Genomic DNA, 144,179 nt, shown 5'->3' on the forward strand with positions numbered 1-144,179 from the left:
TTCTCAAAGCCTTCTTTTAATTGGCCCTACAAATGTCTAGCAAGGCAACTGTGTTTTGAAATTGTTTTTAAGGAAATCATACTTTGGTGTTCAAAGTTTCGAGCTTCCAAACTTGCTCATTGTGTGAGAGTTATCTTTAAGAGAGGAAATATGTTCCTTAAACAAGAAAGGATTTGTAGAAATGACTACCAACTTCACAAACAAAATTATTTGAAAATTAGGCTCTTCTATGTTCATCATTAATTCTAAAAGATATAAGGAGAACCATAAAGTTTATATTAAATAGTAAAGGTTTCATTTTTCTACAATATTGATCATCTACCTTATTTTTCTTAGAAATGACAGGGAAGTGAAGGATGACTGCCAGACAAGGAATTAATGAGATTTTGTTGTTGTTACAGGTACCGTACTAATAAGACAGGGTCTAGAGTTCTACAATATTTGACATAGAAGAGAATGAAAAATAATAAGCAAGCATGAAATTGTATGTTAAACAAGCAGCTTCTGATTGGCAGTTAAGGCCAATGCCAAAAAGATGATTTCAGTATGGAGAAACAGGAAAAATCTGTTTTGGAAGAATTGCTTTGGGCCATCAATAGAAATAACAGAAATTTTTATCATTATATTTCTACAAATATTTAGCTGTTTTAATTATGTCTTCATTTCATATTCCTCTCACATATCCAGAACTAGAGACAATTTGATTTATTTCATGGCCCCTTTGAACAACATAAATTAATCTCCTTTTGTCAAAATCATTAATCTTAAGTTAATCTTCCATTTCAAAAGACACTTACTACCTTCTGGCAAATAACAACAGCAACCAGAAAAAAACTAGAAAAGAAAACAAATCTCATCCCTATTCTTATTCAGCTACCACACTTACTTTTCAATCTATTTCTACTGTAATTAACTTTTTTTTTAGGTACACAAGCTACAAAAGGTGGCACGTGGTTTCAATTTCTTCTTTACAGGCTCATCAAACCCTAAAACACTATGTGATTATTCAAAAGTTATGTTGTCCAGATGAAGCCTTCTAAGACTGGAAAAATCTTGAGAAGTCTCAGATGATCCTTAACTTCTAAGTCTGAAAAGCAGACAATTCATCCAATATAACACATTCTGAAGCTATGGAGATAGTAATAGGCTTCCATTGTGCAGAAGAAAAGATTGTCTTATACTGGGCAGAAGTACTAGAAGTTCAGATACAAAAGCCTAGTTATAATTTTCACACATGAATGCACAGTACCCAAAGATGGGGAAACTTCCAAGGATTGTCACTGAGTCCATCAAAGGTGTCAGCCTAACTCTAAGAACTCTAAGATAGTATAACAGGCTATAAGTGGTTGTAGATGAGGTAAGTCTTTCTAATGTATTTTCAAATATTTCTTTATTTCATGGAGTCAGTCTCCCCTCAATGATGAAAAAATTTATGGTCAATTTCTGTCAGATCTGATAACATCTTAAATCAATGACATATTAAGATAAACAAGTGTTTATTTATTTCATTAGTTACCAATATCTTAATGCTTTTAATAGTCCAGAACTAAACACAATTATCCAGATGTAGTCTGAATAGAGCAGAGTACAGACTCAAATGTAGACTTTGTCATTTACTAGCATAGGACCTTGTGCAAATTAGTTAATTTTTTTGATATCCATTTATAAAATGAGAACTTCTTTGTCTTTAAAAGCTATTGAAAGACTAAGTTTTCGCTATAAGGAAATGTAGAGGACCAGAATAACTATTTTTTTAGTTAGATAATCATTTATTTGAAGTCAACTTTTTCTCAGATTTGCTTCAAATAGTACAAAATCTTTGGTGTTTCCATGTTCCATAATATAAAATAATATTCTGAATTTGTATATTTTAAGTTAATCAAATTTCTTGAGTTGCTGAGAGAATTAGAAATACATAAAAGATTAATACTAAAAGTTTTAAATAATAGTCCAATTACATAACAGAAATGATGATGCAATCAACAATAAATTGCTAAAACAATTATTCAGATAATAGTTGCTTTGGAAGTTAAGTAGAGATGAATCACTTTGGAATAATATGGAAGGGTATACCTTGTAAAGGAGAGATCAGAAATAGCATTTGAAAGGTAGTCAGAATTTCGATAAACAAAAAGTAAGAGGAAGGCCATTTCCTTGGAAACTCTTTTTCTTTTCTCACTAACAGAATAAAAATACAAAAAACAAATCCATATATCAGTAATTAATGAGAAATACAATAGATATGAGCATCTTGCACTTAAAGCTCAAAAATGGTATACAAATAAGAAGCATAATAGATGACCTAAAAACAATATATATGAAAAAATATAATAGACTTTAAGCTGAATATAAATCAACAATGTGACAACTGCTAAAAACTGTTGAATATAAAATTCATCTGGAAGAACAAAAGGGCGAGAATATCAAGAGAATTAATGAAAAAAATACAAAGGATGGTGGTCTAGAAATACCAGACCTAAAAAAAATCTATTCTGAAACATCTGTCACCAAAACCATTTGGTTCTGGATCAAAAATAGAGTGGTGGATCAGTGGAGTAGATTAGATGCACACAATACAATGATCAATGACTATCACAATCTAGTATTTGGTAAAAACCTAAAACTCCAGCTTCTGGAATAAAAACTCATGATTTCATAAAAATTTTAGGAAAAACTGGAAAATATGTCAGAAATTTGCCATATACCTACATCTCACACCGCATAACAAAATATAATCAAAATGGGTATATGATTTGGACATAAAGGGTGATGCCGTAAGCAAATTAGGAGAACAAGGGATAATTTACCTATCAAATCTTTGGAGAAGGGAGGAATTTTTGACTAAAGAATAACTAGAGAACATTATGAAAGGCAAAATGGCTAATTTTGATTAAATTAAAAATTTGTTGCAAAACCAAACCAACAGAAACAATATTAAAAGGGAAGTACAAAGCCAGTCTTACTGATAAGGCTCCCATTTCTAAAATATATCAAGAAACTGTGTCAAATTTATAAGAATGCTAAGTCATTCTCCAGTTAACAAATAGTTAAAGGATATGAACAGACAATTCTCAGATGATGAAATTAAAGCTATTTAGAGTCACGTGAAAAATGCTCTAAATCACTATTGTGATATTAGAGAAATGCAAATTAAACAGCTCTGAGATTGCACTTCATGTCTCTCAGATTGACTGTGATAACAGAAAAAGATAATGATAAATGTGAGAGAATGTAGGAAAACTGGGAGATTTTGTATTGTTAGTAAAGTTGTGAAGTGATCCAATCATTCTAACGAGCAATTTGGAACTATGACCAAAGGACTCTAAGACTATACACATCCTTTGACCCAGCAGTGCAATTACGTGGTCTGTATCCCAAAGAAATCATAAAGGAAGGAAAAGGACTCACATGTGCAAACATGTTTTTTTATCAGCTTTTTGTATGGTGGCAAAGAATTAGAAAATGAGTAGATGTTCCTCAATTGGGGAATGTGTGAATGAGTTATGATATATGAAGGTAATGGAATATTATTCTTCTATGAAAATGATAAGCTGATTTTAGAAAAGCCTGGAAAGATTTACATGAATTGCTGCTGAGCAAACAATAAGAACCAGGACTATATTACACATAGTAACAGTAAGACTGTGCAATGATCAACTATGAAAGACTCGGTTCTTCTCAGTGGTTCAGTAATCCAAGGCAATCTCGATTAAATTTGGATAGAAAAAGCTATCTGGATTCAGAAAGAGAACTATGGGGAGTTAATTTAAGTTAACATATGCTATGTTCATTTCTTTTTTCTGTTTTTTTCTCTCTCTCATGGCTTTTCCCTTTTGTCTTGATTTTTTTTCCAACATAATTCATAAAGAAATGTGTATTTTAAAAGTTAATTAATTTTATAGTGTATACCAGAAAAAATAAACAATTTATAATAGATTATTAAGTATCTTACATATTTGTAGAACTGAGGTGACCAGAACAAGAAAAATCATTGTTCCATTAACCTCTAAATTTATAGACCATCTTACAAATTGTGTTCAAATCTGTGTTTCAATTCAGTCAAAACATTTTTAAGTCTAGAAGGATTATGATAATGATGAGGCATATGGAAACTATTCCATATTAGAAATAATTGGAGAAAATGTGATTATTTCCCTCTGGAAAGGGATGACTTTGGAATAATATGAAATCTGTTTCCAAATATTTGAAAAGTAATGTGATAGGACATGCAGAAAATATATGATCTAAAATTGGAAATTCTATGATTAGGCATGATACCATATTTTCCTTGGAAACTAAATGTTAGGGAAGGTGATATATTTTTTCCTGTCAAGAATGTATCATAAAAACTTGAAAATAGATCCCTTATGGTCTTGAACCCAGCTTAATTTTCAGGACAGTAGAAATATTGGTGGTGGACAAGGATGAAAATTATCTCATAAAATTGTGAGAAAATGGAAGCATTTTAGGACTTAAAGAAGCTCAAATTTATGGCAACCTCAGTAAAATCTAAAAATGAACCGGAAGGGACAAACATGACTCAATAGCAGGTTATTCAGGTAACACATGAAAAACTCAGTAAGATCCATTGCATGAAAAGGACTGTCAACACTTGGAAGGCAAACTTCCTGTGGTTTCATAGGAGGGCTATGACTAAACTAAACTAGTTGGGTCTATAAGGCTCATAACAAGCAACAAAGTCAGCTGTAAGATCTGAATATAGATAGATATATAGATAGATAGAGAGAGAGAGAGAGATAAATGGATGATAGATAGATATTTTATATAAAAATATAAAGCTAGTTAAAGACAGATCCTGTCTTTTGCCACTTTTTGTATCCCCAGTGCTTAGCATAGGGGATTGTACATAATAGGAGCTTAATAAATGTTTCTCAAATAACTAAATAAATAGGCAATGGATAAAACCTAAAACAAGGTACCCAAAAATTGAATGAAAACTCACGGATTCTTATACAAGACAGAGCCTTGCCTTGGCTACTAGACAAACATCATTGAAATGGATGGGTGAAAGTAAAATTTGATGTGAGCATAAAAATTTCAGTTCAAAAACTAAGGGTGAAGATGTTAATAAACAGATGAAAATATTGGACACAATGAAGAACTGAAAAACTCAAGCAGTAAATCCAGAAGAATATACTAACTGCTAAACAAGACTTGTGCACAAAGATGGGAAGAATATCTGTAAGAAATGAAGATACAAAAGACAGAAATGATAAATGCAGATCATGATGCAATAAAAATTACATATAATAAATAGCCAGAGAAAAGTAGGCCAAAAATTAATTGGAAATTAAATAATCTAATCCCAAAGAATGAGTAGGTGAAACAACAAATTATAGGCACAAAAGATAATTTCATCCAAGAAAGTGACAACAATGAGACAACATACAAAAATTTGTGGAATGAAGCCAAAGTGGTTATTAGGGGAAGTTTTCTATCTCTAGATGCTTACTTACATAAAACAGAGAAAAAGAAGATTGATGAATTGGGCCTGCTACTTAAAAAAAAAAAAAAAAAAAAAACTAAAAAGGAAAAAAATTAAACCAACCCAATTAAATACCAAATTTGAAATTCTGAAAATAAAAGGGGAGATTAATAAAATAGAAAGTAAGAAAACTATTGAATTAATAAACAAAAATAAGAGTTGGTTTCATGAAAAAACCAATAAAATAGATAAACTTTTGGTTGATTTAAATAGAAAAAGGAAAGAAAAAAGTCAAATTATTAATATCAAAATTGAAAAAGGTGAACTTTCTATCAATGAAGAAGAAACTGGAGCAATAATGAAGGGCTGTTTTGCCCAACTGTGTGCCAATAAATATGATAATCTAAGTGAAATGGATACATACTTATAAAATATAGATTCCCAGGGTAATGGAGGAAAAACTAGATAACTTTTATAGTCCATGTCTAGAAAAAAGATACTAAATAAGTTTTTAATTAATTCCCTAAATAAATATCTCTAGAGCCAGATGGATTTATATGTAAAATTCTATCAAACATTTTATGAAAAATTAATTCCAATATTATGCAAATTATTTGGGAAAATAGGGAAAGAAGGATTCTGACCAAATTCCTTTTATAACATCTATATGGTGTGACACCTTAAACCAGGTAGGGCCAAAAAAAAGAGAAATAAAATTATAGACCAATTCCCCTAATGAATATTGATGCAAAAACATTAAATAAAATATTAGCAAAGAGATAACAGCAAATTATCACCAAGATAATACAACATGACAAAGTATGATTTATATCAGGAATACAGGGCTAGTTCAATATTAGAAAAACTATTAGCATAATTGACTATATCAATATCCAAACTAACAAAAATCATATGATTATCTCAGGAGATTCAAAAAATCCATTTGACAAAATCCAACACCCATTCCAATTAAAAAACATTAGAGAATATAGGAATAAGTGGAATTTTCCTTAAAATGATCAACAGCATTTATTTAAAAACCATCAGCAAACATCATATGTAATGAAGATAAACTAGAACTATTATGAATAAGATCAAGAGTGAAATAAGGTTGCCCACTATCACCATTACTATTCAAAATTATCTTATAAATGCTAGCTTTGGCATTAAGAGAAGAAAGAGAGATTAAAGGAATTAGAGTAGATAATGAGGAAACCAAAATATCACTCTTTGCAGATGATATGATGGTATATTTAGAGAATACTAGAGAATCAACTAAAAAACCACTAGAAACAGTTCATAACTTTAGCATAGTTGCAGCAAACAAAATCATCAACCTTTCTATATGTTAACAACAAAGTTCAGGAGTAAGAGATACAGAAAGAAATTCCATTTAAAATAACTGTAAATAATATACAATATTTGGGAGTCTACTTTCCAAGGCAAAGTCAGGAACTATATGAACACAATTACAAAATGCTTTCCACACAAATAAAGTAAGAAAGATCTAATCAACTTGAAGAATATCAAGTACTGATAGACAGACCATGCTAATATAATAAAAATGACAACTCTAACTAAATTAATATACATATTTAGTGCCATATCAAACAAACTCCCAAGAAATTATTTTACAGAGCTAGAAAAATAATAACAAAGTTCATCTGGAAGAACAAAAGATCAAAAATTTCAAGGGAATTAATGAAAAATTGCAAATGAAGATAGCCTAGTTATACTAGATCTAAAACTAAGATAAAGCAGTCATCAAAACCATTTGGTACTGACTAAGAAATAGAGTAGTCAATCAATAGAACAGATTAGGTTCACAAGACACAAAAGTCAATGACTATAATTACCTAGTGTTTGATAAACCAAGAGACCCCCAGCTTCTGGGATAAGATAAAAATTGCTGGGAAAATTGGAAATTAGTATGGCAGAAACTAGGCATTAACCCACACTTAAAACCCTATACCAAAATAAAGTTGAAATGTGTTCATAATTTAAGATAAAGTGTGATACTATAAAAAAATTAGAAAAAAGGATAGTCTACCTCTTAGATCTGTAGAGAAGAAAGAAAATTGTGGCCAAAAAAAGAACTAAAGCACATTATAGTATGCAAAATGGATAATTTTGATTATATTAAATTACAAAAGTTTCGTACAAACAAAAGCAATATCAATAAGTTTAGAGGGAAAGTGGTAAACTGAGGGGGGGAAATTACATCTAATTGTTCTAATTAGAGCCTCATTTCTAAAATATATAGAGAATTGACACAATTTATAAGAATCCAACTCATCTTCCAAATGTAAATGGTCTAAGGATATAAATAATTTTCAGATGAAGAAATTAAATCCATTTCTAGTCCTTATCATTATTGAAATGAAAAAAATGTCCTTATCACTATTGGTCAGAGAAATGCAAATTAAGTCTGATATACCACTACACACCACTCAGATTTGCTAAAATGACAGGAAAAAATAATGATGAGTATTGGAGAGAATGTGGAGAAACCTGGGACACATGGTTGGTGGAGCTGTGATCTGATTAAACTATTCTGGAAAGCAATTTGGAACTATGCCCACAGGGCTATTAAACTGTACATACCCTTTGATTCAACAGTGTCTGTACTGGGCTGTATCCCAAAGAGGTCATAAAAAAAGGAAAAGGAGCCACATGTGGAAAAATGTTTGCAGCAACCCTTTATGTAGTGGCAAGGAAGTAGAAATTGAGTCAATGTCATCAGTTGGAGAATTTCTGAATAAATTATGATATATGAATGTTATGAAATATTATTGTTGTATAAGAAACAATCAGCAGGGTGATTTTAGAAATGCCTGGAAGGGCTTCTATCAACTCATGATAAGTTAAGTGAGTAGAACCAAAAGAACATTGTACACAGCAATAGCAAGATTATTCAATAATCAATTCTGATGGATGTGGCTTTTTTCAAAATTGAAGTGATTCAGGCCAATTCCAATGGTCTTGTGATGGAGAGAGCCATCTGAATCTAGAGAGAGGACTGTGGGGACTAAATGTGGATCACAAGTATTTTTACTTTTTCTTGTTGTTTTCTTGAATTTTGTTTTCTTTCTATTTTTTTTCTTTTTGATCCAATTTTTATTATGCAACACAATTGTGCAACATGTATAGAAGAACTGCATAAGTTTAACATATATTGTATTACTTGCTCTCTAGGGGAGGAGTTGTGGTGAGGGGATGGAGAAAAAATTTTGGAATACAAGGTTTTGCAAGAGTACATGTTGAAAATTATCTATACATACATTTTGAAAGCAAAAAAATTAAAAGAAGAAACTGAAAAAAGGAAACAAAGATGCAAAAATGCAATACTGAATGCACTGATAGTAAAAGATGTGAGAAAAGTTAGATTAGAACAGATGGCATTACCCATATATGTTACTCAAAAACTAAACTGCCTAAAAGAATATAAAGGGCAGAACAGAAAGAAAGAACTTCATGAGATAACATATATCCACATATCATATATTCCATATATATCAAAGCAAATCATATTGAAAAAGAGAAGAAATATTAGATATATACAATCAAAAACAACTTATCTGAAAACAGGCAAGTTGCATTTTATTGTATATGTATGTTAAGTAACATGTGTGATCAATTTTGCAATAATAATAATAATGTTTGCTGGATTGAATATATTCATACAAATTCATACAAAATCATACATGAGAGAGAGAGAGAGAAAAAGAGAGAGAGAGACTAAAGCAAATTTTAAGAGCAATACATTATGAATGAGTTGAATTTATTCCACAAGTGAAACTGCTTCAATGTGAGGAGAAATGTGAGAATAATAAAAAATACTAAGAATAAAAACTATGAAAATCACATGATTCCATCAATACTGTAAAGGCTTGCAAATGCTCATTTCTGATAAAATTATGTAAGTAATGGTAGGAATAAGGGGACATTTCCTTAAAGTGATATGTAGTATCTCTCTAAAATCAAGAGCCAGGGGCAGTGAGGTGGCACAGTGGATAGAGCACCAGCCCTGAAGTCAGGAGGATCTGAGTTCAAATGTGATCTCAGACACAACACCTCCTAGCTGTCACTTCGCTCCAATTGCCTCAGCAAAAATAAAATAAAATAAAATCAGGAGCCAATAATATATGTGATTAAAAAGACTAAAGGAATTTTCAATAAAATTCAGAAACATCTGGGAAAACATAGTAATTTATATTAAATAAAGTGAGTAGAACCAGGAGAATATTGTACAGAAAAATAGCAATATTATAACAATAATCAACTGAGAAAGACCTAGTTACTATGATCAACATAATGATCCAAGACAATTTCAAAAGATTTCACTGTTTATTTTTTTTCCTCAATAGTATTTTAGTTTTCCACATACATGTAAATAGTTTTCAACATTTCTTTTTTGAAAATTTTGTATTCCACATTAATAGATCTAGTAGAACTGGTATTAGACATGAATTTTTTTATAATGCTATTTATTTTGCATGAAAAGAGCTTCAATAGCTCAAGTAAATACAACACAGAAGGCATTCCTACTAACTGAGCCATTGGGTTTGAGGGAAAAGTATCTTTTATGGCAAGGGGATATAGAGTAGTGGAGGGGAACAGGATCTAGGAAAGATTAGATTGAAATGTTTAAATGGGCAAACTAGACAATCTCAGAGGTTGGAAACAAGATGGATTAGAAAACTGGATGACCTTCACTTCATATTCTATGCAAACAAGACAGTATAGGTTTTTTCATTATCCTAATAATGGGAACTAGATGAACTCAATTAAAATCCCACATCATAAATACTGGCAATTATTATCTATCTGGCTCAATGTTTTTCTCTTTCCCTTCCCTTCCTTCCAGCCTCCCAACTATTTCTTATTCTTTGATGTGTATGTGTCCCTCTCCCCAAACCAATTTCTTGTTCCTTTGAATTTATCCTGTACTTATTTCTCTTGAATGTTTCTTATCTCCCCCTAATAGAATGTGAAGTCACTGAGGTTAGGACCTTTCTCACCTTCATATTTATACTGTCAACACTAAGCATAATTCCTAACACAGAGTATTTAATAAACTCATACTGGTTTTAAAAAAAGATTTGTGTTACAATTTTTCCCTCCCTCCTCAAAAGAGCAAGAAATATGATATAGGTTATACAAGTACAGTACTTTTAAACATATTCCATAATTGTCATATTATGAAAGAAAAAAATCAGACCAAAAAGAAAAAAAATCATGAGAAAGAAAAAGACAACCACCAAAAAAAAAAAAAAAAAAAAAAAAAAGATGAAAATCCTATGCTTCAATCCACATTCATTCTCCATAGTTCTCTCCCTGGATGTGGATGGCATTTTACATCCCAAGTCTATTGGCATTGTCTTAGATTATTGAATTACTGTGAAGACCTAGGTCTATCATAACTGGTCATTATATAATCTTGCTGTTAATATATACATTATTATCCTGTTTCTATTCACTCCACTCAGCATCAGTTCATGTAAATCTTTTTAGGCGAAAAAATTCACTATGAAAAATGCTATCCACATTTGGAGAAAGAATAGTTGAACTAGAGTACAAATTGAAGCATTTTTTTCACTTATTTTTCTCTATTTGCTTTTCTTTTTCACCATGACTAATATGGAAGTATGTTTTGCGTGACTTCACATTTTTAATTGATATCATTGCTTGTCTTCTCAATAGGTGAGTTTGAAACCCACAATTTTTTAAATAAATGTTAAAATAAAGAATATTTTAAATGATTTGGTTTTCAATTGATTAAACTGATTTATTGATTTTAAAATAGGTGGTAAATATTTGGAATGGATTAGGTATATACCTGCAGAAGCAAATGCATGTAACAATATAATGTTTGATAAATTCAAAGCTTTAGCTACTGGAAGAAGGTATATACTATTTCGCATCATCTAGGAAGATTGTAAAAAACATCTGGGAGAAATTTGACATAAAATAATATCACACCACACAAAATATATCAAATATCCATACAAACACACACACATATACCAAGATAAGTTCCCAAAAGATATGACTATTTAATAAAAAGTAAGACAACTGGATGGAAGAGAGAGAGAGACAGAAAGATAAAGACAGAAAAGGAGAGACAGAGGCAGAAAAAGATAAAAAGAGAACAGGAGAAAGAGAGGAAGAGGGGAGAGGGGAAAAAGGAGAGAGAAAGAGATGGGGACAGAGGGAGAGAGGGGAAGAGAGAGACAGAGGAAAGGAGGGAGGAAGAGAGAGAGAAAAAGGAGGGAAAAGAGAGAGAGAGAGAGAGTTGCAGAGATAGAGACTAAGAGAGGGACAGAGATGGACACAAAACAGCAGGACAGAGAGGGAGGACAAAGAATGATGAGCTGTCTCAGTAAATATTCAACCAATAGGGATGTGGGTGAAGTAGGCAACAAGAGACCAGGAGTCAAACGCAAAAGTAAGAAATTAGGATGTCAGACCAAAGAAGAATTTTTTTATCAGATTTCCCTGGGTTTTGCTAATTCACATATAAGCTTCTTGGAAGCTCAGAGTTCTATGAAAGGGGAGTAGCCACCATGAGACTTACCTTCAGAGCACTGAAGTTCTGCATAATATATTGTAAACTCATGAGAAGTTCTTGGTAATTATTTCACTATTAGCTGGATAATAGACGTGGCTTACTTACATTATATCAATTACAGAAAGCATGGTATGATGGAAAGAATTTTGGGAGTCAATTTTTGCCTCTGATATTTGCTATGTGACCTAAGAGAAGTCACCTTCTCTGGATATCACTTATTTGCTTGTGAATAAGGGAACAAGACAAGTTAATATAATCTCTTTCTTTAGAAGTTTCTTTAAAGAAACTAAAGTTTCTTTAGTTCTAAACATATGATACAGAAACAAAAACATGGGAGAATGATGACCAGTTTTTTTTTCTTTTAGTGCACAATCATCTTTTATTTAATTCAAGAAAAAGTTGTATCAATGGCACCTGTGTCACAAAAGTTTTCAGCTGAGTTTTAGGATAATCTGGTTTATCTTTGTTCTGATTTTCCAATTGCTTCATTTGCCTTTATAGTCTCTAGTTACTACTCTAAAATCCCTTTATATGGCCTAAATTCTTGTCATTCCTAATCTGTGAATTTTCATATCTTAAAAAACGCTACCTATTCCATGGTTGCTAAGCATCCTGGAAAAACTAAGAAATATAGCACAATTCAAAAATTACAACTTCATGGTAGACAATCAGCTATTAATTGCATGTTACTCTTGATAGACAGTCTCAGCTACAACTGCATGCTACTACCTAAAAATATCTCTATCATATCCTTTTAGACTGTTTATCTCACTTTCAAAAGCAACTGTCCTAAATCCCTTTCTTTATTCTCCAGAAGTTTTGATCCTCATTTGATCCAGCAGCTAATAGGGATGCGTATTTCAATAAGAAGATTAAAGTCATCAGTTCAGATACTTTCAACATTTCCTCTTGATTTGTAAATATTTCTTATTCTTTATTCCTTTCCTTCTCTCTGATAAAATAAAAAAAAACACATCCCTTAGAATAGCTAGCTTAAATTTTTCTTCTGGCATTCACCTATGTGAACATGAGAAAGTCACTTAACTACCGTAAACGTTTCCTAATAGATAAAAATGAGTTGATTTTAATAGAAGGCCTCAGAGATCCTTTCTGATCTAAATAAATAATGAGAATTTATTCAGTATGACCTTCATCCTATTTCCACATGCTAACTCCTGGACCTTGCTCTAGAAAGCATGCCTTTTCCCTTATGTATCTTTTTTATGTTATTTCTTCATAAGTTTTCTGAGACTTTCACTGGTTCTTCAACTATTCATTCTGACTTCCTTTTAGTAAACATGTATTGATTTTGTTAGTTATTCTCCTGATTCTGCTTATTTTGCTGTATATAATTTAATATAGATATTAACATGCTTCTCTAAATTCCATGTTGTCTCTTACCGTACAGTAATTTTGCATTAGATTCATTTTTTTATCTATCATCAATTGAGGTGTGGTTCAATTTCTATTATTTTGCTTTCATGAAAATTGCTACTACAAATATTTTGGTACACATGGCCTTTCTTTAACTTCCTTTGAGTATAGAACCAAGAGGGATCATTGATTACAGTATATGAAATGTTTAATACCTTACATTATATCAAATAGATATTCAGTACAAGTGGATTAATTCACAGACCCACTTTGTATTCTCTTGGATCCTCATTGACTGTTCTCTTTTTTTTTGGCATCTTTAATAATAGGCTAAAAATGAATATTCAAGGTTGTTTCTACTTCCCTTCTATAATTGATTTTGGAACATATCCTATAATTACTTATAGTCTGCAATTTTTTGGAAACAATTCACATTTATTTTATAAACTGAAACTTAAGCATACTCTAAGGATTTTAGTTATCTTTTTTTTTTTTAACTGGGACAAAGACTTGGCCAAAATAAAGACATATTATTTAGCACTGTTAATTATTTTATATCATTTCTTCCAAATCAATTTTGCACTAATTATTCCATGCTCTACAGTATCACCTAGGTCAGGGGTTTCAAAGAATTGTCAAGAGAACACTGGGAGAACTTAAGGTAAAAGCTATTTTTGCAATAATGTTAAGCTATTTTTATTTCTAATGTGGTAAATGCAATATGGATGTGTTTGTATGTGGGTGTGGGTGGTTGTATGGGAATACACATAAGTGTGTGTATATATATGCATACATATACTTATCCTACAAAACAAAAGCCTTTTGGGAAGTACTCAATAATTTTTAAGAGTATAAGGAAGAGATTAAGACATTTGAGAACTCTTGCAATTAGTAATTTAATTTGTGTCATTTCAAATTTCTTAATGGATTTAAGTAATATTTTCATTTCTAGTACATTGGCCTAGCCAAAAAATATTTTGGACTTTTGCATTTTTGCAAATATCACATATGTCTTGGTAGGTCAACTAATATATTGTGTCAACTGATATATTGTGTATAGTTTATAGTTAATTTTAATGGAATTTTTCTTGTTACCATTTCTTCCTGATATTTGTTAGTATAGTATAGAAGCATTAATTATATTTGCATATTTATTGTGCTACTTTGGTAAACTTTTTAATTGACACATTCACTCTCTTGCTATAAGGTATAGGGTAGGGAAAATGCTAGAAATGAGGGCAATTCATAGGGCAAAAAAGGAAAATGTGGAACCATTTCTGTTAGCCATAATGAATGTTTTGTTTAGATTTTCTCTTTATCAAAAGGGATAATTCATTTGGAAAGGGAATTTGGGGTAACATTTTGGTGACTGTGATATAAGGTCAAAAGTCTACAACAAAACTTTGTTTTTAAGGAATCATTTTATTTTATGAATTTTCCAAAAAAAAAAAAAAAGCTAGAAATCTCCCACTTTTAGGTACAATCTATAAATTTTACTTTTGCTTTAAAAATTAATAAAGTCAGCCTTACTAGTTTTTTTTTTCAAAAGAAAAAAATATAATTCAGTTATCCCAATTAATCAGGAGTTGTGGTACACACCTACAGTCTCAGCTACCAAGGAGTTTGAGGCTTATGGAATACTTGGTTGTCTAGAATAACCTAGCATATTGACATATACAATGTATCATTTCTTTAATATCCCTCTCTTCTACATGTAAAAGTTATTTTCAGTAATAATTATGAAATAAAACAAATTATAATAATTCCCAGAAAAAGTCATATAAATTTGTCTTTTGTTGAATTATGTATACATCATCATGACATTAAAATTAAAAACAAAATGTTATAGCATAAGAAAGAACAAATGTAATACATTAATGCTTTTTAATTATAATTTTATAATTTTGAAAAAAGAAAACTGATACCTACAGACTGTTCTGTTACAGTAATGAGTAAATAATATTAGTTTGTTTTCAAGTCTTAAGTTCTACTACTTTGCCAATGATTCATCAAAATTGATCCTCTTCCCATGTCCACATTCAATAGACAGGATAGTCAGATCTCCCTCTCTCGCTCCTGATAATTGTAAAACACTTGTTATTGAATTTAATTTCAAAGTTTTTTCCCCCACAGGAAGCAAGAATATACAAATAGGAATAATCATAAATGTAAGGATATTTGGCAGAAATTCATAAAAACCCAGTGTCCCCAGAGACTTTTAAGAAAGTTGAAAGGTCTATAATTTAAGCAGTTCTTAGATTATAACTAATGATGTGATTCTTTTTATTGATTCTTTCTTTAGTTTTAAAACAAATTGGTATTAGAAAGAATAAATTTTATTTAAAAACATTCAAACTCAGTAAAATATTTCTTATGAACTAAATTTACACTGAAGTAAAAATATTAAACTTTATAGTTTGTACTGTTTTCCTGTTTTAAATTTTAAACAAAAATAAATCACAAAATTAAAGTTTTCAAATTCTGTTACTTCAGCTTTACAATTACTGAGTTGACATGGTTTATGTCTAAATGTAATTCTACATAAGTGACACAGGTCTTTGGAATAGAAACTTTACCTCTAAAGGAATCATTGAAGCTGACTGAAACCTTATATTCTAAGCCTACAATTCAAGTGGGAGTTCTCCAAAGAAACTTCCATATAAAATACAATGTTTATTGTTTTGCTTTTTCCTGGAGCACACCATTCTCATGGTTCTGCTCTTGATATGTCCTAGCATATCCATAGTAGCCCCTACAAGGAAATGGTAGTGCCTCCCACCTTACCTAAGGAATGATATATCTAGCCAGATAGGAAAAAGAACAAGGAAGGAGAGGAAAAAGAATATACCTGGGGGAAATAAACTTCTTTTACTACAAATAATTCACAATATGAATACTTGTCTTACTGACAATAGGCAACTATTCCCGTTGAGCATTTGAGCAGATATTGATGTTTTGCATTACATTCAAAAATATGAAAGAATAAACAAAGAAGAAAAATTAGAATTCTTAGTATTTTGTGACCTAGATTTTTATATTTTTTTTAGCAATTATAACATATTTAGTAGTGGAAGGGAACTCTAAGGTTACCTATTGAATAACTTTCCCTCTCTCTTTATTGGTGATAAAACTGATATAGAGAAAGGTTAAATGACTTAATCAAATTCATTTTGGTGAAGAGAAGCAGAGTGGAGATTTGAACCCAGATCTAATGCTAAATATATTATTTTTCAATTTTTCTTCACATTTACCTACATGAAGCATAATATATTCTTCATAAATCCTACCCCCAAATAAATACAAAGTATATCCTAAAATTGTGTCAAAAAGATAAATTCATGTTTCACCTTCGAGTTAAATCTACCTTAGCACCAAGACTTTATTAAACATCTGTCTTATTCTGTCTAGCTCATATGATATTTTTTACATTTAAATTAAAATGCTACTTATATCTAATAAACAAGTATAAAACATGCTCATAAGGTTAATTAAAGTCAAATCAAGGAGTTTTTCCTCAAGAGTTCAAAAACTTCATTGCTTATTTCACAATTTGACCTAAGATTCTGAGTGAAAGAAATAATTTGTGTCCCACCATTTAGAAATTCATTTAAAATAAAAGTCTCCCACCTTGAATGCCATTATAGTTCAATTTTAATATAACTTATTGCACATGTGTGCTTTTTAATGAACATTCAGTGCTAGAATATAATGATAGCTATTAAAGCCAGGCCTACAATTTTCATTATTGAGGGCTGCTTTAAAATGTGACCAAGGAAGGGATTGTAGCTTCAGACCTCATCCAGTCACAGTCGAGACTGGAACCTGAAGTAAAGCTTTTAACCAAATGTCAGGGAACGATTTTGCATCTTAATTAGTGCAGTATGAGAAATTATTTCTAGACAATGCCCTGGGTGCCTCTTGAATGAATAATTAGCAAATCCCCTAGGCCTCTGGGCATCACAATGTTGAACAGTAGGATTAGGAACTGCTCTTTTAGCAGTTAGTAAAAACAATACACTTTCTGAGACAGCCACTATTTAGTAGGCTCAGATTTAAGGATGGGGACAGAAGTCTAAGTGGTTCTTATTAGAGCTCTATTATTCCTAACATGCAATAGGATGAAATGTATAATTACCAAATATATAGAGGTTCATAGCATTTTAACAAACTGCTAATTAATATAATCTTATTTGCATAATATATAGTCCTAAAATAAAGATGAGGTAAAGAAACAAGATAGCCTGTTAAGGAGACCAACTTGTTATAGATTCCTAGCCAACACTGTGGAAACTTTATAGCTGTATTCAAATTCTTAATGAACTAATTAGGGTAATATTTTAAAGAGAACCTCAAAAGAAGGAAGCCAATTGCTAAACAGATAAGAAAATAGGGTCCATAGAAGTTAAATAATTTGCTAAAGGCCACAGAAGTATTCAGGAATAGGGTGAGGTCTTCCTAATTCAGAACCTATTTACTATGTTACATTAAATTAAGTCAAAAATCAAGGCTCAAATATATCTACCAAAATCAATCAATAAGCATCTATCAGATACTTAGTATGTATTAAGTTGCTTGATCTAAGTCTCCTCCAAGTAGACAGGTAATAATGGTTCACTCTGCTTTGGCCACTATATCCAGAGTCCATAAATCCTAAAATTTCCCCTTTCAGAATTATTTTTTTCCAGCACATTGGACAGAACCTGTATGATGAACTAGAAATGGACTAGACATAGACGAGTCACAGAGGATGGGAAGGAAAGTGTCATTTGTAACCCACCATCTTTGGAGAGAGCATACATATTAATGAGATCACAAAACAATTAGAGTACTGGAATATTCAACAATGATGTGATTCAGGCTCAGGCCAGTTACAATAAACTTGTAATGAAGAGAGTCATGTGCATCCAGGAAGAAAGTGGGGACTGAATATGGACCTCAACATAGCATTTTCATGTTTTTTGTTATTTGCTTGATTTTTTTCTCATTTTTTTCTTTTTTGATCTGATTTTTATTGTACAGTATGATAAATTTGGAAATAGTATAGTAGAATTGCACATGTTTAATATATATTGGATTACTTGCTGTCTAGGGGAGGGATTGGAGCAAGGAAGAGAGAAAAATTTAGAATACAAGGTTTTGAAAGGTGAATGTTGAAAGCATATATATTTGAAAACTGTTATTTTTTTTAAGAGTACTGGAAAATAAGATACTGGAAGGCAGGAAAAAGCAAGATTTGGCCTACAATTACTTAAAATATTATGAGAGTCAGCATGATGTAGTGGATAAAGAGAGTGGACCTTGTAGCAAGGAAAACTTAATTCAAAAGCTGCTTTTTCCACAAACTTGCTATGTGACCCTAAGTAAGACCTCTCAATGTCCCAGGAAATTCTTAGAACCTATAAATTGTAGAGAACTCACTAACCTGTACTGGTATGTTACTCAGTAAGGATAAGTAATTGCCATTTTTAAAAAAGGAAAATCTTAAGTCTAATCAATGCAAACATATTTATGTGTTTTAAGATTTTAAAGGGATGTTACATAAGTGATCTTGCCTCTTAAATTATTGCATTTTAAAAATTCATAACTAGACTTCAGGGAAGCTTTGATGTCTTCCTCCTCATTATATCTTACTTTTGCTGGATAAAGGGATTTGCTTTAAATGATAGCATAATGATAATGTTAGTCCATTCTCTATGTACACGATCTAATAATAATATACCTATTTTTGTTTATGTAGCTTGTGAAAATTCTTTATTAACTCTCTTATTTGCCTGTTAATGAATATGTATTAGTTAACTTAATAGTATACACCAAAGAAGTTTTAAAAATTAGTCTTTTTCTAACAAATAGAAGACCCTTAATTACCACCTCAGGTCAAATGGAGGGTGTCAGGTGCAAAAGAACTGGTCAATTGAAAGGAAGAGAACTGAAAGAAAAGCATCTTAATGAATCTCTTGGCAGGTCTCAGAAAGAAGCAGCTGGGCCCTCATGAAACATGCACATAAACACACACACACACGCACACACACACACACAGAGGAACCTATTGGTGTTTCAATATGTTAAGAAATATGGTCATTCAACAGCCATATGTTTCAAAATATCTGAAAATATTTAACAGAGATATTGACATGAAGGAAAACATATTGAAAAGCTCCAAATGGAATAAGTATATACATGATAAGTGCTGCCATTCACATAAGAAATATATCTCAGAGAAAAATACTCCAACGCTTTCTTGAAATGTTTATTAAAAAATCTGTGGAATTATATGCTAGAATTCTTTTACCAAGCAGTGGGTGGGTGGAGTTAGTTGTATTTGTTTTACTGACTGAATGAGGGCAGACTGAGAGAACTTTTCATTTTTCTTTGAAAAGATGGAAGAATTAATAAACATTTTCTCAAAAATATATATCCCATCATTGACAAGATTGGTGTTACTATATCATGGAAATAGAAGGCATCAGTTGCCCAAGCAATTGGCAAATTCTCAAGGGTCTCCAAGTTCTAATTTTGATTTTGTCTCTAAAAAGATATTTCCTTAAAAAAAATCATTTAACTTCCCTATTAGAATTATAGTTGAATATGAGCTCTTTAGAGCCATGGATTTTTTTTTTTGTTTGTGAATTCCTAAAACCTAGATCAGTGTCTTGTATATAGTAATACTTATATTACTTAATACATCTTTACTGAATTTGGTTAAAATAAAAATTAAAGTATGACATATAGTAAGAGTCCTAAATCTGGAGTCAGAAAACTTGGAATTTAAACTGAGTTCATTACTAATTACTGCATGATTCTAAACAAGTACTAAACTTTTTGAGCATTTGTTTTCTTCTCTGTAACATGAAGGTGATATATTAGTTCATTAGAGCTTTTATGGATGAGGAAGAGAAGGAAGAGGAGGAGGAAGATGTAAATATTTAAAACATCAAATAACATTTATTTTCATTTGAGTTTGGAATATGTTGTGTTGAATATGACTATATCTAAAGGAATTTTACAACACATAAAAAACCCAAAGATCTATTGAGGAAAAATCAACATATAGGGATTGAGAAATAATCACACCCCCTTTCCCTTATTTAACTCCTTCCTGACAGTTACTGAAGGTGAACATTATAAAAGGTTACTAGGATCTAGAAATGTAAAGAACCTCAGACTTCATTTGGTCTAACCCTGTCATTTTATAGATGATGAACTTGAATCAAAAGGATGTTAAGCAATTTGATCAAATTGTCAGACAGGTCACATATTTTATTTAAGTTTATAATTAGACTTCAAATTCACTTCATTTCAAATTTCAATGCATTGATAATGTCAACAAAATTATTCTGCCATATATTTCATTAATATCATTAAAATGAAAATTTATATTTTAATACTTTATTATAATTTATAATTAAAATATTTATAAAATAAAATTTAACAATAAAATAAAAATGTACTCCAGATAACCCATTTACCATCCCCTTTCCATTAATTTCCATATTTAGAAATAGGGAAAACAAAGTGAATCTTATTTATAAGGAATAAAAAGTAGTAGTTTTAACATATATAATAGCTAACTCAGAATAATCCTTAATTTTTGCTTTCTCTCTACTTAGTTCTACAGACACAAGCATTAATATCTGCAATTTGGACAGTTATCTGAACAGAGTAAGAAATAAACTTGCTCCATTTCTAGAGATTATAGAAATTCACAGCAGTAGATTGAAATAATTGGTCTTTTCAGTGGTTCTGTGTCTGTCACCACAGGTAGAACTATATTTGAAATAAACATCACCTGTTAGTGTTTATTACTTACCACGTCTGAACCTTGATTTGGTCAAATGGGGATAAAAATCTCCACTATAAAATTCTCAAGGAAACTTCCAACACCAAATTTTATTTCAAAGGAATGCATGATCACATGCAATAAATATTGTATTTGTAAAGATACAATTAGAACAAATCCCATTCCATTTTATTTCATTATATTCAACAATCTTTTATAAAGCATTTACAATTATTAGTTCCACATGATGGGAGTTAAGGGTATGGAACTCTGATGATTTGGAAAATCCATGTAGTATTCATATTAGCAAAGTATGATTTTTTTCTTTTTCTTTTGTATAGTATATACAATACATTATTGTAAGATGTGGGTTTGGTATTTGGTCATAAGTTCTCTATCATCTGCTGGCTTTCATATGTCCTCTGTATCTTTCATAAAACTCCACAAATTCCCATTTAATTTCTTGTGCCAATCTGCAATATATGAAGAGTACAATGTGAGAAGTCAATGTGGAAGGCATAAATCATACTACATACTACACTATAAAAAAGCATTGGGGATATAGAGATAAAAGTTAAGTGGTTCCCTGATTTACTACAATTTACCAAGAATAAATGTGTTCCTAGATAAATAAAAAATGCATACAAAATTATTTCTTAAGAAAGATATTACTAACAACTTGGGAAATAAGGAAAGCTTTCTCATAAAAAGAAAACTTTGAGTTGAGTCTTGAAGGGAGCAAAAAGATCTATCTATTCTACTTGAGCAGTTGATGGTGCAGAATCAGAACAGGCAAGAATTTGATTTCCACATGGGCCCCAGTACATATCAACTGGCTCACAAAGAAATTTTCACCAGGCCTCCTCACTCTGGTCTTCACGTTCCATTTATGGTATTTCAACATCTCAAGTTTGAGAGCTGTAAGAGGTCATATGGAGTGGCCATGAAGGTAGACTAGACTTGTTCTGATTGTTTCCAGAAGACAGAATAAGGAAATGATGAGTTGAAAAAGGCAATTAGGGTCATATAAAAAAAGTGATTCCTAATCAAGGAAGCCTTGTGTGAAGTGCCCTTTGAGCGCCTTTCCAAATCAAAAAGTGTATGTTTTATTGTGTTATATGGGGTTGTTCTAGGTGAAATTTGGTAAAGAAATTTAAGATGGCTGGTGTAGCCAAGATGGCAGAAATTAGACAGATCTTTATCTGAGTTTTGGAGTCACAGAAACCACAAAATTTGGAGTGTAATAAATTTTCAGCAGAATATGTTTTGGCAGGGACACTAATACATTGTTGGTGGAATTCTGAATACATTCAACCATTCTGGAGAGCAATTTGGAACTATGCTCAAAAAGTAATCAAACTGTGCATACCCTTTGATCCATCAGTGTTACTACTGGGCTTATGTCCCAAAGAGATCACAAAGAAGGGAAAGGGACCTGCATGTACACGAATGTTTGTGGCAGCCCTCTTTGTAGTGGCCAGAAACTGGAAACTGAGTAGATGCCCAATCAATTGGAGAGTGGCTGAATAAATTGTGGTATATGAATAATATGGAATATTATTGTTCAGTAAGAAATGACCAACAGGATAATTTCAGAAAGGCCTGGAGAGACTTACACGAAGTGATGCTGAGTGAAACAAGCAGGGCAGGGAGATCATTATATATTTCAACAACAATACTATATGATGATCAATTCTGATGAACCAAATCAGTTCCAATGGAGCAGTAATGAACTGAACCAGCAAAAGAACTCTGGGAGATGACTAAAAACCATTACATTGAATTCCCAATCCCTATATTTTTGCCTGCCTGCATTTTGGATTTCTTTCACAGGCTAATTGTACAATATTTCAGAGTCCGATTCTTTTTGTACAGCAAAATAACAGCTTGGTCATGTATACTTATTTTGTATCTAATTTATACTTTAATATATTTAACATCTACTGGTCATCCTGCCATCTAGGGGATGGGTTGGGTGGAAGGAGGGGAAAAACTGGAACAAAAGTTTTGGCAATTGTCAATGCTGTAAAATTACCCTTGCAAATATATATATAACTTGCAAATAAAAAGCTATTATAAAAAAAAGAATATGTTTTGGAAGAACCTCAGAACAGGTCTGTTTCAATTGGGCACAGAGTGGGTGAGGCTGCCGAGCACAGGTGCATTGTAAGGAGCCAGGGCAGTGTTATGTCCATGCATTGGGGAATCTACCATGAGGCTCTTAGTCAAAATATAGAGGCATTGTGTTCTGCTTAGAAGCTGGTGGATAAACAGATTAGCTGGGAGACATCCAATGCAAATACAAAAAGGCAAATAGTGAGCCTCTGAACCCCAGAATAATAGATCTGGCCATAGCTACCCAGCACCTGAAATCAATTAGAACTGGCTCGGGGCAGCTAAAGCTGTGTCATCTAAAAGGGAAGCTTGGGACAATCCCCCATTTCCCCTAAGGGCAAACCTCAACTTTTTAAAAACTGAGCAAAAGGGGCAGCTAACTGGTTCTGAAGTGAAGAGGATCTGAGTTCAACTACAGCTTCAAACATGTAACACTTATGTGTTCTGGGGCAAGTTATTTAACCCCAATTGCCTTTCAAATAAAAATAGCAATTAACTTTAAAAATGAGCAAAAAACCCACAAACAGAACTCTGACAATAGATAGCTTTTATGGATACAGAGAACAGACCTCAAACACTGAGGATACTGAAGACAAATTGTAACTAGATAAATCCCCAAATAGTGATGTGAGAGTTGAAAGAAAAATGGGGAAAAAAAATAAGAACTTTGCAAGAGAGCATGGAAAGGGAAACACAGAGATTAAACAAAGGAAAATCCTTAAAATAGACTTAGTTAAATGGAAAAATGATATAACTCCTTGCAAAATAGATTTATAAAATGGTGAGAGTAAGATTCACATAATATTATCCCCTTTACAATATAGATTTAAAAAGAAATCAATTTGTTGAAAAACAGAATTTTAAAATGAAAATTAATCTAATAAACAATACACCTCTTTTGGAAGTTCAATTGGCCAAATGCAAAAGGAGATTTAAAACTAACTGCAGAAAATAATTTGCTAGAAATTAGAATTGAGCAAATAGAAGTGAATGTAACTCCTTACAAAACAGATATGATGAAATGGAAAAAGCATATAACTCCTTACAAAATAGATTTGATGAAATGGAAAAAGAAACCAACTAGTTGAAAAACAAAATTTCTGAAATGGAAAAAAAATCAATGAGCAAAACAACTCATTGAAAAGTTCAATTGGTCAAATGCAAAAGGAGATTAAAAGGCTAACTATAGAAATAATTCATGAAAAATTAAAATTGCAGAAATGGAAATGAGTGATTCAATGAGAATTCAAGAATCAGTCAAACAAAACAAAGAGGATGAAAAAGTAGAAGAAAATGCAAAATACCTTATTGGGAGAAAAAAACAACCTGGAAAATAAGTCTAGCAGAGACAATCTAAGAATTATTGGACTTTCTGAAAATTATGATGAAAAAAGAGCCTAGACAACATCTTTCAGCAAATCATCAAGGAAATATGACTTGATGTTCTAGAATCAGAAAGTAAAATAGCCATCCCTCCTGTAAGAGACTCCAAAATGAAAACTCTAATGGATATTATCGTTAAATTTCAGAATTATCAGATCAAGTAGAAAGTATTGCAAGCAGTCAGAAAGAAACAAATATTTAGGACACATAATCAGAATTACCTAGGACTTAGCAAATTCCACTTTAAAAGATAAGGGCCTGTAATATAATATTTCAAAGAGCAAAGTAACTTGGATTGCAGGCAAGAATCAACTATTAAGCAAAATTAAGTATTATCTTTCAGGGAAAAATATGGACATTCAATGAAACAGAAGACTTTCATTTATTTCTGATGAAAAGACCAGAGCTAAACAGAAAAGTTGATCTTCAAATACAGAATTCAAGAAAAGCATAAAAAGGCAAAAAGGAAAGAAAATAGAACTTTCTTTTAAAAGTTAAAAAGCTTACATTCCTATATTGGAACATAACATGTTTAACTCTTGAGATCTGTGTCTCTGTTATGAATATATTTAGAGAGTTTGGGTATAATTTTATTATATTGTGATGATATAAAAAAGAAACTAGAGGAGAAAAGAGAATTCTTCTGGAAGAAGAGGAAAATGGAACTATACTGTGGTAAATTACATCTCATGAAGAGAAAAAAAGACCTATTACAATTGAAGGAAAGAAGGGAAGGGGATAAATATGTGAATCTTACTCTCACCAGATTTGGCTCAAAGAGAGAATATCAGGCATATTTAGCTTCACAGAGAAAGTAGTCTCATCCTATAGAGAAGTAGGAGGGGAAAGGCAAATAAAAGGGAAAATAAAAATAGAAGCAGAAAGATATAAGAAAAGGGGAAGGGGTGTAAAAGGGAAGGGCTATTTGACAGAGGTGGTAGTTAGCAGCAAAATAATAGGGAGGAAGGAAAAGGAGAAAGGAAAGAGAAAAGTAGGATCTGCAGAGAACAAGATGACAGAAATTAAATACCAAATTTGAAATTCTGAAAATAAGAGATTAATAAAATTGAAAGTAAGAAAACTATTGAATCAATAAACAAAAATAGGAGTTGGTTTTATGAAAAATTTAACATTATAGTTAATTTGATTAGAAAAAAGAAAGAAGAAAATCAAACTGATAGCATCAAAAATGAAAAGAGAGAACTTTTTGCCAATGAAAAAGAAATTAGAGCAATAATTAAGAGTTGTTTTGCCCAACTATATATTAATAAATCTGATAATCTAAGCAAAATGAAGGAATACTTACAATATAGATTGCTCAGATTAACAGAGGAAATAAATTAGTTAAATAATACAATTTTAAAACAAAGAAATTTACTAAGCTATTAATCAACTCATAAAGAAAAACTCTCCAGGACCACATGAATTTACATGTGAATTTTACCACACATTTAAAGAACAATTAATTCCAATACTATGCAAACTATTTGGAAAACTAGGAAAAGAAGGAATCCTACAAAATTCCTTTTAGGACACAGATATGGTGCTGATACCTAAACTAGGAAGGGTCAAAACACAAAAATAATATTATAGACCAATGTCCCTAATGAATATTGATGCAAAAATATTAAATAAAATATGAGCAAAAAGATTATAGCCAATAATCCCCAGTATAATACACTATGACCAAGTAGGATTTATACCAGAAATGCAGGGCAGGTTAAATTTCAGGAAAACTATTAGCATAATTGACTATATCAATAACCAAACTAACAAAAATCATATGAATATCTCAATGATTCAGAAAAAGCATTTGACAAGATTTAACACTTATTCCTATTAAAAAACACTAGACAATATAGGAAGAAATGGAGTTTTCCTTAAAATAATTAGTAACATCTATTTATAAAAATCAGCAAGCATTATATGTAATGGGGATAAACTAGAACTATTCCCAAGAACATCAGGCATGAAACAAAGTTGCTCATTGTCACTATTACTACTAAATACTGTGTTAGAAATGTTAGCTTTGACAATAAGAGAAGAAAAAGAGATTAAAGTTATTACAGTAGGTAATGAGTAAATGAAATTATTACTCTTTTCAAATGATATGATGGTCTATTTAATGAATCCTAGAGAATCAACTAAAAAACTCCTAGAAACAATTCATGTTAGCAAAGTTACAGATTCAAAATAAATCTATAAAAATCATTAGCATTTCTATATATTACCAACAAAGTCCAGCAGCAAGAGATACAAAGAGGAATTCCATGTAAAATAACTGTAGATAATACAAAATATTTGGGAGTCTATCTGCAAGGCAAAGTCAGGAAGTAAATGAACAAAATTACCTATCTTTCCTTATAAATAATGTCAGATCTAATCAACTGGAAAAATATCAAATGTTCTTGGGTAGACTGAACTAATATAATAAAAATGACAATGCTACCTAAATTAATCTACTTATTCAGTGCCATACTAATCAAACTCTCAAAAATTATTTTATAGGGCTAGAAAAATAATAACAAAGATCATCTGGAAGAGCAAAAGGTCAAGATTCAAAGGAATTAATGAAAAAAATGCAAGTGAAGGTGGTCTAGCTGTCCCAGACCTAAACCTATATTATAAAGCTGCAGTCATCAAAACCATTTGGTATTGACTAAGAAACAGAGTACTCAATAAGTGGAATAGGTTAGGATCACAGGACAAAATAGTCAATGACTATACTAATGTATTGTTTCACAAAGTCAAAGACCCTACCTTTTGGCATAAGAATTCACTATTTGACAAAAACTACTGGGAAAATTGGAAATTAGTATGGCAGAAACTAGGCATTGAATCCACACCTAACACTGTATACCAAAATAAGGATGGAAATGGGTTCATGATTTAGACATAAAGAGTGGCTTATAATATATAAGCCAATTAGGAGAACAAAGGATAGTTTACCTCTCAGATCTGTGGAGATGAAGGAATTGGTGGCCAAAGAAGAACTGGAGTGCATTATTTAATACAAAATGGATAATTTGGTTATATTAAATTAAAAAGGTTTTGTAACAATAATACTAGTGCAGACAAGCTTAGAAGGGAAGCAATAAACTGGGAAAAAATTTTACATTCAAAGGTTCTGGAGAATTGATTCAAATTTTTAAGAATTCAAGCCATTCTCCAATTGATAGTCAAAGAATATGAACAGACAGTTTTCAGATGAAGAAATTAAAACCATATCTAGTTATATGAAAAGATGCTCTAAATCATTATTGATCAGAGAAATACAATTTAAGAAAATTCTGAGGTTTATCAGTTTGGCTAAGATGACAGGAAAATAAAATGACTAATGTTGGAGGGGATGTGAAAAAACCAGGCACTAATGCATTATTGGAGTTGTGAACCAATTCAACCATTCTGGAGAACAATTTGGACTATGCCCAAAGGGCTAACAAACTGTGCATGCTCTTTGGTCCAGCATTATTGTTATTGTTTGCTTGCATTTTGTTTTTTCTCTCTTTTTTTTTCTTTTTGATCTGATTTTTCTTGTGTAGCATGATAACTGTGAAAATTTGTACAGAACAATTACACATGTTTAACATATATTGGATTACTTGTTGTCTACGGAAGAGGATGGGGGGGAAGGGAGGGAAAATTTTTGAAACAAAAGGTTTTGCAAGAGGGAATGTTGAAAATTATCCATGCATGTTTTGAAATAAAAAGGTTTAATAAAAATAAAATAAAACCATTGATAAAAAAGAAAATTAAGATGCAAATTCTAAATTATTTTTCATTTAGAAAAGATGAATGCTTAAGTTCAAAATGAAGTAATTATTTTGTTCTTATTTTCCTACATTTTCCATTTTTTTTTCATTTTCATATGCTATTTATGGAAAGACTTAAAAGAAAAAGAGCAAAGCAGGGACACAAAATTCTCATGAATGATAAATAAAATACATGAAATTATCAAACAAAAACAATTATATTAAATGTAATTGTAATTTTGTTCCATCCAACTCTGTGGATCAACTAATAACTATCATTGATTTTACGTAAAGAATTCTTGTGTTTTAACTACTTTATCCCAAATTTTCTAAGGATCAGTTTCCTCTGTAGGAACATGTAGAGATGATTATGGATAAGAAAAAAGAATAAAATATTGTGAAAAGTAAAAGATCATTGATTTAGAGTTAGAAGAGGCTTTATAGGTCACAAGTTTAATGTCCCTTTTTGCACATGAGGAGAATAAGGTTTGTAGATATTAAGAATTGCTACAGAATTACTAGTAAATGTACAGAGTGAGATCTGAATGCAAGTCCACCTGAGTTCAAGTTCATTGCTCTACTCTTTCTTTTATGCTGCCTCATAACATGGCAAGTAAAAAGTTAAGTTGTTCTTATTCCATAATCATAACTTTAAGGATCTGAAAACAAGGTTTTGATTAGCAGAAATCTTAAAAAATCTTAAGTGCTCTAGAAATGCTAAAAGATGGCTCAAAGAAGGAAAAATAAAGCAGTTTAACCTGAATGGCCAAATATGATTGAACATCAACAAAAAAATTTTAAAAAAACATGTAACATGCTTTATAAATTCATCACATCAATTGTTGAAGATTTATATTTCTGTAAAAAGAGCATGTATGTCTGTGTATATGTGTGAGAGAGAGAAACAATAAAACACAGAGAAACAGAGAGAGAGAGAGAGAGACATAGAAAGACAGAGACAGAGAGACAAAGAGACAGAGAGAGACAGAGAAAGAAAGAGAGAAAGAGAGAGAGAAAGAGAGAGAGGACCTAGACAATAATGGCAAGTCATTTAACTTCCCTTTCTGAGGCAAATCTCAGTGATTTGTTAACTTGCTCATCAGCACTACTGAATAGAGTTTCCATACTTCAATTTCTCTAAACAAATAGCTCACTAACTTACAGGTCTGAAACATATAGATATTGAAATATGTGTGTGTGTGTGTGTGTGTGTGTGTGTGTGTGTGTGTGCCTTTGGTTTCTAATAATTCTTTATATATTTTTAAAATGAGAATTTTATCAGAAATGCTGGCCGTAAATTTATTTCTGTTTCTAATATTTTTCCTGATATTGATTCCTTCGAATTTTAACCAAGATCTTTTAATATGGTTCACCCAAAAGCAAACAATATCTAGTAAGAGAGAGGTACCAGACTCTAGTAGAAAACTTGGCATCAGGAAACCTGGGTTAGAGTCCTGGATACATGACTTATTAAATATATAAACATGTGCAAGTCACTTAGTTTCTCTAGGCCTTAACTTCCTTGCTTATAAACAGGAACTATTGATATTTCCATTATATAGATCTTAGGGCTGCCATGGGAAAAGGCACATCAAAAATGGGAAAGTACTATATAAATGTGAATTTTTATTATTGCAAGGGACAGTATGGTAGAATAGAAAGAGCATAAAACTTGGAATCTAAAAATTTGGATTCAAATCCTGGTGTTAGTCACCTTATTATTTGATTTTGAATAAGTCAACTAATTAAATTTAAATACATGTTTATTACCTAAAAAGAATAGCATAGTGTCTGACTCATAGTAGATGCATAATATGCTAAAGAATTGCTATGTGGCTAGCACTGTGCTCGAAGAAATAGTGCTCCTTGTCCCTCTGAAGTTTACCACATTTTCAAGCATGTTTTCCTCATTTGTAAAATGGAATTAAAACATTTGTCCTGACTATCTTGGAGATCCTCTGATAATCAAATGAGATCATGAAAGTACTTTGCAAAATATAAAGCTATACCAATGTCATATCTGATGGTACTAAAGCTTTATAGTTCAAGATAATCAGAAACCCAAATACTTTGGGTTTACACTTTTTTTGCTTTTTCTTTCCTTTTTTGCCAGTTCCTTTGCTCTATCTCTTGATGCTACAATGTTTCAGTCCAATTCTTAATAAAATAAAGACAAAAGAAGGTATATAGTGCCTAACTTGGTAGGTATCATTCAGCCCGCTGGTATTCAATAAATATTGATTGATGGTGATAGAGACAGTGTCACTTTCCTTAGGTATGTTGTCTCTCTGCCTGCAGGAAATCATTGGAAGTCCATGTTCTTCAGGACAGTTTCCATGGCAGCAGAAATTAAGTTCTAGCAACCTGGCAATTTCACACATGTCATGGGGCAGCCTCACTACTATCTTTACACCAGGCTCAATTTCTTCTCCTCACAAGGAAGAAGCAGCAGGTAATTCTCAATACAGCTCTACCATCAACCATGGCAGACACTGTATGGATCCTCTCTCTTTCAATAATACCCAGGAATTATAATTAATCCAAAACACACTAAATAAGATATGATGAAAACTCTCCCCTTACAAAATAGAGACTGTGTAGGTTGGAGCTAGAAGGAAAGGAAGGTAAGAAGATTTAAAATGTGATCTTTTGTACAAGGTGATAACCTCAAAAAAAAAAGAGAGGGGGAGGCAGCAGAAGGACCAAAAGCTGCTAACATGGTCACTACAATTCAAACCCTCTGGCAGTGAAGATGAATAAGATTATGCAGCTAAAGTGAAATAATTCCAGATTTATCTAGCATTTTGATTAAATATGGGAACAGATGAGTATGGTAACTAGAAGTTCTTTGAGAGTAATAAAAATCAGGACTCACTTTCAAGCAGTTCTCCAAAGATGCTGTCACTTGGCAGATAAATACAGCTATATTTAAGTGAAAGGTGTGCATAGTGGATGGTGGTATGGATTGGCTACAGGGGGCCCTCAGATGTCACAGGACAAAGCCAAATTGGTAAAATTCTGAAACAGAAAATTTATAAGTGTCTTGTCTAATAGTTCTATTGTTTGCTAGAAACTTCTGGAGGGGCCACATGATAAAGTAAAAAGAGGAGTATATCTGGAGTCAGGAGACGCTGATTTGAACTCTGCCTCTGGTAAAATCTGTGTGACATTTTATAAGGCACTGACTTATGTCAGCATCAGTTTGATTTTTTTTTTATTTGGAAGGCATACTATGCAGGGTTTCTGTGAAGAAAGCTGTTTATAAATCCCAAATTAATATACATTTGTGAGCTGCTATTCCTATTAAAAGTGAGGAATGCTACATTTATCAAAAATAACTTGCAAACATAGTAGAGAATGAATTTCATATTAATTCCTGGGGAGTCATAGCTTATTACTAGTAGTATTAAAAAATAACAGATAAATGTAGATGAAGGGTATCCTAGATGGAATGCTAAGAAAGAAACTAAGAATAATAAACTTTAAATAACAAACTTTTGAAAATATCATTCCATTTTAAATGTTCCAAATATTTAGCAATATCATCTTCAAGAGGAAAAGAGATTTTTAATAACAACATACCTGATCTTAATTTTCTTATACTTTCTTATTTCATGACACATTGATTTCTTTGTTCAACTTTGAAAATTGGGCTACCAAAGGCACTGGAACATATAGTCTCTAATTCTATTTCAACTAATCCAGAGAGAAGAGACATGAAAATGGATAAGGTTGTACCCTGTGATAAATTAGTTTTTGTTAGATAGTATTCCCATTCCTACTATTTTTTGAAAAATGCCCATTATCTAAAATGTTTTATTCTCTTATTATACATACAATATTCTTGTGAAAATGTTAATACCCAAATAGCCTGATCCTTATAAGGGATTGTACCATAATCTCATGATCTGACTAGATGTACCTTTGTTAAATTTAGAGAATGGATTTTGCTTCTATCCCCCAGAGGAGAACCAAAGAATAGCCTATACAGAAACCAGAAAGAAGAATTATCAACATTGTTGTTGTTAATGATGATGATGGTGGTGGTGGTGGATTCAGATGTCTCCGACAGAGCGCAATACAAGTAGCAAGGAAAAGATTACAGAAAAGGCACACATGTAATTTCCTGCCTCTTAAAAATGGACCACAGGTGCACCTAAAGGTAAACGTTACGAAGTTTTCCAGGACTCTTTTTCTCTAACTACCAGGTAATTGGCCTTTGTCATACTTGCCTCTCTCACTTTACTTTCTTCCTTTCTTCCTGACCAGCAGTAATATTCAATGTCATTTATTCTCTTCTTTCTACATTAGAGGCATGATTGTAGCACAAAATACTCTTAGTTCAGGTTTAATGTGGGGATGAAATGAGACATACAGGAATCATCGAACACACACACACACACACACACACACACACACACACACATATATATATATATATATATATATATATATATATATATATATATAATTTACCTAAATACTCAACAAGAATGCAGTGGCACTTATTTTCTACAGATGTTGCCCTTCCTTGTTTCCATGAAAGCTACTGCTAGTCAGGATTTCTCAGGGCTAATCAGAAAATTTTGTTTTCTTTTGGGTAGAATATCTCCATGATATGGGCAAAAGAAGGTGTCAGGTAGATGCTGGTTCTGTCACAAGCTATCTGTCTGTTTTCTATGGATCTCTATACATCTACTTATCTATATGTCTATCTAAATAATCCCAATTTATGTCTTGCCCCTAGACTCAGATGACTGTTGGAGGGAGAGTGAAACTGATGACTTTGCACTTTTACTTAAATCCAGTTCAATTGCAAGTCAAGATGCCATTGGTCCTGATATTATTAGGTCTTTCCAGAAAAAGAATAAACAACAATATGGGAGGAAGAGGAGCTACTACACTGGTTACTCAACCAGCCACTTCTAGTTGGTCAATGCTTCTTCCTTCCTTTCCTCCTTCTCTATGTCCACATGAGAAGTCATCTACTTACATGTGGGTACTATGCCCAAGGGAATATAAATTTTGATAGCTGAAATCTCACAAGATATCTTGGGTTAGGAATTAGATTTTTTTTCTCTGTCCTACTAATTTGTTCTATCATAACAAACTGAATGAATTAACTTTATGTCTCATGCAGTTTCAATTATTATTTGTTGAAATAGAGGTCTTGAAAACCAGACTTTACTAAATCCCATTGGGATTCAAAGTAACTCCTTGTCTGTGGCACAGACTAAATTATTCTGGCTCCCACTGATAGGCCAATAATAATTCCAAGCTATACCTGATCATTGTTTGGGTTTTTGGTGGCTCAGAATAAGTATAAATAGCAATTATTTCTATTCTGTCTAGAAACCTTGAGTGTCTTCTCCCAGTTTGATTTGTTTTTTCTTTAGTAGATAAACTGAGCCACTTTGGCCTTATTTCTTAGTTGCCTTAAGTCACTGAATGGGTGTTGCCTCACACAATCTGAGATCTGCATAAAACCTAAAGTTAGAAAATTCAGTATCTCCTACTGCCATCCTGACCTAAGTCTTGCCATTAGACTCAAATGACCTTGGAGGAGAGAGTAAGAGTGATGACTTTGCACAGCTCCATCTCATTTTAATCCAATCTACTTGCAAGTCAAGACATTACCCTCCATATATCAATAGTCCTCTATGAGAATGAAGGACAAACAACAATTTCTATCTATCTAGGTAGAGATTCTTTTCATTTTCACAGTAATTTAGTCACAGAAATAAAACAGTAGGTTTCAGAGGTATTGAGGTGTTGATGTGTTGGTAAGAGATTAGCACCGTGATTCCTTTACCAAAACAAACAAACCAACAAACCATACTTTCAAAATAATTTTGACTTTAGCATTTTCCTTTCTCTCAGAAATATGTTTCTGAAAGAAGCTAACATGGGCACCTCAATAAATAATAAGGCTCCAAAAGAGAATATCATATACCATATTACCAAACTATATGTATTGAAATTAATATGTATTCTTTCTTCTAAATAGTTATTTCAATAGTTGAAGCAAAAGCCAGTCAGGACATGAAATAATCATCATGATAGAGTCAAAGATGCACTTAATTTGGTATTAGAATGTGGATTTGAATCCCAACACTATCATTTTACCTCCACAATCTTGAGCAAATCCTGTATTTTTTATGCTTTCAATTTCCCTATCTACAAAAGAAGGATAAGAATTAGGTAACATTCCAAGTTCCTTTTTGCTTTAAATTATTATCTTAACAAAGTGGCAATGAGTGTAGGTTAATGGTATATGGAAGAGATGCTACTGTCACCTCTCTGGGCTCATTCATCCAACTCAAACAGGCATTGGTAGATTGTATATTCAGAGGGTGACGTGCTACCCTAAATCCTAAGAGAAATACTATAGATGATAATTACTAACAATGTTGTGCTTCTCATTATCGATCATCCCACAGATTTAATTAATTCATAGAAAGGCAATTAGAAGCAAAGGAACAAAGATTTAGAGACTGAAAGAACTTGTTAGAGCAAGAACAGTGGTTAAAAGTATTCAGGGCAGCAGACCTGAAGACATTGTAGTTACACATATATGTGTGTGTGTATATATATATATATATATATATATATATATATATACATATACATATACATACATATACATATATATATATATATATAATACATTGGGGGAGTAGTAGAGAAACTTAACTTAGTGGTATGAGACACATGCTCTGGGAACACAGGTAGACAAAGCAATTCACAATTCAAGAGTAGTAAGTCCTCAGTATCATTTCTTTCCCTGGAAAGTACACACCAAATTCATCAGGGGAAGCCACTTTTGGTTATGGACAAATCAATATGTATTTAGGCTAAGCTGACTCCCCATAGAACAAATATATAGATATAGTGGATAGGCTGATCTTAATTGTTGCAGAGGATGACTTCTCTTTTGTACAGACCAATTTACTGCAAGGAAGGGTTGGGCAGATTGTAATACTTCAAATTTGGATCATTATAGAATGTGGATGCTGCTAGATTAAAATGGAAATGTCACTCAGCTCTGGACTTGCTCCTATTTGACTGGAATGTCTGCATTGGGCAAATTTACGTGTGATTCTCTGGGCTCATTCTTTGTTACTTATCTGCATCTTCTAACAAACCTACCTTCAAGATTGTCTAGGTATTACAAAAGTCTTTCAATACAGCTTTGACAATTCTTTTTAGCTTAAGTAACCCTATGATCTTCCCGAAATGACAGAACCTCATAGCTTAAAATAGGCAGAAGTCTCCTCCAAGACCTCACTTCTGTGATTTCTCATCTCTTAGACAGGATTTGGAAGAGGTATAGATGTATAGATTCTCCTGTTTGAAAATTTTCTTTGTTTGGTGATGATTTCCCATGCTGAAGAATCTTATTCTAATCTATGGTAAGTTATTACACACTTACATTTCATATATTACTTTTTGATGTTATGGGGGGGGGGGGAAATTGGCTAAGGACAAAGGTCAAAGTTCTTGAGGTGATTTGTGTTCTGAGGCAAGATGATTATCTCTGATTTTTCTCATGCAGTTAAGTTACTCAAAAGCTCAGAAGAACTTTTAACATAAATCATCTTCCACTGCATCCTGGATCTGTGCCAGTTGTCTTGACTTTTGTTTTTCCATTGGAAATCCATTTCTCTGCAAGAGCAAGTTCAGCTGAAACTTTGTGCCAGTCTCACTTAAATCCAATTTATGAGTAAAACAAGACATCTTTGACATGATATAACTTTGTGATATCATTAATCCTCTTCAAAAGTGAGCAGTGAACGACAACATATAGGATACTTCAATTACAACTTTAGATGTCTTGCTCTTGCATTTCATTGAGTTTGGCTTTGCGCTGTAGCAACCTAATCTTTGAAGAAGTGCAAATAATGTATTTACTTATGCTACAAAGATAGGATCAACAGGATCTGGCAACTGATTTAATATGAAAGTGAGAGAAATGGCATACAGAAGATAACTCCAACATATTTTGAATCTAAATTAATTAGAGAACAATGATGTCATCTATAGAAAGAGGGGTAATTGACAAAGGGACAGATTTGAGGAGAATGATGATATCAGTTTGTTAAGTTTAAGGTATAATTAGTCCTTTTAGTTGGAGATAGCCAGAAGATAATTTGATATATCAGCTTAGAGAGAAATCAGGCAATCAGGATTCATTTTAGAGATCTGTGAGTCATTCCAATGAATGTGATAATTATTCCTGGGAATGGAAAAGATGAATTCTTTCTATATAGCACAATAAGTACAAAAAGGTATAAATTATCCCCAAAAATTAATAGCATAGGATTTTTAAAAGCCAGAAATATAAATATAAATGTAAAATAAATCCAGACAATTAGAGTAAAAATAGACTTGAAGTTAACATGTGAAAAAATGATATGCAATTTTAGTATTATTTATAAAAAAATTTCTAGAACCATCTGAGGATCAGCCTCAAAGAGACTTCAGACTCCAATATATTTCCCAAAAGGAAGCTCCTCTATAAGAATTCTGAGAAATGACTGTGCAGCCATTTGATTGAATGTCTTCAGCAATGGAGAAGCTGCTTTCTCTTGAGCAATTCCATTTTATCTTTGAGATATTATATGAATCAAATCTATGAGAAGAATTGATGAGATTTAGCTACATGGAGACAATGTTGGTGGGAGACATTCTGATGGGGGAAGGTGCACTTAAGCATAAATAATGGTACAGAAAAATTTGTAGGGGGGCGGGGAACTGCAAACAAATGATTGATTTGTAGTAAACAGCTCAATTTAGTTAAAGGGCAAGGTTTCCAGAAGTATCATCAAGATTACTTGTCAATGACCAGTAATTCAATACACTCACAACCCACCCTCTCAACATGGTAGACTAATTTTAATAGTTCTAAGCATTTAAAAGATTTCTGTTAAATATGGAAGGAATTCCTCTAATATTATCTTACTTCTAGGTAAAAGTAAAGCAAATCTCATCCTTCTTCCATATTGTGATCCTTGGTATAATGAGAAAAGGGCAGCATTTGAAGCCATGGAATATAGGCTCAATTTTTGAGTAAGTCTTTGTGACTTACTATGTGACCTTGAGTAAATCACATAACATCACTGAACTTTAGTGGATTTTTTCAAATGTAAAAAATGAAAAGATAAGATGAATTAGTTGATTTTTAACCTTTCCAGAACCTACAAATTTATGGTATTTCTTCATTAATAGGGGAAAGGGGAAGGATCATTATTGACAAATTGAAGATAGAATTCTATTGATTAGAGAAAAAATCATAAATATTTGAAAGTATTAAAGAAATATTCAACTTGTTATCAATAATATTGTATAGATTTTCTGTTCCTATTTATATGGGCTTACAAAAGTCCTACAAAGAGCTGAAGTAAAAAATGACAGAGTATCCCAAGAAATTATTTACATGATAATTATGGTTTGATGTAAAAAGAATGTTGAATAATCTCATTGGAATTTTAAAACTCATTTTCAGGTTATAAAATTTGCAACTATCTCAATCTCAAGCTTTTGTTTAAATCAGACTACAATATAAGAAACTTGCTGATGTTAGCATGGCAAAGTATAATAATTTTCAGCACCAAAATCAGCTACACTGTCTTCCCCTCATCATCCCCTTCAATGTGAGTTTTTTTTTGTTGTTGTTCTTGTTTCTCTAAAGAATTAGCTTTGTCTTTAGGTGGCTTTTTTCTCTACTTCTAGAGCTCCAACACATCTATTCCTTTCTCACTTTTTTTCACTCTAAAAACAAAACTATAAGCAGTAATCTTAAAAAGACATTCCTGGGAAAACATAAAGATACACAGAGAAATAACCCAGTATGAACCAGTTTCACAAACAGCTATTCTTTTTGCTTGGGAGATTTCATCTTATAAACTTTCTCCCACTATGAGTCTTTTTACCATCCTGAGACACTTCCAAATATAGCAGCATTACCTGAAAAAGCAGAAGCTGCTCCATGCTGATCCTGACGTAAAATGTATGTTGCTCAATGGTTGTCAAACCAATTATACCTGGGCAGCTGCTAGATCTGAGAATGACAAGGTAAGAAGGATATTCAACCACCTGGGTAAAATAAGTTCTCTCTCATTGAAAGGGACATCTCTTATATTAATTTCTGAATTGCCATAGTAAGACATGAGTTTGTTACTTGATGATTTTATCATTAACTGTAGAAAGCTTTGAAAATTTTTCCTAGCTTGAGGAATTTGTCAGTTCATCAATAGCATTCATTATATGTCTTTTGTGCTCAGTCTTGTCCCAGATATCATTTGGTTTTCTTTTTTTGTGAAAAACATACCCTAGACCAAAACACAAAAGTTCAACAAGCCAATATGGGGGTGGGGAAAGAGGGGGGGGGCAACATAAGGGTATGAAAGGATTCAGCATAGTTATTAATGCTTTAAAATATTAAATAGACAAAACAGCTAACAACTACTTTTCTTGATAAGCTTTTATTTTGTTGGAGGAAATAATTTATTGGCATTTTTACATTTACAGAATGATAAAGCTATCTAGAAATCACTAAGTTAAGCTTTCTAATTTCACAGATAAGGCACATTGAGGTTAGTTAATTTGCTCAAAGTAACATACAAAATAGCAGCACTCTGCTAAATGCTAGGGATAGAAATAAAAAGGAAAGACATTCTCTGTTTTCAAAAGGTTCATAAACTAATGGGGGAACACAATACACAAATGGAAAATAAAAAGAAGTACTCAACATGGGAGACATTATATCAGTGGAATGAAAACAGTGTAGCATATCTGGCAAGGAATGAAAAGACAGCTGGAAATTCTGAGTCCTCACTGAAATCCGACTCATGTGTAAGTCAAGAAATGATTTTGTGATGTCATTAGTTCCCTTTGAGAATGAAGTATGAATGACAAACAATAGTTTCCATGTCATTTAAGTATTTTTATTTCTATAAACACTTTTTTGCAGCTGTATGAAAATAGTTCTTATGTGTATCAAAATTAAATTCCCAAGTATTTTACATATTCCATAGCAATTTTAAATGAAATTTCTCTCTTACTAATAAGGTGTTTTTTTGTATTCTATAGAAATTTTGATGTTTCATGGGAATTTATCCTGCAAGTCTGTTGAAATTACCAATTGTATAATAATTGTCTCCTTGGAATTCTTCAAGACCTGTTGTCATTTGCAAAAAATGATAATTTTCTCTCTTTAGCTCTGCTTATTCTTTCAATTTCATTTTCTTGTCTTATTGTTATAGCCAGAATTTCTAATATTATATGAAATATAATGTCTTTCTTTCAAACTTGAATTTATTAGGAAATTGTTTCCTTTACAAAAAAGTAGCTATTGATTTTAGATATGTAATTATATATGTATTTGTCATTGAGAGAAAGGTCCTCTTATTCCAATATTCTCTATTGTTTTTAATAGAATGAGTGTTGTGATTTGTCAAAAACTCTTTCTCTCAAAGATGAAAAATTCACTAACTCACTAATAATTAGAGAAATATAAATTGAAAAAAATTCTTAGGTACCAACCACATCTATCACATAACAGAAAAAGAAATTTACAAATGTTGGAGAAGATGTGCAAAAATATGTATAGTCATGCACTGATAGTGGAGTTGTGCATCAGTCCAGAAATTCAAGGACCAATTTGTAGCTATGCCAAAAGGGTGATAAATCTTGGTCTTTGACACATCAGCAGTATTACTAGGGTGATATCTCAAAGAGATAAATATAAAAGAAAAGAGATAGAGATGTTTGTTGTACCTGATTTTCTCATTAAAAAAAAAAACAGCAATTAGGGCAAATATCAGTTCGAGAATAGCTGAATGAATTGAGGTATATGAGTGTAATGCTTTCAGAAAAACCTAGGAAGATTCAAATAAACTAATACAAAGTGAAGAGACAAAAATATTGTGATGATAATCAACTTAGTCACTCTGATCAATGCAATCTATAAATCCAAAGGAGAAAATACTTTCCACCTCCAGAGGGAAAACTGATGAACTCTGAACTTAAATTGATGTTTCTTTTTTTCATTTTATTTATGTTTCTTGCAACATGGGTAATTTGGAAATCGCTTTTACATGAATTTATATATTTAATGTGCTTTATCTTGCTTGTCTTCTCAATGGGTCAGGGAGGAACAAAAGGAAGACAGTGAAATTAGAACTCATAAATTTTTAAAATAAATGGAAAAAAGCCATTTCTCCATATGCAGATATAATAATGTGATCTTATTGACCTTTTTTAATTAAAATAGTTCATTAAGTGTATGGTTTTCCTAGTATTAAAACAATATATCAATACTAATATAAATGCAAACTGGTCATAATAATAAAATTTACAATAATGTATAAAATGTAATAATATATAAATGTTATACAGTGTGTAATCTTTATGATTTTACCCTTTTTGCTGATAATTTGTTTTAAAAATTAGTATATATATACATTAGAGATATTGGTTTCTAGTTTTCTTTGTTTACTTTTGAGCTGCTATGCTTAATATATCAAGACCATATCTGTCACAAAAATAATTTGGTAGGATCCCTTCTCTTGCTCTTTTCTTAAATAGTTACTGTAATAGTGGAATTTGAATATGGGATCAAATTAACTTTTAAATTCATCTGGTCCTAGAAATTTTGGAAATTCATTTATGGTTTCAATTTCTGACTGAAATTAAGTTGCTGAAATTCTCTGCATTTTCTGTAAATTTGAGTATTTTACATTTTTATATGTGCTAATTTATTTTATTTAGGTTCCTGGATTTGTTGGCATAAAATAGGAAGACAAAAAAGTTTTTGGTAAAATCTCTAAGTCTTTAATGATTTCTGGCAAATTCTCTCTTATTTTTTATATTGGCAATTTGATTTTCCTCTTATTTTAATCAACTTAATTGATGAGCTTTTATTTTTTGTTTTCTTTTGAACAGCTCCTATTTAAATTTATTAATCCATTTTTTTCCATTTTGCTGATCTTATCTTTCATTTTTCAGGATTTCTCTTTTGGTGTTTAATTGTGATTTCAAAATTGTTGATTTCTCTACAATTTTTGCTTGCTTTTCCACTCCTTGGTCTATTTTTTTCTTTTTTTTAATAAAAGTAATTAAATACTAATTAAATGATATTTAGGTTATTAAATTCTTTATTTTTTGGTTAGATTTATCTAAGTATAATAGAATGCATTGAATTCCCCCCATTGTTATAGTTTTCACATCTATATATCTATCACCTCCATTTTGTGGGTTAGTTTGTACCATTCATATCAACAGCAATGAGAGTTAATTTTTTATTTCCCTTTGTTCCTTTTCTTATACATTTTCTTCTATTCATGTCTCTCTCCTTATTCTCTCCTTATTTTTTTCTTTCACACCATTTTTGCTACTGTTCTCATTCCAAACTTAAGATTTGTTTTGCTCCTGAATAATTTCCTTAAATATTATTTCCCTTTCCATGTTTCCATTTGTTTATTTGTTTGAATGTATTTCTTCACTAAACTTTTGGTATATATTTGTGTCTTTTTCCATATTTTTATTAGTTTAGATAAAAGGAAAGATCAAATGAAATGCTGAGCCTAAAGTCATGAAAATCTAAGTTCAAATCTGGAATCAGATACTTACTAGTTGTGTGGGTAAGTTATTTACCTTCTGTCTCAATATCTTCAACTATGAAATGAGGATAATATTCTCTATTCATCTCTCAGAGTTGTTGTGAGGATTGACAAATAGCTTTTTTTAGTATTGGATGGTCCATAGTTAGCACTTAATAGGTATTTTCTTCCCTCCTTCCCTCTTTCATTATCTCTTGCATGCTTGCTTATAATTCTATTTTTCAAGTATGAAAGTAACTTGATCTTTTTCATCGCACAGGCAATATACATGAACAATAGTTAGAAATTGCAAAGAGGATGAAGTAGGCTTAATAAGAACAGACTTCTTAGAGACTACAGCCCAAGCAGAATGGACTACCTAAGGGACATAGTAGATTTCACTTAAGATCTTTAAGAAGTTTGATGGCATCTTTTTGGATAGGCTGCAGTAGAGATTATTCTTTAGGTCTTTTACATCTATAAAATTCACTGATTCCTCATCATAGAGCATGGCACTTAAATTTGATATGCTTTTTTTCAATAGTTGTTCTCAACTTAGGATACATGAATATTTTCACCTTTAAAATAATTTGTCTAAGAAGGGTACATTAGCTTCATCAGATTTCCAAAGATGTCCATGGCACAAGGAGATATTAAGAATATGTGCTATAAAAAAGTGAAATTTGAAAAACAAGTACATACAGTAAAATAATGGTTTGGTCATATATACTTATTGTGTATCTAATTTATATTTTAATATATTTAACATCTACTGGTCATCCTGCCATCTGGGGGAAGGGGTGGGGGATAAGCGGTGAAAAATTGGAACAAGAGGTTTGGCAGTTGTTAATGCTGTAAAGTTACCCATACATATAACCTGTAAATAAATGGCTATTAAATAAAAAGAAAAAAGAAGAACAAGTACATAGTGGCACACAGTAGTTGCAACATTGTAAGGATAATCAAATGTAAAAGATGTAAATGTTCTGATCAAGACAATGATTCAAGACAATAATACAAAGGACACATGATAAAAAATGCTACCTACCTTTAGAGAGAGAACTAATGAACTCTGAGTATATATTGAAGCATGCACTTTTACTTTCTTTATTTTCCATTACTAAAATAGAAAATATGCTTTGCATAACTTCATATGGATAATCAGTATCATATCATTTGACTTCTCAAGGGGTGAGGAAAGGGTAGGAAGAAGGGGGAGAATTTAAAATTCATTTTAAATGAATATTAAAATGTTTAATTGTAATCAGGAATATTTAATGAAATAAAAACATTTTTTTAAAAAAGAATATCTACTCTAAGTCTTTCAAATAAAATAATGAAGATAGTGATAAACCTGAAAAGAATAGGTAAGAAACTATTTAATTTCCCATTCTTCTTCTCTGGGTCTGTATTTAATTTCCCTTTGTAATCCATGCCATTCTGTATTAAATTGTTCTAGCTAAGTATTTCTCTGCATAGAACATAAATAAAACTTGAGAGCATAAGAAAGCTATGGTTGGGGAAGGGAGAGGGGAGAACTAGGTGGCACAGTGGGTAGAGCACCAGCCCTGAAGTCAGGAGGACCTGAGTTCAAATCTGTGCTCAGGCACTTAATAGTTTCTAGCCCCAGAAAGAAAGAAAGAAAGAAAAGAGAGAGAGGGAAAGAAGGAGGGAGGGGGGAGAGAGAAAAAGAAAAAAGAGGATAAGAAAGCTAGAATTAATTAGGTTAAAGGTTAACTGACTACAGAAATATATCAAATTAATTGCAGTCTTTAGTTAAGTAGTCTTGGTGCTATTAACTGAGGCTCATAGGATTTACAACTAGAAAAGACCTCAGAGATTATTTAGTATGAACTCATTTTATTACTGGGGAAAGCAAAATCACACCCAGTAAGTGACAGAGTTGAGATTTAATCTTAGGTCTTCACATTCTAAATTTCATGCTCTTTCCACATGAAAGAGTTCTTTGAAACTCTTTGAAAGTTCTATGTTCTATAGAACTATAGCTCTACAAAAATAGAAATATTGGAGCTAATCAAGTGGATAACAAGAGTTTAACATATTTAAATTTCCCAATTTGAACTGGATATTTTGACAAATGTATACAATTCCCCCTACAAATTATAAATTAAGTATTTTCTACTATCACATAGATATTTCACTTAACTCATTTTTTATCCTATAAAAAGATGAGGTAAAGTAAATATGTAAAATACAGATAATTTTTTAAGTTTGATCAATGAGAGGTAACTATACTTAAGAATATAGGTTTTAAAATATCTGAGAGCTTATATCTGAAATCTTCATGCTTGTCTCCAGATGCTAAACCAAAAGCAATAGAGCAGAACTAATCCACAGTAGAGACGATGGCAACAATAAATAATGAAGGAGGAAATATTCAGCAGCAGGAATAAAACTAGCATGGATGCAAATATCTGGCAGAGGATATGCGAGCACGTTTAAGTAAAAGCATACTGAAGACCTTGATTAATCTCACTATAGAAACCTGTCAAAAATATAGAAATCATGAAATATCAGATACTCACCAAAACTTAATAGGCCAAAAAAATGGACTGATAACTGTAAATAGGAAGGAAACACATGGAAATTCATGACAATATGAATATTTACTTATTTCTAGCATTTGGCAGAAAAAAAAAACTATTAAGAAGTTATTAAAATTATTGCAAACCTTTAATGATAGAAACCTGGAATAATAATGCTGATATTTAAGTTTTACTCCATATTTGAAATATAGGAAAATCTATATTACACTTTGCTTAATTAACTTCCCTATAACACATTCCTCATCACCACCTATTGACTGAATGCCAGCTGGGGAAATTATAAAGCAGTTCTAGTGACACCTTGAAAAGAGAGGGTTATATGGAGGTAGAATGAGAAATAAGAATGGTAACTCTGTTATTTAATAGCTACATATAATCTGCAGACCCTGGCTTTGCCAATTGACCTCTTGTTTGTAATAATTTTCTTTTCATTTTTTTGTTTGGTATTTTAAGATGCAACAAGCAAATATTCATAAGGATTTGGTAAGGTAGTGAGTGCAAGTGTTATCTCCATTTTACAAATAAAAAATTAGAATCAGAGAAAGAAAGCCTCTTGTTCAGGGGCAATTGTCACTTGATTGTTGAAGCTCATACTTGAACCAAGGTCTCTTGATTTCAAGACTGGTGCTATTCTCACTACATGATGGAACTAGAATAGGTCTGATCAGTTTGCACAACTCTGCTTCACATAAATCCAGTTCATTCACAATTCAAGATATTACTGGTAATATCATTGATCCTCTTCAAAAATGAAGGATGAACAATACCATAGAATAGCATTTTATTAATGAATTCCAGTAGCTCCTTTTCACTCTAGTATCAAAAACAAGATAGTGTTTGACAATCACAGTCATTTGCAAATTGATCACCTGCTACCACACCAGTTTTCTTATAACTCATTCATCTTCATATACTCTGTGAGAGAGTGATAAGTCATGCTTAATATTTCTCTTATAAGACACACCATCTCCCTCCCCTAAGCATTTCTAAAGCTGCCCCACCAAGCTAGATTCTCTCTTGATCTCTACTTTCTGACTTCCCTGTTGCTTTCAAATCCCAAGTTCAATAATAAATTCTTCAAGAAGTCTTTCCTAATAATACTCTTTCTCTCTCTAGACCAACTCCAATTTATCCAGTGCCATATCTTGTTTAGACATAGTTGTTTGAATATTGTTTTATTAAATTGGGAGCTCTTTAAGAATAAGGATCTTTTTTGCCTTTGTTTGAATCCCCAGCACTGTGCTAATGCAGTGTCTGGAACTCAGAAGTATTTAATTAAATGTATGTCAATTAACTGATAGGTGGATAAAGGACTGAACTTAGAGTCAGGAAAACTGAGTTAAAATAAAAGTTTAGATACTTGCTATGTACTATAGGGAAGTAATTGAATCTCTTTGAGCTTCAATTCCCTCTCTCTTTCAATTTCTAGTCTCCATAGTGAAAAGAGTAATATTTACATCACCTACCTCACAGAGCTATTTTAAGACAAAAATTGTGAAAATCAAGCATGCCCTAGAAGGAAGTTTTCCTACTAACTTGAAGTTCAAGTGCTAAGAACTTGTCTTATAGGTTATATATCAAAAAGATATGCCTGTTCCCTAGTACTGTGTCTTACTTCTGCATGTAGTTTGTAATTATCTCTGTACATATTGCTTCTCTACCATTAGAGTATAAATTCTGGAAAGGAGAGTTTATTTTACTTTGTCTTTTTATCTTCACAATCTAGAACAGTATCTACCATATAGTAGACATTTAATAGGTTCTTATTGAATTGAAACAAATCTCCTATTCTCTGTTTTACTTTCCTCATATGTTAAATAGAGATTTTAATAATATTTATAGCATGTGCATGACAGAGAATTGAGATTGGAGCAAGTGCTAGAGATAGGCCACCTTGAAATTAAAGGAAGTGATAGATTGGTATGAGTGAGCTTATCATAATATCAAATATTAATATAGTACTTTAAAGTTACTAGTCTTCTTCAAAAATGAAGGATAAAGAACAAGTACTTTAAAATACCATATCTACAACAACCTTATCTGTGAAAGAGTGGAATGAGGAATGTCACATAGACAATAAACATTTGAATACAGGTCCTCTGCCTTAAAGTCAAAACACTTTTATTGTACCACTTTTTTTTTTTGCAATAGGTGGAGAAAATAAAACTAGTATTAATAAATTATGTAACAACAACAACCATAGCAACAATAAATAAACTGAATTAAACCTGAATCTAAGAAGGTCAAAGGAGGGCAACCAATGGCAGCAGTTATTAATAGGAAAACATATTTCCTTCCAATTCTGTAGGAAGACACATGAAACCATGTATGGAGAAATTGAGCTGATACACTGGTTGATTAGTTTGGAGGTAACCAAATATCATTAGGTTATGTGGAAAATATCTATTGAAATCTTCATTGTTAATGAATCTCAAATATTCTGGAAAAAGACGTTAGTCATCTTTAAAAAAAAAAAAGAATTAATAACTGCACTGACCAATTGGAGCAGATCTAATCTTTTTCTATAAAGTTCTAAAAAGAATTTGAAGTCAGATTCACTGTCTGGATGTTGTGTAACTTATAAAAGCCTTTGGAAAATGTTCTTCTTAATGCTACTGTAAAGTTCAAGTGGTGCTATTTTCTCTAACATGATTAATTTCAGTGTTCTCAGAGCTTGTGAGAAAATAAGGTTGAGAATGTCACATATCATCTCAACAATTGGACCAACCATTTTTAGCGTACCACTTTCTAGCAATGGATGCTATGGCTCATTTCTAACTGCATTTCAGATTTTGTTTTGATTATCATTGTTACCAACCATAATTTATGTTTAAGTTTCTCATTTTCTTATAGCAATCATCACTGTATAAAGCAATACTTAAAGAGACTAATCATACTTTCAATTTATGGATTAGGCTTTATGAAGCAGTGAACAGTGAAAAATTATTTCTATGGATTTACCAAGAGAAATTTTCTGTTCTATAGTTCTGGGAACTAATACATTCAATGCTTAAGAATTGGGATTATATAAATAATAGAAAAGTTCTGTTTTTATCATTGAGATTCAAAATGAGTTGCTCTGTTTCTCTCCTAACTTTTCAAAGAAGAATTGGAAGGATAAGAAATTACTTCTTTTAGAATTAACCTCTTCCTGAATAAATAATTTTGTGATGGAGATTATTGGCTTTTTCATATTTTCATATATCTTATTCTTAACACATGCTTGAGTAAATGTCATATACACATTTGTTTTATTTTACTGTTCACTAAAAGATTGATAAGGCAAATGCAAATGTACTTCACATACCACACCTGTGTTTCAATTTCTAAAAATATCATTGAGCTGTTTAAAATATTTCTTCATTTGTTCATGTTCCTGGTCATTGTAGTCTTCATGGAACTCTAAAGACTTTCACAAGTTCTTTACACAAAAAAAGTCAGATTAACCTGTGATACTGGAAACAAGAGGCCTTCATTTGGTGAGTCAAACTTATATAAGACTCAGTGGTTCCCCTAGGTTCAGGGTATAGAGTGGGAGGAAGGGGGGAAAAAATAACGATACTAACAAAGTGGATGCTTTGTACTTTGTACTTGAAGTACAAATAGTCTCAAGACCCAAAAGAATATTCAATAACAGTTTCATAGATAGGATTCTCTTTGGTCTTGGCTCTTCTAGCTCACCTGCCATTCTTCCTGATCAGAATAGATGTCAGACGTCTTGTCTTCCATACCAGAACCTATGGATCAATAAACTGTAGCTTTGTATGCATAGAGAAATAGTTCATAAATTATGACAACTTAGGAGAAACACTTGTGAAGTCAGAACAATATAGGTTTTGTGGGAGAACTGTCAGGTGGTTTTTCCACATTTGATGTCACAGGTATAGAGGTGTACCTGCTACTGACATCTCTAACACAGAAGTTTTCAGGAATAGAAGATCTAATAAACACAGTCAGCAAAGTATGATACCATAGAAGAGGATGAATTAGGAGATAATTTGTTGTCATACAGACTATGGCCAAAAAGCAGAGCTTTTTAGACCAACAGAGTTTTTATTTTTTTATGTTTTTATACAAATTTCATTTTGTAATACCCTGTGAATATCTTCAAACAAGGAGTTATTTATCTTTATACCTACTTCTGCATTTTACACATAGAAAATATTTGTCATTTTTTGTTCAATTTAATTGAAACAAAAATTCGCCATCTAGCCTTACATTGTGTCCATTTGAAGCCATTTTAAATAATTTACAATTGTAAATATAGTCATGATCAAATGTGGAAGTCACTGACTATATTATTAAAATTTAACTTTAACCAAACCATGAAGCTCCATTAGGGAGCTTTTCTGTTTATTTCTTTGTTTTTACCCTCTTTCTTTCTCCCTCCCTTCCTTCCCTTCTACCTTATCTCTCTCTCTGTCTCTCTGTCTCTCTCTCTCTCTCTCTCTGTCTCTCTCTCTCTCTCTGTATATGTGTGTCCATCTGTCTTTCTGTATCTCTCCAAACAAAGAGGATTAATTTCATTTGGTCATTTACATGTATGACCTGTGAATTATAAAATCTCTAAATTTGAAGGAATAGCAAATTTAATTTTGTTCAAGAATGGCATAGTCAAAAAACACTACTTGAAATCAAAAGATATAAACTGTGCAAATACCATTCTAATCTAAAAATATGATAAATCTTGAAATGAAATATCTCTAAAATCCTGTAATTACCCAAATAATTATAATGATATTAAACTTACTACCTTCCAAAGAATTTCATTTTTTCTTGGAACAATTATAATTGGCAAGCAGATTTTCTTCATATAAGCTGAAACTTACCCCTCTGACTCTTTCATGCATTATACTTATTTCTTTCTTGGAGTCATTCAGAACAAAACAAATTCCCCTTCTAAATGATAGCTCAACTACTATTCTTAGACACCTAGCATGTACCCTCTAAGTCTTTTTCCTTTCCAGACTTAAAACCTTCCCAAGCCAGGTATCTGCCAAAATATGAAACAATCAATCATCCCCAAATGGACAGTATTGCTTTCTTTGGTTTTAGCATTGTGCCTAAAACAAAATAGATGTTTTAATAGATGTTTGCTGATGAATTACTTAAGAATATTTCATTCTATTCCTTTTTCCCCTTTTTATTGTTTTTTTTTCTGCTTATACATATATAATATATACATATTTTTGTTAATATGTATTTCTTTATGAATCAGGTTGGGAGAAAAAAAATCAGAACAAAAGAGAAAAAACATGAAAGAAATAAAAAGAAGAAAAAAAGTGAACTAGCATGTATTGATTTACAGTCTCCATACTTCTCTGGATGCAGATAGCATTTTCTATCCAAACAGCAAAAAAGAAAGAACTCCATCATAGAAACTTACTGTGGAAACAGGGAAGATCAGAGTTCATCTTCAGAGGAGAACGCTAAACTAAAAAGATATTGTTCTCCCCTAAAGAGTAATGTGAAATGGCTCCCCACCCAGAAAGAATTTATAGAAGAACTCAAAAAAGAATGTAAAAATCAAATGAGAAACATTGAGGAAAAACTAAAAAAAAAATCCAAGAAAAACAAGAAGATTATGAGGAAAAAAAGTTAGCCAATTAGAAAAGGGTTAAATAGGCAACACTAAATAAATACCATGAAGGATATATCCAAAATCTATGAAAAATAAGGGGAAAGGGATGGGTGGACAGATAAGCAAAAGGTGAGAGTAGAAGACAAGGAAGGGATCCATGGGAGGGGGGAGGTTAAATAATAGCAAAGCAAGTTAAGGTGCAGAATTAAAGCAAAGAGTCAGCAGTAATAGGAAAGATATGTATATGTGGATGTGAGGAGAGGGATATGTGTGTATGTATGTGTATGTATATATCTATATATGTGTATATAAATATATCTTTTTATAACTATATCCTGCTTAGGGGTGGGAGTATAAAAGAGGAAAAAATAATATTTTTAAATGAGTAGGAGAGAAAAAAGAACAATTTATAAAGAAGTAAAGAAAATATGGACACTCATGAATATCATTTCTTCTACTAATTATATATACATATGTTTTATATATAATATATTGTTATATATAATGTGTATAACATACATGATATATGTGTATAATATATTTATATGTATAAATATGTATTATATGTATTATAAATATACTTTCTTGAACTTGTAATTACTTGTTATATATTTCAATCCTCCCTGATGTATCCCAAGGAAATCATAAAGAAGGGAAAAGGACCCACATGTGAAAAAAAGTTTGTAGCAGCTTTCTTTGTGGTAACAAAAACTTGGAAAATGAATAGATGCCCATCAGTAGGGGAATGGCTGAATAAGTTATGGTACATGAAAATAATGGAATATTATTGTTGACACATGACACATGACAATGTTCTCTCTTGTTTTGTAAAGAAAAAAAAAGTTCAGGGGCAGCTAGATAGCACTTAATCCTAACTGCCTCAGGAAAAAAAAATTCATTGCAGTGGTCTTGGATCTTCCAATTGCTGAAAAGAACTAAGTCTTTCATAGTAGATCATTGAACAATCATGCTATTACTTTGTGCAATGTGTTCCTGGTTCTATTTATTTCACTTAGCATCACAAAGTGAGCTTGTTAGTTTTTTATTATACAATAATAGTATTCCATTCCTTTCATGTGCTATAATTTATCCAGCCATTCCCCTACTAATGGACATCACCACAAAGAGAGCTGCTACAAACATTTTTGCACATGTGGGTCCTTTTCCCTTCTTTATGATTTCTTTGGGATACAGATGCAATAATGGCACTGCTGGATCAAATGGTATGCACAGTTTGATAGCTCTTTGGGCATAGTTTTGTATTGCTCACTAGAATAGCTGTATCATTTTACAACTCCACCAACAATGCATTATTCTTCCAGTTTTCACACATCCCCTACAACATTTATCATTATCTTTTCCTGTCATCTTAGCCAATCTGAGAGGTGTGAGATGGTACCTCAGAGTTGTTTTAATTTGCATTTCTTTAATCAATAGTAATTTAAAACATTTTTTCATAAGACTATAGATGACTTTAATTTAGTCATCTCAAAATTATTTGTTCACCTTTTTGGCCATTTATCAATTGGGGAATGACTTGTATTCTTATAAATTTGACACAGTTTTTTTAATATATTTTAGAAGTGAGACAATAGTCTCACTATCAGAAACACTGGCTGTAAAAAAAAATTTCCTCAGCTTTGTACTTCACTTTTAATCTTGTTCTGTTGGTTTTGTTTGTGCAAATACTTTTTAATTTATTGTTTATCGAAGTCCATTTTGCATTTCATAATGTTCTCTTGATCTTCTTTGTTTATAAATTATTTTTTTCTACAAAGATCCGATAGGCAAGCTACCTCTTCCTTTCCTAATGTGCTTATAATATCATCATTACTGCCCAAATCATGTACCCATTTTGACCTTATTTTAATATGAGGTATGAGATGTTGTAGGTCTATTCCAAGTTTCTAACATATTATTTTCCAGTTTTTCTAGCAATTTTTGTGAAATAGTGAATTTTTATCCATGAAGCTGGAGTTTGGGGATTTATCAAATATTACATTACTATAGTCTTTGATTATTGTGGCATGTATAACTAACCTATTTCACTGATCTAACAATTTCTTAACCAGTACTAAATGATTTTGATGACTGCTGCTTTATAGTATAGTTTTAGGTCTGATAGTGCTAGGCAGAATCATTCATTCTTAATCAATTAGCAAGAAATTGTCATTCCTCATGAGTAATAATACAATACTTAAGAATAGTTAAATTAATTATCATTTTCAACTACTATGAATCAGTTTTCCTTTCTTCCCAAGGATCCTCCAACTACTACTGTTTTCTTGCTTTGTCATTTTTGCCAGCCTGATGAGAATGAAGCAAACATTTCAGAGGTTTAGGGGTTTGTGTATTTTTCTTCCCATTATTTATTTAAAACAATTTCTTATACGGTAGTTGATAATTTATATTTCTTTGAGAACTCCTTGATCATAGCCTTTGATTATTTCTCTATTGGGGAATGACCATTGTTCTTATAATTTGAATGAATTTTTATATATCTTGGTTATGGAACATTTTCATTTGTCTCCTTTCTAATTTTAAGTAGATTTTTTTTCAAAAACTTTTCAGATCTGTGCAAACATCTTTTCTTCTTAAATGATCACCTTTTTTACTTGTTAAAGTAAGACTTCTCTACTGAATCATTTTACTTCATAATTTTCCCAGTAGTTTTTGTCAAATGTTGAATCTTTACTCAATAGTTGGTATCCTTGGGTTTTTTATGTTCTATGCTTCTGGGTCTTACTGAATTAGTTTGTTCCACTAAAAATAAATATTGCTATTGAAAATATCAACCAACAAGAATTCATTATGTGTCTATTTTTTCTGAACATTATGTTTGTTGCTGTATATAAAAAGATGAAAATGAAAGTCTCTGCCTTCAAGGAGCTTACATTCTAATTAGGGAACTATTATGTACATAGACAAATATGTATGAAATAAATACAAAGAATAAACACAAATGCAAAAAAATTAATACATAGTATTTGAGGAGGAACAATTATGTTATTCTTTCTGAAACCTTTCATGTAGAAGATGAAGTTGAGTTTTGCCTTAAGAGAGGGACTATAAGAGAAACAACTGAAGAGAGAATACATTCTAAGTAAGAAATGCAAAAATAAAGTCACTGCAAGGCCACAAATATTAGAAATGGGGTGTTGTATGTGAGGAATAGAGAGACCAGTGGAGCTGGATTTCAGAGTCAGGGAAGAGAAGTAATGTACAATGAAGCTGCTAAGATTATTACTTTCTCCAGCTCAAGAAAAAAATTCTCCGAGTAATTTGATTAGTATGACTCTAATTACGTAAAATGAAGAATTATTTGCTGTAATAGTTTTTTTTTTATTGATATGATCCAACAATGAGGAATTAATATTTTTTCAATTATCTCTTATCCTTTATTTCTGTAAGGAGAGCGATGGTGTTGAATTTATATATATCTTGAGTATATTTTGGTAGGTAGACTCCCACTTGTTTTGCATATCCATAAATATTTTAAATAGAATTTCATTTTAATGTTTTCTCTGAATTTTGTTAGTAAATGCAAAATATCTGGTGACTTTTCTGAGCTTTCTCTTTTTTTGCCTGATTTTATTTATTTATTTTAGATATTTGAAAACATTTAAAACATTAGTTAAAATTAAAAGAACTTTTTACATTTGTTCTTAAAATTTTTGAGTTCTAGGTTCTCTCCCTTATCTCCACCCATCTGAACTTTCTTTATGTCCTACTATTTTACTGAAATGATTTTTTCAGTTATTTTAGTTGATTATGATTAAAACTCATGAATTTCCAGTATACAGTTAAGGGTCCTATGATCAAGGACAAACTCTTATCCCAATATGTCTGTCTTCTGAGTGTAATCCAAAGGATAGAACTGGTATGATGTGGCTGTTATGTTGGAACAACAAGCATTGATCCATCCTGGTGTTTTGGAAGCCAAAATACTTTGCATGGAATGCAACTCTTGGTGACATATTTTCTTATTATGACAGTAATTGCTCTTTTAGATAAATTATTCTTGTTATGTGCTGTGTTTTATAATCTAAGTGCTTGTTTATAAAAGATATAGGGGAAAGTAGAGATTTCCTATATCTGAGGGCAGAGACATAGAGAATGTCTTGACTATAATAGTAAAAAGAAATGGATGGATCTTCCAGATTGGCTAAAACAGGAAAAAATAATGATAAATTTTGGAGAGGATATGGGAAAACTAAGACACTAATATTTTTTTAGTGGAATTGCAAATTGATATAACCATTCTGGACAGCAATTTTCAAACTGCCTACCTTTTTATCCAGCAGTGTCTCTACTGGGTCTGTATCCCAAAAATATCATAAAAAGGGAAAGGACCTATTTGTGCAAAGTAGCCCTTTTTATAGTCATAAGGAGCTAGAAATTGAGTACATGCCCATCAACTAAGAAATGGGTGACTACGTTATCGTATATGAATGTAATGGAATATTATTATTATAAGAAAGGATCAGAAGGATGATTTTAGAAAGGCCTGGAGAAACTTACATGAACTGATGCTAAGTAAAGTGAGAACATTGTACACAATCACAAAACTGTGAGATTTTAAATTCTAAGGAACGTGGCACTTTTCAACAATGAGATGATTCAGGCCAATTTCAATCGACTTGTGATGGAGACAGCCATCTTCATCCAGAGAGAGTATGGTGGGAACTGACTATAGATCACAACATAATATTTTTACTTTTTTATTGTTGTTGTTGTTTTTTGCTTGCTTTTTGTTTCTTTCTATTTTTTTCTTTTAATCTGATTTTTTTATTCAACCTGATAATTGTGGAAATATATATATATAGAAGAATTGCACAAGTTTAACATATTTTGGATTACTTGCTATCTAGGAGAAGGAATGGAGGAAAGGAAGGCAAAGAAGTTTGTAACACAAGGTTTTGCAAGGCTGAATGTTGAAAATATCTTTGCAAATATTTTGAAAATAAAAGGCTACTATTTAAAAACAAAAGGAATGGGTGGATGCTCATACATGCCTAAAGCCTTTTAAACTAAATATATTTTAAATCTATGTATTCCAAGATAGGGTAGTCAAGTGGCACAGAGGACAGAATGTCTGAGGAGATCAAGAATACTAATCTTCCTTAGTTCAACTCTGGCCTCAGAAACTTAATAGTTGCATGAATTAACCTTGTTTGCCTTAGTGACTCATATATAAAATGAGCTTCAGAAGAAAATTACAAACCATTCCAGTATCTCTGCTAAGAAAACCCCAAGTAGGGTCAGGAAGAATAAGACATCTCTGAAATGACTGAACAGCAACAACAAATCCCAAGGATTGTCAAATTTCAATACAATAGACTAAGCTGCCCTCAACAAACTAGTGGGAATATCACTAATAATAGCAAATGGAATTTGATTAAAATTCCTCTTAAAATGGACTCTCTGATCTCATTGTGTTATTTCAAAGAGTTGATAACTACCAGCCCCATTTAACATTTTTATGAATAACTTGAAAAATAACAGTTTTCATATTTATCAAAATTGTGGATATAAAAAGATATATAATGAATAACATAACAAGATTCTTAAAAAATTAAAAAATAATTGGTAAGCTAGAAAAATGGATGGGATTTCCAAAGGTAGCATTTAATAAAGTCTGTATTCCAACTGAATAAAAATCAGAAGTATGACTCTTGTATGGATGAGATATAACAAGTGAATTTTCTGTCTAAAATAGTTGTAGGTGTTAATCGCAAGAATATAGTGAAGAAATAACATAGAAATGTGCCTGCTGAAAAACTAATATATTCTGTATTAATGGAAACACAGTGTTCAGAACAAAAAATATAATGATCTCACTCCATGTTTTCCCTGAACACGTAAAACCTAAAATATTGTGATATTTTGAGTATCACAAATTAAATAACTCATTATTATACTACAGTATATATAGATAAAAGTAATGAGAAAGGTGAGAGTGAAGAGTCAAAATCAAGTCTTAAATAACTGAGCCTAGAATCTAGAGCTATATATCATGAAAAAAGAAGTTTTAGAAGTAGCTAGATGGTACAATAAATAAGAGCACTGGACTCGAAATCAGAAAATTCCCAATTCAATTCCTAGCACAGATACTTAGTCTATATGAATTCTGGGCAAATCACTTTATCCCCATCAACCTCATTTATTTCACTTATAAGATGAAGCTAATAACTATACCTACCTCACAGTATAGTTATAAGGATCTAAAGGAATCATCAATAAATGAGTTAACATATATAGAACTCTTTGGAAACCTAAATTACTGTATAAGTTCTAGCTATTAAAGTATGTGTGTATGTGTCTGTGTATATGTGTGTCTGCATGTGTGTCTTGCAAAGAAGGCATTACCAGTCTCTTCAACCACCTCTTCTGCAAGGAGACTTTGAATCCTGCCAAGAGAAAAAGCAACAGATTGAAGATTTTCTTTGATCTCAGGAAAAAAAAAGTGCAGTGAGCTAAAATTATATTTAATCTTTTATATTAATCTGCCCCCTATTATTAGTATGAGGAAAAAATAAGTTCAAGCTTTATTCCTCATTACCATTCATTAAGGAGGGTGGAAGTTTGAAAAGATTAGGTAGATAGATAGATAGATAGATGGATGGATAGATAGATAGATAAAGATATTCAACATTTAATTCCTTTTCCACCAAATACCAGTTACACGCACACACACACACACACACACACACAAATAAAATAAAACCGTTTAATTAAGAGAGTAACAAAGAAAAATCAAAAAAGTAAACAAATAAGACTGTATATATATAGCCATTCTCTTTTGTTGTTCTTCCCTACCTGGAATATTTTCCCTTTTCATATTCACCTACCTTCTGCTTTCCATGGCTTCTTGCAAGTCCCAATTAAAATCTACCTTCTAAAGAAATTTTCCAATATCTTTTAATTGCAGTGCCTTCTCTTGTTTAATTATTTCCTATTTATTTTGTATGCAGCTTGTTTGTAATGTTTGTTTGCTGGTTGTCTCTCCTCCCTGCATGAGATTGTAAGTTTATTGAGGACAAATACTGTCTTTTACCTTTCTTCATATTCCCTTAGCAAGTAACTAGCCCATAGCTTAAATTTAATGAATGTTTATTGAATAACTGACTACCAGATCATATACTGAGGAAATGAACTGTCCCAGTGAAATATAAACTATTCCAACTCAATCAAGAGAAAAAAAAGTGATAATCCCAGGGAAATTCCCTAATCTATGTGAAGTAGATGCTATTATTTGCCTCACTTTTCAGATGAAGAAAGTTAATCTGGGAGAAGTTAAATGACTTGTCCAGAATCACACAGTTAGTAAACATTTGAGGCTTGATTTAAACTCAGGTCATTTCGATTCCTAGCTGCCTCCATGTCAAATTTATTTTTTGTTTTATCACATTATTATTTTATTTGATAAAATTATCTATTGGATCTATAGAATGTATAATATTATTTCTGTATTTCTTTTAAGTCTCAGAGATGGACTGACAAAATTAAATTCTTGACAAACATGTTGAAATGAAATTACATAAATATTCAGGTTGAAGCTTCTAGAAAAGAGAAAATACACTTAAATTTGAGGTTATATTCATCCACTAATCTATCCATTCAGATACTTAATCACACCACCATTAAAGCAAACATAGATGCACTGAACATCAGAACTAGATCTAGTTCTGGTTCTCTTTCATGGGGTCTAGTACACTGGATTTATTGTACATAGTAAATATTTATGTATGTAATATATAGTAAATATTTACTCATATATTTATTGGTTTGATTAATATTTATGTTTTAAGTTGATGACTTTCCAAATCCTTATATAATGATCTAAATAAAAAAATTTTGATGTTCTTGATGTGCACTGAAATTCCTCATGAGGAAAGGGCTCTTATGCCCAGAAGTAAGTTAAATGCCAATTTCTCTAAGTGTTATGCTTTCTGTTTAAATTATTATTGAAATGTGTTCTCTATTATATTGGCTGTGCCATCTGGGATGGCTTCTGGCATTTGGAGTTCACTCCTATTCCCAAGTCACAATAGTTTCAGCCAACTAGAGTAAGGCCATCTGCAACTTAATAAAAGCTGTCCTTCTGTGCAACTTCTTCCCAATCCAGATTGTCATGTCATTGTTTGGTGCAATATATTCCATAGAATTATATTGCATAAATGTAGTTTTTGTAGGAGAGTTTCCCATGTTTCTAAATGTGAATCCCCACCTACCCCACCCCTCAAAGATGATAAATGTTCTATTTCTAATAATATGCATGTTCTAACCATTTTAACTAAGGTTATTCTTGTAAAATTGAATTCCGACATAAAGCTTAGATTTCTAAAAGTAAGTGGGAGCTGTTTTTTCCCTTCTGGATATTTTTGCATTCTTCCTTGTGGGTGATCATGCTGACTATTTTTGTCACTTAGTAAAAGAGAATTTGTCAACTCACTTTCTGGTTTGGGGGGTATTTTAAGGTATTTTTTAAAAATTTAAGGTGATAAGAATTGCAATGAAACTTTTCACTATTCCTTTATATAAACATAAATACAACTTGAAAAAAATCTGAAAAATCATATTTATTTTAACTCCCAATAGTTCAAGTCTAGACTGTTCCACCCTTTTTTAGACCAAATGATCTGTCTAAGTCTTTTCTGATCTACCATAGCCAGAAGCAATCAGTCCCTACTCAGAACTAAAACATCACTGTGATCACTCTAATTGTACTTTTGCATTTTATAGATTGCAGTTGATTTTCTATAGGTATTATTTCCCTTTTGGACTTTATACTCCAGGAGGCCAAAGACTACTAATCTTTTTATTTCATTCAGCATTCAGCACATTGCCTTATTATATCTTATGGACTGAATACAATTGATAAATTCATTGAGATGAATCCCTTTCAGAAGGTAGGCACTTAAACAATTGTTTTATGAATGAATAAATGAATGAATGTCTTTATATAACACAAAGTGCAACTTTCAACAGGAGCAGATAATTTGCATAGGATTCTCCCACAGAGTGAGATTAGTAGTTGCAGATAAAATTTTGATCCCTAAACAGAAATGAAAACCTATTCAAAAACACGTTATTGATATTTTTTGTTTTTCCATTGTCTACACATTCAACTGTATTCCTCACTAATCTCTCTTCAAGAGTGTCATCCTTATTCCAAATATTTTTCTGCTCCCAAAAGAAAAATAGAGGAGAAGAAAAACTCAAGAAAATGGAATCAATACATAAACAACCTTTAACAGTTATCCAATGAATAACCAATGTTACTCACTTTGTCCCACAGTTGTAGACACATAAACATATGCATACAATTTTTTGTAAAGAGATGTACCATATAAATGATCATTCCTTGCTCTTCCTCATTTAAAATAAAAAGATGGCTAAGTGATTCAGTGATTGGAGTAATATGACATAAAGCTAGAAAAAAAATATATGTGTGTGTTTGCTATATATATATAATATTCATACATAATATACATATGTTTATAATATGCATACATATGTATACAATATGCATACATGTTTATAATTTTTAAACCAAGACTTTTATATCTTATCCTATAATGCCAAAGAAACTGAGGCAAGATAAAGATTAGAAAGTATTTAATAATTTATTTGAAAGGGAGAGATTTACTGAGACCAAATGGAACCATGGTTTGGTCCCAGGGCTGAATGAGACTATGAGACTATCATCTCCAAGAATCCAGCAAACAATGTGAGTTCTCAATGACACATATATACGTGACTCAGGCACAGGGGGTAGACTGAGGCAGGGGTGGAGTCAGAGTGCTGAGAGTGGGAACACGGGACTAACAATCCAGTTCTGAAAGAGTGAGGGGAGGCAGGAAGGATATCTGATAACTGGGATTACAGAATAGGGAGAGGTGCCCAACATTCTGATAATGCCTAAGATAGAAGGAATTTCTCCTTATCTGGATCATCATGATTAGAAGGGAGGGGTAAGGTTGAGCAGAACAATTATAAACTGAAGCAGAATAATTCAGACTAACCCAGGCAGGACAATTTAGGGAAACTGAATCAGGACAATTAGGGAAACTGAGTCAGGATAATAAAAGAGAAATGTGGCACAATCCCAGACTTAGTGCATATAAATAATAAGTACATTGGCAGCTACTTATAATCTACTTCACCATAAGGTGTGCTGAAAAGCCTAAAATGTTCACCATTAGTAGCACTTAAATGTTGAAGTAGTCATTTACTTGGAAATTTTACTTGGTTCACTTCATCTGACTAAAGCATTATGACTTATATCTGGTCCTCAAAGTTTAATTATATTTTGGTTAGAAAATACTTTCTAGTCTTGGATCTGCAACTAGCTGTGACAGCTGGAGTGTTTGAAATTGCCTATATGAATAAAATGGGATAAAAATTTTCATAATGCTTGTCTCACAGAATGATCAATCAGTCAACTAACACTTATTAAATTCCTACCCTACTATGCTAAGGACTGAGAATCCAAAGAAAAGGTGAAACAAAATAAAACAACAGATCCTTTTCTTAATGCCACAATTTAATTGGAAAAACAACATGCAAATAATCGAGATGTTTAAAAGGCAATTGTAGACATAAGACAAAAGGTAGAGAGTGGAATTAAGGCTAGACAAGTAGATCTGGGAGTCATGCACATAAAGAAGATAATTAAAACCATGGAAACTGATGAAAACATCTATTAAAATTGTATAAAGGGGAAAAGAGAAGGTTTAAGACAGAGTCTTGGAGAACATCCATAGTGATTGGGACGTAGATGAAAATGCAGCAAAAGAAGATTGAAGAGAGGTTGGACTGATAGGAAGAAGAGGAAGAGACAGGTAGGTGTAACCAAAAAATCTGGAGAAAAAGAGATTTTAAAAGAAAGGAAGTTGATCTACAGAGCCTAAGGTTACAGAGAGGTCAAAAAGAATGAGTAAGAAAAGCACATTAGTTTTGGTAATTAAGAGATTATCAGTAAATGGAAAGAGCAATTTCAATTGAATGATAAGCTCAAAAGCTAGACTGAAAAAAATATTAAGAAAATGAAAGGAAAGGAAGTGGAAAAAACCTATGATAGATAGCCTTCTCAGAGAATTTACCCATAAAAGGAAGAAGAGAAACAGGATGATAGCAAGGATGGATGGACCAAATAATGGATTTTTTTAAACCTGGGAGAAGTGTAAGTATTTTGTAGGCATAGGAAACATTCAGTAGACATGATTTTGATAATGATCTATCAAAAAGTCGTTTAAGAAATGCATGGTGAATTATCATTTTATAGATGGCATGTCCCAGAAGTATTAAAAAAAAAAGGCATTAAAAAGATGTACAGATGATAAAGAAGGTAAACACAACATAGAGCAAGAATAAGGGATCACCCATGTAAATTAAGAGAACTACATGAAAATTCCCTGTAAACTGAGAGTACATTTATAGAAAATTTATGGAAGAGCATAGACAAAAATCATACAGTCTGAGAAAATAAGAACATTAACAAAATAACAGTTTATTTAAATATTGAAATAGGAGTGCAAAAAACACTGAAAAAAGGAAAGATCCTATAAAAGCAAAATACTATTATTTATCATACCTCTCAATGGACCAAATTTTCTGTTGGTAATCCCTTGTTGTCAGAGTGTAAACTTTCTATTTTTAAAATTCATACATATGATCATAAATTCAGACCTGCAAGAGACCCCAGAAGTTACTAAACTTCAATTAATTCATTTTACAGAGGAGAAAATTAAGGCCTCAAAAAGTTAAGTGATTTGCTAATACATAGCTAATATAGAATTTGAAATCAGCGTTTTTCCTGATTATACATGTAGCACTCCAGCCATTATGTCATTCTGTTCTTCTGTTTCTTTAATGGTCTCCTATTTCATACACACACACACACACACATGTATATATATGTTATATATAATATTTATGCATTCATTCATTAAGGGTCTATTCTGCTCAAATACCTATTTCTTGGAGGGGGAGGCACAAAGAATAAGCAACAACAATTCTTTTCTTCAAAAATTATGTTTCAAATAAAACTAATAAACTATAAATAATACAAAATCTAACTCATATAATTCAATTAGATAGGTTTGGGAGTTAAATAGATGGAAGGATGATTTCTTATTGGTTTATATGGTTTCTATCAGCTGACATTTTGTAATGTTAGCCTGGAAAAATGACTCCAAAATAATAGTTCTTTTGTATTCTGTCAAATGAGCTATGTAACTGAATGACAAATGATACCGTGAAATAAAACTTTATGAAAACAACTTTTCTCTCATCAATTTTGTCAAGTTTTCCTCCTAATCCCTCATTTTCATTTATAATTTCACAGCAAAATCTTCATAGTTTCATATCAGGCTCTGAAACCAGGATGTCCTTTATTGTTTAAAGTAACTAATTTATTTCCCACAAGCAAATGTCCTATGGAAATTTCAATAAGCTTCAGGAAATTATTTTATTACCAATAAAAAATGCTCCTTGTTTCTAAAAGTAATGGATGTAGATAGATACAAGGCAATTGCTGTTTCACAAATTATGTTCTTAAGGGCACAGCACTAGTAAATCTTGATATATATTCCAGATTGAAATCTTTTTTCAGCTACTTAAAAATGTAAATATTTATATTAAAAACCATATTAAAGATTTTCATGGTAAATTGTAGCTCATGCTCTGGAATTAAAACTTAATACTGAAAAATAGTGAATGTCATCAGAGATACTGATACAAAAAAATGCCCAGTTTTCTTGAAACCTCAAAAGTTCAGCTTTCCTGCAGAGAAAAAAGAAATCATTTTAGCCTCCAGGTCCCTCTTCAAATACACAAGAACTTTGTCAACTGTGAATTCTTTGATGTTGAAGAAGCTAACTCTGTTCCCCCTTTTAAAGATACTCCTTTCTAGACCTCCTACTATAAGTGCTCCTCCAAGCCAGAGGGCAAAGTTTTTACTTCTCTGTCAGCATAGAGAAAAAATTATGATACTTAACTGTGTAATATTTTTAGACTATTCACACTGCGCTTTGTATTTGGCATACATTTATCCAAAATTTAATATATTACAAACTCTTAAAGGAGAACATAAAATGAAGATCAAAAGACAGGTACTATGTAAGATTCTTTTCCTGAGATTAAAACTTTATTATATATCATTTTCATTATCACTTACCAAAATTCATTATTAATGTTTATTTCTGATTGAGACTTTAGAGATCATTTAGTCTCACCATTTCATCTTAATGAAATTTCAGCCTGAAATCTAGAGAATTCAAGGGACTTACTAAAAAGATCTCACCCTTTGGAAAGTACAGGCATATTACCTTTGAAGGACAGCAACAGAAAGAAAAGGTAGTAAGCAAGAAATTAGGTTTAGTAAAGATCTAACTCTTCCCCCAAATAAGCAGGAGCTTTCTCCTATGAAAAGTACCTTAATGGCAACGGAAAACATAGGTCGGTAATACTTCCCCAGTACTGGGAAAGGAAAGAGGATGCTGAAACTAAAAGCAGAATTATTTCTATGTAGACATCTTAAATACTCCATGTCTGCTACTTAGCTTTCCAAACATAAATTAGTTTCTAAAACAAGCTTCAACTCAGGGAAGATAACATATTCTCTGGCCTACACAAACATTCATCTTTTTGGCAGCTGTATTTCTCTAGATAAGTTATTAAATTGGTTTTGTTGTACAAATAAGTCTCATTTAAAACTTCTGTTTTTGTTTTGTTTTTTTCCTAAAACCTGATCATTTTTATATCAATTGACCATGGAACCTTCAGAGCTGAGAATAAAACTGGCAATACTGTGAGATAACAATCATTAGGAATCTTTTTCCTGACCATTAACCAAATTTTCATATCTGCAATTTTTGTTTTTAGTGTTCTGGAATTCAATTTGTGAAACACCTCTCAATGGTTGCCTTACATCCATAAGTCCTTTTGTATCAGGAAATCCAGGTATAAACAAGGAAGTTTTTAGCATGTGACCATGTCTTAAGTGCAATGAGAAGAAAAGCCTCAGTTTCCCTTAAGATTAAATCATCTACTCATGAAATATTCTCAATAGATGCAAAAATGTTATCCATAATTCCAAAATTTATTCATAAATAAAAAATGTACCTATCTCATGTCTAATGCAAGTGAACTAATAATCTAACAGTGGATGTATTTATTAGCAAAATTTTGACCCTTAATTTGGAAAAGCAGTCACTCTAGGAAGTCATTAAATTAGAGTTACATGACAGAATATGAAAGTTTATTAAGAAAATGACCAGAAATTTTGTAAATTAGAAATTACAATCCTTTAGACACTCCAGTAGGCTCAAAAAAAGTCTGTATTTATAGATGGAGAGCTTAGGTTCAAATTTCAACTCTGTCATTTGCTATTTAAGTGACTTTGGCAAAATAATTTTATCTCTCTAGGATTCAGTTTAATCTGGTGTAAAATGAGGAAATTAGACTAGATGAACTTTAAAAGATCTCAACTATGAATCTAGGGCTCTTTTTTTTAATTTATTTTTAAAGATTCATTAAAGATTTTAGGAAATAAAGTTTTGGAACCCAATGTATAGCCTTTCATAATTACTAAACAAAATTAATCAGAAATCTGTTGAGTGAATATAATATACAAGTATACTATAATAGTCAATATAACATGGATTATTGTAAAGTTCTCTGGTTCAGGTTTCTTGGGGGTCTCTGGAGCAGCCTCCCTTTCAGTTCAGTAATCACATATGCTCTCTTATCAAGGGTGTGAATCTTGTAGAACTATAGTAAGCACTAAATATATATGCTGAATTAGAGAAGTGTTAAGCACCCTGCTAAACAACCATTGTCTCTATCAATTCCACTGATTTAGCACCTTGTTTCAAGTTCTGGCCCCAAACAGATTATTATCAGTATATAACAAGCATAATCATCATTCAGTGTACTCATATTAGTTGAGTGTGTCAAAAACTCATTATCCTGGATGATATAACTTGTTATCACAGTATTTAACACACTTGACAAAATTCTTTCTTTAATAACTTGCTTCTCACTATATGGAATTTGGGGTAGCAACCCCAGTCTCTTATACAACTTGACATGTGCATACTGTTCATTCCACTGGCATAATCACTCAAACCTAACTTCAACATTGTAGAGAAGAGCCTCCAATACTCAATTAATTACATTCAAATTCTCTCAGAATCCTAGTAACAATATTGTTTTGGAAGAATGCAATCCCCTTACTTACTATTTTAACTTGTAAGTCCCCACCAATACAGTTCAATTTTAACAAATCAACCACTCAAAATAATGACACTTTAATATATGAAACAAGAATAAAAAGCAATAATAGCATAATTAATATATACAAAGATGTAGTAATCATAAATAGATTACACTTAAATGTAGACTCCATTCATAAATTCACTTATAAACTATGGGAAAAGTAAGTATCCACTTATAAGAACTTGGTAGAGAAGAATAGAGAGAAAATCCCATGTACACATGGTGACTCATCATAACTAGACCAAAGGGTTTATATCACCTTTCCATTCAGACAGATCTTGTTAGAAATAAGCTGACACTGAAATTCCTCAGGTAACAAAGAAATTTTATTGAGAAAGTCTAGAGGAACTGGACGTTTCTGGCCAGAATCAGGATCCACTCCTCTGATGGGAAGAGGGAGCAGTAGGTACAGATAATATGTGGCAAATCTCTCCCCTCAAGAATGGATTGGTCATTTCCACTTAGGGTCACATTATTTCTACTCCTAATCATATTGCCTCTCCCTCTTCATACATTCCATGTTCTATTAATTAGGTTGTAATTCTATTCAGGGTCTGTCAGCTTATATATGCATGAGGTTTATTAAGCAAAGGCAATAAAGAAAAGTCTTTCCTGGTCCTTGAACCTGGTAAGTTTAAACCAGTTTCTAGCCTAGACTTCTTTTATCAAAAGTTTGAAGCCCATTGAGTCTCTTTTCCCAAAAGCTCATTGGTCAGAGATACTTATTACCTTGCATTACCTTGAGGCTTCAACATTCAGTGGAAAACTTATCTTTTCAGTATTTCTTATTGTCTGTTCATGGTTTTTGAGGAATAGAATTTTAATTATTCTGTGGAAACTTAACCCTAGTTTGTCTCTCACAATCTGAATAACATAAAGCTACTTTTCAACTAACTATTCGTCTTCTGGGTCTCACCACTTTCCAGTTGGGCAAATCTTTATCTCTTTTTTTTTTTGCTTATAAAAATAAATTTTGTGGATATCTTTTGCCTTTTTTATGTCACCAGTTTTTTTTTCTAATTCCCCTGCCTTGTCCTCTTTCCAGAGAGTTATTTCATGTAAAAATAACATTTTTAAAGAAAAAGAAAAGAAAAAAAAATGAGTAAAACTGACCAATACCTCAACAATTCTGAAAAAAAACCAAAGTATCATACCTATATATGTACCATGCTTCCAAAAGAGTGGTATATGGCTAATGGTTTTTTTTTTTTAATATTATTTCATTCCTTTGGAGCCATGCTTGTTCTTTGCAGCATTCACTTTTCATTGTTTATTGTTTACCCTTTCCATTTATAGTGCTGTAATTATGTCATATATTGTTTTCTAGTCATTGATTCATCTTTTGTATTCTTAAATTTGCTAGTTCTTTTAATTTATAATCATTCTTCAAAGAGTTTTGAGAAAGTGTTACCTATTAATTTGGATATCAATTCCATTTAAGCCAGAAAAATGCAAAGCTTATCAAACTGGTTGTCTCTTGGTAATCAATACAAATCAAACTCAACCTCTTATTGGCTGTTTTGATAAAAAAAAACAGTTTTGAGCAAGTAAAAAACTGACCTCTTCATCAAATTCAAAACTCTGTCTCCTGTTTTTGACTAGATACTTCCCATGCCTGTAACTATCTTTGTCCTATCTCTGCTTCCTGACTTCTTTAGCTTATTTATATCAGCTGAAGTCCCACTTTCTGCAATAAATCTTTTACAGCCTTCCTTAATCTTTGTTCCTTTCTGCTGAGACTACCTCTAATTTATTTTGTATTACATATCGTTTTTACATAGTAATTTGCATAATATCTCCATTAAATTGTAAACTCTTTGAGAACAAGGGCTATTTTTACCTTTCTTTTTTCCCCTTACTTTGCCCATAGTTGGAACATAATAAATGCTAGTTCACTAAATGATTAACCCAGATTCCTCAAATTGAATTAAATTTCAGTGTCTTTTTCCTATATAGCAGTTGTTTTTCCTCCCTTCTGCCTTTCCCTCTAAAATCAAAAAGGGAAGAAACATAAGCACTTTAGAGAGTCTTAAACTGTCTTAACATCTCAAGGACACTAAAGAGCCAGATCTGAAAATGTTGCTCTTATCTAATGAACTTGAATATCTCCTTAACCAATCATAAACTTTTTATCAGGTGACATTATTATTGCTGATCTCTTCACAGAGCTCTGACAGAAGTGATTTTCATCCTTTATGAGTCTTCCCCTGTTGCCAATTTATTAATTCTATTCACAATAATGTTTTCTTAGTCTCTTAATCCCTATACCTTTAAATGTCTCAGAATAGAGTCTCCTAGCACTCATTGACTCACATTTCATTTATAAAATGACAACTCACCATATATTTCCCATGAAATAAACAGACCTTATTTAGTCATATGTCAGTTTTCAAATGTTAGATGTTTTCACATTATATTATCACCTTCTTTAATCTTAAACAATGTATATAAAATGTAAGAATAATTTTTTTTTTGTTATCTTGTCATGTCAGGCAACTTGTGCCCCCATTTTGGGGTTTCCTTGACAAAGATACTGGAGTGGTTAGCCATTTTCTTCTCCAGATCATTTTACAGATGAAGAAATGAAGGTAAACAATGTTAAATTACTTGCTCAGAGCTGCACAGATAGTGTCTGAAGTCATATTTGAACTCACAGAAAGAAATTTTCCTATCTTCAAGTATTGTACTCTATTCACTGCACCACCTAACTGCCACATAAAATCTTCACATATTTTCAACTTGGTCCAGCATCTCTTTTTGCATCATTCAAAATTATTTATTTTGTACTCATATTCTCTAATTTTTGATAAATAAAATTCGTTTTTGCTTCTCCTCAAAGATATCAACTTGTTCATAAAAATAAAACTTGTCTCTGACTTCCTTTGTACTAATATTTTCCAGTTTTTGATTTATAAAATTACTTTTTGCTGCTCCCCCAAGCTATCAAATTGTTCAGAAAAATAAAATTTGTCTCTACACTATTCATAAAATAATTTAAATTTTTATATTAAGCCAAAGTTTATTTTTTGTCCTAAAATGATCAATTCCCATCATACAACCATATTTTTTATACAAAGATTTTAGCAGTTTTAATTAAACCAAAATTTTTTTTCCTACTCCTTTTGGTCATCCAAATGATCATCTATGACAGAGGTAATATTTTGTATCCCTTAACAATTTATATAATTTTTTTCTTTACACAAAAATGCTAAAAGATCAGAACCTTAAAAGGACAATTATTTTACAATTAAAAGTTGAACCAGGGGTGCACTGGAGGCCAATGGCCTCAGAAGAGCTATTGTTAAATATTCAGCTTGAGATTTTGCTCCCTGAAAACCCACAATTTCTATAAATCAGGATTTGGTGTATGGTTGTGTTGACTGTTTATATTTGATAAAGTGATAGATAAAATAATATTTAAGTAATTTAAGCTTGACTGTATACCATGCATACATTTCTGCCAATGAATGCTATATATTTATTATCACAGACCTGACTGAAGATGTGCTTAAGTTCTCAAAAGTTTTGAGTTACTTCATGCTACAAAGAATAAAACTGTAAAATATATTGTTATATGTTAAAACTAAACAATACAATTTAAAATGTATTACATTTTAATATTAAACTCACTACTCACTTTCCCTAGACACTATAAATTGTCCATGGTGGATATGTTTAAACAGAAAATAACTTTGTTCCTATCTATTACCAACTTCAAAAGTTAATAAATACTTACTTGGCTTCTATGTAATATCATTTGATTTATTTCAGGCCTTTCAGGTAGCAGAAGTCACTAGGATGATATGTATAACCAGGATATCATATTGTCAAGTAAGACTAAAGTAGATAGCATTCATATAGTTCTTTAAGGTTTGCAAAATGATTGTTCCTCTCAGGAGTAGTGGAAGATAGTTGCTTTTATGATCACCATTTTATAGTTGAGAAAACTGAAGCAGACAGTAACTTACCCAGTGTGACATAGTAAGAGAGTATCTCAGGTAGCATTTGAATTCAGGTATCCCTGACTCTAGGTTCAGCTCTCCCAGCAAAAAATAAACATTCAAATATGAAAGCAAAATGTTAAATGACCTTACATGAAACAATTAATTGCTCGTGGTGAATGAAGTACTAACTTTGGGGGAAGTCATTTAACCATTACCTCAATTTCTTCTTCTGTAAAATGGGCATAATAACATTATCCAATGTCATTGTAGAGATTAAATGAATTTACTTTTGAGAGCCTAGCACAACATCCGGCATGTAGTGACAGCTATGTAAATGTGACTTTTTTTTTTATCATTAAATAGGTCTTTGTAACATTTTGAGTATTTGGTATTAAGAGAATTACTTGTTGTAATAGAGGGAATGTAGAGGATTTTGTTGTTGTTGTTTTACCATAAAATATGCTGCTTTTTCAAAAGCAACTAATTAATTCAGTTTCAGTAGCAGTAGTTGTTTCTCCAGAGTCTCCATAGACCCACTGTTGTTTCCTTCTATTTGGCTTTTAATTATCTTTAATAAGTGGTTTCTTAGAAATGTTTTAATTTGTATTCCTCAAATTATTAGAATATTTTAATAATTTCCAGGTATTTTCAACTAGTAATCATTTGTGTTTCTTCCTCTAATAATTATCATTCATATTCCACTTATCCATTTTTGGAATGGAGCTTGCACTAATAAATTTGTTTCTTTCCTTGTAGATGCTACATTGTCATCACAAATGTTTCCAGAAATCTTTTTTATTGTTATCTGTTTCCTTTTCTGAATATATATTTTCTATGAAAAAAATTATCAAAACCATCTTTTGGGGATATATTTTCAACTTATTGAATAGCTGGAGACATTTCTGCCCACAACTATAAATATATACATAAATACATATGTGAGTACATGAATGTTTTCCAATTTTTTTCAGTTTTTAAACATTTTTTAATGTTTAGATAATTGTTCTACTTGGAATTTTTACAGCATAAGATGTAAGATGCTGATTTCCAATTTTGTCAAGAGGGCTTATTGGATCCAATTCAATTCACTTCCACAATATTTACTGGTCTTGGATTTTTCAGATATATGTATATTGTATGCCATTGGTCCTAATTCTGAATTCTGCTTTCTGTATACAGAAACAAAGATTGTCAACTGCAAGGAAACTAAGAGATCTAGTCTAAGTACCCCCTTCTTATAAGGAAGAAATTAAGGTTCTGAGAAATTAAGTGATTTATTAAAGATAATTCTGTATTCAAAAACAGTCCCTCTGGGTTTCACCATAATATATTACCTCAGTCCATTTATTTAATTTTATTTTTTTATAAAATGAAATGTTATTTTGAAAATCCCATATTATTTTAGAATTATAACCATGCTAGTCACAATATTTTTAAATAATTGCCCTTGTTGCATTATATTTTCCTATATTCACTTAATATTTTTACACTGATATTTATTAATGAGAGTGAGATATCAGTGGGTTTCTCTGTATTAACTTTTCCAGATTTCAGGATCAGATTATATTTTTCTTGCATGAAAAATAGATAAATTGTAATCTTTATTTTTAAAGAGTTTGTGTAGCATATTAATTGTTTTTTTTAAATTTTGACAGAATACCTTTGTGTTTTCATCTGAGTCTTTGGAAGTTATTATTTTGTTCAATTGCATTTTTTTTTTCTGGAAACAAGGGCATTGTAAATTAACTTGCTTTTCAACCATTTCTATATTTGCTGTTTCATTTATTTCTTCCTTGTGCTTGGTGTCCCACACCAAATTAAATATTTGCTCATTTTATAATTTAATTTTATTCAAATACTTCATTGTAATAAATTAGTAGGAGAGAATTAATTTAATAAATCAAAAATAGAAAACAGAAGCTATTCTGTTTCAGTTGATCAGTTACTGATCAACAATTGACAGATGGAGCTATAAAATAAATGGCTGGATATTTACAAAATTGTTCTAATCATTCCTGTTCTGTAAATGATGTGAAGTAATTACTTATCATTAGATTAAATATATTGAAAGAACTAGAAAGCAGTTTGGCAAAAATTAATTTTAGACTAATATCTCAAACTATATACCAAATTAAGGTTCAAACAGATTATGTTTTTTACAAAAAAAAAGTTAACATTATAAAGAATTCAAAGGATTAAGGAAGAATGCCTGACCAAATAAGGGAAGAGAAAGACATTAAAAAGAAAGAAATTAACTATGGCTTAGAATATAACTGATATCTACATTTTAGACAATAATTGTTCCTAATTTCTATTCCATTCAATAATACCTCCTTATAAGCCAGAGGAAGGAAATTCCTTTATATTTAGTATTAATATTGAATGGTTCCCAGATCTCTTCAACTAGCTATTAAATTTTTAAATTATCTCTTATTTTTAAATTTTCTTGAATTATATTAATCAGATTATTTTCTCCTTTATAGTTTTCAAGAATTCCAACAATTCCTAAATACCTCTCTTTGATTTGTCTTCAGTTCTGTACTTTTCCTCTACATTAATTCCAAATCTTTCTTCATCTGGGGATTTCCTGAATTTATATTTCTCCTTCATCTATTCCCTTAATCACTTTTCCATCTACTAAAATAATTTACTTTTTGTCAAGGTTTTTAGTTTATATTTTGAGAATCATTTCTAATTTTTTAAAATTTTGTGATCATCTCATGTTTTCTTAGTCAAATTCAGGCATTTTTTATATCTACTGATATTTTAGCTAATCTCATCCTTCCAGTTCATATTTAATTTCCTTTGTTGTGTCATGAAAAAAACCCTGACATTATGACTGCTTCCCAGAAGAATTAAATAATGTTATCAGGAAAATACATGGTAGAAAGAAATGTTGAGCCTGTCATACAACAAAAGAAATGGTTTTCAGATAGACAGCTCATATTCTGGATGCCAGGAGAAAGTACTCCAAGTAGTTTTCTTTCTCGTAATTTGTTTATTTATGGTATTTCTAGAGGTACTTTCCACTTTGATATTACTCTAAAATTCCCAATTTGATATTTGTCTGTCTCATTTTTAAGTTTCATAGTTACAAAACTCTCTAACTTATCATCCTCTGATTTAAAAGAACCATCTTCCCCTACTCTAAGGTCCCCTCTAAGAAAAAGAAAAGAAAAAGTTCCTAAAATGAGCATGTATAATCAAACAAAACAATTTCCTAAGTTGGCCATGTCAAAGAAAAAATATATAAATCAGTACTATAAAATCATCAGCTTGCTATCAGAAATTGAGTAACCTATTTTATCCTGCATCTTTTGGAATCGTGGGTAGTCACTGTAATTCTCAGAGTCTTTATATAAATTATTTTCCTACTTCTACACACTTGATTCTATATGAATTCATATAAGTCTTTCCAGGTTTCTATAAAAATCTCTCCATCATTTCCTAGAGCACAATAATATTCCATCACATTTATCTACTTGTTCAACGTTTCCTAAGTGGATGGACAATCACTAAGTTTTTCATGCTTTGACATTGAAAACAGATTGTATAATTATTTTTATACAAAAGAATATTTTTCTCTTACTTAGATTTCTTTAGAGTATAAATAGGTGTATTAATGTAATTGTTGAATCAAAGAATATATTCACACTTTAATAGTTTTTAATGTGTAATTCTACATTGTTTTCCAAAATGCCAGATTAGTTCAGCTACACGGATAGTGCATTAATATACCTGCTTTCTCAAAGCTCCTCCAGAATTTGTCACTTTATTCTATTAAATTTGTAAATCTGAGAAGGATTAGGTGTAACCTTATATTGTTTTAATGTATTCCTCTAATTATTCATGATTTATATAAGTTTTTTTCATATACCTATTAATAGCTTGGATTTTTTTCCTCTGAAAACTACCTGTTTAAAGCCTTTGAGCATGTATCAGTTGGGATATGGCTCCTGTTCTTATACATCTGAATAAATAATTAACTTATTTTAAAAATGAACCTTCATCAGAGAAATTTGTTAAAGAGGTTTTTTTTTTCCATTTCTTTTCTTTTCTTACAACTCTTAGCTACATTGGTTAGTTTGTGCAAAGAATTACTAAAATATATGTAATTAAAACTATCTAGTTTAACTTCTGTGAAACTTTCTATCTTGTTTAGTCATGAACTATTCATGGATCTGACTAGTATTTCTTTTTGATCTTTTAATTTATGATGTCATCCATTAATGTTTAAGTTTTCTACACATTTGAAATTTATTTTAGTTTGTTTTGAGATGTTTGTCTAGAGTTAATTTTTCCCAGACTACATTCCAGTTGCCCAAAAGTTCTTGTCAAATAATGAGTTATTATCCAAATACTTGGGATTTTTTGCTTTATGGGAATTATGCAAAAGTTATTTGCTTCATTGGAACTATGCTCAAAAAGTTATCAAACTGTGCATATCCTTTGATGCAGCAGTGTTACTACTGGGCTTATATCCCAAAGAGATCTTAAAGGAGGGAAAGGGACCCACATGTGCAAAATGTTTGTGTCAGCCCTTTTTGTAGTGGCAAGAAACTGGAAATTGAATGGATGCCCATCAATTGGAAAATAGCTGGGTAACTTGTGATATATGAATGATATGGAATATTATTGTTCTGTAAAAAATGACCAACAGGATGATTTCAGAGAGGCTTGGAGAGACTTATGTGAACTGATAATGAGGGAAATGAGCCCAAGTAGGAGATCCTTATATACTTCAACAATAATACTATATGAAGATCAATTCTGATGGAAGTGGCTATCTTCAGCAATGAGAGGATCCAATTCAGTTCCAATTGATCAGTGATGAACACAACCATTTATATCTAGCAAAAGAACACTAGGAAACTACTGTGGGCCACAACATAGCATAGCATTGTTGTTTGCTTGCATTTTTGTTTTTCTTCCCAGGTTATTTTTACTTTTCTAAATCCAATTTTTCTTGTGCAACAAGAGAACTGTACACCTATGTACATATATTGTATTTAAGATATACTTTAACATGTTTAACATGTATGAGACTGCCTGCCATCTAAGGGAGGGGGTAGAGGGAAGGAAGAAAAAAGTTGGAACGGAAGTGTTTGCAAGGGTCAATGTTGAAAAATTACCTATGCATATCTTCTGTCAATAAAAAACTATAATTAAAAAATTGTTTGCTTCTCTACCTTGAATACTTACTCTGTTCCTCTTCTTAATCTCCTTATCATGTTCCAAATTGTTCTGATGATTATGATGTTGTAACATAGCCCTGCTAGGACACCTTCCTTCCCTATTTCACTTAATTAAATGTGTTGATATTCTTTACCTTTTACCTTCTCTAAATGAATTATGTTAATAGTGTTTCTAGGTCTATAAAGTTAGCCTTAAGTAATTTGATTGATTTAGGTTGCATTATCATTTTTATTATATTACCTCAGCCTGCCTATGAACAATAATAATGTTGATTCATGATTTTAGATAGATACAACTTATGATAGTTTGAAAAAATTATTTATCCTTATTCTCTCTTTTATTTAATAATAGTTGCTATTGTATCTTTTTAAAAGTTTTCTCAACAGTAATTGTTAATATTACATACCTTTTGTCATTCTTGATAACAGTAGTCAATTATGTTTATAATTTTTCTAATATTGGACCAGTTCTATATTCCTTGTATGCCCAAAGTGGTAATAATACATGTAATTTTGATATATTGCTGTAGTTGGTTTTTTTTTTTTAGAAACATGTTATTTAGCATCTTTGCATCAACAAATGGGATTGTTGACTGGGAATATGGGGACATTTTTTGTTGATTTTCACTCTTCATTTAGATATCAAGACCATATTTGTATCATAGACATAATTTGGTACAGTCTCTTCATTCTCTACTTTTTCAGACTCTATGTAATGCTGAGATTAATTTTCCTTAATTCTTGGGAAAAATTGTATACCCATTTGGTACTGTTTTTGCCCACTTTGGAAGTTTATTTATGAGTTCTTTAATTTATCTTTTTAAGACCAGTTTAAAAATGACCTTTATTTCTTATTTTGGTAATCAGGGTATTTTATATTTTTTGTTAATACTAAGCCATTTCATTTAGATTGTCATTTGTGATATGCAATTGAGTGAAATAGTTTCAATTTTTTATTTCTTTTTCATTGATTGTGAATTAATTTTTCATTTTCCTGTAAAAAATTTAATTTTTCTTTTTTTCTTTATTAAAAACAAATTGGTTGGAGTATTCTGGGAAGATGGTGGAGTAGGCTGGTAAATTTCAAGTTTTCCAGGTTTCCCCCACAAATAAAATTAATTTGTACCTCAAAGCAAACATTGACTGGTGAAAAACAAGACTTGGGTCACAACAGGGGTTCTCTAAGTACAAACTATGGAAATCTAAAGACATACCCCTGCCTAGGGATTAACCTGTGTGAAGTGCAAATACCTCTGGGCTAGCTCTATAGAAACACCAAGTGGAGAGCCCTGGGCACCATTCCTCTACCCATGAATGAGAGATACTTACACTAATACTTCTTATTAAAAAAAAAAGAAGAAGAAGAAAAGAAAAGAAATGGCAAAGAAGAAAGAACCACACTATAGAAACATAATATGAAAATTAGGAAGATGGGGTTCATCTTCAGGGGAGGACACTGAAGTAAAAAAAAAAAAAAAAAAACCTTCTACACCAAAGAGTAATGTGAAATGGCTCCCTAGGGGTTTAGAGAGAATTTATACACCTCAAAGAAAAAATTAAAAATCAAATGAGAAACTTGAAGAAAAACTAAATAAATAAATAAAGACAATCCAAGGAAACCAAGATAATGGGGGGAAAAAAAGTTAACCAATTAGAAAAAGGAGGTACAGAGTCTCAAAGTTTAAAATAATTCTGAAAATTAGAATTGGACAAGAAGCCAGTGAAGCTATGGGAGACTGTGTAATAACAAAACAGATTATAAAGAATGAAAAAAGTAGAAGAGAATGTGAAATAGAAAAAAAAAATTAAAGCTCTGGAAAATAGATCAAGAAGAGAAAAAATAAGAATAATTATGCTACCTGAAATTTGTGACCAAAAAAATACAATAAATACAATAATGCAAGAAATAATCCAATAAAATTGTCCTGCAGTGATAGAACAGGAGGGAAGAGAAAAAAATCTACCAATCAACTCTTAAATGAGATCTCATATGGAAAACACATAGGAACATTATTGCCAAATTTTGAAACCCCCAGATTAAAGACAAAATTTTGCAAGGAAAAAAAAATTCAAATACACCTGATACAATTAGAATTGTACAGGATTAATCAGCAGGAATTAAAAAAAAAAAAAAAAAAAGAATGCAGGTCCAAAAATCATATCTACCGACAATCAGAGGAACTAGGCCTGTGTCAAAAATAACATATCCAACAAAATATCTATAATACTGAATAAGAAAAAAATGAACCCTCAATGAACTTGCAGATTTTCAAGACTTTGACTTAATAGAAAATTTAACATATAAGAGCCAATATCAAAGATCAGTTTCAATGAACTAAATGTTAACAAATTCTTTTTTGTTTTTTGTGGGGTTTTTTGTTTTTGTTTTTGTTTTTGCTTTGTTTTAACATGGGGTATGTATACCGTATGTTTAAGATTGACATCAAATGTAGGGGTTTAAAAGAAATATTGGGGCAGAATTAAGGTTAAAAATGACGTTATACAATTGAAGTGCATGGACAAAATGGACACAAAGGATTAGAGGGGATAGGGTTATTAGTTCAAAAACCTGCTCACATTGGGAATAGGTTAAATAAGCACCACCACATATATACTTTGAAGGGAATAGCACCCTCCAAAATCTATAAGGAAATAAGGGGGGAAAGGATGGAGAAGCAAAGGATAATAGAAGAAGATAAGGGAAGAATTCAAGTGTGGAGGATTTAAGCAAGGTAAGTTAAGGAGCAGAATTAAAGCAAATTGTCAGCAGGGATAGGAAAGATGTGTGAGTTTGTATACGTGTATGTATATGTATGTATGTATATCTACATATATATATGCATATATAAATATATCTTTTCTTAACTATGGCCTTCTTGGAAATAGGAAGGAAGATAAAAGGAGGAAAAGAAATAAAATATTTACAAAGCAAAGAACTGAAGAACAATATACAAAGAAGTAAAGAAAAGATGGACACTCATGAATATAATTTATTCTACTAATATAAATACTTTCTTTTATTGGCAATTTGTTGTTATATATTTTGAATCCTCCCCGATATTCTGCTGTGCACATGACAATGTTCTCTTTTGCTTTGTTTTATTTTGTTTTGTATTCCTTTTCTTTTTTTTTCTTATTCTGTTTTTTTAATTTTAAAAAAGTAAATTTGTTAATGCTTTACTTTTTTCTTTCTTTTTAAAAAGAATTACAAATTTTATTTATTAATTTAATCATTTGTTTTCAACTTTATTAGCATCTTTGATTATTAGGATTATTCTATTGATTAATTGGGATTTTATTTCAAGGGTCCTTTTTTGTTTTGTCTTATTTTGAATTCATTGATTTCTTTCTTTTTCTTTTTTATTGAAGAAAATATAGAAAGATATAAATTTTCCATTAACTAAATTAAAAAAGTTTAGTGCATCCCCAAAATTCTGATAAATTGCTTTGCTTATAGTTGATGAGATTATTAGCTATATTCATTATTTATTTTTGGAATTCTCATTTTTATGATGGTTATTTAGTTTTCCTATTAATTTTTTATCCTTACTTCAAAAGCCTTTCATTTAATATAGCTTTATAGTAATGTGGATTATAAAATATTTGTTTAACATTTATTCTATTTAGTCTTGGCGATGTTTTAAAAACTACCTCCTAATTTTAACGCTGTGTGTGTCTTTTTGATTCAAGTATATTTTTTGGAAATTAAATCTTGGATCTTGCTTGGTTCATTTTACTATTCTTTTTTGTTTTATGAGGTGAGTTCATCCTATTCATATTCAGTTAGTATTGTTTCTTATACATTTTTCCTCTTTTCCCCAACTCCTCTTTATAAAGAAAAGGTGATCAGAAAGAAGCCATTGAGTTAAGCAGTGATCTAGAATTCATGTAATCTACTTTCCCTTAATCAGAACACAATAAAACATTTCTATCTTTTTATTTTCTTTTAAGCTCCTTTTTAAAATCTACACCCCTCAGAGTTTGTTTTGCTTAAATCTAACACCTTATTTATATATCCTCATTCTTATTCCCCTCTTTCCATTCCCCCCATTTCCCTCCTGTTCTATTATTGAATACCCAACTATGTCAGTCAGTGCCTATTTTGTGCTAGACAAAATGGATGTGAAGAGAAGCTTAAAAAAAAGACAGTCCCTGTTCTCAAGGACCTCACAACATAACAGGGAATGCAAATAAATATTATATATATATATATATATATATATATATGATAAATTCAGAAATTCAGAATAGGTTCAATGACAAAGACTAGAAAAGACTTCTTGCCACACATAGATCTTTAGCTAGGTTCAAGAAATCAGTGTAGTTATCAGATAGAAGTGAGGAGAAAGAATACTATAGCCATAGAAGAAACAAATGAAAATGTCTAGATTAGGAAGGGGAGGCATCTTATGTGAGGAATAATAAAGATGTCAGTATTACTTGATCATTATGGAATAAGATATAAAAAAGACTGGATAGATGGGGAGGAGCTGGGTTACTGGGGACTTTAACAGACTGAAAAATTATTTTTATATTATCCTAATGGTGAAAGACAGCCAATATGATTTATTGAAGGGATGTTAGATGGAAAAAAAAAAACATAATTTAGGAATATTCCTGTTGGTTTTTCTTGGTTAGAATTTCCAGTACACTTCTAGAGTTTCAGTTATCAACCAGACTTGGCTAGATGTTGGACTCCATTTCCTGAAATTAGAACTATACAGCTACTATACATTTCTGAACTTGTTCCTTAGTGAGTGCACATCCTAGAATTCAACTGCCCCTTATGCTATAACATTACCCCTAGACACAGATTCTTCTTAAGAACTAAAAAACTTACCTTCAGTTGGCACCTGTTCCCACAAATTGCATAATTTTGAGAATCTAATATATGAGTCCAGGACTCTTTATCATGCTGATGCACTATCTTTTTTTGGTTCTATAATATCTAATGTTACACACCCCTAAAATGGGTGCATCCTAGTGTCCACAAGCTTATCCATCTATCTCTCTATGCTAACCTGAATAGGGAAAAATGACTGATTACAATTTTTTTTTTAGATTATCCAATTAAGACTCAGTAATGTACATTTCTGAAAATTTGTGTTGAAGGAGCTGGGCTATATGTTTCTTCCTGCTACTCTGCCACCTTGGTTTTACATTACAATTGGTTTCTAATATTTGACTATTCTCATTTATTAGCCTTATAAACATTAGATATTCTGTTCATTTTGTTCACCATCTGCTCTTTCATATGCAAATAATAGACAATGTTATTAGGAATTAATACATACTCAATGTATCTTTTATGACCCCTCCAAAGGCAATAGTACTGGGCAAATACTCAGAAGGGCCAGCAAAATATGATGGAAAATAGACAGACAGATAGATGGAGAGACAAATAAATAAATGGATAGATAGACAGACAGACAGATACTTTGAACACTAGATCTGTCTATATTGTAGCCAACAATCTAAAATCCTAAGTCAGAGAGAAAGTGCCTTCTTGTGTTGTTAGAAAAAGACTCCTTATTCCAGAATTCCTTATGTCAATGAAACCACAGGACAGTTTCTATATCTACACACTACACTGGAAAAATGTTTTCCCTAAAAACTTGAAGCTTCAAAAGAAGGAAACACTACATATGTATTGGTTTTATTCCTTTCAGTGGTAACATAAAGGTTGTGCTTAGAGCTATACTTCACAAATTGTTTTATAGAAACATCCTATTACAATGTGAATAGAGCTTTTGAAAAAAACACGATTGATGTTGATTACATAGAGTATGAAATTATTCAAGCATCAAAATATTTACGTGTGTTTTTTTATATGGAAAAAATTTCTCCATTTTATTGCAAAATGTATTTGATCTGCCTTTATTTTCCAAGTGAGTGCATCCCTTGGTGCATTAGACTAGCATTTAATAGAAAATTGCCCTCATGTAAATATATTTAGAGGATCCGTTTAATGGCCCAAATTGAAGTAAAGAAAATTAAAATGCATTGTTGTCTATCAATTCATTTACATATAATTATTTTCAGTGTTCTGAAGGTTATAACTTATGAAATATAGATCAAATAAATGTTGTGGAATAAGAACCATAGGAATCATACTTGACAGAGAGCAGATTATTTTATCTAAATATCATGAGGCAGAGATGAGTCAATGGTTACAACAAGGCTTTGATTTGAAGCATTAAACACTAAATATAGGAGATGACCAAATGAATACAGAAACAGGAGAAGAGGCTGAGAAGTGGAGAACTTAGAGATAGTAGAGAGAAGTCAAGCTGTTTTGCAAACTAAACTGTAAGGAGGAATCTGCAAATGTTTTGCTGGAAGCCATGATAATTTAATGAGAAGCATTTCATTGTTTTGTTGAGAAGAAATTGGCTGGTAAAAGCCTGAGTCAGTTGAAAGAATTATCTTAACCAAAACTGATTCTTTAGCTGCTGGAATCTGATTAGAAATAGAATCCTCTGTTGTTTGTTCTTCATTCTTTAAGAGGAACATGACATTAGGAAGGTCATGCCATGATGTGCAAGTGAATTGGATTTAAGTGAGGAGGGCTATGCAAGGTCTTACATTCCTCTCCAGAGCCATCTGGGTTCAGTGGCAAGATACAGATCAAGATGACTGGAGATGGCCTGTTTGAAGAGATATCTGACCTGAATGACCATTAGCGTAGGGATTCTTAAACTTTTGTTTGGGTCATAGAGAGCTTTGACAATCTGTTGAAGTTTATGAACCCCTTCTTAGAATGCTTTTAAATGAACAAAATAAAATAAAAATAATTATAACGAAACTGGTTATTTTGAAATACAATTATGTATACATACATACATATAAACATTCCTGGGAGCCATGATGATTTAATGAGAGACATTTCATTGTTTTGTTGAGAAGAAATTGGCTGGTAAAAGCCTGAGTCGGTTGAAAAAAAGAATTATCTTAACCAAAACTGATTCTTTCGCTGCTGGAATCTGATTAGAAATAGAATCCTCTGTTGTTTGTTCTTCATTCTTTAAGAGGAACATGACATTAGGTAGGTCATGTCATGATGTGCAAGTGAATTGGATTTAAGTGAGGAGGGCTATGCAAGGTCTTACATTCCTCTCCAGAGCCATCTGGGTTCAGTGGCAAGATACAGATCAAGATGACTGGAGATGGCCTGTTTGAAGAGATATCTGACTTGAATGACCATTAGTGTAGGGATTCTTAAACTTTTGTTTGGGTCATAGAGAGCTTTGACAATCTGTTGAAGTTTATGAACCCCTTCTTAGAATGCTTTTAAATGAACAAAATAAAATAAGGTAAAAAAAGCACTAAAGATAGCCCTTACCTCTAATGATATTAGGATCTAAATGTATTTGCGAAACTGGTTATTTTGAAATACAATTATGTATACATACATACATATAAACATTCCTGGGAGCCATGATGATTTAATGAGAGACATTTCATTGTTTTGTTGAGAAGAAATTGGCTGGTAAAAGCCTGAGTCGGTTGAAAAAAAGAATTATCTTAATCAAAACTGATTCTTTAGCTGCTGGAATCTGATTAGAAATAGAATCCTCTGTTGTTTGTTCCTCATTCTTTAAGAATTTATTCATCACTTCATTGGTCATATAGAGAAATTCCTTCTGAAGTTCAAAATAAGCAATTAACAAATACATTTAGAACCTAATATCATTAGAGGTAAGGGCTATCTTTAGTGCTTTTTTTACCTTTCTGCTCCACTGCAAAATGAGGGTACCAGGAAATTCCATCTGCTGAGCTAAAAACTTTATTTTTTTTAACTGACAACCACTTTACCATGACAATATTTGGTTATAAATCACATGGATTAATTGAGGAAAATTCTGAATATTTTTAGTACATGAAATCAATCCAAACACCATTATTTTGACTAAAAGTGAAATCATTCTATCCCCATCTGGCTTTTAAAAAGTTTTGTAACCACATGGTTTCAAAAACGAGCTTTATCTGAGGTGCCTGGGAGAAAATTGTTAAATATTTAGTAATGCATTCTAATTCTAAACATCAAGGCTCGGCAAGGTGGCTATTGCTTATTATTAATGAATATTTTGCTGGGAAACATTAATTATTTGGTTCTGGAAATCAAGTGTAACCTGGAGAAGATATTTTGGTGACTGATATTATCACCCTCTGAGACACTTTCATTCTTAAATCAATGATCACTTGAACATCAATACCCTGATTGGCCTGAGACAACAAGTGACTTCCAGACCTCAAAACTAACATCGAAAGACCCTTTCTAATTTTACTTTTCAATGGTAAAGCGTTGGATTATGGATTATGAAAGGATTCCTTATTAACAGTTGGGGCTTTCCTGTAATTAATTCTATTTGAGGATTTAGATGGTTTTTACAAACTTGGGATCTTGTTCATAGCTAATCAAAATTTGGTATATGATTGAGATGGAATACTATTATGCTAAATGATAAGCTCAATGATCTTAGAAAAATATGTGAAGACTTGAATGAATAATGAGGAGAAAAAAATGAGTATAACCAAAAGAATACCTACAATAACAATATTGTTGTTAAGAGCAACGTCCTTCTAGCAGAATCATTTTGACTGCTACAAATGGACATTATAAAGGTTATAAAGGACATTATCTACATCTAGAAAAAGGACTGATAACTAGAACTATCTATAGAACAATTTCACATATTTGTGTATATAAATATAGATATAGATATTTATTTGGGTCTGATGGTGGGATCTGCAGGGCAGAGGAGGGAGAAGGAAGGGGAAAAAAAGAAAGAAATTTATGTGGTAACTTTGCTATATTTTTCAAAGGCTTGGCAATTTGTACATACTGGATTTGCATTTTAATGTGCAATCATCTTTTTCTGTTATACTATGTTGTAGAAATTCTTCTAATCCTTAAAATTAACAATAAAATAAATTTTTAAAAAACTTGGCATCTAAGGTTTGGGGTACAGAGATCTTGATCTCTAGTATCAGAAATACACTAAGCAAAAGCTTAGTGGATCATGGTTGATCTCAGTCCAAAATGAAATAATGTAAATGTTCTCATTTTTAAATGATTTTTATGCTCTCCAGTTACAGATAAAAATAACATTTTTGGTGTTATACATGTATATTAATTTTGTTTTCATATTTCATTATGAATCATGTTGAGAGAGAAAAATGACAACAAAAGTGAAAAACTACTAGATGAAAAAAATAACAGAAAAAGGGAAAAAAGTGAACATAACGTATATTGACTTAAATTCGTTCTCCATAGTTCTTTCTCTGGTTGCAAATGGGGTTTTCCATCCAAAATTTACTGAGTTATCTAACTTATTATACTGATCCACCATTCTATTTCTTAGCCAGTACAAAATGGTTTTGAGGACTACCACTTTATAATATAGTTTTAAGTCTGGTACTGATAAGCCCTTTTTTTCTGCATTTTTTTCATCAATTCCATTAAAATTCTTGACTTGACTTTCGTTCTTCCAGATGAACTTTTTTATTTTTTCCTAGCTCTGTAGTTTCTTGGCAGTTTTGATGCAATGTCACTGAATAATTAGATTAATTTACGTATAATTTTTATTGCATTAACTCTGACCTAACCATGAGTAGCAATTGATATATTTCCAGTTGTTTAGATCTGACTTTATTTGTGTGGGAAGTGTTTTGTAATTGTGTTCATGTACTTCCTGAGTTTGTCGTGGCAGGTAGATATCCAAATATTTTATCTACAGTTATTTTAAATGGAATTTTTATTTCTATCTCTTGCTGCTGGACTTTGTCAGTAATATATAGAAATGCTGATAATTTATGTAGCTTTATTTTATATCCTGAAACTTTACTAAAATTATTAATTGTTTCAAGTAAATATTTGGGTGATTTAAGTATATCAACCTATCATCTATAAAAATTGATAGTTTTATCTCCTCATTATCTATTCTAATTCATTTAATTAATTTTTCTTTTCTTATTATTAAAGGCAATTTGGAACTATGCCTAAGGGGCTATAAAACTGTGATACAGCAGTGCCACTACTGGGTCTGTATTCCAAGGAAATCATAAAAGAAGGGAAAGAAACCATATGTGCAAAAATGTTTATACCAGCTGATGGCAGGGAATTGGAAAAATGAGTGAATTCCCATCAACTGGGAATAGGTGAACGAGTTATGGTATATGAAATAATGGAATATTATTGTCTATAAAAATGATGAACTAGATGATTGTAGAAAGGCCTGGAAAGATTTACACAAACTTATGCTGAGCCAAATAAGCAGAACCAGAAATACATTCTACACAATGACAGCAAGATTGTGAAATGATCAACTATGGAAAACTTGGTTCTTCTTAGAAGTTCAGTGATCCATGGCAATTTCAATAAAATTTGGATAGAAAACATCATCTACATCCAGGCAGAGAACTATGGTGACTCAATATAAGTCATCATATCTATGCTCATTTTTTTTTCTCTTTTTCTTGTTTTTTTCCTCCTGTTTTTCTTTTTTTTTTTATCTTTCTCTCCCAACATAATTTATAAAGAAATGTATATAAAAATGAATGTACATGTATAACCACAATAAAATGATAACAATTTTAAAAAAACAAAGTTTATAAGAATTGTCTTGCCTTACTCAACCATTAATAACCAAATTAGTCATAATTGATCATTGCACAATCTTGCAGTTGTTGCATACAATGTTTTCTACTTGTTTCACTCAGCATCAGTTCATGTGAGTCTTTCTAAACCTATTTAAAATCAGCCTGTTCAGCATTTTTTAAAGAACAATGATATTCCATTAATTTCATTTACCATAACTTATTCAGCCATTCCCCAGGTGATAGGCATCTACTCATTATCCAATTCTTTGCCACCGCTGAAAGAGCTACTGCAAACATTTTTGCACATTTTTCCTCTTTTTATGAATTATTTGAGATACAGATCCAGAAGTGGCACTGCTGGATAAAAGGGTATGCAATTTTATAGCCCTTTAGGTATACTTCCAAATTACTCTCCAGAATTATTGAATCATTTCACAGTTCCACCAACAATGCATTTAGTGTCCCAGTTTTCCAACATCCCCTCCAAAATTTGTTATCTGTTTCTGTCATCTTAGCCAAACTGAGAAGTGTGAGGTAGTATATCTGAGTTGTTTTAATTTGGATTTCTCTAATCAATACTGATTTAGAGCATTTTTTCATAGATTTTAGATGGCTTTAATTTCATCATCTGAAAATTGTCTATTCGTATCCTTTGACCATTTGACACAATTCTTTATATGTTTTAGAAATGAAGCTTTTATCAGAAACACTAGTTGTAATTTATCTTTCCCTTAGCTTTCTGCTTCCCTTCTGATAATGGCTATATTGATTTTGTTTGGGCAAAATCTTTTAAATTTAATGCAATTTAATTTTGCATTTCAAAATTTTCTCTACTTCTTTTTTGGCCACAAATTGCTCCTTTCTGATCTGATAGGTAAACTATTCCTTGGTCTCCTAATTTACTTATAGTACCATCTTTAATGCCTAAATCATGTATTCATTTTGACTTTATTTTAGCACAGCATGTCAGAAACAGGTCTATACTGAGTTTCTGACACATTATTTTCCAGTTTTTCCAGAAATTCTTATGAAGTAGTGAGTTCTTATCCCAAAATCTGGAATTTGGGGGTTTGTCAAACAATAGCTTACTATAGTCATTAGTTAATGTGTCTTATGTATCTCACCTATTCCACTCATCTACTTCCTCCACTCTTCAATTGTTTAGCCAGTAGCATATGGTTTTGATGACTATTGCTTTATAATAGAATTTTAGGTATGATACAGCTAGGCCACTGTCCTTTGTTTTTCCATCAGTTCTCTGATATGCTTGACCTTTTGTTCTTCCAGATTAATGTTATTATCTTTCTAGATCTATAAAATAATTTTAACAGTTTGATTGGTATGCTATTGAACAAGTAGTCAAATTTAGGAAAAATAGTCATTTTTATTATTTTATCTCAACGTGCTCATGAGAAATTTAGGTTTTCCCTGTTGTTTAGATCTGACTACGTTTGTGTGAACTGTGTTTTGCAGTCGTGTTCATATAATTTCTGGGTTTGTCTTAGCAGGTAGACACCCAAATATTTTATTTTGTCTACAATTATTTTATTTTTTCATATACATTGCTTTGTAAATCATGTTGGAAGAGAAAAATCAGAATAAAATGGAAAAACAAAATCAGTATATTATTTGTTATGTATATCTAATCTATTCCACTGAAATTGTCTGTTCATATTCTTTCACCATTTATTAATTGGGGAATGACTTGTATTCTTATACATTTGACAGCATTTTTTATATATTTTAGAAATGAGACCTTTATCAGAAATACTGGCTGTAAAAAATTTTTTTTCTCACTTTGTACTTCCAGTTTAATCTTGTTTCTGTTGGTTAATCTTGGTTCTATTAATCTTTTTTTGTTCAAATTGTCCATTTTACCTATTCTCTAGCTTTTATTTGGTCATAAATTCCTAGTTTCTCCAAAGATCTGATAGGTAAATTATCCTTTATTCTCCTAATTTCTTTATGGTATCATCCTTTATGCCCAATTTTGACCTTATTTTGGTATATTCCTTGGTCTCTTAATTTACTTATACTAATTATGTAAGTCTATGTCAAGTTTCTAACATAGATTTCCAATTTTCCCAGCTTGTCAAATAATGAGTTACTGGAGAAGCTGGAGTTTTGCATTTATCCTCCAAATTATTAGATAATCAGTGACCTTGATTGTTGTGTCATATATATCTAATTTATTACACTGATCTTCCATTTGATTTCTTAACAAGTACCAAAGGTGTTTGATGACTGCTGCTTTATAATATTGCTTTAGGTGTGGTGCTCTTAACCTACTCATCCTTTATATTTTTGTCATTAATTCCCGTGATATTCTTGACCTTTTGTTTTTCCAGATTAATTTTGTTATTATTTTTTCTAGTTCTATAAAATAATGTTTGGCAATTTGATTGGTACTACACTTAACAAGTAGACCAATTTAGGCAGAATTGTCATTTTTATTAGCTCAGCCTAGCCATGAAGAATTGATATTTTTCAATTGTTTATATATGAGTTTTTTTGTGAAAAATGTTTTATAATTGTGTTCATACAGTTCTTAAGTTTGTCTTAGCAGGTAGACCTCCAATTATTTTATTTTGCCTACTGTAATTTTAAATGGAATTTCTCTTTCTATATCTTGCTGGTGGGCTTTGTCAGCAATATAAAGAAATGCTAATTATTTGTGTGGATTTATTTTATATCCTGAAACTTTCCTAAGGTTGTTAATTGTTCCAATAGGTTTTGGGATATATCATCATATCATAAAGAGTGATAGTTTTATTTCCTCATTGCCTATTCTAATTATTTTAATTTTTTTCTCTTTTCTTATTGCTAAAGCCAGCATTTCTTATAAAATACTGAATAATAATGATAATGGGCATCCTTGTTTCACCACGATCTTATTGGGAAAGCATCTAGGTTCTCTTCATTACAAATAATGCTTGCTGTAGGTTTTAGATAGATGCTGCTTATTATTTTATGAAAAGCTTGAAATACAACACTAGAATAGTTTTTGCTATTTCTTCCTGTGACTGACTTAAAATATCCAGAGTTTTCCTGCTCTACAGCTTGGTGCATATATATTTACTATCTTATTACTTCATTATTTATGCTACCCTTTATTGAGATGTATTTCCTTCTTTATCTCTTTTAACAAGATCTATTTTTACTTTTGCTTTATCTGAGATCAGAATTGCTACCCTTTTATTATGTATGTGTCTCTGTGTCAAGTGAGTTTCTTATTAACAACATATTGCAGGATTCTGTTTTTTAATCCACTCTGCCATTTGCTTCTGTTTTATGGGAGAGTTCATTCCATTCATATTCATAGTTATGATTATCTCCTTCCTATTTTCTTCTCTGTATAAACTTTTGTTTTTTCTTTCTACCCTATCCTTAGTCTTCTGGATTTTTTTTTTTTACTCACTCCACCCACTACCTTATCTTCTTTCACCTCCTCTCCTCTTAGTAATGTTTTCTTTAACTCACCACACCCACTACTTATCTTCTATCAACCTTTCCCCCTTCTCTTATCTTTTCCCCTAGTGTTTCTACCCTCCTTTTTATCCTATCCATCTCTTTTATCTTCTTTCTCTTCCCCTACTACATTATAGGGTTAGATTAATTTCTATATTCAATTGAATTATCTAATTATTCCCTCTTAAAGCCAAAATTGATGAGATAAAGCTTCAGACACTGCTCATCCCCTTCTTTCCTTCTATTGTAATAGGTCTTGGGTACCTCTTCATGTGAATTAATTGTCCCATTATACTTCCCCTTTCCTCTTTTTCCAGTACAGACTTTTTACCACACCTTTATGTCTTTTTTTCTTTGATGTCATCATGTCAGAAGTCCATTCACAGCCAAACTCTTAGTCCATGGGATGTCCCCCTCTGTCTACCCCAGTGACAGATACAATTCTCAGGAGTTATAGGTATTGTTTTCTTAAAGAGCGTAAACTATAAATTATATGTATATAATGCATTTTCCCATTTACCTTTCTTTGCTTCTTTTGAGTCCTGTGTGTTTGAAGATTAAATTTTCTCTTTCATTCCATTTTTTTCCAATAGAAATGATTGAAAGTCTCTTTACTTTATGGAAGCTCCTTTGCCTCCCCTGAAAGATGATGCTGAATCTTACTGGGTAGTTAATTTTTGGAGTTGCAGAGTGGTTTCATACAGATTCTGTTCAGATCATTCTTTCATTTGGTTTTTGAAAAAAACTGGGAGGGCTTCATCAGCTTCCTGACTTTACTCCACTATCTTGGTTCTATGCCTGGAAATTATACAATTATTTTAAATGAAATTTCCTTATCTCTTGCTTCTATTTCTGGGCTTCATTAATAACATATAGAAGTGCTGGTTATTTATATGGGTTTAATTTATATTCTGCAACCCTGCTAAAGCTGTTATTTGTTTCAAATAGATTTTTGAATGATTCTCTAGGATTCTCTAAGTATAATATCGTATCATCTGCAAAGAATGATAGTTTTATCTCTTTATTGACTACTCTAAATTATTAAATTTCTTTTTTCCTTTCTTATTGCTAAAACCTACATTTCTAGAACAATACTGGATGATAGTGGTGATAAAGAGCATGCTTGTTTCATCACTGATTTTATTAGAATTTCATCTAAGTTCTCTCCATTACACATTGCTGATGGTTTTTAGATAGATTTTTTTTTATTTTCACAAAAATTCCATTTCTTCCTATGCTTTCTAGTGTTTTTAATAGGAATGGGTGTTGAATTTTATCAAAAGCTTTTTTTGCATCCATTATCATATGATTTATGTTAGATTAGTTTTTGATATGGTCTGTTATGCCAATATTTTTCTTGATATTGAACCAATTCTGCATTCCTGATATAATTCCCAATTGATAATAGTGTATGATCTTGCTGATAAATTGTTGCATTCTCTTTGCTAATATTTTATTTTAAAATTGCATCAATATTCATTAAGAAGATAGGTCTGTAATTTTCTTTCTGTTTTGGCTCTTCTTTGTTTAAATATCAAAACAACATCTGTGTCATAGAAGGAATTTGGGAGAACTCCTTCTTTCCCTCTTTTTCCAAATAGTTTACATAGTTTTTGTTCTTTAAATGTTTGTTAGAATTCACTTGTAAATTTTTCTGATCCTCCTTTTCAGAGAATTCACTGATGGCTTGTTCAATTTCTTTTTCTAGAAAGAATTTCTTTTTATGCTACCTTTGATTTTTTGAATTTCTAATTTGGTATTTAATTGGGGCTTTTTACTTTTGCTCTTTTTCTAGCTTTTTTAGTTGCATACTCAGTTCATTAAACTCCTCTTTCTTATTTTATTCATGTAACTATATAAAGATAACAAATTTCCCCTGAGAACTACTTTGTCTGCATTCTATAGGTTTTGGTATATTATCTATTGTCATTATTTTTAATAAAATTATTGATAATTTCTATGATTTATTGTTTGGTCCACAATTTTTTATAATTAGATTTTTTAAATTTCCAATTGGCTTTCAGCCAATCGTTCCCTGACACTTTATTGAATATAATTTTTACTGCTTTGAATCTGAAAAGGTCTGAAAAGGAAGCATTTACAATTTCTTCCTTTCTGTATTTGATTGTGAGGTTTTTATGTCCTAACACATGGTCAATTTTTGTGTAAGTGCCACATACTATTGAAAAAAATGTATATTTCTTTTTATCCCTGTTCATTTTTTTTCCATAAATCTATTCTATTAACCTCCCAATTTTCTTTCTTGTTGCAATTCTTAAGCATTACAAATATCATTTTTCCATGTAAGCATATTAAAAATTTAATCTTTGAATAATTTTTTTCTTTTCTGTTTACCTTTCTGTGCTTTTCTTGAGTCTTGTGCTTGAAGATCAAATTTTGCATTTAGTCCTGATCTTTTCATTAGAAATTATTGCTCTTATTTTATTGAAGATCTCCTCTCCTAAAAGATGATGCTCAGTTTCCCTGAGTGGTTGATTCCCTGAGTAAGTCCCAGGTCATTTCTCTTCAAGATTATGGTATTATAAACTCTCTAATCCTTTTTTGTAGAAACTATTGGATCTTGGGTAATCTTGACTGTGGCTCCTAGATACTTGAAACTAATGGTTCTAGTTGTCCCCATTACATATGATGCTTTCTAGTTGTTTTAAATAGATGCCACTGATCATTTTAAGGAAAAGTCCATTTATTTCTATACTCTAGTGTTTTTAATAGGAATGGGTTTTTGATATTGTCCAATGCTTTTTCTGCATCTATTGAGATAATCATATGATTTTTGTTATTGATATACTCAATTATGCTAAAAGTTTTCCTAAAATTGAATCAGCTCTACATTCCTGGTATAAATCCTTCTTGGTCATGGTGTATTATCTTGGTGATAATTTGCTGTAATCTCTTTGCTAATGTTTAATTTAAGATATTTGCATTGATATTCATTAGTGAAATTGATCTATAATTTTCTTTTTCTGTTTTGACTTTGCCTAGTTAAGTTTTCAGCCCCATATCTGTATCATAAAAGGAATTTGGTAGGACTCCTTCTTTCCCTATTTTTCCAAATAGTTTGCATAGTATTAGAATTAATCACTCTTTAAATGTTTGGTAGAATTCACATGTAAATCCATATGACCCTGGAATTTTTTTCTTAGGGAATTGATTAATAGCTTATTCTATTTCTTTTTTCTAAAATGGGAATATTTAAGTAATTTATTTTCTCTTCTATTAATCTGGGCAATCAATATTTTTGTAGGTATTCCATTTCACTTAGATTATCATATTTATTGCCATATACTTGGGTAAAATTCCTAATTATTGCTCTAATAACTTCTTCATTTAATGGAAAGCTCCCCCTTTTCATTTTTGAGACTAACAATTTGATTTTTGTCTTTTCTTTTTGTAATCAAATTAACTAAATGTTTATCTGTTTTGTTGGGTTTTTTTCATAAAACTGTTAGTTTTATTTATTAATTCAATAATTTTCTTACTTTCAATTTTATTAATCTCTTTTATTTTCAAAATTTCAAATTTTGTGGTTAATTGGGGGATTTTAATTTATTATTTTTCTAGCTTTTTTAGTTGTAGGCCCAATTCATTTATTTTCTCTTTCTCTATTTTATGCAAATAAGCATCTAGAAATATAAATTTTCCTCTAATAACCACTTTGGCTTCATCCCACAGATTTTGGTATGTTGTTTCATTGTTGTCATTCTCTTGGATGAAATTATTGATTAGGTCTATGGTTTGCTGTTTCACCCACTCAATCTTTAGGATTAGATTAGTTTCCAATTAATTTTTGGCCTATTTTCCCCTGGTTTTTTATTGCATGTAATTTTTATTATATCATGGTCTAAGAAAATTGCATTTACTTTTTCTGCCTTTCTGCATTTGATTTTGAGGGTTTTTTTTTTTTTTTACCTAATACATAATTGATTTTTGCAAAGGTTCCATGTATTGTCAGGAAAAAAAAGTATATTTCTTTCTTTCTCCATTCAATTTTTTCCAAAAGTCTATCATCTCTAGATTTTCCAGATTTCTGTTTACCTCCTAAACTTCTTTTCTTATTTATTTTGTGGTTCAATTTATCTTGTTCTGAGAGAACAAGGTTGAAATCTCCCATTACTATAGTTTTGCTATCTAATTCTTCTTTCAGTTCTCTTACATAATTTGGAATTTGGATGCTATATCACTTGGTGCACATATGTTTAATATTGATATCACTTCATTATCTATGGTATCTTTATCTAGGATGTACTTTTTTCTTTATCTCTTTAAATTAGATCTATTTCTGCTTTTGCTTGATCTGAGATCAGGATTGCTACCCCTTGCTTTTTTTTTTTAACCTCAGCTGAAGCATAATAGATTCTGCTCCATCCTTTTATCTTTACTCTAAATGATTCACTCTGCTTTAAATGAGTATCTTGTAAACAACAAATTGTAGAATTCTGGCTTTTAATCCAGTCTGCTATTTGCTTCCTTTTTATGGCAGAGTTCATCACATTCATATTCACAAATAAAGTTACTATCTCTCTATCTTTTGTTTACCCCAGTAATATTTTTTTTCTTTTCTTTCCTCCTTTCCCTCCTCTCCTGTATATTGTCACTGGTCACTCCCTCCTTCAAACAGCCCTTCCCTTTGCACTTCCCTTTTTTACACTTTCCCATCTACTTCTATTCTCCTTTCTATTAGCCTCCTCAATTCTTTTCCTCCTTTCCCTCCTATTTTCCTATAGGGTGAAACAAGCTTTTCTGTGAAGCTAAATGTGTCTGCTATTTTCTCTTTGAGCCATATCTGATGAGAGTAAGATTTGTACAATGTTCATCCTTCTCCCCTCTTTCCCTCAATTGCAATAGTCTTTATGTATTTTGGTTCAAGACCAAGAACCAATGGTTCAAGAACTATTTTGGAAATATGCCCAAAGGGCTATTAACTGTACATACATTTTAAGCCAGTAATGCCTTATTGGCTGTGTGTCCTAAAGAAATCATAAAAGAGGGAAAGAGACCCATATGTGTAAAAAATTTTGTAGCACCTCTTTTTGTGGTTGCAAATACTTGAAAATGAGTAGATACCCTTCAATTTGGGAATGGCTAAACAAGCTATAGTATATGAAGATAAAGAATATTATTGTTCTATTTAAAAAAATGATGAACAAGCTGATTTTAGAAAGACCTGGAAAGATTTACATGAACTGATGCTGAATGAAACAATAGAACAAAGAATACATTGTACACAATAATAGCAAGAATGTATGATGATCAACTATGAAAGATTTGTTTCTTCCCAATGTTCAATGATTCATGACTATCCCAAGAGACTTTGGACAGAAAATGCCATCTGCATCCAGAAAAAGAACTAAGGAGACTGAATGTAAATCATCATAGGCTATGTTCACTTCTTTTTTTTTCTGTTAATCACTTCCCTTGTTTTTTTCTTCTGCTCTGATTTTTCCCTCCCAACATTATTCATAAAGCAATGTGTATTAAAAATAAATTTACTAGAAAAAAGAAAAAGAACAAATTAAAACTCCCAATTAAATACAAAACTAGAAATTCTGAAACTCAAGGTGAGATTAATAAAATTGAAACTACGAAAACTATTCAACTCATTATAAAACTAAGATTTGGTTTTATAAAAAAAAAATACAATAAATAAACCTTTGACTAATTTAATTAGAAAAGGGAAAAGGAAAAAAAAACAAATTACCAGATTCAAAAATGGAAAAAATGAACTTACCACTAATGAAAAAGAAATAAAAGCAGTAATTAAGAGCTATTTTGCTCAACTGTATGCCAGCAAGTCTGACAGTCTAATCAAAATGGATGAATATTGACAGAAACATAAATTTCCCAACTTAAGAGAAGAGGAACTATATTATTTAAATAGTCCCATTTTAGAAAAATAAATTGAATAAACTATCAATGAACTCCCTAAGAAAAAGTATCCAGAGCCAGATGGATTTATAAGTGAATTCTAAATAATATTTAAAGAAGAGTCAATTCCAATGCTATGTTAACTATTTGGAAAAATAGGCAAAGGAGTTCTGCCAATTTCTTCTATCACCCAGATATGGTACTAATGCCCAGGCCAGTAATAGACAAAACAGAGAAAAAAAAGATGAAACTCCCTAATAAATATTGATGCAAAAAAGCTAATAAAATATTAGCAAAAAGATTACAAAAACTTATCAGCAGGATAGTATACTATAACAAAGTGAAATTTATAACAGGAATGCAGGACTGGTTCAATATCAAGAGAGCCATTGCTATAGTCAACCAAATCAGTAACAAAACCAAACAAAACCATATGATCTCAAAAGATGAGGAAAAAGTTTTTAACAAAATACAACACACATTCCTAATTAAAAAAAAAAACCAGTAGAGAGCATAAGGATAAAAGAATTTACCTTAAATGGTAATATTTATCTAAAATCATCACATTACTTGTAATGGGCAAAACAGAATCTTTCAAATACAATCAGAGGTGAAGAAATGATGTACATTAACACTGCTATTATTCAATATTGTGCTAGAAATATTGGCTTTAACAAAATAAAAAAATTAAAGGAATTAGGCTAGGCAATGAGGAGATAAAACTATCACACTTTCAGGATTATATGATGATATTCTTTGAGCATCCTAGATAATTATCCAAAAATTTACTTCAAACAATTAACAGTTTTAGCAAACTTGCAGGATATAAAATGTAAAAATAATCAGCATTTCAGTATATTTTTGACAAAGCCCAGCAGCAAGAGATAGAAAGAGAAATTCCATTAAAAATATTTGTAGGCAAAATAAAATATTTGGGGAGTCTATCTGTCAAAACAAACCCAGGAACTATATGAACAAAATTACAAAACACTTTTCACATAAATAAAATCAGATCTATACAACTTGAAAAAATATAAATTATTCATGGCTAGAATAAGGTAATATAATAAAAATGACAATAATTCTGCCTAAATTGGCTACTTCTTCAGTGTTATACCAATCAAGATTCCAAAAAATATTTTATAGAGTGAGAAAAATAATAACAAAATTCCTCTAGAAGAATAAAAGAGCAAGAATATCAAGGCATTTAATGGGAAAAAATTACAAAGTATAATGGCTTAGCCTAAACTATAGGCCTAAAACTATACAATAAAGCAGCAGTCATCAAAACTGTTTAGTACTTACTAAGAAATAGAGTGGTGGATCAGTGGAATAGGTTAGATGCAGATGACACAATAATCAATAACTATACTAATCTAATATTTGATAAACCCCAAATTCTAGCTTCTGGGATAAGAACTCAGTATTTCACAAAAATTACTGGTAAAACTAGAAAATGGTATATTAGAAACTCAGCATAAACCTATATCTCACACCCATACCAATATAAGATCAAAATGGGTACATGATTTGGACACCCTTTATAGGATGATACTATAAGCAATGTAGAAGAACAAGGGATAGTTTTCCTATCAGAACTTTGGAGAAGGAAAGAATTTATTACCAAAAAAGAATGAGGGAACATTATGAAATACAAAATATACAACTTAGATTACATTAAATCAGAAAAGTTTTGCACAAACAAAACTAACACAAACAAGATTAAAAGATAAATACAAAGGTGGGAGGAAATTTTTACAGCTTGTGTTTCTAATAAATATATTTATTATATCATTTCTAAAATATAAAAAGAACTGTGCCAAATAAATAAGAATATAAGTTATTCCTCAATTGATAAATGGTCAAAGAATATGGATATTCAATTTTTAGATGATGATATTAAACCATTTATAATTTTAGAATGCTCTAAATCACTATTAGTTGGAGAAATGCAAATTAAAATAGTAAAATACAAATTAAAACAATTTTGAGATGCTACCTCACACCTTTCATATTGGCTAAGATGAAGGAAAAGGTAATGATAAATGTGAGGAAAACTGGAACACTAAACATTGTTGGTGGAGTTGTGAAATGATCTAACCATTGTGGACAGCATTTTGGAACTATACCCAAAAGACTATAAAACAGCATGCCCTTTGATCCAGCAGAATCACTATTGTATTTGTAGTCCAAGGAAATCATAAAGGAAGGGAAAGGACTCACATTTGCAAAAATGTTTTCAGTAGCTTTCTTTGTAGGCAAAGAATTGGAAAATGAGCAGATAAGCATCAATTAGGGAATGGTTGAATAAATTATGGTATATGAAAATAATGGAATATTATTGTTCTATAAAAAATGATGACTAAGCTGACTTTAGAAAGGCCTGGAATGATTTATAAGAACTGATGCTAAGTGAAATAAGAAAGCCAGGAATATATTCCCCACAGTTACAGCAAGATTTCAGAGTGATCAACTATGAAACATTTGGTTCTTTTCAGTCATTCTGTGATCCAAGGCAATCTAAATAAAATTTGGATAGAAAATGATACCTGTATCCAGAAAGAGAACTATTGAGATTGCTGTGGGGTTTCATTCTGGATTACATAGTCAACAACTTCCACATTAAAAACAAAAAAGGGTTTGGAACATAATATATATGGAGGCAAAGGAATTGGTATTATAATTAAGAATCATCTACCCAGCAAAACTGAATATAACCTTTTTTGAGTGGGGAGGAGAGAATGGATTTACTTATAAAAAAAAGAGTTACAAACCTTCCTAGTAAGAGATCATAACTGAATAAAAAATGTTTTCAAATATAACACTCAAGGAAAACATAAAAACATTTTTTTAAAAAATACAGAAAAGGAAGAAACAAGAAAGAGAAAATATAAGAGCTTCATTAAGATTAAATGGTTTCGTTTTCTATGTGGCAAAATAATATTTGTAACTTTTTAAAAAATATATTACTATAAGGGCCATTAGAATGAGTACATGTAGACAGAAGATGTGGATAGTGGGTAACTTTGATGAAATGATACCTCCCAAAAAAGCAACACCCCTCCCCAAAAAAAAAAGAAGCGAGAAAGAAAATTGTACTGGAAGAAGGAGGTGAAATGTTAAGGTAAATTTTCCCACATAAAAGAGATGTGAAAAAGCTATTATAATAAGGGGAAACATTGACAAAACTTTAAAAAATCACTCTTATCAGGTTGGCTCAAAAAAGGAATACCATACACACTCAATTCTTCCTGAAAGATACCTTAGACAATTAAGTCATATCAATACTATAATTATATGTATCAAATAAATGGTATAGTACCTAAATTTTTGAAGAAATTGAATGTTACAGGAGGAAATAGACAATAATATTATACTAATGGGAGACCACAATTCATCAGAACTAGATAAATCTAACAAAAACAACAAAAACCAAGAAAGAAGTTAAGGAGGTTAATAAAATTTTGAAAAAGTTAACAATGACAGATCATGGGAGAAAATTCAGCAGGAATGGAAAGGAATATGTCTTTTTCTCAAAAATATCTGGTACCTATACAAAAGTTGACCATGTATTAGGAGATAAAAACTTCATAAATAAATGCAGAAATAGTAAATACATCCCTCTCAGATAATAATGCTATTGTGTTTATACAAATTTAATAATGGCCAATGAAAGATATGTTAAAATTAATTGGAAATTATGCATTCTAATTTTGAAAATGAAGTGAAGCAAAGAACAAGTCATGGAAACCACTGATGATTTAATTAAAGAAAATAATAACAATGGAACAACATACCAAAATTTATGGAATGCAGACAAAATGGTACTTGGAAAATTTATATCTCTAATTCCTGACATTGATGATGTTTCTGGCAGAATTTTCATTTTTATCACGGGCAGGAGATTCTACATACTGGTCAATGAAAGAAAACAGGGATCTTAGGATATAAGCATTTCTTGAAGAGGACAAGGCAGAAGTATTGGGCAGTAAAAATGGTCATTATTAAGGTCCACCACAAAAGCTTTATGACATCAGTGAAACCCTTTTAGGTGCCATGTGCGCAGGCCTAATGTTTGAACTATCATACCAGCCATATAATAAGGGTGAGCAAGGGGAGATAGTTAGCACAAATAATGTACTTTTAACCCAGTGCAGCTTTTCAAGGTACAGGTTTATAGAGTCGCAGACTGAGTCAAGAACATCTGAATTCAAATATAGTCTGAGACACTTAATAATAATGAAACCACTAGGAAGCCATTTAAATTCTGTTTAATTCAGTTGCTTCAACTCTAGATAATAATAGAGCTTACTCCCAAGTTTGTTGTAAGAATCAAATGAAATAATATTTATAATATACTTAGAATAATACCTGGAATATAAGTGCTTAATAAATGCTTATGTCCTTCCTTCCTCCAAATATTAAAAAACTGTAAGAATGTCATCAAGGCCTTGACATGAACCACTCCCATTACACACACACACACACACACACACACACGTGTACAGTTGCACACATACATACACACTCATAATTAAGTTCCAATTGCCATTAATCATCATCATATTAAAACTAGGAATCTATTCTCTTTTGCATCTATTCCTTCCACATCAAATTCCTGATGGCTAAGAACTATATCAATTAGACTGCTATTACTACCACTGCTTGATTATGAGCCCTCACAATGTTAATATTATACTATGGAGATCAGCAAAAATACCAAAGGAAAAATTCATCTCTGAACAACTATACAAAGAGAAGCCATGGGTAGACTCCTTTTGGCCCTTGAATAAAATCCTGATGTACCCAAAAAGGAACAGGGTTCAGAGAACTACATTCTAATACTCCTTTTCTAACTCCCTCTAACTACATGGTTGAACCTGTGGAACTTCACTCTGTTTCTCTCTTTCTCTAAAGATACAGATGTATTTTATACATCTATTTCTTAGTTTAATTTAATATTTCCCCAGTTCCATTCCAAAAAATTTTTATACATGTTTTTAAAATTTTTGAGTTCTAGGTTATCTCCCTTATTCCCACCCATTAGGCTTTAATCTGTTTTCAGCCACACAATCAGCTCCTTCTCTAGGGATGGATAAGATTTTTCACCATAAATCCTTCAAAGTAGTCATGGTTGATTATATTACACCCCAGAATATTGCTATCATTTTGTTTATAGTACATTTCCCTTTGCTTGAGTTATGGAGGGATTTCCAAGGTTTTTTAATTCCCTATGGGCATCCTGCTTATCATTTCCCATAGAACAATAATATCCCATCATAAACACACACCACAGTTTTTTGAGCCATTCCCCAATTGATAGACAGCCCTCATTCTCATTTTTTTGTCCTAAGAAGAGAGTTGCTATGAATATTTCTGTATATATAGGTATATAGGTCATTTTCCTTTTTTTTTTCAAATCACCTTAGTATTCATGCCAAATAATGGTGTTTGTTAGGTCAAAGCATATGCATGAATTTGTATCCCTATGGACTCAGATCATATGTTCTTTTATATATATAACTTTGACTCAGCTCCCTCTGTATTTGAGAAATAAGGCCTTATCAGACAAACTTGCTTCAAAATTCATTTTACAATTACTATTGATAACTGTATTTTCCCCCTTTTATTAGCTCTCTTCTTTCACTCTGTCCCTCCTTATACCTCTGTTTTATGAATTCAATCTGATCCATGCTTTGTTAATTTTCTTGAACAGCATTCTACATACTTAACTCTTAGCTATTGTACGAGCATGTCATATAGGTAGATCTCTACTGACTATGACACTGCTTTGGTCAGATTTCTGAATATCTTAAGGCTCTTTTATAACCCAGGGGCTAATAAGTAATTGTGGATAACTAGGCAAATGCATATCTTCTCTGCTTAGCAATAATGGATTTGCAAGACTACATGGTCAATAATTGAAAATGTTAAAAAGATGCAGAGAGGTTGCCACCTGCCTCAGTGAATATCCATACTAATGAGGTTGTAAACCAATTGAAGTATCTAAATAAGAATGTGGCCACTGATCCCTATTAAATAAAAATATGGTTGATATGTGGAACGTTTAATTATTTCCCTCATATCCTCCATTACTTACTATGCTTACTACCATCTCTTACTATGCTTTAGACATACTAAGTCTATTCCATAATTACTATTAACTAAATAATAATGTTTAAGGTAATTGGTAATTTTAATAATTGTGAAAACTATTCCCCATCCACATGGGTTCTTGTCCTTAAAAGATCTAGATACCTTCCAAGTGTAAGAATGGAGTATAAAATAAGTCCTCTAGGAATTTATTGGTGGAAAACAATAATTTCTGGCTTAGATGATTGTGGAAGGTTTAATGCAGAATTTTTACATTGAGCTGAATAGGATTCTGTTATGTGTAGACGCATAGAAGAATTATAGGCAGAGAAAATTACGTAAGAAAAAGCACAGAGAAGAGAAACTATGATTTACGTTTAAGTATCAGAAAAAAAATTCCAGGTTGACTAAGGCATGAAATACACATTGGGGAGCACTAAAAGCAAATACTGTGGAAATTGGATAGATTCACATCTGAAAATAGATATCTTAATCTAGACCTTAGTCCATTACATCTCCATAAAGAGGTGAGAAGTTTGCTTTATCATCCCAGAGTCATACAGCTAGTAAATATTTAAAGACAGAAATGTAAACTAAATCTTCCTGGATTAAAGAGCAATTTCCTATATACCACAACACATAGATTATCACCATAATAAAATGTAAGTATTCTATATGATATGGCACTTAATAAAATATAGTTATTCAAGGAAAAAAAGTGAAAGATGTCTGAGATCTCAATCTTCAATGACTTAGAAAATGTTCCTGCCATAAATTAAAATAGTTAAGTTAGAAAAAAATACTTATTTGTACTCACTATACTTTTAAATACAATTTGCAATACATTATTTTGCCCATATGTTTCTTTTCCATTTTTATTTTGTGTGTCCTTTTTTCCCCAACAAAATTGTAAGCTTCTTGAGGGTAGAAACTCACTTTTTTTCCTCTCTTATAGCAATGCTAATATTAGAAGGCTGGGAGTAGTTTAGATGTTTAACAAAATTTAAAACAAATCAATTAAGCAAAATTTCTTAGATTTTGACTTTATGTTCATTCATTCAGAACAAATTCACTATTTGTTATGAATAAGAGAAAAATTGTATTAAAGCTACATAAAATAACTGACAACTGAAACATTGTTGTTCACATAGCTGCAGAAACAACATATGCAATTGATTCAGTTTAATTAATTTTGCCCTCCAGTGTTTTAGTATATCCATTATATCATAATTGTGTATAATCCCTCCACTAAAACAGATTGTAGCTCCTTTACACTTTAGTAGACATTCTCAATGAGTTGGTCTTAATCTGGCCCAATTATATGGTAATGATCTATCCATAACATAATTTGTCTATATGGACAATAATTCCCTTGCCAGTTCTAATATAGTAGAACTTTCTGCATCATCTTGTGATATTCTGGCATTTGGGAACCCAAGGTCACTGGCACACCACAAAAAGGCATCAAAGTAAATGGAGGTAGCTTTACCCTCCTAAGATGGCATAGTATAGTGAATAGGGGGACAGTCACAGAGTAAGGAAGTCCTAAGTTCAGATCCTGCTTTTTACACTATATTAATGTTCTGACCTAACCTCTTAGTGCTCAATGCAACTAAGAGTATAAAAAGCAAAATAGTTATACTTTTTTATAGTAGCTAAGAAATTAAAGGGATGGCTTTCCCTTTGGGAATGACTAAACAAGCTGTAGTATATAATTGTAAAATAATATTATTGTGCTATGAGAAATGGCAAGCAGAATAATTTCAGAAAAAATCTGGAAAGACTTAAATAAACTGATGCAAAATGAAATGAATAGAATGAGAACCTTGTACATATAACAGCAGCATTATTTGATGAAGAATTATAAATGACTTAGCTATTCCCAGCAATACAAGGATCTAAGACAATCGCTCCCAAAAGACTATGAAATATATTATCCAGCTTCGGAGGGGGAAAAACTGATATGGCTTGAATACAGATTGAAGTATGCTATTTTTCGATATCTTTCTTTTTTTTTTTTTAGTTGTTGTACAAAATGAATTATAAGGAAGTATTTTGCATGATTGTACATATATAACCTACATTAGATTCCTTTCTATCCCAGGAAAGGGGAATAATAAGTAGGGAAGAAAGGAGAAATAGAATTTGGAACTCAAAAATTTTAAAAAGCCAATGTATAAAATAAAATACATAATATAAAGAGAAAATATACAAATGAGATGTAAAAACCAACAGTCTCAATAAAAATAATAAAGAACAGGTACTCACCTGCAAAGAAAGATGAAGTTTCCTCACTGGGCTTTCTCTATATTAAATGAAATCACAGGTCAAGTAACAAAAAACAACAACAAAATAGATTATAGCATTTAGTCTTGAACTGAGTGAAAATCCCAGCTATCTAATACCAGAAACAGAGGGAGAAAATGAGATTGAAATTGGATTTTCCTAGCCCCAAAACTTACTAAGATATTGAATTTTAATAAACAAACATGAACTCACAGCTGTACTGTTACAGAACTCTGGGTACATAGTGATATACTTTGGCAGATTTAGGGGAAGAATTATATTAGAAAAGCTGTTTAATATGTGTAAGTCTATCATATCATTTTCCAACAAAATAACTTTTTGACAATTTTAAATAAATGACATATTTTCATAGTACCACTTTAAAATTGATTTGTTTGGGGAACCATTGGTACTTTTCCACATTCAGTTTCAACTAAAATTTTATCTAGCTACACTGTGTTGAATATTTATTTAAAAGTTATAGATTTAAATTTAACTAAAATTGATTAAGTCCTATCACATAAACTAAAACACTTTTAGATCTTTATTCTTTGAAAGAAACTCACACTAGGTCTATACATCACAATAGGATGTAGTATTTGGAATGAACTCACAGGCTAGTTCAGTAACTTCTTTTGAATTGAAAATGTTAAATTGAATAGTTATTTTGTTGCTGTAAATACAGTCTAACTCCAGGACTCCTTCAAGAGGTCCTTCTCCAGGGTGTAAGTTCTTTTATCCCCAAAATAAAAGAAGGCAGACACCATTTTGACTCATGGAAATTCTTTTTTTTTTTTTTTTAATTGAGGCAGTTGGGGTTAAGTGACTTGCCCAAGGTCACACAGCTAGGCAGTGTTAAGTGTCTGAGGCTGGATTTGAACTCGGTCCCTCCTGACTTCAGGGCTGGTGCTCTATTGACTGTGCCACCCAGCTGCCCCACATTAGATAACTTCTAACTGGGATACATAGGGATTCTGTCCCTACATAGGAATCTGATGCATGTATGTAATGGAAACTCTGTTATACTTTATCAAAGAATTTCCATAAGGGTCAGCTAGATGGCACAGTTGGACAGAGCACCAGCCCTGAAGTCAGGAGGGACCCGAGTTCAAATCCAGCCTCAGACACTTAACACTGCCTAGCTGTGTGACGTTGGGCAAGTCACTTAACCCCAACTGCCTCAGCCAAAAAAAAAAAAAAAAGACTAGATATCAACTGAGACAAAGAATGTCCTATTTCATTCACTTAGTCCAAAAAATCTAAATAAATAAATGAATTAATAAATGAATGAATCTGGGAGACAGACCCTCAGTTTTCTAAATCAAGAAATAAAACTACTAAGTACATGAGGCAAGATTCAAATCTAAAGTTTCCCGACTATGAGACCAGTATGTATTAATTGTACCATACTCTCTCTAGAACTGAAGCTATGCAATTGGAGCCAGGACCATTGGAAATGATACTTTTTATTAGAAGGTAAGCATCATTCACCTACATGTTGGTAAGGAAGAAAGAACCAATTCTTCTAGGTGTCTCAAATATCTATATTTATTGTGACAGGCTATGGGAAAATGTTTTTGTCAATTTTATGTGTATTATCTTAAGATTATCCCTTTTACTGTTTTATATATAAATGCTTAATTTTTATAACGCATATAACGTTTGAATTGTAAAATTCCAACAACTAATATGATTTTGTTCAGAGACTAAATTAAGCATTCTGGTTAGACCTTTTTTTTTTTTTTTATTAATTCAAGCATTGATTCCAACAAATCAAGTTGAGAGATTTATCCTCGAATATGATGGTCCTGTGGCATTGCAGCCAAATCAGAAAACAGCCAGTGAATTACAGAATAATGCATATTCATAGAAAATTGACAGATGCAAACTAATCAATAACCATGTATAATGATTTAAAAACTAATTCTCACTTATGAAACAGAAGCATTACTGCTGAGTTATTAATGTACTCATCAAATTTGATTGCTCTCTCTATAAATTGGAAGAAGAAATATTGTAGATTAAAGAAATAGATAGATTACAAACTGATTGACTTTCTAATCAAGCTAGAGCTTTGAGTTGCATGTGTTAATAAGAATTTATGCCTATAAAGACTTTATGGATAAAAAGCAATTTGCATATGATAGCTTATTTGATACTCACAATAGGATTATGAGTAGATTATTCCTATCATTAAAGAAACTGAGGCTTCAGTTTCTGGCCAGAAAGAATCTTGCCCAAAGTCATATAGCTATTGAGTGAAAGAATGGGGAATCATAACCAAGAATCCCTGTGTTTCATATAGTATATTTTCTGTTTTGATGTAACTTGGCCTCATTGTAAATATTCAGTGTAACATCCAGGCTAACTCTCTGGAGGCCTCAGGATCAGAGTCAGGATCAGTCAAAGTCCTTAGTCTTTGGGAGAAGTGAAAGAGGCAGGTAAGCTGCCACGTGGCTCCTCAAAGATGGATCCTGGACTCTGGAGTCTGGAGCCTGCTGAGCTAACTGTTTCAGAGAGACTCTGACTCTCTCCCCAGCCCTCCAATCCTTCCCTAGGATCACCTCACCTCATCACACCACCTTCAGCAGGCGCCAATCCTGAAGAGGGCCATCACATCACCATATCATCTAAGTATATGTTTATAGAATCATTATATCGAGTAGGTACTTAGCCTTAAATACTCTGCTGTCTTAGATTCAAGTACCTTTTCAGAGTTCCATCCCTCTACAATTCAGAAAGAAAAACTTGCCTAATATTAAGGACCAAAGAAAGTATTCAAAATATTATAATAAAAGTAGGCAAGCAAACTACATGTAAGAGAACAGTTAAGATTATGTACAAACATTATGACTTCAGAACCCTAAATTTATAGATATCAATCCTGTTGGAAAAAAAAACCAGAAAAGCAGAGTCAAGCTGGTAAAGGCAGGAATTTGCAGTTCTATCCCCTAAACTGCTCCTTTAAATAATGACTTAAACAAATTTTAGAATGCCAGAACATTCAAAAAGACAAGAGTAGAACAATTTTCAACCTCTTGGAAAAACAAGAATTGGAATCAGGCCATATCAAAATTCAAAATTGTAGATCAAGAAAGAGAGATAAAGAACAAGAACAAGAAAGAGGAGAAGAAGAAGAAATCAATCTCAATCAAGTAGGTAATATTCATGCAATTCTTCCTTGGCTCAAAATCATACTTTAAGTAAAGGTCTTACTTGACAAAGTAGATATAGTTTGCACTTTGCCTGATCATTTAAGCTAATATAGCCATTTCTTCTTATTGTTACTGTCATCACTGAGCAATTAACAATATGTTCTTTATGTGGGACTTTGTGAGGCTCTAAAACAAAATTATACAACTTATAAATCAACAGGATTGAGTTGCGAACAAGCCACAAGCTATGTTCATCAATGGCACATGGCATAATTGAGATAGGAGTTTGATTTAAAGAGTTGATTTGAGATATGCCCAGTTCTGAAACACCATACCTTAGGAAATACATTAATAAGATGGAGTTAAAAGGAATGTAGGTAGGATTGTAAAGAGCAATGGGTCTATACTCTACCTATATTGGTTGAAGGAACCAGAAATAATGTATAGGAGAGAAAATGGGATTGATTGCTGTCTTCAGTGATTAGAAGAGATGGTACATGAAAAAAGTGAAGAAACTTGTCATTGGACCAGTAGAAAAGAGCTCAGGGCAATAGATGGAAGATTCAGAGAAACAAATCTGAATGTTATATAAAGAAAAAAAAATACTTTCTAACAATTAGGGCTATCCAAAAGTGAACAGGATGCCTTAGGAGGCAAAGGTACCCTTTCACTAGAAGTTTTTAAGAATGCTTACTTTTACAGTGTATTACCCAGGAGTTTTTATTCGGGGTACTTGGAGCAGAAAAAGCATCTTACAATTCTGATATTCTTCGATACTATGATCATTTCTTTTTTAAATTCAGAATTTCAAGAACTGCTTGAATGAGGAAAACAGGAATTGTCAAGATTATAAGCATATGGTGAAAAACTGAGAAAAGTTCAGAGGTTGAGATATACTTAACTATTCATTTGGCAGATGTGATACTGTTAGAATGGTTACATGATACAAGAATAATCACTCTAATCCCTCCCCTATCTGTTGTGTTTCATTCCTCCACTCCCCACCACATTATTTCTTTCCTCTAACTCTTTTATTCTCAGGAATTTACAAAAATTGAAGAAATTCCTTTTCTAATTGGCTCACCAACACCACAGTAAAACTGGAGAAATCTCTTCTCCCTCTCATGAGCTAGCTTCTTCTCTCTTAATCTCAAACCACATACTTATAGACTTAATCCACATTCATTAACTAATTGCCATGTAATTTAGTAGCAGTATCAAGTAACAGACATAAAATTGTGGTATATGAATGTTATGGAATATTATTGTTCTGTAAGAAATGACCAGCAGGACGAATACAGAGACCTACATGAACTGATGCTGAGCGAAATGAGCAGAACCAGGAGATCATTATATACCTCAACAACAATACTGTATGAGAATGTATTCTGATGGAAGTGGATTTCTTCAACAAAGACAAGATCTAACTTAGTTTCAATTGATCAAGGATGGACAGAAGCAGCTACACCCAAAGAAAGAACACTAGGAAATGAATGTAAACTGCTTGCATTTTTGTTCTTCTTCCCAGGTTATTTATACCTTCTAAATCCAATTCTCCCTGAGCAACAAGAAAACTGTTCGGTTCTGCACACATATATTGTATCCAAGATCTACTGTAATCTATTTAACATGTATAGGACTGCTTGCCATCTTGGGGAGAGGGTGGAGGGAGGGAGGGGAAAAATCGGAACAGAAGTGAGTGCAAGGAATAATGTTGTAAAAAATTACCCTGGCATGGGTTCTGTCAATAAAAAGTTATTTAATAAAAAAAAAAGTAACAGACATAGAGGAAAACATTCAAAGAAGGAAGTGAAATCTGTGACAGGGTGCTCAGCTCAAGTCACCCTTTTCTTCATCATCATATCAGGCAGTCTGAATGGGTGGATTGCAGCAGAAAGGGAGCAAATTTTAAATGTTGAGTAGAAATATGCTGGACAATGTGCTAGGAATTGTGGATTTCACCATCCTCAGCAACAGCCCCAAAGTGGGTTCACTTTGCTGTCACAGAGTGCCTCACACCTCCTTCTCTCAAGCCTACATAATCATCTCTTCGTGTCTCTCTTGCTTCATTGCTTCTCCATCTGACACCACAAAACTTAGATGGAAGTCCTTTCTCAAATCTTCTGAAATCTCAAAACAAACTGAGCAGTCTTTGAGTGCTACTACACACTCTAATCCAAGGACTTCTAATATTCTCAGCAAGTACTCCAAAATCTCTACTATATCATGTTTTAGTCATAAAGCTGGGAGAAGTAAAGCTTAGAGTGGCAAATGACTTTTCCATGGCTATATGTAAGCATAAAAGTGAATGTGGAAAAACTTCCCTAAGTCAATGCCTGTCAAACTTTTCTATCACAACTATGCAGTACCAACAGAAAGCAATGAAACAGCATCATTTGAAAAAATCTCAATTATAAGAATGTCATTTTCCAAGTGATCCATGAATAATTTTTAGATGATGAAATTAAAGCCATCTATAGTTATGTGGAAAAAAATGCACTTGTCATATTGATTAGAGAAATGCAAATTAAAACAACTCTGAAGTATCACCTCATACCTGTTAGATTGCCTAAAATGACAGGAAAAGAAAGTGACAAATGTTGGAGGCAATGTGGGAAAACTGGAACATAAATACATTGTTGGTGAAATTGTGAAATGATCCAACCCTTCTGGGAAGCAATTTGTAACTATGCCCAAAGGGCTATAAAACTGTGCATATCTTTCAAAAGAGTAGTGCCATGAATGGGTCTGTATCCCAAGGAAATCATAAAGAAGGGAAAAGGAGTATATGTCCAAAAATGTTATAATCATTTTTTTTGTCGTAACAAAGAAGTAGAAAAATGAATAAATGCTTATCAGTTGGGAAATGGCTGAATAAATTGTGGCTTATGAATGAAATGGATTATTGTTTTTTCTATAAAAAATAATGAACAAACTGATTTTAGAAAAACCTGTTAAGATTTCTATGATCTGATGCTGAGCAAAACAAATAGAACATTGTACATAGTAACAGCAAGATTATACAATGATCAGCTATGAAAAATTTGCTTCTTCTAAGGGGTTCAGTGATCTAAGACAATCCCAATAAACTCTGGGTAGAAAATGTCATCTGCATCCAGAAAAAGAGATATGGAGATGAAATGTAAATCACCACATACTATGTTCAATTCTTTTTTTCTGTTTCTTTTTCTCTACTGTGGTCTTTCCCTTTTGTTATGATTTTTCTCTCCCAACATGATTCATAAAGAAATGTGCATTTTAAAAGTTAGTATATAAATATATAACCAGAAAAAATAAAACCATGATTTTAAAAACAAAAAACTGTCTTGAAATATCTGAAAAACTGAAAAAAGGATAATCTAAAAATATTACAAATAGAAAAGCTATACAAGGAAAACTGAGAAAAACATAAATAAGTTAAAATTAAACAAACAGAAGCTGTGAGAAAATAAGACATTTATAAGTAAATAAAGAAGATGAGAGATCAGTTTAATCTCACTTATACTTTGGCAAATCAATATAAAGGAAGAAATAATAGTGCTGATTATAGATAGACTTTTAATAGATAAGTTTATTGTCAGCTTCTTCCTCCCCACACCCCACCCAGTATTATCATTACACAAGAATATTTGCCCAAAAACAATATGAAAACTAGAATTGGTTTAGGGTCATAGTGAATGGAATTAATTAATTCATTATTTTGTCTAGGAATTCATTCCACAGGGCATAAAAACCTCACAATCAAATGCAGAAAGGAAGAAATAGTAAATGCTGCCTTTTCAGACCACAATGCAATAAAAATTATATTTCAATAAAGGTCCAGGGAAAGATAGACTAAAAACCAATTGGAAATTAAATAATCTAATTTTAAAGAATGAGTGGGTCAAATAACACATCAAAGAAACAATCAATAATTTCATCCAAGAAAATGATAATAATGAAACAACATACCAAAACCTATGAGATTCAGCTAATACAATCTTTAGAGGAGATTTTATATCTCTAAATAGCCACATGAATAAAATAAAGAGGAGATCAATGAATTGTACATGCAACTAAAAAAGTTAGAAAAAGAACAAATTTAAAACCCCCAATTAAATACCAAATTAGAAATTCTGAAACTCAAAGGAAAGTTAAAAAAATGAAACTAAGACAACTATTGAACTAATAAATAAAACTGAGTTTATGAAAAATGTCAACAACATAGATAATCCTTTGGGTAATTAAATTAGAAAAAGAAAGGGGGAAAAAAACTCAAATCACCCAAATCAAAAATGAAAAGGGTGAACTTACCACCAATAACAAAGAAATTAAATCAATAATAATGAGCTAATTTGTCAAACTATGGCAACAAATTTTACAATCTAACTGAAATGGATGAATATTTACAAAAATATTAATTTTCCAAATTAAAAGAGAAGGAAATAAATTACTTAAATATTCCAATTTTAGAAAAAGAAATTGAAATTAATGAACTTCCTAAAAACAATCTACAGGGCCAGATGGATTCACAAATGAATTCTATCAAACATTTAAAGAGCAATAAATTCCAATATTATGTAAACTATTTGGGAAAAGAGATAAAGGAATACTGCAAAATTCCTTTTATGACACATATATGGTGCTGATATATAAATCAGGAAGAACCAATACAGAGAAAGAAAATTACACACCAATTTCCCTAATAAATATTGAGAGAAAAATTAAATTATATATATATATATATATATATATATATATATATATATATTAACAGAGAGATTACAACAATTTATAAGCAAAATAATTCACTATGACCAAGTGGGATTTATACCAGGAATACAGGGCTGGTTCAATATCAGGAAAACTATTACCATAATTGACCATATAAATTTTAAAAAACCTAACAGAAATCATATGATAATCTCAACAGATGCAGAAAAAGCTGTTGTCAAAATACAGCACACATTCCTATTAAAAACATTAGAGAGGATACTGATGAAGGGAGCTTTCCTTAAAATAATAAGCCTTATATATCTGAAACCCACAGCAAGCATTATTTATAATGAAGAGAACTTAGGCACATTCCCAATAAGATCAGGGATGAAACAAGGATGGCCATTACCACCAATATTATTCAACATTTTTCTAAAAATATTGAGAAAAAAATTTAAAGGAATTAGAAAAAGCAATAAGGAAATAAAACTATGCATAGAGAATCCTAAAAAATCATCCAAAAATCTACCAGAAACAATTCTCAGCTTTAGGAAAGTTGCAGGATCTAAAATAAAGCTACACAAATAATCAGCATTTCTCAACATAGCTGACAAAGCTCATCAGCAAGAGATAGAAAGACAAATTTCATTTAAAAACAATTGTAGACAAAATGAAATATTTGGTGTTCTACCTGCCAAGACAAACCCAAGAACTATGTGAACACAATTGCAAAACACTTCTCACACAAATAAAATCAGATCTAAACAATAGGAAAAATATCATTTGCTCATGGATATGCCAAGCTAACATAATAAAAATGACACTTCAGCCAAAATTGGTCTACTTGTTCAATAATTTTTTGAACTGCCAAAAATTATTTTATAGAACTAGAAAAAAATAACAACAAAATTCATCTGGAAGAACAAAAGGTCAAAAATATCAAGAGAATTAATGAGAAAAATACAAAGGAGGGTTTAGCAGTAACAAACCTAAAACTATATTATAAAGCATCAGTCATCAAAACTATTTGGTACTGGCTAGAGAGAGTGGTAGATCAATGGAATAGATTACATATACATGACAGAATAATCAAGACCATTGATAAACTCCCAAACTCCAGCTCCTGCAATAAGAGCTCACCATTTGATCAAAAAATGCTGGAAAACTGGAAAATAATGTCAGAAACTTGGTGTAGACCTACATCTCACACCCAATACCAAAATAAGGTCAAAATAAGATACCAAAATCCCCTTTGGAGAAAGGAGGAATTTATGGTAAAAGAAGTAGAAAATAGCATGAAAGGCAAAATTGACATCTTTGATTACATTAAATTAAAAAGGTTTTGTACAATAAACCAATAGAAACAAGATTAAAAGGGAAGTAAGTACAAAACTAGGAAAAAATCTTTACTGCCAGTGCTTTTGATAAAGATCTCCTTTCTAAAATATATAAAGAGCTGGATCAAATTTATAAGCATACAAGTCATTCCCCAATTGAGAAATGGTCAAAGGATTTTAACAGACAATTTTTCAGATGAAATTAAAACCATATATAGTCATATAAAAAATGCTCTAAATCACTATTGATTAGAGAAATGCAAATTAAAACAACTCTATGGTCCTACCTTACACTTCTCAGATTGTTTAAGATGACAGGAAAGATAATGATAAATATTGGAGAGGATATGGGAAAACTGGGACACTAATGCATAGTTGGTGGAGTTGTGAAATCAATCATTCTGGAGAGCAATTTAGAACTATGCTCAAAGGATTATAAAAATATGCATACCTTTTGACCCAGCAGTACCATTACTGGGTCTATATCCCAAGGAAATTATAAAGGTGGGAAAGGGACCAACATGTACTGAAATGTTTGTAGCAGCTCTTTTTGTGGCAGCAAAGAATTGGAAAATGAATAGCTGCTCATCAATTGGGGAATGACTAAACATATTGCGGTATTTGAAGGTAATGGAATATTCTTGTTCTATAAAAAATTATGAATAAGCTGGTTTTAGAAAGGCCTGGAAAGATTTACATGAACTGATGCTTAGCAAAAAAAAAAAAAAAAAAAAAAATCCAACTACAACAACAAGGAATACAATGAAAACAATAACAAGAATATCAAGAATATGTGATGATCAACTATGAAAAACTTAATACTTCTCAGTGGTTCAGTGTTCAAAGCAATCCCAATAGACTTTGGACAGAAAAAAACATCTGCATCTAGAAAAAGAACTAAGGAAATTCAATGTAAATGAATACATGCAATATTCACTTCTTTTTCTGGTTTTATTTTAATTTCTTCAATGGCTTTTCCCTTTTGCTCCGATTTTTCTTTTCCAACATGATACATAAAGCAATGTTTATTAAAAATAAATAAATTTTATGCTAGAAAAAAGGGTAGATAGTACTGAATCTAGCATTAAGAAGATTTATCTTCTTGAGTACAAATCCAACCTCAGATACTTAATAAAGGTATGATCCTGAGCAAACCACCTGTTTGCCTCAGTTTTTAATCTATAAAATGATCTGGAGAAGGAAATGCCAAGTCACTTCAGTTTGTTTCCCAAGAAATCCCCAAACGGAGTCACAAAAGTTAGTCTGAAAAGGATAATGCAATTATAGTTTTGTTTAAAAAAAAATGTCAATAGATTTGTATCCATCACATGCCATATGCTGACATAAATTTCAAATGTAGTAGTTTTAAATAATTTAAATCCAAAAATCGAAGGTCTGTTGTTTTTTCTTGGGAATACTTAGTTGTAAAAGAGCACTGCACTTAAATTCTAAAATCCTGAATTTGAGGAATATATCCCCAATTGCTTAAAAACTGAAAATTAAGGCCATGGCAGCATTTGCAATAGGAAGTAAAAAAATTGTTGGCCCAAACAATTCAGGAAAAGATATTAGTATATAAAGTTCACTGCTTGAAATGTTCCAACTTGATTTATTAATTATCTGTATAATTGTCTTAATTTTATGTCTGGTCATTTTACAAATGTAGTACTCATTGAAGGCATTTTTAACATTCTAGTTGATGCCTTGTGCTAAAATTTAACATGGTAAATTATGCTATTGGATAGCTTGATTTACATCAGGTCGGAACCCAGTATAACTGGTCTCAAAAGTCTTCTGAGGATGCATGAGAATGAAAATATCTCTCTTTTAAGATTCTGCTTCTATATTAGGACAAATCTGGAAAAATACAGGATTCCCAGTGAGGCAGTTGTTCTACATATATACTCCAAGAGGAATAATGGATTATAGGAAGTTTAAGAGGATCTGTATTAAATTATACTTTTAAGTATACCATCTTCAAAAAATAATTGAAAATATTTTAAATTTTGATACAAAGGTAAACTAATCACACAGTGATTCCTTATTTTTTCTCCTAGCTTTCAGGTTATAGGCTAAGAGGATTTTAGTGTCTAATATAATACATTTGATTAGTCTCTGATTTATCTTACTATTAGTAAGTCTTTTACTTCATTTCAGGTATTGATCAAAATGATGAATACAGAGTGGGGAGAAAAGTGGAGGGAATTGGAGAGGAAGCTTATTTTGTAGTTGCTCAGCCCTCTTATTTCACAGAATTTGGGCAGTTCTTTTCAAGTTAAAACTTTGGTCAGAGAACAGTAAAAATTTATATTGTAAAAAACATGTCATATGTTTTATTTTTAATTGTGTTAGAAAATACACAATAATCTCATTCTTAGATAAGTTTTTTTTTTAAAGAAAAGCATTCAGAAAAAAGGTAGATAGATAGATGAGAAGATAGACAGAAGATAAATAGATTGTAAATATATACTCTCTCTATATATATATGTATACATATATACCCTTTTCTTGAATGTTATATAGAGATACAGATATATACAAATACATATATTTACATGTACTACACACATATTAGTATATGAACTTATCTGGAAGTTCATTTTTTTCTTGGTTTTAACACATCTTTCATTGCCCTGACAAAGCCCTATCCCTCACCTGAAACATGAAGATTTGGGAGCAAAACTCCTTTGTTGAATGGAAAGCCTTCTCCCCATTCACCCTTTACCAACAGGCAGTCCTTCTCATAGGTTTCACAAGCCTCTCAGAGGCTCCCAAATTAAAATGTTAACATAGGAATCAATGGGCCTTTGGGAATCGTATTGCCTGGCTCCTCTGTGTTAGATGTCAGATTTTCTATGTTTCTGATGATAGATTTGTTTTTCCCTCTTTTGAATTGTGTTAAGAACACATCTAAGACTAGACTTAAGCCTTCACCAAAGCAAATCACACTCTCCTCTGCCCACAGAGGGATAAGCAAGAATTTTTTAATGTGGATATTTTAATGTGGCCTATTTCTTTTAAGTAAATATTAAGATAATATTTGTTGTGCTTCTAAGTTCTTATTGACCTGAATTTTTTAAATTATTATTAATATTTCCAATTATATATAAAAATTTTAAAATTACAAATACTCTCTCTCCCTCCTGCCCATCCTTGAGGAGGGAAACAATTAGATTTTAATTATACACATTAGCCACATTACAAAAGAAAACACAAACAAAACAAAACAATAGAAAAGAAGTTTACAAAGTATACCTGAAATTTCATGCAGAGTTCTTCAATTCTCTTTCTGGACATGGATAACATTTTTCATCATGAATCCTTCTGGAATTGTCAATGATCTTTGTCTTGATCAGATTAGATAAGTCTTTGATCACTCTTATAATAGTGCTGTTAATGTATACAATGTTCTCCTGGATCTGTTGATTTCACTTCACAAGGATTTTTTCAGTCAAGGAAATCCTTGTTTCCTTTCAGAATGTTGTCATTGTTTTTAAAGCAGTGACTGCAATGGTATGATAGAATGAATACTAGATTAGGAGCTGAGAACTCTGGGTTCAAGTTTGGATGCTACCAGTAGCTAACTATGTGATCTTCAGAAAGGCATTTTATTCTTTGAGTTTTTAGTTCTTCATATTTAAAATTAAAGGGTTAAACTATATGACCTCCAAGTTTCCTTCTTATTCAGAAATGGTATTTATCTACAATAGCCTCAATCCTTGCTAATACATCAATATAAATTGGAGGTAAGTGTCTTCCAAATATTGCAAATATTAGTTCACTAAGCACTTTGTTGCAATTCTTTTCCTCATCTTCTCAGGTTCTTAGGCAATATAGAGACAGGATCAGGGCACAATGACTAGAACTAAAATATGAGATGAAAAATTGCTTTCTAGAAATAAGGCAAATGATAGTGAAGAAGGGACCCCAAAACTCTAAAACTCCTTGAAGGGAACATTCAACTCAGTGAGGGACCCCACCTGAGGGAAACAAGATAAACAGCTTCATTCTGTTATCTAGGTGAAGTTGGTTGAGTCCTGAGCAAACAGAATTCCAACCCTATTCAACTAAAGAAACTCATTCAATTCTATTCAAATTCCAGCTCAAGATGAAACCCAGCTTGTAGATGAGTCAATTTGGGCTGTCCCAGCCCCCACTAAGATCCAATATAATAGCTTCCTTCAATGAAGGTCTTTTGCAGATGGAACTTGGTAGCCAGGGCCCTTTGCTGCCAGTACCTTCTGTCACTTAGAACTGCATTCTCAGTACAAAACTCCATTTTCCATAGATCTGCCTCTGTAGAAGTCAGCAACCTCTTGGTAAACTGATTTCTATCTAACAATAAACTTTCATGTTGCAACTAATAATTCGGGAATGAGTGAATTCTTTCATTCCTAAAACCTGCGGCTAATTTAAAGGGGATTCTTAATATATAGCCACTAATCTAGACCACTCAAACAGCATCAATCAGTTACTTGAAGAAAGATTATAATATCTAAGCAGGATTCATAGTAAGGGGCAGTAAATCTTAATGATTCTTACTCTGGCTTTTATCCCTTTATGGAAGCTATTATCTTTGTAATGAACTAAGCAAGTACAAGTAAATTGGTCCTTCATTTTCGAATCTCTTTCCTAAGTAAAACCAACAATTGTATCAAGTATAGTATATTAATCATTTTACCCTTACAAAGTAGATAATGACTATTTATAATCTCTTAGATGGCTTAGTAAAAGTTTGACATTTTCCCTCTCTTTGTAACTTTACTAAGAACCTTATTAGTCTTTGTTCCACCTGTGATCAAATAATAACTTCTTCCAAGGACATTTTCAACATGATTAGCACTTATAATGACTTACTTCCCTGAAATATAACTTCCCTCCAAGATTACTGAGGAGGCATAAAGCTTAAGATGATTATTAGAAATGAACTTGTACAGATTTTCTACTTAGATAATATCCATTAAGAGTATTTAATGTGTTCTAATGTCAAGCTACCAAAATGAACAAGCATGAGATTAGAAGTCCTCCTGTGCTTGGCCATAGGTAACTTGCCTAATCACATCCTTTCCTTCAAGAACAAATTAAAAATGAGAATTTATTGGTAAGCTGTTTCACAAGCAAGGCCTTTTCTATATATTACTAAAAAACAATATAGCCTCAAATCATACTCTGCTAAAAATCTCTATAGCCTATTTTCCCCAGACAAAAAGCTAATATCACATAAAGATTAATTGCAGACCTAAAATTAAAACTAGAAGCAGTCATATTCAACACCCTTTTCCATCATTTTCATAGCTAGTCAACTGTTGTATGACCTTTGGCATCTGCTTTCACTTTTTTAGTGTTGTGATAGTAATGCCACAAAATTATTCATTTAAAGAACATTTGCTGTTGAATATTGGGAAAATAAGAAAAAGAATCTAGTCATCTTTCTATCCTCTAACTTTTCTTCTCAATCCCATGACAATAATCTACAAAGGAAAGCCAAGTGGAAAAAGAATGTAAGTCACCCAAACAATTAATGGCATGCAGTTAGTTAAATATCACATCGAGTTAGTCCACTAATATGTGTTTCCTGGTCAGGTCACTGCAGATGACAGTGGCTTAGACCCAGACTTGAATAGAAAAGATACAGTGAATAGGACTGAATCAAATTTGTATAATTTTTCAATCCTTTTTTATACCCCTCCCATTATTCCTTGTGCCCATAGCACAGCAAGCAAGCAAGATTTATTGCATTATCTACCTTAGAATATTGTTATTTAATGCAATAATTATTATCCCTATTTTATAAATGAGAAAATTGAGGAAAGGGGAGGTTATGTATTTGCCCAAGGTCAAAAACTAGGTAAAATTATATAAATGCTTCCTCAAAATAGTTTATTTTGCCAATCAAGTGTATAAAATTAAGCAAAATAAAATTATTAAAATTAATTTTTAATTTTGGTTTTGGGGGTGCTGTGCTGTTTTTATTCTAATTTAATTACTAGCTTATTAAGTATTTGCCATCAAATTCTACTTATTTTCTGTTTAGTATATACTTTTATAATTACAAAAGCAGAATATGTGTTTAGAATATATTCTAAGATCCTTAAGGAGACTATACTATAAAGTAAGGTAAGTTTTCAGAATCTTAAGGACAAAATAGCACAATTGAATTTCCTTGCTATTCTATTATTCAAAAGTAATGCATGTGGTATCAAGTATACTCAGGTAACCAAAAATACTTATAATAAAAGCCTAATAATAATAATAAAATAATACCTAATGTTCATATATCACTTTAAGATTTACAAATATCATCTTAGATGATTCTCACAATAACACAGAAAAGGAGGTGCTACTATTATTCCCCCTTTTACAGATGAAGAAACTGAAACAAAAAAGTCAAATGACTTGCCAAAGGTCACACAGATAGTATCTGAGGCAAAATTTCAACTCAAATCTTCCTGACTCCAGTTCTAGCACTCTATCCATTTCCCACTCAGTGCCTCAAAAGAAATATATGGTCTTTTTCATATTTAATAGTATTATATCATGTGTATTTTATCTACTCTGTAGACATTAAATAGCATTTTAATTTTCAAAAACTATTTAGGACATACTAATTCAGAGAAAACCTTGCATTTTGTGTATAACTATTGCATATATGTTTAATGTGAAAATAAGTGAAAAAATTCTTTATGTTTATGAAATCTTTTTGCTCTAATTATTTCATTTAAATTCCTAATATCCCTTTGATATAAGCTTTAGGTTTTATTTTCCCCACTTGACAAATGAATTGAGACCCAGAGAGGTCAATTTCATTCAACAGTTATTAAGAAGATAGCAATGTATGAGGCATTGCAATAAGCCCTGAGGTCCTGAAAATTCAAATATCTTCTCTGCTTTCAAGAATCTGATATTCTACTGACAGAGATACAGCAAACAGGCAGAGAAGTAAATTATTTATGTCAGACGACTAGGTGGTTCAATGGATAGTGCGCTGATCTAGAATCAGAAAAACCAAATTTCAAAGCTTCAGACCCTTATTAGTTATGTGACTCTGGACAAGTCACTTAATCTCAGTTTGCTAATATTAATCCATTGGAGAAATAAATAGCAAACAAATCTAGTATCTTTGCCAAGAAAATTCCATGGATAGGACATTCATGGGGTCGTGAAGAATTGGACACAATTAAACAACAAAGCAAAATATAAGGAAACATAAAGTATTTTTAAGAGGGAGACAGTAACACTAGTTGAGGGGATTGGTAAAGTCTTTTAAAGAAGATGGCTTTGAAGTTGGGCTTTCCTAAAAGCTAAGGATAGGAATAGATAAAAATAAGGATGGATTGAATTATAGATAGAAGAAACTATGCTTGCAAAAATATAGAGGCAAATAGAACATAAGTTCTAACAGATTCATATGATTGGGAGGTGATATGTTAAAGAGAATAACATCAATTAAGGCTGAAAAGTCAGGTAAAAGACAAATTATGGAGAACTTTACATATCAGGCTAAGGCTAGAATCAACAGGAACTGCTGAATATTCTCATTAAGAGGAATAATATGCTTAGAGCTAAGGCACAATGAGAAGTTTATTTTGGCTATTCTCTGGAGGGTGGACTAGACAAGGGAAAGAGTAAGTAGAAGATCAATTTGGAGGCTATTACAATAGTCCAGAGAACAGATAGAGGATAGCTGAGTATCTATCTGAGAACTGAATAGAAGTATCATGTGGGGGGGAGTGTGAGGAATAAATCAAACATGGTGCCCAGGTTGTGAAACAAAGGATGGGGTTATGTGAATTACTAAGTGGTTAATAAATTATTAAAAGTTTGAACCAAAAGCTGAAGGCAAATTCTCCAAATTCAAGACCTGAAGAATTTACCATTATGTGTTGAAATTTTATAAAAGGTTTAGTAACTTTACTTTTCAATGTCATATGCTTGCTTCATAGGTCATTGCATTGCACAGTGAAATGACAATAGTTCAGCTTCTTTGATCAGCACAAACTGTCAAAATGAATAGTCAAACCTTTCCACAAATACACCCCAAAGTTATACAGCCCAACCCCATTCATTGTTTGAAATAACTGGACAAATACTAAACTTCTACTTCCCTTTGAAGATTGTAAAATCAGAATCTCTTTGAAATATACTTGCTCTGGATTTACTGGGAACTACAAATAAGTAATAGTCAATAAACATTTTCTTTGTACCTTCTATGTTCCAGGAATTCTGTTAAGATATGAAAAAAAAGCAGCCCACTACCCTCAGGGAGCTTATAATTAAACTGGAGCAGAAAATACACAAAATAAAACTTAAAAAAAAAAAAGTAGGTGGGAGAAAAAGTACCCACCTCAGAGTCATGGTGAAAGAGTTTAGATATCCAAAATAAGTGTCAAAGAATTCTAAAATGTCAGCTTCCAGATAAAATAAAGTCCAAAATAAATATAATAGGATAAGGAATTAGGAAACTCTTGAGGAAACTATTTCATGTCTTTTTTTCTTAAATTGAGATTGAGGTAATGGTTCTACCTTCCAATCAGAAAAGCAAAGGGTGCTACTGAAGATAGGTAAATATTATGGCTGATTGAATGATGCAAGATTCTGAGAATTCCCAATGGTAAATTTACTGGGGGTATAGTGGTGAAATTCAACCAATCCAAAATGAGGGCAGCTGGGTGAGAAATGGAAAGGGGAAATGAGATATCTGAAGACAGTAAATGAACAAGTGAACCCAGCTTCCTAGAGTGTTTCAGAGTCAAGGCAATGATTACAAAAATATTACCTAACACTATTTATCAGTAAAATAGCCTTAGAAAATGTGCTCATGGAAAGAATAAAAATTTTCTGATCTAAAACTATTTCCCTTTTGTCTTTTGAATTCAACACAGTGTCCCTGTGCTGTTTAGAATCACTCTGATACAGGTGGGAGCATCTCCTGTGGCTAAACAGGAAACTGGGTTCTCCTGAACTCCAAGAACTCATTAATTCCTCAGGAAATGCCTTTCACCAAGGTCATTAGCTCTAGTCTCAGTTTCAGGTGACAGAAGCAGCAACTATTTTTGAGTAGTTTCTACTGACAAGAATGTAATATAAATAGAATAATAAAATTAAAGTACTGAAAGCCCTATGCTTTCATTCATTACCTGAGCCAATTTTTTATATCATTTGATGTTCCATGCAGATACTAACATGCTAGCCCAGATTATGATACAAAGAATAACAAATTAGTCTTACTGTTAATAGTAATAAAAGAAATTGTTGAAAGTCATGTTTTCTCTCTGAGACTAACTGTATTCAATGAACATTGATCTTGAATTGTTCATTGTGAGTCAGGAATGAAGGATGGTGGACAGGGACAGAAGAGAGACATACTTTACATGTATCTAGCAAAAATTAGAGAATCAATCTTTTATTTGAAATCAGAGAGTATGAATGATCCAGATTGTGAAACTTCTTTACATGGTCATAAAGAAGGTAAGTTTTCACTACCTCTACAAAGCTTCCTCTTCTACCTATTCAGTGGTGATCAATATGAGGTAAATTTTAAAGATTAAAGGATACCCTGTGATCATAAATCAGGGTTTACTAAATATATCTTTGCTAGAATGCCCTCATAGACTTCATGTTGTTTTGCTTAGTGATCTCTAATATTTACCATATAATTAAAAACAAAATCACAAAATCTCAGATTTCAAAGCAACATCAGAGACCATCTATGATCTTTTGCCTTAATGAGAATATCTAGAGTTTGAATTGAAATATCCCAAGAAAAAGTAATCAGATTAATAAAAAGAATTACTGAACCCTCATTTTGTTTCTGTTCACTCTACCATCTAAGAAAAAAAATCATGAACAAGTAAATAATTGAAACCCAAGATACTCTTGACTTTTCTGGATTTTCTTTATAATACTCAGAAACATTTTCATTCTGAGAGCTCATTATAACCTTATATGTCACCTACTAGATGCATCCTACACGCCTATAGCTTTTTTTTTTCCCTAATTGGCTGATTCCTTTCAGTTTTAAAGAGGAGATCTAGGACATTTTGTCATCATTTCTGTCCAAGCTGCAAACTCTTTTCTCAAACTTCCCTCTGCAAGCCAGGTCTTCCTGGCTTCTACCTCTTTTCTACCTCTTTTGTTTAACCCTCTTTTGTGTACTATCTTCCCCATTTGAATGTTAACTCCTTGTTTTCTGGGGATAACACTTGTTATCCCCAGTGCTAGTAGAGTTCCTATTACATGTTAAGTATCTAGTAAATAATTGTTGACTATTTACTAAAGATAAATGAGAATAAGGTGAGAGCACCTTCAAGTTCAAGGTGACAGTCTTAAATGAGCTATCTTCTGAGGTCCTTAAAGTTGTTATTGATGAACCATTGTTCATATTTTTAAAAACTGCAGAACATCACCTCTCTCCCTTCTTTGCAGTATTTTGAGTCCATGAACGTGTGACATTACACAGACTGCCAAATTTGAATGATGTTTTAGTTTTATTTAAACTTCACAAAGTCCATTGGAACAACATTGGTGAGTATTTAGAGATTTCAGAGGATTATCTCTTTAATGAGATATAAGACTCGTGGTTGAAGTGAATTTTTTTTCAGTTCCACTGAAAGCACACTCTGTGTAGTGTCTGGTATATAATTATCTATAAATTATCTCCCATATATACTTTATTCAATTTCTGTTTTGCTCTCAACTTGGATAAATGTGACTATTACCATTTGTTATGTATGTTCATTGTGCAAATGACATTTGGAAAGAAAGGAGTCAAGCCTTGGATTCATAGCTTGTGATACTATTTACTCATTTAAGAATAATAATCAGGAAATCACCTTGAATCTAAAATTTTTTTCCCTCCTTAGGCTAACAATATTTAAGGAAGCAGACATAAGTCTAGCTCTATATCCCCTCTTTCTGAGAGAACAGAGTGGCCAGCTTCTTGCTCCAATCTCCTACTTCTATTATTGGTAGGAATAAAAGTCTTTCTTGGAGAAGATTGGGGGAAATGTCTTTTCTTGTTTCTCTTTGAGTCATATCTAGAATCACACCATATTTATACTCTATATTTGAATTTGTTCTCTCCTTGGACATTGTATGTTCTTTTGTAGGATAATGCTAAGTGGAAAAGATGTAGGAAATAACTAATTGAATATTTTCTTTCCACTCAAAAGAGTATCTTTTACCTCTCTAGAAAGAGGTTTCACTTAGACAGTATTCTGTCTAACAATTCCATTAATATTCTCTCAGTTTCTTTCAACCATTGGTACATCCTGAAGTGAAGAATATTTCTGGAACTCTGAGAATTATGGTGTCATATAAGTCTATATATTTAACTTGGGTCCCGGAAACCTCCTCCCCCCCAAAAAATTTCATGAATAGACATCAAGAGTTCCATAAACTTTCATGGGGAAAATACATCTTTATTTTCACTAATGTCTAAATTTAGTATCTCTTTACATTATGAATGTAGGCAGCAATTTACAGGGATCCATAGGCTTTCCCATATTCCCAAAAAGGTCCATGATACAGAACATGTTAAAGTACTCCTGATGTAGTTGGACTATATTGATAGATCTAACCAAAATGCACATTTGAAATGCTTTGAAAATGGTCTGAGACCTATACAAGTAGTAAGTCTCAGGATGCTAAAAGTAATTCACAGCAAAGGAAGGCTGAGCAAAAGAATGACATCATATCAATTAAAAATAAGCATGCATTATCTCTCCTGATAAAACATAAATTCCTGACAGCAAGGAGTGTTATTTTTATCTTTAAATTACCAGTACTTAATGCAATGACAGTAAAGCACAGGAGTCTAACCAATGCTAATTGATACATATAAGTAAAAGTGACATAAATCTAAGCTTAAAACATGGCTTTGTTTTTTGAATGCCTGTGTGATGATTTCAGTGTGATACAGATTTGTTCTTGACCTTGACACAATTGATTTTGTGATTTAGGGATAAACTAATAAAACTATTTTTCTCTATTCCCCACGATAATCCATTTCTTTGAAATTGAGCCATTGTTTAGTTATGCCTTAGTTTCAACATTTTTGGTGAAAAAACATGGTGAATTCTTTGTAAATGTATTCATGCCAACATGTTAATAAAGCAGTCTGGCACTCCTAAGTCCTCCAATGATTCCTTACTTTCCATTTCAATTTACCTCAACAGTTAACTGACCACAGAGTCATTAGTTAAGTAATATAAATTGGAAGACTTAATTGGAAAGAGTTTAAAACTTTTGCTTTTTAGACTATCTTGGAGATTGATGGTATCTTATTTTTAGAACATGATCAATATAGATGTTTGATGCAGAGACTTGAACAAGAGTTCAGGATTATTAATGGTAGATGTCAGGTGGATTTCTATTGATGGAAAATGAATCAGACTGGCCACAAGAAAAGTTCTGTGTCTCACAGGCAAAAGTGAGAGAGGAGAGAGGTCTTGCATTTTTTGTGAGCTCCAAAGACAGTCAAATATTGGAGTGTTTAGCTATATCTGCCATTATCAGAAACTAATGAACTTGTTCAGAGGATGCAAGCAGGTTATCACCTGCTTTGTCAGTCGATAATACTATAAAGAGGCAATTTTCATCACTGTAGGGACTCACAAGTTAATTCAGGAGATACCAGATTTTAATTAACTACAGAGCCTGTATACTAGATGGTAAAGCCTAACCATTCACACTGTTTTCATATGAAAGTAATATTATTTTTAAAGTTGACATGAAAAATTACAAGTAATTTCATGTAATTCCTTCTTTAGGAAATAAATAGAAAAGAAAAAGTTTAAGTTGTATTTTTTATAATTATATGACTGAAATTTTCAAGGAATTTTGGACAAAAGTCCAAACAATTTTCTCCTTCATATTCAATAAAATTAATCAAATATTAAGCCTCATTTATTGCTAGGCATTGGAAATATAAATATTTAAGCCTACAAGGAGTTCATGAAGTTGGTAACATCTGAGATAGGGCTTGAAGAAAGAGAAGTTTTTCCAACAACTGTATATAAAAATAGTGTAGAGATGAGGAAAATTTCAATATGAAGTAATAAGAATTGAGTACATCATGTTTATGGAGGACAGAAGTCCAGAAAATAGGATGGGAGTTGGTCTGTTGAATATATGTGAAAGTGATGAGAGCAGAAAAAAAAATTTTTAAAAGCTAACAGTCTACACTTGCTAACATATAGAGTTTTAAAAGAGAAAAAAATGACCTAAGAGTGGAAAGTTAAATAATTGAAAATAGATTTTAGAAGTCTTGAATTACTAGTAAAGAAATCATATTTTATCTTGTATGCAATAATAACAATTAAGTTTTTGAGTAGAAATTGTCAAAATGGTGAAAAGGCAGGAATTCCCCTGAATTCTCTCATAAATCCTTCTGAACAATTTTAAATAAGGCTTCAAAATAAATTCTGGAGCAGAATACACAGAAGAATGGGGTATCCATCCTAAGAAAACTTAGAAGGTCAGAAGAAAAGTTCTGTTGTACTGGGATTGAGTCCAGCAAAACACAGGCTGTGTCCCAGAAAACCAATGATAAGTCTTGAGCTTGATTGACTCAGTGGCAGAAGTGGTTATTTTTGGCCCTCTGAACCCACACATTACAAGAAAGTAAAAAAACTGGTTAGAAAAAGATTGCAGGAGACCCTTTGCTGGCACCAGGAGCAGGACTCTATTGCATTGCACAAACTTGGATCTGGGTTACAGTCTTGCATCTTAGTCTGAGGGTGAGGAGGAACACTAGCCCGCTAGATCTTGTGGCTACAGGGGAGCTGGACACTGGTCACAATTCCAGGGTGAAAAAAAGAATTTGTTTTCTCCCACAGACTGGAAAAGAGGTCAGGAGAATAGTAAACACACCTCACCTTAGATCATATCATTTTCAAAGAAATGAAAATTTATAGGTCCCCAGAATTATTTCTAAAAACAGCTGAAATTTGGGATGTGCTCCTTCCACTTCAGAAGCAGAACCCCACTTTAGCAAAGAGCTAAAATGAAATAGACTGGGGAAATGAGCAAAATTGATAGAAAAAATCAAAACAAACTCAGAAAAAGACAACAAAGTTAAAACAGATACATCAAAAGTCTCAAAGGAGAAATATGAATTGGATTCAGGCCATGGAAGAGCCCTAAAAGGAGAGGAAAAATTGAGAAGAGAAATTAGATTGATGCAAAAAAAATCATGAAAAAAAGCATACAAAGCTTGATAAAATAGGCCAAAAAAAATAGTTATGAAAGTAGCACTAAAAAACAGAATAGGCCAATTAGTAAAAGAGGCACAAAAATCCAAAAAGGTATAAAAAAAGGTATAAAAACTGACTAAAGCAAGTAAATCCTTTAAAATTAGAATTAGGTAAATAGAAGCTAATAATTTTATGAGAGATCAAAACAAAAATAAAATCTAAACAATGAAACAATAGAAGAAAATGTGAAATATTTCATCAGAAAAAAAAACTTACCTGAAAAATAGATCCAAAAGTGATACTTCAAGAATGAATGTACTACCTAAAAGGCATGATTTTTTTTTAAGAGTCTAGACATCATCTTTCAAGAAATCAAGGAAAATTGTCCTGATATTTTTAGAGCCCAAAGACAAAATAGAAACTGAAAGAATCTATTGATTACCATATGAAAGAGATCCCACACAGCTGTGAGTCATACCTGGACCTGATGTATCTAATTGCCAATCTAAAATTTCACCCAATTTTTGATTCTGATAAAGTGCCCTGACCCAGAGCACTGCTCCATGACCTGCAGAATTTTCCCACCACATCTAGGTATGAATAGAAATTTTACTTTTCCACATTTGGCATAAATTACCTAATGGGGGTAGTAATAGCACCTATCTCACAAAGTTGTATGAATGAAGTAAAATACATATATTAAGCATATTGCAAACTTTAAAGCTATATGAATTTAATGGAGACATCAACAAGTTGATGTGGGACTGTAGCTCAGGAGAGAAGTAGGGGATATGTGAGTTGGGTGACAGATAGGCAGATAGATAGATAAATAGATACATAGATAATATAAAAAAACAATGGTAGTAGAGATTATCATGTGAAATAATATAATAAAATAAATTTCTTGGACAAGAAAGCTCAGGATTGAACCTTGGAATATGTGGGTATGAGGGTGAAAATGAGCCAGCAAAGGAGACTAAAAAGTATTTACTTAACTAGAAGCAATACCAGAATAATTTGAATGTACTGAGAACCAAGCAAGAAGAAAACAAAAGCAAAGAGGTTATGGACAATGTCAAAGTCTGCAGAAGATCAAAGACAACAAAGACAGAAAGAAGACCATTGGGATTTCATGATTAAGGAGTTACTACAGACTTTGAGGAAAAAAAGATCAATTGAGTGATAGGATCAGAAGCCAGACTGCAAGCGTGTTAAGAAGCAAGGGATAAATAACAAGATTAGAAGTGGATAAACTAATATTTCAAAAAGTCTGACAGTAAAATGAAAAAGAGTTATGTCTAATGCTCTTAAAGAGAATTTAGACATGGGACAATAAAATGTATTTGATAAGAATAATAATCTCTATCTCAAATTCTGCATTAAACAATACATATGTAATGTAATGGTATTTGATTTGCAGTGTCATGCCTTATTTTACATTTTTGAAATATGCCAGATTTGAAGTATAGAGGCTTTTTTATGATGTTTGAAAAATATATGAATATTTTAAATACAGAGAGTCCATAGATTTTGCAGTTCAAAAGATGATTAGTTCTCTATGAGTCAGGATTTTTAATTTTATATTTAGATAGTTTTAATATTGAAATATATATAATAGGATTTAAATATGGAATCTAATTCTAGGGAAAGACAAATTGAGACCATATATCATTTAGATTGATAAGCAAGAAAGAAGTTATATAAAGTTCAGAGGATTTCAAGGCAAGCTGAATTTTATGATGAATAAACTTTAGGTGAAAGCAAAACAAAACAGTAAAAAGTTTTCTTTAAAATTATTTTAGAAGCTCAATAAATTGGTGGGAAAAAAAAAAACTAGAGAATGAAGTAGATTATTAAAAATAGATTTCAGTCTTTGATAAATAAACAAACACATATATAATTCATTAAGTGCTTACTATTGTCTCAGTCATCAAGGTGAATGTTAGGAATACAAATGCAAATATGCACGATAGTTCTTATCCTCAAGGAATTTACATTCTAATCGAAAAAGACAACACAATATGTGGGTACTGGAAAGTAAGAAGGGATGAATCCAAATGAGAAAGAAGTGAAGCATCGAGTCTTTCCTAAAATGGAATACTAGCTATTAAAAGTTGTTTCAACTCAATTTATTTTGTTAAATTCATAAGTAATAGAGGTAAAAGGAAGGTTAGAGACCAATCAATTTTCCCTTGTAATTCTATAATACTATAAAAGAAAGTACTTATCCAGACTGGTTGACCAGATCCATAATGCTTCTATCATAGTTGGCTAAGTTTAAAATATGAGAAGCTCATTCCTACAGAAAGTTGTTGTTTCAGATTCATTCTTCATATAAGGCAAGTTTCCTGGAACTAATACTTTCTGCCTTTATTAGTCATAATGTCTCTCCTGATTTTTCTCTGTGTTGATTCCCCCAATCTACATCTTTGAACCTTTTGTTTTCAGCTTATATTTCTGACTGTATACAATCTACTTCTCTTTAATTGGCTGACTTTGCAAATGACTTTTTAGGTTTGGCCCAATGTTGTCTTAGATTGGACCATCAAGTTGTACATGGATTAACCTAAACCTATGCCATCCATATGCCAGTGAAGGGCAGGAATTCTAAAATTGTATTTCAAACAAAACAAACAAATCCCTTCTAGGCACACACCCTTGACATATAAGAACAATCACCAAGCACTTCCAAAAAATAATCCAGATGAATATTGGGCACACCTACTATCTTTGAATTGCCTCCTTATATATTAGCACTTCCATAAAGAGACACAATGGCATTATAATCTTAAAGAAACTTCAACACACGAAAATCAAGTTATGTTTTGGCACAATTTCCTGGTCCCAGAGTTTTACCTACATCAGAGATTTGAAACATTTGGCCAATATGCTGCATGTGAACCACGGCATCCCAAACTGCAGCCCAAACCAGATTAAAATGTTGCTGAAAATGAAACAAATAAAAATATTATAAAATATAAATAATATTACATTTTAAAATTAAATTAACGTGCAGATCATGGGGATACTTTTATATGGACTTGCAGTTCCATTTTTGAATTATACACCAGTAACTTAGATGTAACCATAAAAAGACAAGTAGCACAGAATAATTAAGTGTACTGATACTGGTAACTAGCCTTACTCTTTTTTTAATTAATCACATTAACACAACTTATGCTCATCACCACAACAATGTTATAAAATAATCCAATTTTGTAAAATAAGCCTGTATCAGATGGCCAATTATTTAATGTTTCAATACCTATCCAGCCAATAAGTTATTAAAAAGTTTTACTAAATGCTTTAATCACAATGCTAAATGCTTCTCTAGTAACATTCACAAAATTTGGAGGTAATACATATGATAGGATCATTGACCTTAATAATGATCATCAAAGATTCAAGACAAAAAGAGTTAACGTAGACATTGCTGGTTTAATTTGTTTAATTTGCGTACTAAAAAGTAGGCAACACAGAATCAGGAATTCAAGAAGTAATCATATGATACAATACTATATTCATTAATTATATGGTCTGGTACAAGCCTCTCAAACTATGATTTTCAGTTTCTTTATATTGAAATTGGGTAAAAGCATACCTATATACTTCCATAAATTCAGAAAATCAAATGAGATAAAGTATGCAAGGCATTTTACAAATATTAAAGTGTGTTACTTCCAACACTTCTAAATATTTTCCTCCTCATCAAAATGGTGAGTCTAAAAGTTAAATTTCTTAGATCAATAGCAATAAACTAGATCTAATATTTTCCTTTCCCTTCCAAATTGTGACTAAGGTGATAATAAAGTAATATATTTAAACATCAGCTTTCTTTTGTGCTCTTTGGCCTTTATCTTTTGACTATTTCCCTTAGATTTAACTTCAACAGCCCTGCCTACAGCAAACTGTTAAAGCTAATGGCTTCCAGATGAATGGTGCTGTCAGTGGCAATACTTATTATCTTGTAACATTAAAATAGATTTATTGTGCTACTGCTCTTTTTAAAAGAGGAGATAGAAAGAGTGTGAACTTGGTTAAAGATGACAAATCACAGGCAGAGAATACAGTAATGTGAGGATCTATGTGTCCTATATGAAAAATGTCAAGAATCAACTACTAAAAGCCCCAGATGTCGCTATACATTACTCGCTCTAATAAATAAATAAATAAATAAATGTCCAAACATTTGTACTTTGTTGTTAGTTTGTAAAAAGACTCTCAAAACTTGTGCAGCAATGAAATTTCTATCTTAATATGCACGTTTAAGTGACTTGAAAACTGGATTTCTTTGGCAAATCATCTTATCTCTTAATACCTAAGATTTTCTAAGGGAAGAAGAACAATTCAAAAAGCAATTTAGAAATATTTCATACTATAAAGTTCTAATATAGCCTTTTATAATTGCCAGACAGTTTGGGCTGCCTTGATAATTGTTTCAGGCATTTCTATATTTCTTAGAGATATTAATGAATCCTCATTAAAAAAAAAAAGAATTATTAAGCACCTATATGCAAAAACCAATCTGACATATTCATTGGAAAGAGAATATAACAGCTATGTTTCTATGGGTAGCAATGCCAAAGAAGTTATTTCAGCATCTCAGACATCAGCCACTCATTGAATCTCTTACACATACTTACTCCAGTAATCATTTATTGTTTATTTCCCTTCTTGAGGAAAAAAAAGCCAATGAAAGATGAAGTAGCTGGTTTCTAAGGATTCTTTCAATTTTATATCCTACAGGAAAAAGAAAAAAGAAAGAGAGGAAACCTCACTCCATTTTGAGTTAATCCATGTAACCTGGAACCCTACCATGGAGCTGAATTAGAATTTTCAGTGAGGGAACCCAAGTTTTACTAAGAGATTATATCTAACTAGAAGTAGACCATACTACACATCTATCCACCATAGATTTCTTGGACATCTTGTTATCTACCCTGACAGGGAATGATGTCCCTGCTCCTAATGTGGAATCGTCAGTCAGAACAGAATTCATAACATGCTAGACACGTTAAGTCCTATGCAGACCTTAGGCCTTACAGGGTTGACTGAACAAAGTGAATTAGGATACAGAGGACACAATTGAAATTATATATGCAAAATATTTGGAAAGCTTAAATCATATATGTGATAGATAGTGTTATTTATGTTGTTCTTCAGGTGATTAGATAAAGCCATTCTGGACAACATTTGATGATATGAAAAATCTTATTTGAATCATCATCAAAAGACTATAAATTTTCTAACCTGATGGATTGCTCATTTCCTTGGGATTGGTAACCTATAACTAGGAGTATTGTAGGATTCAAAGTAGACAATGGACATAAAACATTCTGAAAATCTTGAACTACTAGATATATACTAGTCATTGTCTTTCTATTTCCCATTCTTTCTGTTTCTTCTATTATTTAAAAAAAGAAGAAGAAGAAGAAGAAGAAGCAGAAGAAGAAGCAGTATTTTGGACTTACAGGGGTGGAGCCAAGATGGCAGAGGAAAGGCAGGAAGCTGCTTGAGTTCTCTCAGTTTCCCTCAAAAACCACTTGAAACCAAGCCTCTTAACAGAGTCTAACAGAATGAAACTCCTCTCCAGTTCAAGATAGACTGGAAAAACTTCAAGAAAGGTCAGTCTCACTGGGGTAAAAGGAGTGTTCAGCCCAGGTCAGATAGACTCTGGGAAAGCTAGTGAGAAGGTCTTAATTGTAGTAAATGAAAAAATCGTCAGTTCTGGCTCAGCAGAGTAGCACAGCAGTGGGGTACCTTCCATTCCCAGCTCAGAAGGAAAATTCTGGGAAACCAAACTGTTTTTTAAAAAGAACAGGCAAAGTTATACCTGGAAACACAAGGGGTTCCAGTGCTCAAGGCCAAGGCTCAGAGCTGGAGAGGAAGCTTGGGACACCCTGGGAGCAGAGCTCAATCATAAAAGTAACGAAAAAGAAAATACGAAAAGATAAAGAAAGAAAATAAGCAAGAAACAGAAAAAAAAAACCCTTAACTATAGAAAGCTACTATGATGACAGGGCAGACCAAACACAAACTTAGACTAAGACAATATGTCCACAGAAGAAATCTCCAAGAGTGATATGAATTAGTCTAAGCCCAAAAAGGTTTCTTGTTCTCATAAGAGACTTTAAAAGAAAATAAGAGAGGTAGAAGAAAAAATGAGAAAGAAAATAAGAGATATGAATGAGAGAATCAACAGCTTGGAAAAAGAAGGAAAAAATTGGCTGAAAAAAAAACTCATTAAAAAGTAGAATTAACGAAATGGAAAAAGAGATAAAAAAGCTAACCAAAGAAAATCACACAATTAAAAACTAGAACAGGGCAAATAGAAACTAATGACTGTGATACAGCAAGAATCAGTAAAAAAAAAAGAAAAGAAAAAAGAGAAGAAAATGTGAAATACCTCATTGGCACAACAGCTGACTTGAAAAATAGACCCAAAAGAGACAATTTAAAATTATTGGCCTACCTGAAAATTATGACAAAAAAATAAAATAAAATAAAATAGCATTTTTCAAGAGATAAGTAAGGAAAACTCCCCCAGTATTTTAGAAAAAGAATGGAAAATACTCATTAAAAGAATCAATTGATCACCTTTGGAAAAAGATCCCACAAGGAAAACCCCAAGTCTCAAGGAGAAAATACTGCAAGCTGCCAGATCAAAGGAATTCAAATATCAAGAAGTAGCAGTCATGATAACCCAGATCTGGCAGCTTCTACAATAAAGGATTAGAGGGCCTGGAATACCATATTGCACGAGGCAAAGGATCTGGAGTTACAACCAGGAATTAATGACCCAACAAGATGCAGCAGCATCTGTCAAGGGAGGAGATGGATCTTCAATGAAATAAGAGACTTTCAATCATTTCTATTGAAAAAAACAGAAATAAACAAAAAATTTAATCTATAAACATAAGACTGAAGGGAAGCATAGAGAGGTAAACGGGGAAAACATATATATATATATATATATATATATATATATATATATATATGCTATTATTTAATGGTTAAACTGTTTACATCCCTAGATGGGGAAATGATATCTGTAATTCTAGAGAATTGTATCTGTCAGTGGGGCACACAGAGAAAGACATCTCATAGACTGAGGGTGTGGTTGGGAATGGACTCTGATGGGATGACATCAAAGAAAAAGATATTAAGGGATTGAAAAAGTTCTGTACTGAAAAAAGAGGAAATTGGAAATTCGAAATTTATAATTGGAAAATTAGTTCACATGAAGATGTGCAAAAAACTTAATAAAATAGAGGGAAAAAAGGGAGGGAGATGAGCATTGTCTGAAACTTGATCTCATCAGTTTTGATTCTATGAAGGAATAAGTTAATCATTCAATTTGGTATAGAAATTTATCTAACCCTACAAAGATGTAGGAGGAGAAAGAGGAAAGAAAAAAGAGCATTTGAATAGAAGGGAAGACAGAAATACTAGGGGAAAAGAAAAGAGAAAAGGGAAGGTATGATAAGAAGATAAGATAGTGGGTGAGTGGCTAAAAAAAACTAGTAAGAGAATGGGGAACAGTGATAGGAGATAAGGTAGTGGATAGGGTGGTTAAAAAAAACGAATAAGGACAGGTTGAAAAGAGAAAACAAAAGTATATACATGGGAAACAATAGGATGGAGGGAGCTGGTAATCACAATAGTGAATATGAAGAGGATAAATTCTCCCATAAATGGAAGGAAATAGAAGAGTGGATTAAAAAACAGAATCCTACAATATGATGTTATCAAGAAACACATTTGATACAGAGAGACACATAGAGAGAAGAGGTTCAAGGCTGGAACAGAATTCATTATGCTGCAGCCGAAGTTAAAAAAAAAATGGGGGTAGCAATTCTGATCTCAGAAAAAGCAAAAGTAAAAATAGATCTTATTAAAAGAAGTAAGGAAGGAAAGTACAGTGTGATAAAGAGTATCATAAACAATGAAGTGATAATACTAAATTTGGCACTAAAAATAGCAGAGCACACAAATTCCTAGAGAAGATTAATGAATTAGACATGCAACTAAAAAAGCTAGAAAAAGAATAAATTAAAAAGCCCACATTAAGTACCAAATTAGAAATTCTGAAACTCTAAGGAGAGATTAATAAAATAGAAACTAAGAAAACTATTTAACTAATAAATTATAAAACTAAGAGTTGGTAATCTGAAAAAACAACAAAATAGATTAACTTTTGATTAATTTAATTAGAAAAAAGAAAGAAAACAAATCAAGTCATTAGAATAAAAAAATGAAAAGGGTGAACTTACCACCAATGAAAAAGAAATTAAATCAATAATCAGGAGCTATTTTGACCAGCTGTGTAGAAGTAAGTCTGATAGTCTAACCAAAATTGTTGAATATTTACAAAAATTGACCAGGTTAACAGAAGAGGAAACAAATTACTTAAATGATCCCATTTTAGGAAAAGAAATTGAACAATTCATTAATGAAGTACCTATGAAAAAATTTCCAGGGCTAAATATATTTAAAGTGAACTCTACTAAATATTTAAAAAACTATTAATTCAAATAATATGTAAACTATTTGGAAAAATAAAGAAGTACTGCCAAATTCCTTCTGACACAAATATGGTACTAATATCTAAACCAGGAAGACACAAAACAGAGAAAGAAAACAAAAGACCACCAATCTCCCTAATGAATATTGATGAAAAAATGTTAAATAAAATACCAGCAAGGAAATTACAGCAATTTATTAGTAAGATAGTCCAATATGACAACAGAATGATCACAATATAACATTTTCATTCTTTTTGTTATTTGCTTGCATTTTTCTTCTTTTTTTTTCCTTTTAATCAGATTTTTCTTGTGCAACATGATAATTGTAAAAATATGTGTAGAAGAATAACATATTTTTAACATATATTGGATTACTTGCCAGCTTGGGGAAGGGAAAGGGTGAAGGGTGGAAAAATTTGGAACACAAGATTTTTCAAGGATCAATGTTGAAAAATTATCCATGCATATGTTTTGAAAATAAAAGGCTTTAATTTAAAAGAAAAAATAATAAATTCTGGCTTTAGCAATAAGAATAGAAAAGGAAATTAAAGGAAATAGAACAGGCAATGAGAAAATAAAATGATCACTCTTTGCAGATGATATGATGATATAAAGAATCCTAGGAAATCATCTAAAAACCTATGAGAAATTAACAGCTTTAGAAAAGTAATAGGATATCAAATAAACCCATACAAATCATCCACATTTCTAAATATTATGGACAAAGCCCATAAGCAAGAGATAGAGAGATAAATTCTTTTTGAAATTTCTGTATACAATATAAAATATTTGGGTGTCTATCTGCCAAGACAAACCCCAAACCACATGAGCACAATTACAAAACACTTCTCACAAAAACAATGTCAGATCTGAACAATTGGAAAAATATAAATTCTTCACAACTAGGCCGAGGTAATATAATAAAAATGAAAATACTCCCTAAATTGGTCTACTTGTTCAGTGCCATACCAATCAAACTTCCAAAACATTATTTTACATAACTAGAAAAAATAATAACAAAATTCATCTGGAAGAATAAAAGGTGTAGAATATCAAGTCAATTAATGGAAAAAAATACAAAAGATGGTTGCTTAGCAGTACCAAACCTAAAACTATATCATAAAGCAACAGTAATCAAAACCATTTGGCATTGGCTAAAAAACAGAGTGGTGGATCAGTGGAATAGATTAGATACATCTGACACAACAATCAAGGCCTATAGCAATCTAGTGTTTGATAAACAAACTCCAGCTCCTGCAATAAGAACTCACTATTTAACAAAAATTTATGGGAAAACTAGAAAATAATATGTCAGAAATTCAGCATAGACCTATAACTCGCACACCTACAAAAATAAGGTCAAAATGGGTCCATGATTAGGGCAGAAAGTAAGACACCCTAAACAAATTAGGAAAAAAAGGTGTAATTTATCTATCAGATCTTTGGAGAAGGGAGTTATTTATGACCAAATTAAAACTAAAAACATTATGAAAGGCAAAACAGACAACTTTAATTACATCAAATGAAAAAGGTTTTGCACAAACAAAACCAACAGAAATAAGATTAAAAGAAAAGTATAAAGCTGGGAAAAAAATCTTTACAACGAATGTTTTTTATAAAGGTCTCATTTCTAAAATATATAAAGAACTGTGTCAAATGTATAAGAATATGTCATTCCCCAAATGATAAATGATCAAAGCATATGAACAGATATGATATGAACAGAAAGATATGAACAAATAGATGAAATTAAAGCCATCTATAATTATATGAAAAAATGTTCTAAATCACTATTGATTAGAGAAATGTAAATTAAAAGAACTCTGAGGTACTACCTCACACCTCTCAGATTGGCTAAAATGAAAGGAAAAGATAATGATAAATGATAAATGTTGGAAGGAGTGCTGGAAAACTGGGACACTAAAGCATTGTTGGTGGAGTTGCAAAATGATCCAACCATTCTGGAGAGCAATCTGGAATTATGAGTAAAGGGCTATAAAATTGTGCATACTCTTTGCTATTACTAAGTCTGTTTCCCAAGGAAACCATAAAGAAGAGAAAAAATCCCACATGGGCAAAAATACAGTAGCTCTTTTTGTGGTAACATAGAATTATAAAATGACTACATGCCCATCGATTGGGAAATGGCTGAATAAGTTGTGATATATGAAAGTAATGGAATATTATTGTTCTATAAAAAATTATGAACAGGCTGATTTTTGAGAGGCATAGAAAGATTTACTTGAATTGATGCTGAACAAAACAAGCAGAACCATAAAACATTATACACAATAACAGCAAGAACGTACAATGATGAACTTTGAAAGACTTGGTTCTTCTCAGTGGTTCAGTAATCCAAAGCAATCCCAATAGACTTTGGACAAAAAATGCCATCTGCATCCAGAAAAAAACTAAGGAGACTGAATGTAAATCAACATTTTCAATGTTCTCCTTTTTTCTGATTTTTTTTAATCTCTCGCATCATAACTCTTTTTCTGATTTTTCTCTCCCAACATGAATTATAAAGCAATGTGTAATAAAAATAAATATTTTTTAAAATTAAAAAATATATTTTGTAACATTGCATGTTTTCTAATTAAATGTTGGTATCTGTTGTCTGGAATACATTTAATAAAAAAGATTTTCCAAGTTTGATGTGGAAAAGATTGACTCAAAAAATGGGTAAATCTCATCCCTCCCATACACATACTTCTATATATAAGATCCTTAAATAAAGGTTTAGCTAAAAAAGATATATTTAGTAGTATTTGAAGAGCAAAAGGATGTGACTAAAAAAAAAATTCAGTTCATTTTAGTATCAGGTATTATTTTTAAAATACTATGAAGAATAGTCCTCCAATAAAGCATATGTTTATATGAAATGAAATAACCAGGCCAAATATTCCCAAGATGGTTTATCTATATCTTCCAATAAGCAATGGAAAGAAAATCAATTTGATCATAATTCAAAAGAGAGAGAAATGGTACACAATAAACATTTCTCAACTTCAATAAACAAAGTTGAGGATAAAGCTCTAAATAAGTTGCTTCTTTCTTCACAAACAATGCTCCTAAATTCAATTTTGATAATCATAAAATATATTTGTGAATTTAACATTCAGGAGTTCCCTGAAATAATACAGCAGAAAACACATTCATACCTGTGCATCCTACACAATTCCCAAAATTTACCAAAATGGATCAGCTCAGTGTTACAAAATCTTCGTTGTTTTCTCTAGACATTGTGAGAGTACCCACCCTTGCACCTCTCCAATGTCCTCACTGTGATGCTTCCTCAAATAACTTGTGCTGGTCACTCTAATTTTAGTCCCTTCTATCTTTTGATTATTTTTCCTATTTATCTCATATATAAAAAATTTTACATCATTGTTTGCATCTTTTCTTCCCCCTTTGAGTATAAGGTCTATCTTTCTGCTTTTCTGGATATCCTCAGGGCTTATCACAGTTCCTAGCTCATACTTAAGTACTTAATGTTTATTGATGGAGTAGGTTACAGATCTTTGGAAACCGTGAAGATAAGCATCAGACTGAAAGCAATGGAGAGATGCATGATTGGTTTGAGCAGGCTGTTCATTAATACCTATGAAGAACCCAAAAGAACAAGTAAACCAAAAGAAAGTAAAAGATATCAAAAAATTGTATGAATGAAAAGTGATACCTAACATTAATTAAAAGTGGAGGATAAGATGGAATATCATGAGTAAAGAGAACAATAGAACAGTTTGACAATGCTACAATTTACACAAAGGAAAGAAATGTGTAATAAGTATAAAAATATGGACTTGGGGGCAGAGCCAAGATGGCAGAGAGGCCACATGCTTCTTGCTGATCTTCTCCTATAACCCTCAGACTAATTAGCAAATCCAGTGTCTGAATTAGTTCTGGACTGGAAGAACTCACAAATATTGGGAGTGCAAAAATTGCCAGCAGAAGATAATTTTGAAGATTGGCAGAAAAGGTCTGTTTCAATTAGGCACAGAGGGTAGTGGGTCAATTGCAAGCAGGCCAAGCACAAATGCTGGGGAGCACAGGAAGCACAGAGTCAAGGGGCAGTGCACCGCTTGAGAATCTATGGGGAGGAATCTACAGCAGTATTGGCTACTCTGCCCTGGCTGCAAACCAGTAGATCAGCGGAGAAGTTAGAAAACATTCAACACAAACACAAAAGGTAAATAGTGAACCCCAAAATGCCAGAATCTCATGAGACCTGAGATGACCACATCCACCCAGCATAGGGAGTGAGTCAGCATTAACCCAGCACTGCCATGGCTGCTTATAGAGAAAGCCTCTGCTTATAAAAGAAATCGCTACTTATAGAGGAAGTTTGGAAAACCTCCCCTACCCTAAAAGCAGACCTTAACTTTAAAAAAATGAGTTAAAAAGCAGAGAGAACTCTGACAATAGGCAATTTTTATGGTGAAAAATAAAAATAGATTTCAAACCCTAAAGAGACTAAAAACAGATCATCCCCAGATGAAGAGGTAATATAAATTAGTCTCTATCACACAAGGCTCTCCTAGAAGAAATTTAAAAGGATCTTAAAAGAGAGCTAGAAGAAAAATGGGGAAAGGAAATGAAAACTTTGCAAGAGGGTTTGGAAAAGGTAACACAAAATAGACAGTGAAATGGAAAAGGCATATAACTCATTAAAAGATGGGTTTGACAAAATAGAAAAAGAAAACAACTCCCAGAAAAACAAAAATTTTGAAATGGATAAAGAAAATAACCTCCTCAAAGACAGAATTTGTGAAATGGGAAAAAATTCCATAGAACAAAACAACTCATTTAAAAATTAAATTAGACAAATACAAAAAGAAGTAAAAAAAGTAAATGAAAAAAGTAATTCACTAAAAATCAGAACTGAATAGAAATGAATGACTCAATGAGACAATAAGAATCAATCAAGAAAAAAAAAAAATTACCCAGGACCTAGCAGCTTCCACCTATTTATTGTGACTCCTCTGTATTTAAGTTGTTTTTTTCTTTCTGTTTGTAATATTTTTCCTTAGTCTGATAGTTCTGAAATTAACCATGATATTCCTTGGAGTTTTAATTGTGAGGTGTTTGTTGAATTCTTTCAATGGCTATTTTACCTTCTGATTCTATGACATCGGGGCAGTTTTCCTTGATGATTTCCTGAAATGCTCTTTTTTTCATCATGGTTTTCAGGGAGACCACTAATCTTTACATTGTCTCTCCTAGATCTGTTTTACAGGTTATTTGTTTTCCCAAGTAGATATTTTACATTTTTTCTATTTTTTTACTATTTTTTTCATTTTTGTTTTATTCTTGACTGCATTCCAAGTGCCTTTGCCTTTCAGAATATCAGATTCCAGTCAAGAATAAATTACTCTGATAAACTGAGCATTTTCTTTCAGGGAAGAAGGTGGACATTGAATGAAACAGGTGAATTCCATTTATTTCTGATGAAAAGATGAGAGCTAAACAAAAAAAAAATTGACCTCCAAATATAGAACTCAAGAGAAGCATAAAAAGATAAAAAGAAAAGAACACTTGAGAACAGTATTTTTGTTATGGATATACATAGAGAGTGCATGTATAATTTGATTTTACTGACATAATATAAACAAACTAGAGGTGGAAAGGGGATTGTACTGGAAAAAGTGAAAAGTGTGGTCAAGAATTTCAAGGGAATTAATGAAAAAAAAATCAAATGATGGTGGCTTAGCTGTACCAGATCTAAAATTATATTATAGAGCAGCAGTTACCAAAACTATTTGGTATTGGCTAAGGAATAGATTAGTTGATCTGGAATAGATTAGGTTCAAGGGATAAAACAGTCAACAAATATAGCAACCTAGTCTTTGACAAACCCAAAGATCCCAGCTTTTGGGATAAGAACTTACTGTTTGATAAAAATTGCTGGGAAAATTGGAAACTAATATGGCAGAAACTAGGCATTGATCCATACTTAACGCCGTACACCAAGATAAGGTCAAAATGGGTTCATGACCTAGGCATAAAGAATGAAATTATTAATAAATTAGAGGAACATAGGATAGTTTACCTCTCAGACCTGTGGAAGGGGAAGGTCTTTATGACCAAAGCAGAACTAGAGATCATTACTGATCACAAAATAGAAAATTTCGATTATACCAAACTGAAAAGTTTTTGTACAAACAAAACTAATGCAGACAAGATTAGAAGGGAAGCAATAAACTGGGAAAATATTTTTACAGTCAAAGGTTCTGATAAAGGCCTCATTTCCAAAATATATAGAGAATTAACTCTAATTTATAAAAAATCAAGCCATTCTCCAATTGAAAAATGGTCAAAGGATATGAACAGACAATTCTCAGATGAAGAAATTGAAACTATTTCTAGTCATATGAAAAGATGCTCCAAGTCATTATTAATCAGAGAAATGCAAATTAAGACAACTCTAAGATACCACTACACACCTGTCAGATTGGCTAAGATGACAGGAAAAAATAATGATGATTGTTGGAGGGGATGCGGGAAAACTGGGACATTGATGCATTGTTGGTGGAGTTGTGAACGAATCCAACCATTTTGGAGAGTAGTTTGGAACTATGCTCAAAAAGTTATCAAACTGTGCATACCCTTTGATCCAGCAGTGTTACTACTGGGATTATATCCCAAAGAGATTATAAAGAAGGGAAAGGGACCTGTATGTGCACGAATGTTTGTGGCAGCCCTTTTTGTAGTGGCTAGAAACTGGAAACTGAATGGATGTCCATCAGTTGGAGAATGGCTGAATAAATTGTGGTATATGAAAATTATGGAATATTACTGTTCTGTAAGAAATGACCAACAGGATGATTTCAGAAAGGCCTGGAGAGACTTACACGAACTGATGCTGAGTGAAATGAGCAGGACCAGGAGATCATTATATACTTCAACAACAATACTAGATGATGACCAGTTCTGATGGATCAGGCCATCCTCAGCAACGAGATCAACCAAATCATTTCTAATGGAGCAGTAATGAACTGAACTAGCTATGCCCAGAAAAAGAACTCTGGGAGATGACTAAAAACCATTACATTGAATTCCCAATCCCTATATTTATGCACACCTGCATTTTTGATTTCCTTCACAAGCTAATTGTACAATAATTCAGAGTCTGATTCTTTTTGTACAGCAAAATAATGTTTTGGTCATGTATACTTATTATGTATCTAAGTTATATTTTAATATATTTAACATCTACTGGTCATCCTGCCATCTAGGGGAGGGGGGGGGGGGGTAAGAGGTGAAAAATTGGAACAAGAGGTTTGGCAATTGTTAATGCTGTAAAGTTACCCATGTATATATCCTGTAAATAAAAGGCTATTAAATTAAAAAAAAAAAGTGAAAAGTGGAGGTAAAATGAGGGAAATTACATCTCAGAAAGAGACAAAAAACCTACCATAATTGAGGGAAAGAAGGAAGGGGGATGAACATTGTGTGAATCTTACTCTCATCAGATTTGGCTCAAAGAGAAAATATTAGACATATTTGGTTTCACCCAGAAACTTCTCTCACTTTAGAGAAAAATGGGAGGGGAAAGGAGAAAAAGGAATGTACAGACTAAATAGAAGGGAAAACAGAAATAACAGAGGAAAGGTATAAGAAAGGGGGAGGGTATCTAAAGCCTTGAGGACTACTTGAGGCAAGTAGTGCTCATAAGTAAAATACTGAGGAGAAGGAAAAAGGGAAAAGGAAAGAAAAAAGTATAATTTGGGGTTAATAATATGGTAGGAAATACAGAATTAGTAATTTTAACCATAAAGGGGTGAACTCTCCCATAAAGCATAAGTGGATAGCAGACTGGAATAAAAGCCAGACTCCTACAATATATTGTTTACAAGAAACACATTTAAAGCAGAGAAAAACATACAGAATAAAGTTAAAAAGCTAGAGCAGAATCTATTATGCTTCAGGTGAAGTAAAAAAGCAAGGGTAGCCATCCTGATCTCAGATCAACAAAAGCAAAAACTGATTAACTAAAAGAGATAAGAAAGGAAAGTATATCTTGCTAAAGGGTACCATAGATAATGAAGCAATATCAATACTAAACACATATGCACCAAGTGTTTTAGCATGGAAATTCCAAAAGGAGTAGTTAAGAGAGCTGCAAGAAGAAATCGACAATAAAACTACAATAGTGGGAGATCTCAACCTTGCTCTCTCAGAACTAGATAAATCAAACCACAAAATAAATAAGAGAGAAGTTAAAGACATAAATAGAACACTAAAAAAGTTAGGTATGATAAATCTTTGAAGAAAACTGAATGGAGACAGAAAGTAGTGCACTTTCTTCTTGGCAGTACATGGAACCTATACAAAAATTGACCATATTTTAGGACATAACGACCTCAAAATCATATGCAGAAAGGAAGAAATAGTAAATACATTTTTTTCAGCTCACAATACAATAAAAATTACATTCAATAAAAGGCCAGGGGAAAATAGACCAAAAAGTAATTGGAAACTAAATAATCTCATCCTAAAGAATGAATGGATGAAACAGAAATCATAGATACAATCAATAATTTCATCCAAGAGAATGGCAATAACGAGACAACATACCAAAATTTGTGGGATGAAGCCAAAGCAGTAATAAGGGGAAATTTTATATCTCTAGAGAGTTACTTGCATAAAATAGAGAAAGAGAAGATCAATGAATTGGGTTTACAATGAACAAAGATAGAAAAAGAATAAATTAAAACCCCTAATCAAATACCAAACTTGAAATTCTGAAAATAAAAGGAGAGATAAATAAAATTGGAAGTAAGTAACTATTGAATTAATAAACAAAACTAAGAATTGGTTTTATGAAAAAAGTAGATAAACCTTCCCATTAATTTCATTAGAAAAAAGAAAGATGAAAATCATATTGTTAATCTCAAAAATGAAAAGGGAGAAATTTCCATTAATGAAGAGGAAATCAGAGCAATAACTAGGAATTATTTTGCCCATCTTTATGCCATTAAATTTGATAACCTAAGTGAAATGGAGGAATACCTACAAAAAATATAGAATGCCAAGAAGAGGAAATAAATTACTTAAATAATCTCATTTTAGAAAAAAGAAATAGAACAAGTTGTTAATTAACTCTCTAAGAGAAAATTCCCAGGACCAGATGAACTTTCATGTGAATTCTACCAAACATTTAAAGAACAATTAACTCTAATACTATATAAACTATTTGAAAAAATAGGGAATGAAGGACTCCTACCAAGTTCAGTTTATGACACAGACATGGGTACTGATACCTATAATGTTGCTATTTGGTTTGATTTTTTGGAGGTCTTGGGGGCAGCCTTCTTTTCAGTGGAGCAATCACCAGAAGAATAGC

The 144,179-nt window shown here is 31.7% G+C and overlaps 1 long non-coding RNA gene across 1 annotated transcript; it reads right to left on the minus strand.

Moving 5' to 3' along the window:
* Window positions 1-21,054: 21,054 nt before the first annotated feature.
* LOC116420609 lies at window positions 21,055-115,615 on the minus strand. Its single transcript, XR_004230975.1, has 6 exons — window positions 115,369-115,615; window positions 56,537-56,577; window positions 48,268-48,323; window positions 44,566-44,599; window positions 38,385-38,478; window positions 21,055-21,641 (listed from the first exon to the last, which is right to left on the minus strand). It is a non-coding gene; the product is annotated as an uncharacterized LOC116420609 (long non-coding RNA).
* Between the last annotated feature and the right edge of the window lie 28,564 nt (window positions 115,616-144,179).

Source organism: Sarcophilus harrisii, chromosome 1, assembly GCF_902635505.1.
Source record: "Sarcophilus harrisii chromosome 1, mSarHar1.11, whole genome shotgun sequence".
NCBI lineage: Eukaryota > Metazoa > Chordata > Mammalia > Dasyuromorphia > Dasyuridae > Sarcophilus > Sarcophilus harrisii.